The sequence below is a fragment of the Taudactylus pleione genome, unplaced genomic scaffold (assembly GCF_031769625.1).
Source record: "Taudactylus pleione unplaced genomic scaffold, aTauple2 ptg001647l, whole genome shotgun sequence".
Lineage (NCBI taxonomy): Eukaryota > Metazoa > Chordata > Amphibia > Anura > Myobatrachidae > Taudactylus > Taudactylus pleione.
This window is the reverse complement of record NW_028286044.1, coordinates 57,024-201,202: the sequence shown is the minus strand read 5'-3', so window position 1 is coordinate 201,202 and position 144,179 is coordinate 57,024. Positions and strand designations below refer to the sequence as shown.

The 144,179-nt window shown below is 46.7% G+C and overlaps 1 protein-coding gene across 1 annotated transcript; it reads right to left on the bottom strand.

The window, feature by feature from the left end:
- Positions 1–23,704: 23,704 nt before the first annotated feature.
- Positions 23,705–111,124, bottom strand: LOC148442041 (zinc finger CCCH domain-containing protein 3-like). Its single transcript, XM_088464327.1, has 8 exons — positions 110,953–111,124; positions 101,961–102,039; positions 101,543–101,698; positions 100,450–100,519; positions 81,748–81,879; positions 57,556–57,731; positions 55,148–55,308; positions 23,705–24,902 (listed from the first exon to the last, which is right to left on the bottom strand). Exons 1-8 carry the CDS (start codon positions 111,107–111,109, stop codon positions 24,871–24,873), a joined length of 963 nt encoding a protein of 320 aa, XP_088320453.1. The 5' UTR covers positions 111,110–111,124; the 3' UTR covers positions 23,705–24,870.
- Between the last annotated feature and the right edge of the window lie 33,055 nt (positions 111,125–144,179).

The following is a 144,179-nucleotide window of genomic DNA, read 5'->3' as shown; positions in this document are numbered from 1 at the left end:
GGTCACACAGATGGTAGTGGGGTACAGCAGGATAAATATGGTGTCACATAGATGGTAGTGGGGTAAAGCAGGATAAATATGGGGTCACATAGATGGTAGTGGGGTACAGCAGGATAAATATGGGGTCACATAGATGGTAGTGGGGTACAGCAGGATAAATATGGGGTCAAATAGATGGTAGTGGGGTATAGCAGGATAAATATGGGGTCACAGATGGTAGTGGGGTACAGCAGGATAAATATAGGGTCACATAGATGGTAGTGGGGTACAGCAGGATAAATATGGGGTCACATACATGGTAGTGGGGTATAGCAAGCAGAATAAATATGGTGTCACATAGATGGTAGTGGGGTATGGGGTCACATAGATGGTAGTGGGGTACAGCAGGATAAATATGGGGTCACATAGATGTAGTGGGGTACAGCAGGATAAACATAGGGTCACACAGATGCTAGTGGGGTACAGCAGGATAAATATGGTGTCACATAGATGGCAGTGGGGTACAGCAGGATAAATATAGAGTCACATAGATGGTAGTGGGGTACAGCAGGTTAAATATGGAGTCACATAGATGGTAGTGGGGTATAGCAGGATAAATATGGTGTCACATAGATGGTAGTGGGGTACAGCAGGATAAATATGGGGTCACATAGATGGTAGGTACAGCAGGATAAATATGGGGTCACATAGATGGTAGTAGGGTACAGCAGGATAAATATGGGGTCACACAGATGGTAGTGGGGTACAGCAGGATAAATATGGTGTCACATAGATGGTAGTGGGGTAAAGCAGGATAAATATGGGGTCACATAGATGGTAGTGGGGTACAGCAGGATAAATATGGGGTCACATAGATGGGAGTGGGGTTAAGAAAGATAAATATGGGGTCACATAGATGGTAGTGGGGTACAGCAGGATAAATGTGGGGTCACAGATGGTAGTGGGGTACAGCAGGATAAATATAGGGTCACAGATGGTAGTGGGGTACAGCAGGATAAAGATGGTGTTATGTATAGTAGATAGTGTGTGTAACATCCACGATTAAGGGGGACACAGATACAGCGCCTTTTTTCATGTTTTGTTGCCCCACAACTTGGAATCAAAATGAATTGTTTGAAGGTGTGCATAATTTAATTCACAGAACATGCCAACAATTGTGACGTTGTTTTTTTTATATTGTGAATCAAACAACATTTATGATAACATAACAGGAAACTTCAGCGTGCATAACTATTCACGCCCCTAAAGTCAGTACTTTGTTGAGCCACCTTTTGCAGCAATTACAGCTGCAAGTCGCTTTGGATAAGTCTCTATGAGCTTGCCACATCTTGCCCCTGGGATTTTTGCCCATTCCTCAAGGCAAAACTGCTCCAGCTCCTGCATGTTGGATGGTTTCCGCTTGTGAACAGAATCTTCAAGTCTGACCACAGATTCTCAATTGGATTGAGATCTGGGTTTTGACTAGGCCATTCCAACACATTTAAATGTTTCCCCTTAAACCACTCGAGTGTTGCTTTAGCAGTATGCTTCAAGTCATTGTCCTGCTGGAAGGTGAACCTCCGTCCCAGTCTCATATCACAGGCAGACTGAAACAGGTTTTGCTCAAGAATATCCCTGTATTTAGCACCATCCATCTTTCCCTCGACTCGAATCAGTTTCCCAGTCCCTGCTGCTGAAAAACATCCCCAGCATGATGCTGCCACCACCATGTGTCACTGTGGGGATGGTGTTTTTGGGGTGATGTGATGTGTTGGGTTTGCGGCAGATATAACGTTTTCCTTGGTGGCCGAAAAGTTAAATTTTAGTCTCATCTGACCAGAGCACCTTCCTCCATACATTTGGGGAGTCGCCCACATGCCTTTTGGCAAACTCAAATTGTGTCTTCTTATTTTTATCACTAAGTAATGGCTATTTTCTGGCCACTCTTCCATAAAGCCCAGCTCTATGGAGTGTACGGCTTATTGTGGTCATATGCACAGATACACCAGTCTCTGCTGTGGAACTCTGCAGCTCCTTCAGGGTTACCTTTGGTCTCTGTGCTGCCTCTCTGATTAATGCCCTCCTTGCCCAGTCTGGGAGTTTTGGTGGGCAGCCCTCTCTTGGCAGGTTTGTTGTGGTACCATGTTCTTTCCATTTGATGATGATGGATTTGATGGTGCTCCGGGGGATCATCAAAGATTTGGATATTTTTTTTATAACCCAACCCAGAATTGTACTTCAACAACTTTGTCCCTGACTTGTTTGGAGAGCTCCTTGGTCTTCATGGTGTGATGCCTCTTGCTTAGTGGTGTTGCAGCCTCTGGTGCCTTTCAGAAAAGGTGCGTTTATACTGACAGATCATGTGACACTTAGATGTCACACAGGAGGACTTCATTACACTAATTATGTGACTTCTGAAGGTAATTGGTTGCACCAGAACTTTTGAAGGGCTTCATAGCAAAGGGGGCGATTACATATGCACATGCCAATTATCAGAATTTTATTTATAAAGATTCTCTTTTATATATTTTTTTCTCATTTCACTTCACCAAATTAGACTATTTTGGGCAGATCCATTACAGAAAATTCAGATTAAAAAAATAAATAAATTACAGGTTGTAATGTAACAAAAAAAGGTAAAAAGTCAAGGGGGGTGAATATTTTTGCAAGGCACTGTATATGTATATAAGCCATCCTTTATATATGTGCATTGTATCTACATAATTTATAGTATGGAAATAGCTGGTTAAACACGGAATATAACATTAGCGCAGACAATATAGAATACTGGTGGTTACAGGTGATATAAATGGAGCTGTACTGGGACACAGGAGATATATTTCTTGTTTCTGCACAGTGCCTGTAACCGGAGGCAGCGGTTGGGTGTTACATGGATGTTATCCTCAGAGGCTTCTGCAGCACAGACGGGGCCAGTTGTAGAGCTGGTATTTGGGGTCGTTGGCGTCCGGCCAGATATGTAAATGAGAGAAGGGCAAGTGCAGCATCTGTCATGGGCTAAACGGCAAAGCCGCGCTGGTCACCGCCAATAATACGCTGTACCCGTACTAATCTCCACAGTGAAACAAGAGAATGACGCAGGCACAAGGCCTTAGGTATAGAGAGAGGAGAGATTGTAAGGCGCTCTGGGCTTGGGTTTGTATCTGGGCTGAATATAAACGTCACACTGCTGTATGGTGCGATCATCGCTAAATATATCTTTGTTTTATTACTTATATAAATATATGTCACATTTCCGCAAAAGCGGAACACGAGCACACATTTCTGCAGGAGCGACGCGTGCGCATATATTTCTGTAGGAGCGCCGCATGCACATATATTTCTGCAGGAGCGCCTCGTACGCACACATTTCTGTAGGAGCGCCTCGTACGCACACATTTCTGCAGGAGCGACGCGTGCGCATATATTTCTGTAGGAGCGCCGCATGCACACACATTTCTGCAAGAGCGCCTCGTACGCACACATTTCTGTAGGAGCGCCTCGTACGCACACATTTCTGCAAGAGCGCCTCGTACGCACACATTTCTGCAGGAGCGCCTCGTACGCACACATTTCTGCAAGAGCGCCTCGTACACACACATTTCTGCAGGAGCGCCTCGTACGCACACATTTCTGCAAGAGCGCCTCGTACGCACACATTTCTGCAGGAGCGCCTCGTACACAAACATTTCTGCAAGAGCGCCTCGTACGCACACATTTCTGCAGGAGCACCACGCACACATTTCTGCAGGGCCGCCACGTGCGCACACATTTCTGCAGGAGCGCCACGCGCGCACACATTTCTGCAGGAGCGCCGCATGCATATACATTTCTGCAGGAGCGCCTCGTACACACATTTTTGCAGGAGCGCCACGCGCGCACTCATTTCTGCAGAAGCGCCACGTGCGCACACATTTCTGCAGAAGCGCCACGCGCGCACACATTTCTGCAGGAGCACCACGCACACATTTCTGCAGGGCCGCCATGTGCGCACAAATTTCTGCAGGAGCGCCATGCATGCACACATCTGCAGTAGCACCACACACACACACACACACACATTTCTGCAGGAGCGCCTCGTACACACACATTTCTGCGGGAGCGCCTCGTACACACACACACATTTCTGCGGGAGTGCCACACACACATTTCTGCAAGAGCGCCTCGTACGCACACATTTCTGCAGGAGCGACGCGTGTGCACACATTTCTGCGGGAGCGCCTCGTACGCACACATTTCTGCAGGAGCGCCTCGTACGCACACATTTCTGCAGGAGCGCCTCGTACGCACACATTTCTGCAGGAGCGCCTCGTACACACACACATTTCTGCAGGAGCGCCTCGTACGCACACATTTCTGCAGGAGCGCCTCGTACGCACACATTTCTGCAGGAGCGCCTCGTACGCACACATTTCTGCAGGAGCGCCTCGTACGCACACATTTCTGCGGGAGCGCCTCGTACACACACATTTCTGCAGGAGCGCCTCGTACACACAAATTTCTGCAGGAGCGCCGCATGCATATACATTTCTGCAGGAGCGCCTCGTACACACACATTTCTGCAGGAGCGCCACGCGCGCACACATTTCTGCAGGAGCGCCGCATGCATATACATTTCTGCAGGACCGCCTCGTACGCACACATTTCTGCAGGAGCGCCTCGTACGCACACATTTCTGCAGGAGCGCCAGGCGCGCACTCATTTCTGCAGGAGCGCCACGTGCGCTCTCACGCACACACATTTCTGCAGGAGCGCCAAGCGCGCACACATTTCTGCAGAAGCACCATGCGCGCACACATTTCTGCAGGAGCACCACGCACACATTTCTGCAGGGCCGCCACGTGCGCACAAATTTCTGCAGGAGCGCCATGCATGCACACATCTGCAGTAGCACCACACACACACATTTCTGCAGGAGCGCCACGCGCGCACACATTTCTGCAGGAGCGCCACGCGCGCACACATTTCTGCAGGAGCGCCACGCGCGCACACATTTCTGCAGGAGCGCCACGCGCGCGCACACATTTCAGCAGGAGCGCCATGCGCGCGCACATTTCTGCAGGAGCGCCACGCGCGCACACATTTCAGCAGGAGCGCCACGCACAGACAAATTTCTGCAGGAGCAGCACGTGCGCATACATATATGCCAAATGTGATTTTGTGATAAATGTACAAAGTTTTCTAATGAACTTTTTTATACCAAGATTTTTTTATAGATTTTATTGTTAAATTTACCCCCACCGGTGGCAGATTGTTACAATTATATGTTTTTCATTGTTAATAATAATTATTTGATGTCAAAAAAATAGAAGAGAGAACTCTATTTTGTTTGTAAATTTTTCTGTTTGGTTGTGAGTAAAGATTTTTGAGATATTTGAGTCTCTGTATTGTTGTAACAACCTTCCCCTGATTTTCTACCCGGCTATTGAATAGGAAAAGTTGTCTCTATCCTATCCACTTGTGGGCTACAAGTGGATAGGACAGAGATAACTTTTCCTATTCAATAGCCGTGTAGAAAATCAGTTGTGGTAATTTCTATAGGAATTACTGCAGCTACGTTCTCACAGCCCCAGAGCAGGTCTAAAAAAAAACAAAAAACCCAATTTTAAGCTAAAAATGGTGAGGACTCCTTCAGAAAATCTTGGACAACCCCCACCCTAATAACTAATTAGGCAATTGGAAGTTTCTTTTTTAATTTTAGCACCTCAAATTTAATTAAAGCATTTATTTAAAGGAAAAAATAGTTGCTTGATTATCTTTGTTTTATTATTGGCCTAAAATTACCCCCCAAAAATAACCCTTTTCTACTTTTTATTAGCTTTTTTTTTTATTTTACAAACATATAAAACTAAAGATGCAAAAAAAAAAGTAGAAAAAAAAAAGGTGATTTTGGGTTAATTTTAAAGTTAAAAAAAAAAAAAAATGTTGTGGCAAATTGTATATGCCCCATATTGTCTAGCACTACTCGCTTCACTCCGAGTTTTCGCAGCGCAGCCTCACGGTCCAGAGACAAATGGGTGCGGCCTATTGTGAAAGAGGAGTGGTCTCTCCTAAAGTGAGCTTGGCATCGGTGGTTCAGTGTGTGATTTGGGGAGTTCGAAAAGTGACCAAACTTATCCTGATTTCTAACTGGAATTATCTCTAATGTTTATATCATACAATGGGACAAAATCACAAAGGTTGAGTTTAATAATATAAAGGGTATTTGCTACATCTCAAAGCTCTCCAAATGAACAAGAATTTAAGGTTCTATTTCATGACGTCTACGATCAAAGCGTCAAACGTGGTCTTGAAACTGAAAGTGACCAAATTTGCACCATAACTTAACGCTCATATTTGTGAAAACAATTTTAAATGTTGTTAACATGAGAGTTAAAAACAAATGCTTTTTACGTTAAATTGGGAACTAACATAGCACACGCGTCATTTGTAGCTGCTGCAAATCTGCAGGTTAGAAAAGTCACTTTTAAGATATCTAAAGCTATCTACACACTGTACAATTATTGGCCCGCTCAGCTAATAACCGGGCGATCGGCCCCATTTATTGTATAGTGTGTATGAACGATCGTTTTAGTATTTCACTGATAAGACGGCTAGAAAACATCCACAAACGCATTCCTTCCATTAGCCAAACTGTCGGTCAAGACCGAAAATCTCGCTCTCAAACTGCCGCTATTGTGCAGTGCGTGTTCGCGCTCTCTCGATAGCTCATATTTCCTCGCTTTTTCGTGATTACCTCATCATTCTTGTGGGCGGGCATATGCAAACTCACTGTGAAAGTCGCTAGGTATTTCATTAAAATTTTACAGTGTGAAGCACAGATATTGGGACTGTGATTTTGCCGAAAATTCATTCCAATTATTGGTTTGATCAAAAAATGGCACAGAGTGTAGCTAGCCGAACACGGAATCTGTGAATTTGTCTAAATTTTCCTCAAGTCTTATCTACAGCACTGCGAAACGATTACAATATAAACAATTTTTAATGACTGTGAAAAATAAATACAGGTTTATTCCACGTCTATCAATAACACCCATACTGTAAGTGCAAAGTGACACGAATCCTCATTTGATGCCCCCCTGCAGTTCTATACACAAGTAACAGAGGGCCTGATTTAGAGCCGCTGGCTCTGACAGAGCGCTCACTCTGAATCAGGGCCGGGTTTTGTTTTTTTAGAACGGCCTCGTGGCCGCTCGCATAGCTGTGGGTGACCACCCACAGCTATTGCGAGCGGCCATGATGATGGATGCAATGGTCAAGCCCATCGGGCTTGCAACGAGACCCTTGTGGTAGGGTCTCGTGGCCACAAGCCCCAGAGAGATTTCGGCTCTAACAGAGCCGGAATCTCTCCACTGACATCACTTGTGATGTCAGTGGGGCAGTCCCCAGATGGCAGGCGTTCTCATGGGAACGCCTCTGTTTGGGCAGCCACCTCCCCGGCCCGCCCACCAAAGGGGGCGAGCTGTCACTCAACATCGACAGCTCGCCCCCTTTGGTGCGAGACCCGGAGCGACGGATTGCCCGTCGCTAGCCGGGTCTCGCGCATGCGCACGACGGAGCTGGCTCCGTCGTGCACATGCGCTGTGGGCCACCATCGACCCGTTTGCGAGCGCTCAGCGCTTGCGACCGGGTCTGAATCAGGCCTAGAATTCTATACAGAACTAGCATGCAGCCAGAGACAATAAATATTATAATATTGCACTATAGGTAATGTTCTAGATAAGATGTATTCAGGTGCAGATATTGCCGTGTGACGTCATTATTTACACTACATCCCCCTATAGCCCCGTAGAACCTCACTGATTCCCAGGGTAACTTCACCAAACCTGTCACAGGGACCAGGGAGGGTAGAAGGGAAACTCCCCACCTGGATGAACGGGCAGGAAGGGGTTAACTTGTCCTGGCCGGCGGCTGTTTACTGCCTATAGTGGAGCAGGACACCTGTTGCCTTTTGAGGCCTGTCCCCTGTCTACACATAGAGATTCTGACGCAATGTAACGAGATATACACGGTGCACGCTGGTACCGGTTACCAAGTAATGCCTCATAGGGTCCTTCACCCTGCAGGGGGCAACCGTTTATCAAAGCTCACTAAGGACACTACTTCCATATTCCAGCACCTGAGCTAGAGCTCTGAGACGAGAGATGCTTATACTGACAAATGACCTTCATGTAAAGGGCATCGTCAAAGGTGACCTCGTCCTGACGTTGTGAACTCACTTATTTATTAACAGTTATTTAAATAGCGCACAAATATTACGCAGAGCCTTACAGGTAACATTTCAGTCATTCACATCAGTCCCTGCCCCAGCGGAGCTTGCAATCTATATTCCCTATCACATGTATATATTGTACATACACACTATAACTTTGTATACATTTCTATAAAGCCAATTAGCCTACCAGCATGTGTTTGGAGTGTGGGGGAAAAACTAGAGCAATCTGGGGGCACCCAAGGAAACATGGGGATCACATACAAACTCCACACAGATAGTGAACTAGAAACTGAACTCATGACCTCAGGCCTGCGAGTCAGTAATGCTAATCACTACGCCAACCGTACTGCTTCATTGCGGGGATACCAAGGCAAACTACCTTTTCTGTAACTATCGGAGGTGCCGAAATCTTTGACACAACTCAGAAGTAACTTTGACAAAGCTATGCGTGCCCGCTGAGGATTGGTAAAAGCTGCCTAATCAGTCATATAGATGACATTTTATAGCACAACAACCAATCACCATCTATACGCCAGAACCACAAATGTGCAGCTAGTGTTCGCACGGATAACAAGTGTTTCTGTTTCATTTATAGGAGCTTACACAGAGCCAGCTGGGATTTATTTGGGACCATTAGCAGATTTTTGCAGCGGCATTCCATGTGAAAATCGCAGCCGCGATCGCATTAGCGCCCGTCTCTGAACCAGGCCCAGAGAGCACAGACTGCAGAGGTTTTGGTACCATGCAATAATAATCGTTATTTCAGGAGAATGCGGACGCGCTGCCGCAGTTGCGATTTCAGGCACGCACAGGGAGAAGTTTATTGTGTGTGTTCCTGGGAGGTGGCTTAGCGCACACACCGATATGGTCCATCTTTCGGGCGTGTCGCAGGTGTGTCGGTGATAGTGGTTGCATAAACAACGCTTGACCTCTCACACAGGAGCCCATTCTCTGACGGAGAAACTGCACCTGCTATAATGCTGCTGCAGGGTTCCATGGAGCTACTGATAGCTCAGTGGCTGGAGAGGGTATGATGTGACTGGGGAGCGTATGAGGTGAAAATGGTAGTTTTGGTAGGGGGTACTGTAGCGCTTTCCACATGCTAGACAGACCCCCAAGCTACTATGGTCACACAACCTTTGGTATAAAAACTAGGATTCTCCATCAGCAGTTCAGTAATCGATAGATATGGATTCTGGCTACGCATGCACAGATTATGGCAATCATTCAACCTCCGCCACCAATGTACACCATCAGTGGGTCCCCATCGCTGTCAAAACCATCTAACATCACCAACAGACAATCGATGGGGCCGACCATCTCATCTATGGTCAATGGTAAACCTAAGCACAAACTCTAACATAAGTATTTTGGTGGCTGGGAGACCCAAAAAGTTGCTGTAGTGGGATGACGATCCACTTGGCAGCCCTGGTAGTCAAAACCCCATAACAGACCACCCCCCAAAACAGCTGTTTTGAATTTTGGTGTGATTTATTATTGTATGCATTGCTGGGGGGAATAGACCAGATTTGGCTCGCACATGTTAATCGTATGACCCCGAACCATGGCTGGGTGAAATTGTTGTGAATTGTGAATTGAACTTGATACACTGTGGCACAGCTGTGTGATATCCTGCGTTCATAACATGCATTTGTCTCTGCGCCACCTGAAGTACATAATCCGAGAGACTGCTGCAGATGGGGGGGTGACGGGTTATTAGAGTATACATACATACACACGTATCTAATATGTACAATTATACGATAGAGAGAGACAGATCGGGTCATGTGCAGACATTATTCTATGCTTTAGAATTACTGGCATCTGCTATGTCGTTCATGTTGGATTTAAACATTTTAAGACATAATGAAGAGGAAATACGATGTCACCCACGTCATGTCATATCATCTACTTACTTTATTAGTACTATCATATTATCACATTATAGCTATGGGCCTGGCGCGCGGATGCGATTTCTTTCTGCGATAATATGCAAACGCATACAGAGATCTAAACTTACTAAGCTGCACTTTTAAAAGCGTCCGCGTCCTTAGCGTCTTTCCCCCGCTGGATTTGAAAGGGGGCGATACTATCAGATACAAAAACAGACTTGTTTTGTATTTAATATTTTTTTTTTGCAATGTTAAACCCAGCAACAGAGACCACCAATGACGCAGCAGCTCTGTAAAAGCCCAAAAGCCCTGACTGAGTGGGAGAGTTGCCCAAAATCAGGTCTAACCAACCACTGCCTGTGTCTGTGAAAGGGATGGCAACAGTTCAAGAGCCTTTACCGTATCATGGCGGTATGGCGTGCAAACCTCCCTGTAGAAATCCTGCGTTCGCCCTCGCTTCTAAAGTACAGAAACCTTGTGAGGTTTTCCTTTACTTACATAAACCACCTCCCACAATTAGCGGAACAACAAAGGCTCCCCCACCTGAGATGAAGTGAAGCTCACCGGGACAGGGACTGACGTGAATGATTAAGGGGTCTATTCACTAAGCCTTGGAGAGAGATGAAGTGGAGAGTGATAAAGTACCAACCAATCAGCTCCTGTCACTTTACAGGCTGTGTTTGAAAAATGACAGTTAGGAGCCGATTGGTTGGTACTTTATCACTCTCCAAGGCTTACTCTTCCATGGTGAATAGAACCCTTTTGGGATTTATGTACCAAACAGTGAAAAGCGTGGAGAAGTTGCCCATAGCAACCAATCAGCTTTGAAGTAGCTATAGATTGTAAGCTTACGAGCAGGGCCTTCCTACCTATATATCTGTGTTATTACCCAGTTTTGTTCTATTTATGTTTCCAATTGTAAAGCGCAAAGGAATATGCTGCGCTATTTAAGAAACTGTAAATAAATAAATTTATCAAATAGAGTCTATAAAATAATAGGTACAGTAGGAGCTGATTGTTTGATAGGGGCAACGTCCCCCACTGGCCGGCTTGTCCACGGTTTTCACTGCTTGATATCTCTGTAAAGCATTGAGGAACATGTTGGCACTGCATTAGCCATCGATGGTAAGTTGTTGGTTTTTTTTGCATTGTTGATGGGCCACTGTTGCTGTACCATCGATGGCGGCACCCCAATGTTGAAGAACATCGGCGGCGCCGGCATTTCGTCTGAGCAGGCACAGCACTCAGCCATCGATGGCTAAATCATCCATGGTTTTCGCCCAGTGGTTGAAAACCATCTATCATCGATGGCCATCACTAGGCAGAAGGGCCTGGAATTGCAGTATTATGACATTGCATTATTGTTTGTGTGTCTGTGTGGGCTGCAGTATTAAAGGGCTGTGGGATAGTGAGAATCCAGCACGTTCCCCGAAGAGTTAAAACACCACCACCTGGTACTGCGGCCGAGAGGGGAGAGAGCGTAGGAGTTATTTTAGAACCGGGTAGCAAGTGGATCTATATGATTTAATTGAGTGGATTAACACAGAGGTCTGGTATCTGCTTGTATGGTGCCATGACACCCCTTGAAGGACAGTTTGAGGAGTCCCACTCCTCCCCCCTCCTCCCAAATACAGGGCCCTGGGACACAGACCTTGGTGTCAACAGCATTCCCTGACTGTCTCCAGCAGCTGTCCCTGCGGGCATGGAAATGAGACATTAAGGGATTAGGAGGGGACGGCAGCATCCAGTGGTGCTGTGCCGCGCTTCTCCCGAGGCAGGTGGATATATTTGGACCGCATTCTTCAGGTGCCATTCTCCGTGCCTGCTGCACTGAGGCAGGATCTGCTGGAAGCCATCACCGCGGGGAGAGTGACATAACCAGTTGGAGGCTTTGGGTGTCTAACACGAATATCATTCATACAAATATAGATAACATGGGAAGGACAGAGAGGGGGGCGGACAAAGGTTGTACAGCCAAGAACTTGTACATGTGAATCTTGGGCCTGTCTGGTACGGAGGGGGAATTGTTCTGCATCCAGACAGGGTGGGGGGGAGCAGTTATTATATAGAGTAGGATGAAAATGTTCAGAGAACGCCGGAGAGTTATATTTGTAACACATGAAAATAATACAGTTATTAACGTGACAGTGATTTACAGTGGCTTGCTAAAGTATTCAACCCCCCCCCCCCCCCCCCCCAAAAAAAGTCAGCATATTAGTCTGTTTTACAAATGACGCACGGTTTGTGCCTGACGGTATTTTCTATTGCGTGCGAACCAGTAGGATCTTACTTCAAACTTCTATATTATTATTTGTCTGCAGAACTTTTATTTATTTATTTTTTTAAATAAAAACTAAAAAATAAGTATTTAACCCCTGTGCCGTGAAAGCTCTCAGTTTGCGCAGATGAATAATATTGTCCTAACAATTAGCTTTTAATAAGCCCCTACCTGTGAATCACTAAAAAGGTTCAGTATTTATGGATAATTCAAACGTGTTGGGTACGGGATGCCAGTGCTCGGGATCCCGATGGCGGCATCCCGGCAAAGTTATGGATACAGACACCTGTCCCTACCCCTGCCGGCACCCTAAACCTAACCCTCCCCCCTAGTACGTAATTCTAACCCTAACCCCACCGGGATACTGGTGTCAGGATTCCAACTGGTGTTGGGATCCCACACTCTGATATTTCAACTGCATCCCATGCAAACAATATTGGTCATACGGTGAATCTGGAGGAATGCTAGGACAGTGCAGAGAGATGACCAGGGCCTGGGTAATGGAGGGGCATGGCGAAATATGGAAGGCGTAGCCATGCTTCCCCTGGAAAAAAGAAAAAACGAAAAGAAACTATGGGCCTCATTCAGAGGCGGTCGTAGGATGCAAGCGGTCGCTCAGAAACAGGGCGGCCGCTTGCATCCTGAACGGCCGCCTCCATGTCGGTCATTAGGCTGTGGGTTAACACCCACAGCTCTAATGACCGACAAAGGGAGATGGTCGCGATGGTCTAGGGTAGGGTCTCGTCAACCTTAAGCCCCAGGGAGCTTCCTGCTCTGTTTGAGCAGGAAGCTCCCCACTGACATCACTGATGATGTCAGTGGGGACGCCCACAAAATGGCAAGCGTTCCGAAAGGAACGCCTCCGTTTGGCCGGGCACGCCCCCTGCCCGCCCAGCAAACGGAGCGAGCTGTCAATCAACATTGACAGCTCGCTCCGTCTGCTTCGAGCCCGCTAACAAGGGGTGATCCGTCGTTAGCGGGGGCTCGCGCGTGCGCACGAAGGAGCCATCTCCGTCATGCGCATGCCCTGTGGACCAACGTCGAGTCGGTTGCGAGCGCTCAGCGCTCGCGACCGACCCTGAATAATTTCGTATGTGTGGTGCCATGCACTGCAAAGGGAGACATTGAGCCCCTCAGCAGATGACCCAGGAACCCCCCAATAAGTCCAGGCCCTGGTAATCAGTTACCCACCCTTCTCTGTACCCCTGGTGAGCACTATTGATTTGTGAGGAATTGGAAGCTGCATCATACCATCTAGGGACTGCCTGGAGAAGACCTGAAATCTCAGCTTCAGAGCAAGGAGGAGACCTGTGAGGGAGCAACAGAGAAGCCACGACTATCACCGTGCTGGAGCTACAGAGTTCACTGGCTGAGACTGGAGGAAGGTGCACCAGGCAGCCACATCAGGAGCTCTGCATACACCTGGCCTGTATGGGAGGGGGGCTAGAGAGAAGCCCTTTAAGCCACATCAAAACGCATCTGGAGTTTACCTGAAAACATCATTGTGACTCAGCTACAATGTGGGATACGGTTTTGTGGTCAAAGGAGAAATAAAAATTGACTTTTTTTTGTCACAACTCAAACTGAACACTGCCCATAGGTCAGCGAACATCCATTGGTATGTGCAGCAACAGGACCTCACCCCCACCGGGTCATGGAATACCCTCCCCTTTGGGACATAGACCACTCTCTTTCTCGACCTTGGTGGTGAGTCGTGTATATCCTGTGCGCCAGCTTCTGCGCACGCCTACGATACCAACAGGGAAGTCTGGGGGTGGCAGCATCATGTTGTGGGGGTGCTTTTCCTCTGGGGCCTGGGCATCTTGTTAAGACTGAATGATGATGCAAAATACAGGGAGATACTGGAAGACGACCTTGTTCAGTCTCCTAGAAAACTAAAGCTTTGAAGAAAGTATCTCTTTCAGCAGGACAATAATCCCGATCCCAAGCAACACTGGTGGGATTGTACATCAAATAGGTGATTGTTATATAATGGCCAAGTCCAGATCTCCATCCAAGTGAAGATCTGTGACACTAATTTGAAAATTGCAGTCCATTAGCATCAGCCAACCAACCTGAGCAACCCGGTGGCAATGGGATGTAGTAATTATGCCGACGGACGGGATGCCAGCCGTCAATATACTGATGTCGGAATCGCGCCACCCGGCAAAATGTCGATGCCGCTATCCTGAAGGGGATCAGGATCCCGACCGCTGGAATCCCGAACGAAGAATCTGGGGTAAGTATGCCCGGGGAAGGGGGTGTGTGTGTTAGGTTTAGGGACCCCCAGGGGGAAATTAGAGTTAGGGAACCCCCTGGGAGGGTTAGGCTGCGGGGAGGGGGGTTGGGCATCCCCCCTCCGGGAGTTAGCTTTAGGGTGTGAGAAGGGGGGGTTAGCATTAGGCACCACCAGGGGAGGTTAGGCTCCCCCCAGGGAGGTTAGGTTAGGCACCACTAAGGGAGGGTTAGGGGGGATGGGACAGGGAGAGGGTTTGGTTACTTTCTGCCGCTGTCGGGATTCTGCACCTTCGGGATTTCATACCCAGCCCGGTGGCAATATCTTCCCAAAAAGTGTGCAAACATTTTACCTACTTATCGCAGTAGTTTCCAGACTCAGTCCTCAGGAACACACACAGGTCTCATTTCCCAGGTCACCCAGCACAAGCACAGGTGTAGTCATTACTCACTGACACATTTGAAAAGATCAACAGGTGGAGCTAATGATATCACTTGCGATTCTGTGAGGAGACCTGGAAAACATGCACTGTTTGGGGTCTTGAGGACAGAGTTTGAGAACCTGTGAACCCAACAGACAAAGCTGCTATTGTAGCCTAAGGTGGTTCTACTAAGAATTAGTCTGCTGGGGTTGAAAACTTATGCAAGCTGTATTTTTCAGGGTGTTTTTTTTAACAAATGTGAAGACAACTAATGAATTATGAGTCTGAAATTTTACTTAAAGAGACGAATGGTTCACAGTAATAAAACGTCCTGGAACAATCTCCTCTCTCTCCCCCTCTTATACCAGTTATCTGTACTCATCTCCTGATCACTCCCTTCACCCTGTCCCTCTGCTCCCTGCTGTGCCCCTGTCTACCCTACCATGCTCTACCCCTTTATATCTGCCCTTTATAACCTCCATTCTTATACCCGCTCTCTCTAACCCTGTCCGCCCATCTCCTCCAGCATCTACTCATCTCTTACTATTTCACCTACCCCTCTCCTCTCACACTCCTTCCCCTCTGTCCTTCTGTACCCCTTCACTATATATTGTACCACTCCTTCATCTTCTCTACTTCTGCTGCTAGTCCCTCTCCTCTACCCCTTTATCTTCCCCTCCTCTATCTCTCGTCCCGTCTCTATCCCTCAGTTTCTCTCTCCCTTCTCTCATTTCCTCTCCTTCACTTCTCTACCACTCCTCCCTCTCCAGTTCTTCCCCATCTCCTTCTCTGCCCCTCTACTCCACTCTCATGCTATACCTTTCTCTCCCCTCTAATCTCCTTCCACGACTCTCCTCCGCACTCTGCCCCCCCTCTACCTATCTAATTCCACTCTTAGTGGTCTCCACTCTTCCTGCATTCTCTCCCTCTCTCTATTCTCCTTCCCCCTGACTCTATTCCTGTTATCACTCTCCTCCGCACTCTGCCCCCCCTCTACCTATCTAATTCCAACTTATTGGTCTCCATTCTTCCCACTTTCCCTAACCCTCTCTATTCTCCTTCCCCCTGACTCTCCTCCTCACTCTGCCCCCCCTCTACCTATCTAATTCCAACTTATTGGTCTCCATTCTTCCCCCTTTCCCTCACCCTCTCTATTCTCCTTCCCCCTGACTCTCCTCCGCACTCTGCCCCCCCCTTACCTAATTCCAACTTATTGGTCTCCATTCTTCCCCCTTTCTCTCCCCCTCTCGATTGCTGTTTTCACTCTCCTCCGCACTCTGCCCCCCTCTACCTATGTAATTCCACCCTTATTGGTCTCCATTCTAACCCCCTTTCCCTCACCCTCTCTATTCTCCTTCCCCCTGACTCTCCTCCTCACTCTGCCCCCCTTCTACATATCTAATTCCACCCTTAGTGGTCTCATTCTTCCCCCTTTTTCTACCTCTCTTCCTCCTCTACCCCTCACCTTCTCTTTACCCTTCTTACCTCCCCCCCCCCTCTACCACTGTTGGTTAAGCCCCAATTAAACCCATGTAGAATTCTGCTGTGATTTCCATCTGCACTTCTGGCACAACGGAGGACGGCCAGTGGGGAAAGCACAGTACTATGCCAATGGTCTTCTTGGGAGGCAGCTGGTTGGCTGAGTACCCTGATGCCCATAAGTGACAGTAGCTCCGAGTGGGGCATAGAGCACGCACCTGGCAACATGTAAGAACTGTATAACATATAATGTTCAGACGTATATAATATCCTAATCTGTTACTGGTGAGAGGTAATGCCAAGCGGGCGTAACATCTATATTTAACACGACTTTGCACCATGTTCTCACCACAACTTGACTGCATGACACTTACGGAGCTGAATCTCTCACAACGTGGCAAAGCCCTGGCCATGTACCTACTATGTAATGGAACTACAAGGCATTCCACATAATCAAGGTTTACATGTACATTGTTGTTTTTAACGCTGAAGAAACGGGACACCCCTGAAGAGATATAAGGAATTGAATGTTCTATTAACACCTCTGTGCTGGAGTGTACTTTCCGCACTTGTCTTATTCCCAGCATCCCCAGATCATACAGCATTACTCTGAGGGGTGTCCTATTCTCTGTGTGCTAATTATTGGCTGGCAGCAGAGCAGGGAATGACGAGGGGGGGGGGGGGGGTATAGGGTTTCTGTACTAAGCAGTGACATCTTTTCTGTACCCGACACCTGGGGTAAGGGTCACTTCTACAGGTGACCAGAGACTCCTGCAGTTTGAGCAAGTGACAGGAGAGCAACAGGTGGACCGACTGAGCCGAGAGACGGGTCTCTGCAAGTGACTGGAACATACAGACCGCCAAGACCCTCGGCGATCTGGCTGGACCGATATGCAATATGTAGCACTTCTCCTCATGTATCGATGCCTAGTTCACTATAGAGCAGGGGGTCTTCAGCCTCTAAGACAGTGTGGGCCACATTAAAAAAAAATTAAACGAAGCCCGTGGGCCACTAAGCTATACTGCGGTATTTAGACTCTAAAGTTTAGAGGATTCTAAGACCTTTTCCAGACTCATAAGGCCTATATAAAGACTTCAAAAGATAATTTTATTACATTAAAGAACGAAACATGGTCTGTTTACCTTTTCTTTACAATAATATGCTCTTGTCAGTGCGAAGTTTGGCTTTGCTTTTGCTTGGCCAGCTTGTCTATATCGACAGCCTCTGTGCCGGTAGTTAATCCCAGGATTACAGGGGGTGCTGTTCGTAAAGATGGTTCTCCCCGGCCCATGCATCTGGTGGGCTTTCCACTGAATCTCCCTGGAGGGGTCCGGACTGCGATTGGGCTTCTTCCACTCGGCAGGCTGTTGTCCCTGAGTTTGCGGCTTGCAATGGCACTGCACGCTGCTTCCGGGTGATCACGTGACCTGCCGCTGTGTCGGCGGGCCACGGGTTGAAGAGCTTGCACTTGTTATTACCCAGTCTCGTTTAATTACGGTGTTGTTCCAAATTGTAAAGCGGTGGCGCTATTTTACGGAAACAAATGTTCATAAACATAATTTTGAGCAAACTAATCAAATCCAGAAATTTGTGATGCAAAATGATGCAGAGCCCAGCATGGATAGTACCAGCAGGAACTAGGGATAGGTCATTTGGCAAGATCTATATACATTCATTTATGCCTATCAACAGTTTCCGGCTGGATCTTTCGCAGTATACATATAATCATTATCACAGCACAGAGGAGTGGTCTGACCTCAGTACTGTATCTGACTGGTTACTTCTGACGTTTTATAGTAATTCCTGAGAAAAAGGAGGAAATGGATCAAATCAATACAAAATGTGTCAGTAACTTGTTGGAAACACAACCAGGGCCTGATGATTCAGCTGTGGTCACAATGATGATGCTTATACAGTTTGAGCAATTATTGAGCATGCATGTAAGACGCACTGCGCACGTGCAGCCATTGAACTACGATTATGCTCACACAGAGGATTCATTTGCAAAGGGAGCGACAGTTAGTCAGTGTTTGGGAGAGGTAGCGGATGGGGGGGGGGTTAGAGAAACGCAGGCTTGTCAGACTGTCTAAATACTGTTTTCTGGGCGTCCATAAATTAGCCAGTGCGTCCTTGCTGGCAGCTTAGACTCTACTCAGAAGGCAAGAGGAGAGAGAGAGGGGATGAGAGAGAGAGAGAGGGGATGAGAGAGAGAGAGAGGGGATGAGAGGGAGAGGGGATGAGAGAGAGAGAGAGGGGATGAGAGAGAGAGAGAGGATGAGAGAGAGAGAGAGGGGATGAGAGGGAGAGGGGATGAGAGAGAGAGGGGTTGAGAGAGAGGGGGGATGAGAGAGAGAGAGGGGGGGATGAGAGAGAGAGGGGATGAGAGAGAGAGGGGTTGAGAGAGAGGGGGGATGAGAGAGAGAGAGGGGGGGATGAGAGAGAGAGGGGGGGGGGATGAGAGAGAGAGGGGGGGGGATGAGAGAGAGAGGGGGGGGATGAGAGAGAGAGGGGGGGGGATGAGAGAGGGGGGATGAGAGAGAGAGAGGGGGGGTGAGAGAGAGAGAGGGGGGATGAGAGAGAGAGAGGGGGGATGAGAGAGAGAATTAGAGAGAGGGGGGATGACAGAGAGGGGGGATGAGAGAGAGGGGGGGATGAGAGAGAAGGGGGGATGAGAGAGAGAGGGGGGATGAGAGAGAGAGGGGGGATGAGAGAGAGAGGGGGGATGAGAGAGAGAGGGGGGATGAGAGAGAGAGAGGGGGGGAGGACAACAGGTGTCAAAGTTATTGTAATCTCGTGACTGAGGTGATCTTTGCACGACACTTGAATAAACCAATAACCAGGGTTAGGAAGCTCAGGACCTTTGTGCCCCTAAATCCAGATACAACAAAAGATAAACAACAAACTCACAAATCTGTACGTTGTGGGCATGGGAGTGTTATAACTTATGCTGGCAATGATTAGTACGTGGTGGGCATGGGAGTGTTATGCTGGCAATGATTAGTACGTGGTGGGCATGAGAGTGTTATGCTGGCAATGATTAGTACGTGGTGGGCATGGGAGTGTTATGCTGGCAATGATTAGTACGTGGTGAGCATGGGACTGTTATGCTGGCAATGATTAGTACGTGGTGGGCATGGGAGTGTTATAACTTATGCTGGCAATGATTAGTACGTGGTGGGCATGGGAGTGTTATGCTGGCAATGATTAGTACATGGTGGGCATGGGAGTGTTATGTTGGCAATGATTAGTACATGGTGGGCATGGGAGTGTTATGCTGGCAATGATTAGTACGTGGTGGGCATGGGAGCGTTATGCTGGCAATGATTAGTATGTGGTGGGCATGGGAGCGTAATGCTGGCAATGATTAGTACGTGGTAGGCATGGGAGTGTTATGCTGGAAATGATTAGTACGTGGTGGGCATGGGAGTTATAACTTATGCTGGCAATGATTAGAACATGGTGGGCATGGGAGTTATGCTGGCAATGATTAGTACGTGGTGGGCATGGGAGTGTTATGCTGGCAAGGATTAGTACGTGGTGGGCATGGGAGTGTTATGCTGGCAAGGATTAGTACGCAGTGGGCATGGGAGTGTTATGCTGGCAAGGATTAGTACGCGGTGGGCATGGGAGTGTTATGCTGGCAATGAGTAGTACGTGGTGGGCATGGGAGTGTTATGCTGGCAATGATTAGTATGTGGCGGGCATGGGAGTGTTATGCTGGCAATGATTAGTACGTGGTGGGCATGGGAGTGTTATGCTGGCAATGAGTAGTACTTACAGTTATGTCCTGGTCCACAGTTACTAACAAACCTGAAGGACACTATTCTAGAACAAAACTCTGCCTTGTGCTCTTCGGTGTGAGGTAAAATACATATGGTGTAAGTGGAGGCAAAGTGTTGATGTTATTGTAATGACGTCTTGTGTGCGACTATCTAGAGAACCATTGCAGGAAGCTGGCAGACGCCTTGCATTAGCAGGACTCCACGTACTGCTCCTTGGCAGTGGTTGGCAGGCTTGCCAGTACATGGGCTGTTCACACTCATCACTACTCAGGAACATTGGCTCAGACGGAGGCGCCTTCATGCAGATAACGCTGTACCGTGACTACAGAGGAAACGATACTACTATAATTGAATGTTCACATGTATGATGCTGGTTTTGATAATGGGGTTTATTTAATCACACATTGAAAAACTTAAATGGTTTCTGATTGTACTTCATTTTAAAACGACTGTCCCAACTTATGTTTTGTCCATATTTTCCCACATTACGCTGCAGGTATGACAGCAATTCCCGCTCTCTGAAACACACGTATGCGGCACAATTGTGCTACAGCTGTTTAGCAATAATGATTTCGCACACACGTTAAAGTCATGTTAAGCGTCGTCTCACCGTTCACCAATGACGGATGTTCCCAGCAACGCAGCAAATAATGGTGGGCTCTGCAGCACCGCGAGGCGTGATGGGCAAGCACAGCACACAACAAGAAAAGCGCATTACATCCAGATAGATTTGCTAACGGCCAGGGCGATTCATCACGGCGGAGCTCTGGAGCATGTCACAATGAGATGCTGATGCCCGACTCTACAGCATTTACAACTCTTTCAAACAATCAATGATCCATACTCTGTATTGATTTTCCTGGGCTTTTAGTGTGTAAATCTAGCAGCAGATAATAGTTTTCATTAACCCCTGCGCAATGCTGTGTCTTAGATCTGGTAGCAAGGATAGCTCAGGCCACACCTGACCTCAGAGTGTCATCGGATGTGAACATCGCATAACTTGTCCCTAAAAACTTGCAGCTGGTTAAAGATGAGGACACAAGGGCGTCCTATAACAAAACCCTGATCGTACTGTGCTCAGGTGTGCCCTAAAGGGTTGTACAGAGCCACAGAGCAGATGGAGATGGCATAGGCTGGTTTGATGCTTGTTCTACTTATATAAAATATTTTAGCACAGTGTCCTACTGTAGGTGCTCAAGGCTCCTCTAGTCTCATTGACCTCTGCAGCATGAGACACATTGCTCTTGGCAACTGACCTGTTCTTCCTTATGGTCCACCAGGAGATTAAACAGTGGGAGTCAACATTCATCAAACAAATGGCAGATTTTGGTGAGGTCTGCAGATCTAAGGGAACTAACATCTTCCAAAAATCTTGAAGGTACGACCAGTCCAGCAAACTCTGGGTTTTCCATTTTTTTTCACAACCTAAAGTATTTTAGTTCTGGGGTGAGAAATGTTTAAAGGTCCCCAGGTTGGAGGATCTCTCTCATCACCTCCATCGCAGACCAAACTATCCGTAACACTGACCTCTGGACTGTTAACTACCAACTATGCTGCTGAATTAGAATTCTCACTAACACCTCTTATCTCTTGGAAAAGGTGTCATTCTGGACCAATTTTGTATCGACTGCCAAAACCGGTGTAACACAGCAACCGCCATATTTTACTCCATCAATTTTTCCGTATCCCTTTGGTACTGTAGCTCAAGTTGCCAAGACCCCTTTGACACCAAATGTCACAGTCCCTAAGCGGCAGGTAATTGAAGTCCTCCTCTCTCACCTATAGAGATCTCAGAGTCGTGGTGGAGTTGGCCTCTTCTCAGACGTCTCTCATAGTAGAGACTGTGGTCTCCTTCTGAATTGAAAGAAGTTTAGCACAACGTCCTTTGCAGTAATGAAGACAGAGACTAATACTGGAGGATGTGGGCTGGAATAGCACAAAAGCCTCACTAATACCGTAGTCCTTCCTCAATAAACAGACCACAGAGTAGAAAAGGTGACAAAGGGAAAACAATTGTGTTAGAAGAATAGATACCCACAATAAAAGCAAAGCACACCACGGCTAAATGCCAGTAATACTTGGATAAAATGAGTTTTAAATCTAGAATGTAAATTTAAAACTTCCTTGTCAGGATCCAAGACTTTCATGGGGTACTTTTTTTTTTTTCCAACAACCAATGCAGGAATAAGGAAATCCTTAAAACATGGCATGCTAAACATATGCCTCCAGATGGACAGAGCTGTTTTGGAACACATCTACCTGAGACAGATTGAGGACTAAGGCAGATGATGGAGAGAGTTAGGGCTCCTTGCACACCTTTGTGCTGCAAATGAGCTTTAACCCACTAATGCCTGAAAATTGCAATAAAAATACAATTTATGGGCTTGTTCACATAAATATCTGAAGAGATAATGATGAGGCACTATGAAGAAAGGGTGGCTCAGTATTTTGGTAACATGATAAGCAAAAATAATGAGATACATAGGGAAGAAAGTGAGACTGACAGGCTCAGTGATATGGTGACAATGGGCAGGACAGGCAGTAAGGAAATGATAGGAAACATAGGAAAGAGAGTGAGACTGACAGGCTCAGTGATATGGTGACAATGGGCAGGACGGGCAGTAAGGAAATGATAGGAAACATAGGGAAGAGAGTGAGACTGACAGGCTCAGTGATATGGTGACAATGGGCAGGACAGGCAGTAAGGAAATGATAGGAAACATAGGGAAGAGAGTGAGACTGACAGGCTCAGTGATATGGTGACAATGGGCAGGACGGGCAGTAAGGAAATGATAGGAAACATAGGGAAGAGAGTGAGACTGACAGGCTCAGTGATATGGTGACAATGGGCAGGACGGGCAGTAAGGAAATGATCGGAAACATAGGAAAGAGAGTGAGACTGACAGGCTCAGTGATATGGTGACAATGGGCAGGACGGGCAGTAAGGAAATGATCGGAAACATAGGGAAGAGAGTGAGACGGACAGGCTCAGTGATATGGTGACAATGGGCAGGACGGGCAGTAAGGAAATGATCGGAAACATAAGGAAGAGAGTGAGACTGACAGGCTTAGTGATATGGTGACAATGAGCAGGACAGGCAGTAAGGAAATGATCGGAAACATAAGGAAGAGCGTGAGACTGACAGGTGTAGTACTGTTATGACAATGGGCAGGACAGGCAGTAAGGAAATAATAGGAAACAGATTAAAAAGACTGACAGACTCAGTGCCGTGGTAACGAGTGGTTTTGCCATAAAACAAGTCGCCGCTTTAAATTTAGCGGTGTATGTAATAAGTTCCAGGAAAACAGAACTTATTACATATACCCCAGGGTCTATATGGCCTAATCACGTTCCAGCTGAGAAGTAAATTCCTTTATTGTACTGCGGGTCATTACCCAGTATAAGAAAACAAACAATACTCAATGGGAAAAAAAAATTCTGCACTTTATTGTAATGGTAATCACCGCAGAGTTAGTAACCCATAACACTTACAGGCAGAACGTATCTAAATAAAAGCATGTAATATAAAAACAACGGCAGGTCTGGTGGCAGGATCAGAAGTCACTGATAGAGGCGAGTACTTCTTCTAGCTGGTGCCGTCTATCCATGCACTAAGATTAGGCGATCGCTCGCTCTCACAGCTTGGCCACCCTGAAATATGGCAGTGATGGGTGACATGTATCTCTTAGATTTAGCCTTTAGTTAGAGGAATAAATTAAATCCATTTAATTTATTAGGGAAATAACAGGGGTCTGGAAGAAAAATTGTAATGCTGCAAATAAAGAGGGCCGGGGGGGGGGTTGTAAGAAAGCCAAGAACCCCCTCATAATCCAAAACCCCAACAGTTCAGTGAATTACCCCATAAACACACTGGGGAGAAGGGCTGTCATTTCATACATCGCTAATATTAGTGTTTTCTCATTGAGACTGTGGTCATAGCGCTCTATTACTCTAACATGTAATCTAAGGCCTGAGACTTGGAGACACTTTGTAACTAATGAAGCCAATTCCACCACTACTGGTAGCTGGTCATTCCTTCTAATGTGACCCAAGTTTAGCTGACGTATAACTATAACTCCTGGGAGGTAAACCTGTACTGTTAATACTGGACGTCACTGGGACATAGTGAGCCAGACGGGAGCTTAACTAAATCCTGCGCTGTTCACCTGCTAAACTCAAGACCTATAATAACAAATACCCCTAGACAAAGCGGCAGACGCCATTCGACCTGTCAGGGGTTAAAAACATCAGATACAAATTAATATTAAACTCTTTTCTTATGAAATAAAATGATCTGGTTGCATCGCTGCCCAGAAATTAAATATAGATCTGTCGTACTTCAGATGATCACATGTGCTTGTGTTCCGCTGTGTAATCGCTTTACAAAACTGAGGAGCCGGCAGGAGCCAAAAGTGACAAATATATACAGTGCTGGTCAGGGCCACAAATCCCTCCACAAGGGGCCCCTTTCTGAATGCACTCAGCAAGCTCAGATACAATACATACAGTCACGTCCGGATAATTGCTCAGGGAGAGGAAGGCAGGACCTGAGATTACGGAAGAGATGGTCTCACAGACCTGGTGCGTCGTCACAGTCTGGGCTTGATCTGAAGAGGTTTTCCTGCAAGAGAGGAACACGGACCATTAAAGGAGCCGCCGTGCAAAATATCACAGCCTTCTACCAGGGTAACGCCGGACGGTGTTTCATATCAACCGAATTACAAATGGTGGTTGGCAGGAACCACAAAACATAGTAAAAAAAACAAAAACAAATTCTAGCCGAAATTAAAAATGAAACAATTATGGTGCGCCTGTGTAAATGAACCATACCATTCTTCCCCAAACCTGGTTAATATGAGAAATGGAATACAGAGGTAACCTACTGCATTACATACAGAATGTAATAGTGGTACATGTACATCCGGGCTGCATTACATTACGTAGAGAAACATTACGGAGAAAACGACCACAGAAAGTTCTGCTGCTAAATGCAAGGTTTGAGCACAAAATAAACCTTTTCCTATTTTAGCATAGATGACCCAATCTCCTCCGCTTTAAGCACCTAGTTGCGTGGCCAAAGTGCACACCAATCCCATGGCTGGGCACTTGGGAAGAAAAGCCGAGATCTAACTTAAGGGCATTTTTGAAAATGGGTATTTTTGAAATAATCGATGGACAGCACATGAAATTAAAAATGCTGGATTAAGTGTAGTCTACTAAGCTAAAATACAAACTTCACCCCTTCAGGCCTGAACTACCCCAAACCAGCAGCACCCCCTCCCCCCCCCCCCCTCAATTGACAGCAATTGAACAGGGATGTCACTGCTACTGGAACAATGCTGCGGATGACACCACCATTTGCAAGATTGGCAAGCTGTATAATGAGGTTGAGCCCTTGGGGAGACCTGGTGGCTTGGGGTAATGGTGCAGTGTAGGTAAGTAGAACTTTGCATTTCTTTCACCTTGCTGACTCATTGCAGACACAGTCCTTGGTCGCAGTTCAGGGGCCATGAGCTGGTAAAGCTGAATAATGTATCTAGTAAAGACTTGTCCAATGTTTTAATATCCCCTGGGGTTTCTCATCAATAGGTTCACCATAAGAGGAAGGGGACAGAAGAATGGACATTTTTAACCAGCTCCCTACCAAAAACAAACAAAAGTTTGAACCGGCGACTCCGCTGAGCTGTAACCTCACCTGTCGGATGCACACGCAGCCGGTTGCCACTCATCTGTGCCCATCCACTTGGCATCCCAGCACGAGGAGGATACCCAGGGGGGTCCAACGGGATAGGGTTACAATGTTTGTGAACACGCTGGGCATGGGCCTGTTGACAGAGTGTCCGAAGGACACAGAACAGGCCGGTACTGCTGCCGTCACACAGTGGATTGTTGGGTTATATATAGAAGCCTCTTAAATTAACAGCCTTGCTTAGGGCCTCAGAGAGCCAGTATACATACACATGTAAACAAACAGCCAATCACTATCCCAGCTGATTGTTATATCATCACGATGAGCTACACTGACTGGTGTAACAGCCCCAACACAGTGAGCAATATTACTGTACACTAGGGCAGGACGCGGAGGAAGTTCCAGTATTACAGCTTTACAAATGTTAGGACGCCTCTACAAATCCAGATACAGACCCCTGATGAGCTCAGCAAGTGGCTGTGTTGCTGTACCTTTATCATAGTATCCTGTATATATCTGATTATTATCCATTATTTATAAAGATGATGAAATTCAGTCCCTGACAATGTGCACATCAGGTGTCTCATAGTGACCGTCACTCTGGACTTATTCCCTATCCTTAGTTGTTAAAGTTATTCGGATTCCCAATGCCAAGCCCGACCCCCTTACACCAGCTGTGACGATAAACTGGAACAAAACGCATATGAAGCATTTTTATTATAAATGTCATACCGCACCCCCTGACTGTATGCCAAAAGTAACAATTCACTTTAAAAGTGATTAAACCCCCACCCCCCACATTATTAGTCTGTAGACCACAATCTAAAAACATATGGTTCTCACATTTTGTTTAGATAATTTTTTTTATACAATATATAATTTTTATTGAAGAAAAGGTATAAAGTCAGTAAGGAATACATACAGATAGAATATATAAATAGAGAACCATGCAAAGTATTCCAGTAGAAAATAAAACAAACGTATCATAAGAAAAATAGATGGTATTAATTTTGAGCAATAAAATATTACGCTGAAAGCCAAGAAAAACCAGATGTATAATAAATAAGAAAGAGGGAGGGGTCAGGGAAGAGAGAAGGAAAGAGATAAAAGGAGGAGAGAGAGATTTTTTTGGGGGGTAACCCTCATTTATCAGTTTTATTTAATAAAACATGTTACGGTAGTTTAAAAACTCAAAATGCTTAAAATTACCATTTTCATGCGCCCAAGAAGCTTAAAATACTACTATTACACCATTATCAGTGTCGCCCTAATTTCAACTGTAGTCCTGTTTAAAAGGGTATGCAATCGGGAAGCCGACTGCCTAAATACCGGCAGCCGGCTTCCCGACTGTCCTATCCCGGCAAGGGTGAAATGCCGGGCGTCTAGATGTAGATGCCTGGCATTTCCCCGACGCCGGGAGACCGGCATCCCGATCGTAGTGATGCCGGGCGCCGCGAGCGGACAGCCACGGGGGGGGGGTTAGGTTTAGGGCTCCCGGGGGGAACTTAGGGTTAGGCACCCCCCCCGGGAGGCCATGCGGCCGGCGGTATTTCATACCAATTCCGTTTAAAAGTAATGCACCCACCCTCCATTTCTGGAAGCTCCTCCCTCTGTAAGACAGTGTCCTAATATCTAGAAAAAATAGAGATTGCAGACATTTGAGCTGCTGTGACATCACTTTCGGCAGAGCAAGCCTGTGAGACAGTCAGCCTTTGAATATTTAATTAGTGATGGAAGTTCCTAACATGGCAACCTGGTGCAGATCTGTTAAAAAGAGCAATATGCACATATTTAGTAAGCGCTCTAGCTACTAGCCAAAATAATTGAAACACCACGGTAGATACCAGATATATTGAAAGCAAGTGTTTCCACACAGCTCATTCATGAACCATTTTGGTGCTGAGGACAAGTCGCACACGTCCTCAGCACATATAAAAAAATACACTGAGGGCGAGTCCCGCTCACATGATTACCAGGCCACCACCAGTAATTACTCCTGATGGGGAGTAAAGATAAACACTTTACTAATGGATTTCAGGATGCAGTCACCATGTCAACACTGTTGAAATGTGCGCAATGTCGACATGTAAAACAGACATTCGGGTTAGGCTGCGGGGGCGGGATAGGATTAGCGTACCACCGCTGGACCCAGAAGACACTGATGTACCATCGGAGCTGAAAGGAGAAAAGTGACCACAAAACCGCCAGGGCCCACCGTTTTGTTGATATTTTGACTGTGTTGACATTTCAGTAATGTGCTGCTGTCGACATGTGAAATAGGTTGACATGCCTCATGTCGACATTAAGCCAATGACAAAATTCTCACGTCAATACGAATGTCCACAAAATATGCCAAACCAGTGTATTTCCCCCAACTTGGAACCCATAGAATTAAAGCAGATTATTATTGTGCCCAGTCTTACTGCAGAGCTCCCTGCCCACAGTGCCCAGTCTTACTGCAGAGCTCCCTGCCCACAGAGCCCAGTCTTACTGCAGAATGCAGGGCTCCCTGTCCACAGAGCCCAGTCTTACTGCAGAGCTCCCTGCCCACAGTGCCCAGTCTTACTGCAGGGCTCCCTGCACCCAGTGCCCAGTCTTACTGCAGAGTGCAGGGCTCCCTGCCCCCAGTCTTACTGCAGAGTGCAGGGCTCCCCGCCCCCAGTGCCCAGTCTTACTGCAGAGCTCCCTGCCCCCAGTGCGCAGTCTTACTGCAGAGTGCAGGGCTCCCTGCCCCCAGTGCCCAGTCTTACTGCAGAGTGCAGGGCTCCCTGCCCCCAGTGCCCAGTCTTACTGCAGAGTGCAGGACTCCCTGCCCCCAGTGCCCAGTCTTACTGCAGAGCTCCCTGCCCCCAGTGCCCAGTCTTACTGCAGAGTGCAGTGAGGAAATGACAGCTCATTAGTGTAGCGGGCCTAGCATTGCATAATGAATTCTCAGTTAATTTATGTACAATACAAAGGTTTATTTAGCACATCTTCCCTGCCCGTGTAACACTCGTACATCAGACTAACACCCAGTGGTGACTGTTAACCACAATTAGTCACCTGTAATGAGATGCAAGGAAATAGGAGACTGTCCGTTACTATGCGCAGTGCTGAATCTTTCTCCCGTGGACTGGGAGATGCTGTATGATGTGTCAATAACTAGGTCTTCATTTACCCGTACAGTATAATAGGCCTAAATGCTGTCAGGAATCACAGATATTAAACATATAAAAAGGATGCATTACATGTATTCGGTCACAGAATCACATACAGCCAGGGGGATAGTGCAGACAGAACTAGAGGAGAGGTGTAAAATAAAATGACAGAAGCCTCTCAGTGGGTTTCCATGTAACATTAGCAGCCAGTCTATAGCCGGATAGCTGTAACATTATGTCTCAGTAATGCGAACAGATCATCTTGTCATCGTGATCATTTGGCCACCGAGGCAATTTTCTATTGATGTTAATGGATGTTATTTTAACTCCCCTCAGTTGAGCTAGATAGGTGGTCGGGCTGAGCAAGCAGGACTGTCAGCTCTTAATAGCTGGTGTCTAATATTTTGGGGTACCCCACAAGTTTTATTTGCTGCAATCGTAACTTGGTCAGCTGGCTCCTGACTTGTATTAAACTGTTACCCTCCAGCATAGTAAACATTTAGTAGTAGATAAATTTCCCCATACAGGTAACGGATAGCATTAGATTCGGTCTCATGACACAGATAATCCTCTCCCCGCACAGGGCGCACAGAGACATCCTCACCCCGTACAGGGCGCACAGAGACATCCTCACCCCGTACAGGGCGCACAGAGCCATCCCCTCCCCGTACAGGACGCACAGAGCCATCCTCTCCCCATACAGGACGCACAGAGCCATCCTCTCCCCATACAGGACGCACAGAGCCATCCCCTCCCCGTACAGGACGCACAGAGCCATCCTCTCCCCGTACAGGACGCACAGAGCCATCCTCTCCCCATACAGGACGCACAGAGCCATCCTCTCCCCGTACAGGACGCACAGAGCCATCCTCTCCCCGTACAGGACGCACAGAGACATCCTCTCCCCGTACAGGACGCACAGAGACATCCTCTCCCCGTACAGGACGCACAGAGACATCCTCTCCCCGTACAGGACGCACAGAGACATCCTCTCCCCGTACAGGACGCACAGAGCCATCCTCTCCCCGTACAGGACGCACAGAGACATCCTCTCCCCGTACAGGACGCACAGAGCCATCCTCTCCCCGTACAGGACGCACAGAGCCATCCTCTCCCCGTACAGGACGCACAGAGCCATCCTCTCCCCGTACAGGACGCACAGAGCCATCCTCTCCCCGTACAGAGGCACAGAGCCATCCTCTCCCCGTACAGGACGCACAGAGCCATCCTCTCCCCGTACAGGACGCACAGAGACATCCTCTCCCCGTACAGGACGCACAGAGACATCCTCTCCCCGTACAGGACGCACAGAGCCATCCTCTCCCCGTACAGGACGCACAGAGCCATAGTCTCCCCGTACAGGACGCACAGAGCCATCCTCTCCCCGTACAGGATGCACAGAGCCATCCTCTCCCCATACAGGACGCACAGAGCCATCCCCTCCCCGTACAGGACGCACAGAGCCATCCTCTCCTCGTACAGGACGCACAGAGCCATCCTCTCCTCGTACAGGACGCACAGAGCCATCCTCTCCCCGTACAGACGCACAGAGCCATCCTCTCCCCGTACAGGACGCACAGAGCCATCCTCTCCCCGTACAGGTAACGGATAGCATTAGATTCGGTCTCATGACACAGATAATTCTCTACCGGTACAGAACGCACAGAGCCATCCTCTCCCCGTACAGGACGCACAGAGACATCCTCTCCCCGCACAGGGCGCACAGAGACATCCTCACCCCATACAGGATGCACAGAGCCATCCCCTCCCCGTACAGGACGCACAGAGCCATCCTCTCCCCGTACAGGACGCACAGAGCTATCCTCTCCCCGTACAGGACGCACAGAGCCATCCTCTCCCCGTACAGGACGCACAGAGCCATCCTCTCCCCGTACAGGACGCACAGAGACATCCTCTCCCCGTACAGGACGCACAGAGACATCCTCTCCCCGTACAGGACGCACAGAGACATCCTCTCCCCGTACAGGACGCACAGAGACATCCTCTCCCCGTACAGGACGCACAGAGCCATCCTCTCCCCGTACAGGACGCACAGAGCCATCCTCTCCCCGTACAGAGGCACAGAGCCATCCTCTCCCCGTACAGGACGCACAGAGCCATCCTCTCCCCGTACAGGATGCACAGAGCCATCCTCTCCCCGTACAGGATGCACAGAGCCATCCTCTCCCCATACAGGACGCACAGAGACATCCCCTCCCCGTACAGGACGCACAGAGCCATCCTCTCCTCGTACAGGACGCACAGAGCCATCCTCTCCCTGTACAGGACGCACAGAGCCATCCTCTCCCCGTACAGACGCACAGAGCCATCCTCTCCCCGTACAGGACGCACAGAGCCATCTTCTCCCCGTACAGGTAACGGATAGCATTAGATTCGGTCTCATGACACAGATAATTCTCTACCGGTACAGAACGCACAGAGCCATCCTCTCCCCGTACAGGACGCACAGAGACATCCTCTCCCCGCACAGGACGCACAGAGCCATCCCCTCCCCGTACAGGACGCACAGAGCCATCCCCTCCCCGTACAGGACGCACAGAGCCATCCTCTCCCCATACAGGACGCACAGAGCCATCCTCTCCCCGTACAGGACGCACAGAGCCATCCTCTCCCCGTACAGGACGCACAGAGCCATCCTCTCCCCGTACAGGACGCACAGAGCCATCCTCTCCCCGTACAGGACGCACAGAGCCATCCTCTCCCCGTACAGGACGCATAGAGCCATCCTCTCCCCGTACAGAGGCACAGAGCCATCCTCTCCCCGTACAGGACGCACAGAGACATCCTCTCCCCGTACAGGACGCACAGAGACATCCTCTCCCCGTACAGGACGCACAGAGACATCCTCTCCCCGTACAGGACGCACAGAGACATCCTCTCCCCGTACAGGACGCACAGAGACATCCTCTCCCCGTACAGGACGCACAGAGCCATCCTCTCCCCGTACAGGACGCACAGAGCCATCCTCTCCCCGTACAGAGGCACAGAGCCATCCTCTCCCCGTACAGGACGCACAGAGCCATCCTCTCCCCGTACAGGACGCACAGAGCCATAGTCTCCCCGTACAGGACGCACAGAGCCATCCCCTCCCCGTACAGGACGCACAGAGCCATCCTCTCCCCGTACAGGACGCACAGAGCCATCCTCTCCCCGTACAGGACGCACAGAGCCATCCTCTCCCCGTACAGGACGCACAGAGCCATCCTCTCCCCGTACAGGACGCACAGAGCCATCCCCTCCCCGTACAGGACGCACAGAGCCATCCTCTCCCCGTACAGGACGCACAGAGCCATCCTCTCCCCGTACAGGACGCACAGAGCCATCCTCTCCCCGTACAGGACGCACAGAGCCATCTTCTCCCCCGTACAGGTCGCACAGAGCCATCCTCACCCCGTACAGGACGCACAGAGCCATCCTCTCCCCATACAGGACGCACAGAGCCATCCTCTCCCCATACAGGACGCACAGAGCCATCTTCTCCCCGTACAGGTAACGGATAGCATTAGATTCGGTCTCATGACACAGATAATTCTCTACCGGTACAGAACGCACAGAGCCATCCTCTCCCCGTACAGGACGCACAGAGCCATCATCTCCCCATACAGGACGCACAGAGCCATCCTCTCCCCATGCAGGACGCACAGAGCCATCCTCTCCCCATACAGGACGCACAGAGCCATCCTCTCCCCATACAGGACGCACAGAGCCATCCTCTCCCCGTACAGGACGCACAGAGCCATCCTCTCCCCGTACAGGACGCACAGAGCCATCCTCTCCCCGTACAGGACGCACAGAGCCATCCTCTCCCCGTACAGGACGCACAGGGCCATCCCCTCCCCGTACAGGACGCACAGAGCCATCCTCTCCCCGTACAGGACGCACAGGGCCATCCCCTCCCCGTACAGGACGCACAGAGCCATCCCCTCCCCGTACAGGACGCACAGAGCCATCCCCCCCCGTACAGGACGCACAGAGCCATCCTCTCCCCGTACAGACGCACAGAGCCATCCTCTCCCCGTACAGGACGCACAGAGCCATCCTCTCCCCGTACAGGTAACGGATAGCATTAGATTCGGTCTCATGACACAGATAATTCTCTACCGGTACAGAACGCACAGAGCCATCCTCTCCCCGTACAGGACGCACAGAGCCATCATCTCCCCATACAGGACGCACAGAGCCATCCTCTCCCCGTACAGGACGCACAGAGCCATCCTCTCCCCGTACAGGACGCACAGAGCCATCCTCTCCCCGTACAGGACGCACAGAGCCATCCTCTCCCCGTACAGGACGCACAGGGCCATCCCCTCCCCGTACAGGACGCACAGAGCCATCCTCTCCCCGTACAGGACGCACAGGGCCATCCCCTCCCCGTACAGGACGCACAGAGCCATCCCCTCCCCGTACAGGACGCACAGAGCCATCCCCCCCCGTACAGGACGCACAGAGCCATCCTCTCCCCGTACAGACGCACAGAGCCATCCTCTCCCCGTACAGGACGCACAGAGCCATCCTCTCCCCGTACAGGTAACGGATAGCATTAGATTCGGTCTCATGACACAGATAATTCTCTACCGGTACAGAACGCACAGAGCCATCCTCTCCCCGTACAGGACGCACAGAGCCATCATCTCCCCATACAGGACGCACAGAGCCATCCTCTCCCCATACAGGACGCATAGTGCCATCCTCTCCCCATACAGGACGCACAGAGCCATCCTCTCCCCGTACAGGACGCACAGAGCCATCCTCTCCCCGTACAGGACGCACAGAGCCATCCTCTCCCCGTACAGGACGCACAGAGCCATCCCCTCCCCGTACAGGACGCACAGAGCCATCCCCTCCCCGTACAGGACGCACAGAGCCATCTTCTCCCCGTACAGGTAACGGATAGCATTAGATTCGGTCTCATGACACGGATAATTCTCTACCGGTACAGAACGCACAGAGCCATCCTCTCCCCGTACAGGACGCACAGAGCCATCCTCTCCCCGTACAGGACGCACAGAGCCATCCTCTCCCCGTACAGGACGCACAGAGCCATCCTCTCCCCGTACAGGACGCACAGAGCCATCCCCTCCCCGTACAGGACGCACAGAGCCATCCCCTCCCCGTACAGGACGCACAGAGCCATCCCCTCCCCGTACAGGACGCACAGAGCCATCCCCTCCCCATACAGGATGCACAGAGCCATCCTCTCCATGTACAGGATGCACAGAGCCATCCTCTCCATGTACAGGACGCACAGAGCCATCCTCTCCCCATACAGGACGCACAGAGCCATCCTCTCCCCGTACAAGACGCACAGAGCCATCCTCTCCCCCTACGATGCACAGAGACATCCTCTCCCCGTACAGGACGCACAGAGCCATCCTCTCCCCGTACAGGACGCACAGAGCCATCCCCTCCCCGTACAGGACGCACAGAGCCATCCCCTCCCCGTACAGGACGCACAGAGCCATCCCCTCCCCGTACAGGACGCACAGAGCCATCCTCTCCCCATACAGGACGCACAGAGCCATCCTCTCCCCGTACAGGACGCACAGAGCCATCCTCTCCCCGTACAGGACGCACAGAGACATCCTCTCCCCGTACAGGACGCACAGAGACATCCTCTCCCCGTACAGGACGCACAGAGACATCCTCTCCCCGTACAGGACGCACAGAGACATCCTCTCCCCGTACAGGACGCACAGAGCCATCCTCTCCCCGTACAGGACGCACAGAGCCATCCTCTCCCCGTACAGAGGCACAGAGCCATCCTCTCCCCGTACAGGACGCACAGAGCCATCCTCTCCCCGTACAGGACGCACAGAGCCATAGTCTCCCCATACAGGACGCACAGAGCCATCCCCTCCCCGTACAGGACGCACAGAGCCATCCTCTCCCCGTACAGGACGCACAGAGCCATCCTCTCCCCGTACAGGACGCACAGAGCCATCCTCTCCCCGTACAGGACGCACAGAGCCATCCTCTCCCCGTACAGGACGCACAGAGCCATCTTCTCCCCCGTACAGGTCGCACAGAGCCATCCTCACCCCGTACAGGTCGCACAGAGCCATCCTCACCCCGTACAGGACGCACAGAGCCATCCTCTCCCCATACAGGACGCACAGAGCCATCCTCTCCCCATACAGGACGCACAGAGCCATCTTCTCCCCGTACAGGTAACGGATAGCATTAGATTCGGTCTCATGACACAGATAATTCTCTACCGGTACAGAACGCACAGAGCCATCCTCTCCCCGTACAGGACGCACAGAGCCATCATCTCCCCATACAGGACGCACAGAGCCATCCTCTCCCCATACAGGACGCACAGTGCCATCCTCTCCCCATACAGGACGCACAGAGCCATCCTCTCCCCGTACAGGACGCACAGAGCCATCCTCTCCCCGTACAGGACGCACAGAGCCATCCTCTCCCCGTACAGGACGCACAGAGCCATCCTCTCCCCGTACAGGACGCACAGAGCCATCCCCTCCCCGTACAGGACGCACAGAGCCATCCCCTCCCCGTACAGGACGCACAGAGCCATCCCCTCCCCGTACAGGACGCACAGAGCCATCTTCTCCCCGTACAGGTAACGGATAGCATTAGATTCGGTCTCATGACACAGATAATTCTCTACCGGTACAGAACGCACAGAGCCATCCTCTCCCCGTACAGGACGCACAGAGCCATCCTCTCCCCGTACAGGACGCACAGAGCCATCCTCTCCCCGTACAGGACGCACAGAGCCATCCTCTCCCCGTACAGGACGCACAGAGCCATCCTCTCCCCGTACAGGACGCACAGAGCCATCCCCTCCCCGTACAGGACGCACAGAGCCATCCCCTCCCCGTACAGGACGCACAGAGCCATCCCCTCCCCGTACAGGACGCACAGAGCCATCCCCTCCCCGTACAGGACGCACAGAGCCATCCCCTCCCCATACAGGATGCACAGAGCCATCCTCTCCATGTACAGGATGCACAGAGCCATCCTCTCCATGTACAGGACGCACAGAGCCATCCTCTCCCCATACAGGACGCACAGAGCCATCCTCTCCCCGTACAGGACGCACAGAGCCATCCTCTCCCCGTACAGGACGCACAGAGCCATCCTCTCCCCGTACAGGACGCACAGAGCCATCCTATCCCCGTACAGGACGCACAGAGCCATCCCCTCCCCGTACAGGACGCACAGAGAGCCATCCCCTCCCCGTACAGGACGCACAGAGAGCCATCCCCTCCCCGTACAGGACGCACAGAGCCATCCCCTCCCCTTACAGGACACACAGAGCCATCCCCTCCCCTTACAGGACACACAGAGCCATCCTCTCCCCATACAGGACGCACAGAGCCATCCTCTCCCCGTACAGGACGCACAGAGCCATCCTCTCCCCGTACAGGACGCACAGAGCCATCCTCTCCCCGTACAGGACGCACAGAGCCATCTTCTCCCCCGTACAGGACGCACAGAGCCATCCCCTCCCCATACAGGACGCACAGAGCCATCCTCTCCCCGTACAGGACGCACAGAGCCATCCTCTCCCCGTACAGGACGCACAGAGCCATCCCCTCCTCATACAGGACGCACAGAGCCATCCCCTCCCCATACAGGACGCACAGAGCCATCCTCTCCCCGTACAGGAAGCACAGAGCCATCTTCTCCCCGTACAGGACGCAAGATAGCCACTTTTCAGATCTTGTTACAGATGACAGCGAACTGTCACAAGCAAAGGTCTATTCACCAGAAAAACATCATCTCTTTGGCTGCAATCTGATCATGGTGGTCCAACAAACAGTAAAGTCAGTCATGACGCGTTTTTCCGCCTACTGAAAATGGCTGTTTCATCAGAGTCAGCCAACATGACACCAGCAACAGCCCTGCCTACAGCAATCTTATGTCATAAACTTATAGTCACAACCACTGTTAGGCCTTATGGATGCCGATTTTCTATGTTACCGACCCGTGCACTGGGGGGGAACAGTTATACAAGAGCTTCCATATATAACCCATTGGACTACCATGTCTGTAACAAGCAGTCCCTGAAACGCCTCCCCCTCTCACTATCTCAACATTCAGAAGAACATCACAAGAACACAGGAATTCCTGTAGGCTGGAGGCAGACATGGGAACATGCAGTTGGTTGGAGAGTGCAATCTATTTGGGAACCAAAAAGGTTTGGAGTAGGGTGTTTTTATTTAGAGCAGTGTCTGTCCATGTAATGGGCCACAGCAGGAGACAGGGAAAGATCCTCTTCCTCTCGGAGGATGGTAAAACTAGCGCCAGAGGTGCTAACTGCTCTTTGTTTCGTCGGCTTATGACAGATGAACCAGCTCGTTAAATAAATGCATTAAGAAATTCCTTCTTTTCACAGCATCTCATTTTCCATTTCCCATCAATATGCAAATGATGGTACCAGCAGTTCTCCCAACAGAAAACGCATCTGGGATTCTCTGCGGTACCAGGGTGGCAAAATGCCCAATACAGACCAAACCCGTCTGTTAACACTTCAAATTCTCTGTTGTACTCGCCCACGAATGAGGTGCACCAACAGCATCGTATGGGGCTCAGAGCAAGACCAGTATATGTGAGGACCATTATTGGCCCTATAGGACTGGAATCACTTACGGTGCATACACACGGGACAAACGACAACGATCTGGGTGTGCTGGATGTTCGATATCGAACATCCAGCACACCATGTACCAACCAACGATGGCCAACAACCCGCGGGTACCTATAGTAACCTGGTCGATATTCAATCAGGAGTGAAAAGTTCATTGCTGGACTTTTCGCTGTCATCGCCGCTTTTCAGAGTGAAAATGTATCGCACTTGTCCCCGCGTATCCCTGTATTCAATTCCAAATCGGCGAAAACGGGACCAGGCGAAAAGGAAAGCATCTAAAAGTGCTATCGTTTTTGGGGAAATCAGCCTGACACCCCCTAAAAGATGGTCTGACATGTGGTTCACTATGGGTACCACCGAATAGCCCTGCTAAAGGTATTTGGGGAGTTTAAATAGGCTCAATAGCTTTAATTTTACGTCTTTTAAAAAGTGGTGAAGAATAGCATTTAGCAAGTTTTTAAAAATAAATAAATAAATAAATAGTCCCATCAAATTTGAGGTACCTGAAAATGGGTGCAAGCATATTTTTAAGTATCTAAATTAAACTTGTAAAAATCGTGTAAAATCCACCTGCCGCAACCACCCGCAATAAAAAAAACGAAAAAAAAAAAAAAAAACACCTGGGGTATACTTGGGGACCCCTCTGAGTCTAGTTCGCTAGTTTTAAAGTTTGTCCTCCAAATTTTTTATTTTTCGACCCCAAAACGAAAGTACTTTTTTGGGGTGTCCGGAGGTTATTTTTAGAATTTTTTTTTTTTACACAGTTAAACTTTGGGGGACTGTCCAAGGGGTGCTGGGGGGTTCCCGCAACTTTGCACCCCAAAACCCCAAATCTGCACTTTTTGGCATCACCTATTCATAGGCGATACTTTATCGCAGGTTTGGTAGCGTAGACTTTTCGCACAGGATTTTGCAAGAATTGAATACGGGGATAACTTGGAATCGGCAAAATTTACGTCATTGGCGAAAAATTAAGGGCGAAAACAGCTTTTCTCTGCTAATTGAATATGGCCCCAAGTTGGCTGGCAAGCACGGGCGATATCGTTATCGTCCATACGTGCCCGCGCTTCGCAGGTTGTTGGTCACCTAAAAATGCACGATATGAGCGATATAGTTATCGTTCATATTGTCCATTTTAATCGTTCCGTGTGTACGCACCATTAGACCTGTAACCCCCGCTTAGGCTGCTCCAGTACTGAAGACACCAGAGTCCCAAACGCTCTCAAAGTAGCCACACTGATTTCTATCAGAGGACTACAAAGTGCGCACAGCAATCCGATCCCATCCCAGCCACGCGAACTAGCTTGTTTTTCTGATTGATTGATGATCAATGTACTGAGCAAGTTTTGTACAGTGCTGTGTACACCTTATGGTAATAATATTTTAGTCAATTAAATTGGATTGTTTTAACTTGAGATACACATGCAATAAACGGGTGTGGTATGTTAAGTCGACATTTACAGTGCCGACATGGATGTTATGTCGACATAAGACATATCCACATGGTCATAATGTCGACACTGGGCATTATCAACAACATTTTTCTAGAGCCCTAACTTTAACTCTAACCTAAACATGTACCATCGACATTGGGCACAGTAATGTCGACATGTGACTGCTGTGAATGTCGACATCATCACCTAGCGTCACATTGGCTATTGATTAATAGACGGCACCTGCTAAGACAATGCCAGCTGATATACCATTGGTAAGATATGTAAATGCTGGTACTCCCTATGATTCCGCCGGATCACAGCAGCGCTACTGCAGTACTGGCAGCGAGCGATGATTATACAGATGAACAGTCAGTGTCTCAGACAGCAGAGTGCTTGTCACCATCGGGCACTGAGCCAGCGACACCGTTACTGCTCGGTAGGAGCTCTGGCTGAGTTACCGTATTGAGCTGTTCCTGCAGCCCTGAAGTCACAAACAGTGGGGGGCCCCCATCAATGCTTACACGGCGCAGTCGGGGGCCGGCTGTAACTCACTCAGCTAATTGTTAGAACCGATTAAAGGTGCAGTTTCCTCTTACGCTTTGCATTTGGGACGGGATTTCTACATTGTAGTTCATAAAATCACAAATTGGTGTAGATCTGAATGTATAATGCCGTAATTTTATCCAGCGGGGCTATTAAAACTCTAGATTGCAATGTATTTAAATCAGCAGAGAAGAACTGCAGCAGAGAAAGTCACCACAAAATCATGTCTCCACACCTATTAAAAGGTAACTATATCATAAGAGATTATTAACAATATAATGGTCACGATCTTTCACAGTCTTCCAGGCGGCAACGCAGATGCAGGCGAGACGTACCAGCATGCCTTTGCCATCCTCAACCGACAGCGAGCCGCAGGTTGTCCGTGTGCGCCAGGAAGAAGACTGTTTAATAACGGTGACAGTTGTGGAGAACCTGACACTAGAGAATAATACCAAGTAACCTGACAAAGCGCCGATGATACCTCTCATAAACACGTATAAGGTTTATTGTGTCTGAAAATGCATCGATGGGAACGGCCAACTCAGATCGCCGCGTACAAACACACTAAGTTTTATGTTCAAACCTTATTATTTTCTCAGTTATTTTATTTATTAACAGTTATTTACATAGTACCAGCACAATTTTCATTGCGCTTTTCAATTTTTAGGACTAAAAGCAAGCGCTTATAGCCAAAAAGGTCAGCTCTAGGGCTGGATTATTTTTCTTAGACCCTTTTACTCCAAACGTACACCAGGATTGCCCTGGCAATAACCTGGGTTATTTGTTTGGTGGATAAGAGGTATCAGTGACGCAATTCTGCTAAACGTTCTAGTAAGAGAAGTTTCTCCCCAGCTGGTGCTGCACCGGTCCCCCAATAGTGCTGAGAGGACAGGCTATCGCTGAGCTCCCCCGTTTACATGGGGCGAGGACCCTGCTTGCTGATAAAGGCGATTTCTGTTATTATTATTATCCTTTATTTATATGGCGCCACAAAGGTTCCGCAGCGCCTTACACAGTATATAAATGAGCACACAAGAAAAAACAGCTACTAGTAATACAAAACAATGCAGGACAAGGACATGGATTATACACATTGCTGCATAACACAAGCAACAGGGCCTCAGCAACCAGGTGTTAGGTGCCAATTGGGGAGTTAGGAGTACATGATACTATAAGGGAGGAAAAGCATAAGGAATGTGTATAAGTCAAAATGAAGTCCTTCGTTCATCTATCTCTATGACAAAAATAGATTTTATTTATGTGTTATTTCCATGAGAAATGTACAAAATAAAGTAGTTTGCCCTATAATTTTTTATCTGTTACATTTTAGCATCTAAATACATCCAGCTAAAATGTGGCTATTATGGGACTGCCCCGCCATCCTAATAGTGAGTACTATAGTTCCGGCTGCTGGTTGCTAGGCCATGCTCCTGTGAGTGGGTGCTATGCCATGCTCCTGTGAGTGGGTGCTATGCCATGCTCCTGTGAGTGGGTGCTTCTTACATGCTAGGCCCACCCACAGAGAGGTGCAGCCATCCCCAACATGCATGATATCAGAGATAAATAAAAGCTAATATTTGCAATATTAAATGAATCAATTACCATGTGATTTTATAAATGTTCCTCCTTCCTACCCCAAATATCAATATCTCTAACTCAGGACAAATTGAGGCTGCAATTTCACATGGACAAACGAGTCTGCAAAGATACATTGTGTTTCTATCTATCTCTTTGGGACAACGGAATGGGTATGAAATACCGCCGACCGCATGGCCGGCGGTTCGATTCCTGTCAGCAGCGGCCCGACATGAGCAGAGTTCGAAGCAGCGGAAGCCCAACAGCGCTGGAAATCCTGATCGTGGATAGGTGAGTATCTACTAACATAACTCCCCTAACCCTCCTTAGGGGTGCCTAACCCTAACTTCCCCCCCAAGTGCCTAACCCTAATCCCCCCTCTAAGTGCTTTACCCTAACCACCCCTTCCCCGCTGCCTAAACCTAAGTCCCCCGGGGGGGTGCCTAACCCTAACCCTCCCTCCCCCTAGCCTAACCCTAACTCTCCCGGGGGGGTGCCTAACCCTAAGTCCCCCCCGGGAGCCCTAAACCTAACCCGTCCGCTCGCGGCGCCCGGCATCGCTACGATCGGGATGCCGGGGCGCCGGTCTCCCGGTGTCGGGGAAATGCGGGCGTCTACATCTAGACGCCCGGCATTTCACCCTTGCCGGGATATGGCAGTCGGGAAGTCGGCTGCCGGTATTTAGGCAGTCGGCTTCCCGGGACAACACTTGCACAGTGGTCATCACTGCTGTCTCTCAGTCTGTCTGTATGTGACACCTGTATAACTGTGTGCTCCTGAGTCTGTATATAGGAGACTGTACTGAGTAATGTGATATGTGACACCTGTATATCTGTGTGCTCCTGAGTCTGTATATAGGAGACTGTACTGAGTAATGTGATATGTGACACCTGTATAACTGTGTGCTCCTGAGTCTGTATATAGGAGACTGTGCTGAGTAATGTGATATGTGACACCTGTATATCTGTGTGCTCCTGAGTCTGTATATGGGAGAATGCGCTGAGTAATGTTATATGTGACACCTGTATATCTGTGTGCTCCAGAGTCTGTATATAGGAGACTATGCTGAGTAATGTGATATGTGACACTTGTATATCTGTGTGCTTCTGAGTCTGTATATGGGAGACTGCGCTGAGTAATGTGATATGTGACACCTGTATATCTGTGTGCTCCTGAGTCTGTATATGGGAGACTGTGCTGAGTAATGTGATATGTGACATACTGTATATCTGTGTGCTCCTGAGTCTGTATATGGGAGACTGTGCTGAGTAATGTGATATGTGACAACTGTGTATCTGTGTGCTCCTGAGTCTGTATATGGGAGACTGTGCTGAGTAATGTGATATGTGACACTTGTATATCTGTGTGCTCCTGAGTCTGTATATGGGAGACTGTGCTGAGTAATGTGATATGTGACACCTGTATATCTGTGTGCTCCTGAGTCTGTATATGGGAGACTGTGCTGAGTAATGTGATATGTGACACCTGTATATCTGTGTGCTCCTGAGTCTGTATATAGGAGACTGCGCTGAGTAATGTGATATGTGAGACCTGTATATCTGTGTGCTCCTGAGTCTGTATATGGGAGACTGTGCTGAGTAATGTGATATGTGACACCTGTATATCTGTGTGCTCCTGAGTCTGTATATGGTAGACTGCGCTGAGTAATGTGATATGTGATACCTGTATATCTGTGTGCTCCTGAGTCTGTATATGGGAGACTGCGCTGTGTAATGTGATATGTGACACCTGTATATCTGTGTGCTCCTGAGTCTGTATATGGGAGACTGCGCTGTGTAATGTGATATGTGACACCTGTATATCTGTGTGCTCCTGAGTCTGTATATGGGAGACTGCGCTGAGTAATGTTATATGTGACACCTGTATATCTGTGTGCTCCTGAGTCTGTATATGGGAGACTGCGCTGAGTAATGTGATATGTGACACCGGTATATCTGTGTGCTCCTGAGTCTGTATATGGGAGACTGTGCTGAGTAATGTGATATGTGACACCTGTATATCTGTGTGCTCCTGAGTCTGTATATGAAGCACAACGGAATGAACATACTGTAGCACTTCGTATACGGGATCAGAGACTCAGTCGTACTCAGATATACAATTGTAGCACATCACATTAATCAGAGCAGTCTCTTAGCGTGTCCTCGATGCATCGCATTATGACTAAAACGCTCTTTTGGCAAAAATAAAAGATGCCCAGGGCTAACCGTGTCTCACGGGACCTGACGCGCCAAAGGGGTCTTCTTGGCGCCAATGCAGCTAAGATGTGAAAGGACACATCTGGATATTTGTGGAATAAGTCCTCAATAAAGGCGAGAGGATTATTATACCAGGAGGAACTAGATTTTAAAATATACTCATTGGATTTCTTGAAGACCGACACATCATCTGTCACATTTTGGAGCCTAGTGCGTTAGTGAAATGGTCGGGTGCATTCCCACCCCCACAATAGGACTGCCCCCCATTAAGTGTAGATGACACAATCTCATCCCAAACAGAACAACTGATCAATCCTCAGACGGGTGTGGACCATTAGGTCTACATTGTCCAGATAGACAGGCAATAGATAGACAGGGACTGAAGGTCGACAGGGTCTGGAGGTTGACACACTAAAGGTCGACAGGGTCTGGAGGTTGACACACTAAAGGTCGACTGGTGACAAGGTCGACAGGTACTGAAGGTCAACAGGAAATAGGTCGACAGGTACAGAAGGTCGACATGCAATAGGTCAACAGGTACAGAAGGTCGACAGGCAATAGGTCGACTGAATGGCGACAGTGTCAGAAGGTCGACAGGTATGAAGGTTGACAGGCAGTAGGTCGACAGGGACTGAAGGTGGACACACTAAAGGTCGACTGGTAACAAGGTCGACAGGGACTGAAGGTGGACACACTAAAGGTCGACTGGTAACAAGGTCGACAGGTGTGAAGGTCGACAGGGACTGAAGGTTGACTGGTAATGTTGACAGGCAGTAGGTCAACATTTTTTTTTTAGGGTTAGTGTCCGGGTTAGGGACTTACTCCGATGGGTCGACTAGTAACAAGGTCGACAGCTATGAAGGTCGACAGGCAGTAAGTCGACACTCAGTCAAATGGTCGATGCTTTTTTTTTTTAGGGTTAGTGTCAGGGTTAGGCACTTACTCCGACAGGTCGACTAGTAACAATGTCGACAGGTAGGTCAACACTCAGTCAAATGGTCAACACTTTTTTTTTAGGGCAAGTGTCAGGGTTAGGCACTTATTCCGACGGTTAGGGTTAGGCACTTACTCCGATGGGTCGACTAGTAACAAGGTCGACAGGCAGTAGGTCGACACTCAGTCAAATTGTCGACACTTTTTCTTTATGGTTAGGCACTCAGGGTTAGGCACTTACCCCGACTGTTAGGGTTAGGCACTTACCCCGACTGTTAGGGTTAGGCACCAGGAGGGAGGGTTAGGGTAAAGATTAGGGCTAGAAAACAAAACAAACCATGTGTCAACCATTTGCATGTCGACCATATGAGGGTTGATCTAATAACCATGTCGACCTTGTTACCAGACGACCTTTAGCGTGTCGGCCTTCAGTCCCTGTCTATCTATTGCCTGTCTATCTTCCATTGTCTACCCAAACATTGGCTATCTAGACAATGTAGACCTAATGACCGGAAACCCCTCAGCCTGCATTGTGTCTTTGTACAGGTGTCTCTACGTTGCAGAAATACACTTTACTCTCGGATTGATGACGTGGGGTGACGAGGGGCTTCGTTGGGGTTCAGTATCCTGACCGATAACAATCGCTTTCACTTGGTCTTTGAGGTCTGATTCATTGTGACCTAGTTCTATGACAAGCAAGGCACTCTGCACAGCTGGTGCTTTCCCTCTCCGTGCTGAGCTCCCCTCTCTCGGTGTTTGCACCCTGTCGGACGCCCCTCTGACTTTTCACAGCTGTTTCACAGGAGCTGATTCGCCACCACACTCACTGTCTTCTAAGCGCGGCCGCCTCCTTCTCCAGTCCTGAGGACGATGCTCGTTACCCCTATAGGACCTGCTGTCATTCCCGCACAGTAACGCAAGCACACAGAACTTTATTTTCATGACCACGTAGGAATACAAACCCGCAAGCCGCAATGACAGCAGGAAAACTCCCTGATCCCAATATCATAAATATTACATTAAATGAAATATCCAAAATGCCCTTAAGTCGTGTGTCGTATATTTTGTCGACATTTATAATGATAACGTGAGCAGGTCGACATGGATAATTTTGTCGATGTTGACATTGCGAATGTAGGCTTTTTGACTAAATCTCCTTAATTCAATGCATGGTGAAAGCAAGATTGTAACTACAAGGTGCGCAGAATATACGTCCACATTAGGAAATGACAATCTCACCTGTGTCTAGAACAACATGCAGTGAGCAGGAATGAGACTTTCTAGTGTCTGAGCTATAGTCCCCACCTGATGCATGTCCTACATTACACTGGGGTCATATGTACAGCACAAGACACTATACTGACATACACGTAAGGCTCTAATGATGCCGACACTGCTACTGTAACGCAATAGAGGGGGATGTACATGTAAGAGGACCCGACGAGCACGTGAGATCATGCACATGTACCCAGCCTTACGCCTACACCAGTCACACAAAGTAAAATGTAGAATTAGTGTTTGTACTCAGGACATGTATGCGCCTTCCGCTGAGCGCTTTGTACATACCCTGTTATTGGGTGTAACGCATGAATGGGGTGTGCAGTAACTGTACGTTACCTTTTCATGAGCTATTAGGGGGGTGCTGTGAGCTATGTCCAAATAGAGGGCATTGCAGGTTACGCAGCGACCTGTCCGTACAGGTGCCAGCCTTGTCTTAGGCCTAAAGCCAACTAACTAGGTCACCCCAACGTAATGCAAGGAAAGTAACGTCTCTCGCCAACCAGAAGCCCATCGTGTGCATACAGATAAGAGAGTGCGATCAATCCAATCATAGCCGCTTCCATATCCGACAGTAATTTGCAGGTCCAAAATTGCCCCGGACGGGCCACACAGCCCCTGATGACACCTTCATGCTGGTTCCTAAAGGGTTAAACAAGTTATTTTGTGCTCAAAAACAAGATTTGCTGCCCCACCATAGGCGTGATTTCGGCGTGCTCAGTGGAGCTGTTAAAGACGTGTGTTCCATTAACGTTACGGCTGTGAAATATGGCGATAAAATGACGGCCGTATGGTGGCAGATTTGCAGCCTGCCGCGTTGCTAAGGGTTTAATCCTCGCTCCAGCGTGCACAGAGCTGTAAAGTGTTTACTGAGAGGATCGTTTGAGGCCATAAAATCCTCTTCCTTCTCCCAAACAAGGCTGAGCGGAGCCATTTGCAGGGCCCAGAATGCTCATCGGGGGAGATGGGAACAGCTGTTCGCACCAGGAGTCCGAAGCTATCTTCCAGAGCAAATTAACTGAAATGGGTGCTTCCTAATTAAATTAGTACGCAAATGAAATGGTTTGCATTGGTGCGCTTGGTTACGATTACAACAGGAGTGCAGACTATTTAACTGAAAGCTAAAATATGGGGCACAGCATTACCTGGAGCTTGCCTGGGCGAGAATCAGGCATACAACCTGCACTGCCTCTACCAATGAGAGCAAGCACGGCAAGGAAGGGGTTACAGGGAACGGATAACGAGGCCTAGCAGGACTACGTATATAGCACTGACAGCACGAAGTATCTGACACATTCCATGTTAGGTTACAGTAAGAACTCTGTAATTACCTGGTTATAAAACGCCAGCATAGTGAGTAGCGCAGTGCAACAGCAAACACATAGTCACCGCTGATCACACAGACCAGAGCCCTGACATAGTGCCTGGTATTCATGGATAGTGTAGCACAATAGTGACCATGGATACAGCAGTACAGTACAGATCAGGTATAGTATAGTACAGAGGGGACCATGGATACAGCAGTGCAGTACAGATCAGGTATAGTATAGTACGGTGGTGACTATAGCAGTGCAGTACAGATCAGGTATAGTATAGTACAGAGGGGACCATGGATACAGCAGTGCAGTACAGATCAGGTATAGTATAGTGGTGACCATGGATACAGCAGTGCAGTACAGATCAGGTATAGTATAGTACAGTGGTGACCATGGATACAGCAGTGCAGTACAGATCAGGTATAGTATAGTACCGGTGGTGACCATGGATACAGCAGTGCAGTACAGATCAGGTATAGTATAGTACAGTGGTGACCATAGCAGTGGAGTACAGATCAGGTATAGTATAGTACAGTGGTGACCATGGATACAGCAGTGCAGTACAGATCAGGTATAGTATAGTACAGTGGTGACCATAGCAGTGGAGTACAGATCAGGTATAATATAGCACAGTGGTGACCATAGCAGTGCAGTACAGATCAGGTATAGTATAGTACAGTGGTGACCATGGATATAGCAGTGCAGCACAGATCAGGTATAGTATAATACAGCGGTGACCATGGATACAGCAGTGCAGTACAGATCAGGTATAGTATAGTACAGTGGTGACCATGGATACAGCAGTGCAGTACAGATCAGGTATAGTATAGTACAGTGGTGACCATGGATACAGCAGTGCAGTACAGATCAGGTATAGTAAAGTACAGTGGTGACCATGGATACAGCAGTGCAGTACAGATCAGGTATAGTATAGTACAGCGGTGACCATGGATACAGCAGTACAGTACAGATCAGGTATAGTATTATAGTACAGTGGTGACCATGGATACAGCAGTGCAGTACAGATCAGGTATAGTAAAGTACAGTGGTGACTATAGCAGTGCAGTACAGATCAGGTATAGTATAGTACAGCGGTGAGCATGGATACAGCAGTGCAGTACAGATCAGGTATAGTATAGCACAACGGTGACCATGGATACAGCAGTGCAGTACATATCAGGTATAGTATAGTACAGTGGTGACCATGGATACAGCAGTGCAGTACAGATCAGGTATAGTATAGTACAGTGGTGACCATAGCAGTGGAGTACAGATCAGGTATAGTATAGTATAGTATAGTGGTGACCATGGATACAGCAGTGTAGTACAGATCAGGTATAGTATAGTACAGGGGTGACCATGGATACAGCAGTGCAGTACAGATCATGTATAGTATAGTACATTACAGTGGTGACCATGGATACAGCAGTGCAGTACAGATCAGGTATAGTATAGTACAGTGGTGACCATAGCAGTGGAGTACAGATCAGGTATAGTATAGTATAGTGGTGACCATGGATACAGCAGTGTAGTACATATCAGGTATAGTATAGTACAGTGGTGACCATAGCAGTGGAGTACAGATCAGGTATAGTATAGTATAGTATAGTGGTGACCATGGATACAGCAGTGTAGTACAGATCAGGTATAGTATAGTACAGGGGTGACCATGGATACAGCAGTGCAGTACAGATCAGGTATAGTATAGTACAGTGGTGACCATGGATACAGCAGTGCAGTACAGATCAGGTATAGTATAGTACAGTGGTGACCATAGCAGTGGAGTACAGATCAGGTATAGTATAGTATAGTGGTGACCATGGATACAGCAGTGCAGTACAGATCAGGTATAGTATTAGTGGTGACCATGGATACAGCAGTGCAGTACAGATCAGGTATAGTATAGTACCGGTGGTGACCATGGATACAGCAGTGCAGTACAGATCAGGTATAGTATAGTACAGCGGTGACCATGGATACAGCAGTGCAGTACAGATCAGGTATAGTATAGTACAGTGGTGACCATGGATACAGCAGTGCAGTACAGATCAGGTATTTTATAGTACAGCGGTGACCATAGCAGTGCAGTACAGATCAGGTATAATATAGTACAGTGGTGACCATGGATATAGCAGTGCAGTACAGATCAGGTATAGTATAGCACAGTGGTGACCATGGACATTGCAGTGCAGTACAGATCAGGTATAGTATAGCACAGTGGTGACCATAGCAGTGCAGTACAGATCAGGTATAGTATAGCACAGTGGTGACCATAGCAGTGCAGTACAGATCAGGTATAATATAGCACAGGGGTAACCATGGATACAGCAGTGCAGTACAGATCAGGTATAGTATAGTACAGCGGTGACCATGGATATAGCAGTGCAGTACAGATCAGGTATAGTATAGTACAGTGGTGACCATAGCAGTGGAGTACAGATCAGGTATAGTATAGTATAGTGGTGACCATGGATACAGCAGTGCAGTACAGATCAGGTATAGTATAGTACAGTGGTGACCATGGATACAGCAGTGCAGTACAGATCATGTATAGTATAGTACATTACAGTGGTGACCATGGATACAGCAGTGCAGTACAGATCAGGTATAGTATAGCACAGCGGTGACCATGGATACAGCAGTGCAGTACAGATCAGGTATAGTATAGTACAGTGGTGACCATGGATACAGCAGTGCAGTACAGATCAGGTATAGTATTGTACAGTGGTGACCATAGCAGTGCAGTACAGATCAGGTATAGTACAGTACAATGGTGACCATGGATACAGCAGTGCAGTACAGATCAGGTATAGTATAGCACAGTGGTGACCATAGCAGTGCAGTACAGATCAGGTATAGTATAGCACAGCGGTGACCATGGATACAGCAGTGCAGTACAGATCAGGTATAGTATAGTACAGTGGTGACCATGGATACAGCAGTGCAGTACAGATCAGGTATAGTATTGTACAGTGGTGACCATAGCAGTGCAGTACAGATCAGGTATAGTACAGTACAATGGTGACCATGGATACAGCAGTGCAGTACAGATCAGGTATAGTATAGCACAGTGGTGACCATAGCAGTGTAGTACAGATCAGGTATAGTATAGCACAGGGGTGACCATGGATACAGCAGTGCAGTACAGATCAGGTATAGTATAGTACAGCGGTGACCATGGATATAGCAGTGCAGTACAGATCAGGTATAGTATAGTACAGTGGTGACCATAGCAGTGGAGTACAGATCAGGTATAGTATAGTATAGTGGTGACCATGGATACAGCAGTGCAGTACAGATCATGTATAGTATAGTACATTACAGTGGTGACCATGGATACAGCAGTGCAGTACAGATCAGGTATAGTATAGCACAGCGGTGACCATGGATACAGCAGTGCAGTACAGATCAGGTATAGTATTGTACAGTGGTGACCATAGCAGTGCAGGACAGATCAGGTATAGTACAGTACAATGGTGACCATGGATACAGCAGTGCAGTACAGATCAGGTATAGTATAGCACAGTGGTGACCATAGCAGTGTAGTACAGATCAGGTATAGTATAGCACAGGGGTGACCATGGATACAGCAGTGCAGTACAGATCAGGTATAGTATAGTACAGTGGTGACCATGGATATAGCAGTGCAGTACAGATCAGGTATAGTATAGTACAGTGGTGACCATAGCAGTGGAGTACAGATCAGGTATAGTATAGTATAGTGGTGACCATGGATACAGCAGTGCAGTACAGATCATGTATAGTATAGTACATTACAGTGGTGACCATGGATACAGCAGTGCAGTACAGATCAGGTATAGTATAGCACAGCGGTGACCATGGATACAGCAGTGCAGTACAGATCAGGTATAGTATAGTACAGTGGTGACCATGGATACAGCAGTGCAGTACAGATCAGGTATAGTATTGTACAGTGGTGACCATAGCAGTGCAGTACAGATCAGGTATAGTACAGTACAATGGTGACCATGGATACAGCAGTGCAGTACAGATCAGGTATAGTATAGCACAGTGGTGACCATAGCAGTGCAGTACAGATCAGGTATAGTATAGTACAGTGGTGACCATGGATACAGCAGTGCAGTACAGATCAGGTATAGTATAGTACAGTGGTGACCATGGATACAGCAGTGCAGTACAGATCAGGTATAGTATAGTACAGTGGTGACCATGGATACAGCAGTGCAGTACAGATCAGGTATAGTATAGCACAGTGGTGATCATAGCAGTACAGTACAGATCAGGTATAGTATAGCACAGTGGTGACCATAGCAGTGCAGTACAGTACAGATCAGGTATAGTATAGTACAGTGGTGACCATAGCAGTGCAGTACAGATCAGGTATAGTATAGCACAGTGGTGACTATAGCAGTGCAGTACAGATCAGGTATAGTATAGTACAGTGGTGACCATAGGAGTGCAGTACAGATCAGGTATAGTATAGTACAGTGGTGACCATAGCAGTGCAGTACAGATCAGGTATAGTATAGTACAGTGGTGACCATGGATACAGCAGTGCAGTACAGATCAGGTATAGTATAGTACAGTGGTGACCACAGCAGTGCAGTACAGATCAGGTATAGTATAGCACAGTGGTGACTATAGCAGTGCAGTACAGATCAGGTATAGTATAGTACAGTGGTGACCATAGGAGTGCAGTACAGATCAGGTATAGTATAGTACAGTGGTGACCACAGCAGTGCAGTACAGATCAGGTATAGTATAGCACAGTGGTGACTATAGCAGTGCAGTACAGATCAGGCATAGTATAGTACAGTGGTGACCATAGCAGTGCAGTACAGATCAGGTATAGTATAGCACAGTGGTGACTATAGCAGTGCAGTACAGATCAGGCATAGTATAGTACAGTGGTGACCATAGCAGTGCAGTACAGATCAGGTATAGTATAGCACAGTGGTGACTATAGCAGTGCAGTACAGATCAGGTATAGTATAGTACAATGGTGACCATAGCAGTGCAGTACAGTGTAGAACAGATGCCAATGTAAGTAAATGTGTTCAGTGCTCCCAGGGAAATGAGCTGTAGGGGGCGCACTCCATGTCACACAGAGACTACTTTCAAACATTTTAGCAGCAAATGAATTGCATATATCACTGCATTAAACCTCACTCATGTATTTGTACAGCTGCTGACCCCTCACCCCATTAATAGATTCACTCGTATGTGATGCAAATGAAACCCATTAGACAGAACAGAACCACGTCAGGCTCTGGAGCATGAGCTGCATTGAAGAAACACTTACCTGTATTAATATTGGCAATTATACATTAGCGATGCTTGGGAATTACACTGGGCGGTGATATCAATAGGCTGCATATAAATGAGTATTATACAGAAAGATTGATGCGAGTGTATCAGACGGCTGGTGCCAACTGTGTGTGTAAATGTAATATATCCCCGGGTACCTATTTACTGGGAGACTTACACACCTACTGTACATATTAATATAGCACTGTCCATATATACATCACTATCAGCCTATCCATTCACTAGGAGCCTGTGGCATCTCTGAGAATGCAGCCTATCTAGTCACTAGGAACCAGTGACATCACTGAGAATGCAGCCTATCCCTTCACTAGGAGCCAGTCACATCACTGAGAGCGCAGCTTATCCAGTCACTAGGAGCCAGTCACATCAGTGAGAGTGCAGCCTATCCAGTCACTAGGAACCAGTGACATCACTGAGAATGCAGCCTGTCCATTCACTAGGAGCCAGTGACATCACTGAGAGCGCAGCTTATCCAGTCACTAGGAGCCAGTGATATCACTGAGAGTGTAGCCTATATAATTACTAGGAACCAGTCACATCACTGAGCGCAGTGTACCCAGTCACTATGAGAAACTGACATCACTGAAGCACTTTGTGCACCTAGAGAGTGACCTAGAAACAAAACCCTGTTTTCTGATGAATCTCTCCGTGTAGGTCTTGATTTCAGTCTGATACTGTACATAATGATAGGACTCCCGGATCCACCAATTCACCAGGGGATTAATGAAGTGATTCAGGGTGAATAGTGTCACTGGGGCTTCAACCAACAATGCAGCACATCGCACCTCATATTTCCGATCTTTGCGTCAGCCGCCAGGATCTCCCGGATTAAACATTTATAACTTTGACGATTATGTCACGGCCATATCACGTCTCTATCCTTCTCCCCCTTACTGAGGGTTACTTCCAGAACTCTGTTTCTAATAGCCAAATTGTCACCATTCTTGATGCACGGTTTCAGGACATGAGAAACTGAAAGTATACTGGTAACCTACACACAGCTGGACACTGAGCAGACATGTGAACATAGAGCTAAATATATCTCATACTGACAGTTACTTCTGTATCATTCCTGGTATATTCATCTTTCTACATCCCAGCATGAAGCAAACCAGGGTGGGGAGGGTTAGGGTGTCGGGAGGGTTAGGGTGTGGGGTGGGGAGGGTTAGGGTGTGGGGTGAGGAGGGTTAGGGTGGGGAGGGTTGGGGTGGGGAAGGTTAGGGCGTGGGGTGGGGAGGGTTAGGGCGTGGGGTGGGGAGGGTTAGGGCGTGGGGAAGGTTAGGGTGTGGGGTGAGGAGGGTTAGGGTGGGGAAGGTTGGGGTGGGGAAGATTAGGGCGTGGGGTGGGGAGGGTTAGGGCGTGGGGTGGGGAGGGTTAGGGTGGAGAAGGTTAGGGTGTGGTGTGGGGTGGATTAGGGTGTGGAGGGTTAGGGTGTGGTGTGGAGGTTTAGGGTGCGGTGAGGAGGGTTAGGGTGTGGGGTGGGGAGGGTTAGGGTGCGGGGTGGGGAGGGTCAGGGTGCGGGGTGGGGAGGGTCAGGGTGCGGGGTGGGGAGGGTTAGGGTGCGGGGTGGGGAGGGTTAGGGTGCGGGGTGGGGAAGGTTAGGGTGCGGGGTGGGGAAGGTTAGGGTGCGGGGTGGGGAAGGTTAGGGTGCGGGGTGGGGAGAGTTAGAGAGTTAGGGTGTGGGGTGGGGAGGGTTAGGGTGTGGGGTGGGGAGGGTTAGGGTGCGGTGTGGGGAGGGTTAGGGTGCGGTGTGGGGAGGGTTAGGGTGCGGTGTGAAGGGTTAGGGTGCGGTGTGGGGAGGGTTAGGGTGTGGGGTGGGGAGGGTTAGGGTGCGGTGAGGAGGGTTAGGGTGCGGTGTGCGGAACCAAAGTAACATGGGACAATATAACGCACGTCTCCGAGATGAATAAGACAAATATAGCTGCTAGCGATTCAGACACCCCGATATTTCCTATAGTCATTCTCTAAACAGCAGCGGCAGCTCCCAGGGCTGAAGAGGAGACTTGCCGTTACAGCTCCCAGCTACTTTTGTGGCTTGATAAATAAGGCGGCCAAGGCCAGCCATGGGAAATGCACGCGTGGGACCTGCCACAGCTGTCTGTACATAGCAGAGACGTTCAGACATAAAAAGAGGCAGGAAAGGCATGTCCCCTCCGAGAGCTCCGCTTTCCTTCTGCATACGATTTAGGAGTCCCAGCGCGACGCTCTCTGCCAGGTGGATAAGTGGAGCGGAGCTGACCTTCCTCGGAGTCTGGGGGTAACCTGGCTCTTTGCTGGAAAACACGGCGCCGGGTGCTCTCGCCGACTTCCACTGCGGTTCGACGTCAATTATTTATCAGACAGACATATGGCAAACATCAAGCAGGGGAGCCTTCGCTGCTCCGCTTCCATCACGTGAGCGAAGACTCCGCTCTCCAGAGGAGGAAAGTGAGGAGAGAAGTCAAACTTAGAGGTGAACTCCAAAAGAAATCTCAAAGTGTCTCTTATTTCTTATTTATATGTCTACAGAGCGCGGCAGCAGAAGCCTGTGACTGCCTTCCTACAGCACAGGACAAGTTCCATGTCATCTAACGGCGAGAAAACTACTCTATGGCTTTCCCACATGCTCCCTTTTATGTATCCATGAGGGAGGAAATCTCATGCACCAACCAAACATCATGGGGGGTGTAAGGGGTTCTCCGGTAACCGATGACCATTATATAAGTAGTATGGTAAACGTTTTCGGTGAATACGAATGAGAAGCCGCCCAAATCGCACTGATCTTATAGTCACGGGACAGAGAGAGAGCGCGTTACCTGAGTCCTCGGCAGGTTTGGCCTTTTTAGACACCGGCGTTCCTTCGCTAGCGGAGGAGCAATTTAGGGAGATGAAAGAAGGACAGCTCTCCCATCCGCTGCTGCCTGGGGTCCCCTCGTGGCTAGTGGACGGGACATCTCTAGAACGTGCTGCCACTAACCTACGGAAAGGTGTATAGGAAACAGGTCAGCGTCCTTGGTCGTGTTAGGCAGATAAAACAGAGCCTGGAAGGCCAACGTATATGGATGATGGTGAAAGGGAATGACAAAATAATCTGTATTGAAAATTCATACAGATGTGTCCATATACATCTATAATTTGGGCGCTACAAGTCGCGTTACACGCGTAAGAGCCGTGGGACTCGGTAGCACCGTGTCTTTTCATGCAACTTTTTCCCTTCAAACGCGTCTTATTCACACAGTGGTATGAATAGGACACACAAGCAGCTTCTGCTAATTAAAATGATATGCGGCATGCCTATATACTGTGTGTGACTGCGCCGGTATCCGCATGCGAAATGCTACGTTACAGTGTCACAGCCGCTAACACTATCGTAGCATTCTGCATGCAGATACACCCGCAGTCGCACACAGAACATAGGCATGCCGCTTATCATTTTAATCAGCAGAAGCTGCTTGTGCGTCAAATTTGCATCACTGAAGGGAAAAAGTCGCACAAAAAGACACACTGCGCCACAGCATGGCGCAACTAGAAGGGCTGTTTAACGTACAAGGAGGCTAGATGTATGTGGACATATCTGTATTCCCCCAATTGAGATGGCAATTTACTGTTACTCATTTTACTGCTACCTGCTGGTAGGACAATGAATAATGAGGTTTACAAATCGTCATCTTATTATACTTTGGAGGATATGAATTTGAAGGAACATTTTATTGGACTTCTTTAGACATATTTGTCAACTTTATGCAACGGAGAGAAATGCAGGTAGCCAGGATTGGGGTGACGCAAACTGCAACATCGTGGTCCAGCCAACCGCAGTGCAACACCATAAAACGTGGCATCACGCATAGGGGGCGGGGCGCCAATGATGTCGTGTATCAAGTCATCACCACCCATGTCTGTCCATTTTACTAGGAGCATCCAAAAATTTACTTTCTTACCTCTTCACTCAAACCTATAACCCTTACTAACTCTCCATCCTCTGCAGTACCAAACTCTACTCCTCTCCCCCTCTGTGTGTCCACCCATAGGCCATCTATAGTCTAGACTGTAAGCTCTGCAGCCCGTACCTCTTCTCCTAAACCTAGAACCCCTCCAAACACTCCATTATCTGCAGTACCCAACTCTGCTCCTCTCGCCCCGTGTCCCCTCATAGCCCCTCTAGACTGTAAGCTCTGCAGTCCATACCTCTTCTCCTAAACCTAGAACCCCTCCATCTTCTGCACTACCCAACTCTGCTCCTCTCTCCCTCTGTGTCCCCTCATAGCTCCTCTAGAAGCCCTGTAGCCTGTACCTCTTCTCCTAAACCTATAACACTCCTAACTCTCCATCCTCTGCAGACCCAACTCTGCTCCTCTCTCCCTCTGTGTGTACCCTCATAGACTCTCTAGAAGCCCTGTAGCCTGCACCTCTTCTCCTAAACCTATAACCCCTAACTCTCCATCCTCTGCAGACCCAACTCTGCTCCTCTCTCCCTCTATGTGTCCCCTCATAGCCCCACTAGACTGTAAGCTTTAGTGAGCAGGGCCCTCTCTCCTTCTGACGTCTCTACATAATTATGTATGTATGTAGAGTTGTGGAGCTGTCTATAACTGTCCTGTGTGACCGCCCATTTACTATATAATGTTGCTTTAACTTCCTTCTCCTATGTACAGATGTGCCCTCATGCACTATTGCTGCAGTCTAACCAAACAGCCCTTTTCAGTGCGCCTTTCCCGTGCAACTCGTTTCACTCAACGCATCTCAGTCACAAATGGATACAACAAACCACTTCCTGAGACCGCGCTGATTCATTTGATATGTGACACCTGTATATCTGTGTGCGAGTCTGATTCTGCATACAACGTCCTACGGTGCAGCGGTCGTGGCTTTTTTTCCACGCCAAGTTCCGTTGTGCTTCGTATACAGACTCAGACGCACAAATATATACAAGTGCTGTATATCAAATTAATCAGTGCAGTCTCATGAAGAGTTTTGTCACAATGCATTGCGACATATCCAGCCGTGAAAGACGCTTCGTGCAAGCAGTCTGGCGGCTCACTTGCACCAGGTGTCTCGTACCACATGGCGTATTGAGGCTGGGCATATGAGGACACATCTATATAGTGTCACAGAGTCCTTGTAGCGCCGTATAAATGAAAGATATCTGTGGGTCACCTAGCTCAGATTCAAGATCAGCACCTTGACATGGAAACAGACACACACTGACTGTCCTCCCTCCACTTACCCAGAATCCTCTTGTGCTTGCCTCAGTTGTATGGAGCTTGGCCGGGTTTGCTCCGATTGTTTTGTGCTGTCGATCCACCTCTTTCTCTGGCGGTGTTGTAGTTTGCATTTTGAGCCTTGTGGACAGGTGCCATCCCGGGCATAAGCTGGGCACAGTAAGGTGTGCTTCTTCTTACACTATGGAAAAGAGGAAAGTTTCTACTGTGACCAGTGGAAATAGTCTGTACAGGAGGAAATGCAGCTTTTACAAGGCTGGTTAATGAGAAGGTTTAGAGGACATTTCCTGACTGCACACGACTAACTTATGTACCCGCACATGCCATTCTGTAACCTTCACCAACCTCTGCTTTATCCTACAAGCTTCCTTCTTTCTACCAATACCCAGGGCTGATGGCTCTAGTGACACCGTAGACCGAGGGCACCACAGTAAGCAGAGTGTGTGAGAGAGAGAGAAGCAGAGGAAGGGAGACAGAAACTGAGGAAGGGAGAGAGAGAGAGAGAAGCGGAGGAAGGGAGAGAGAGAGAGAGAAGCGGAGGAAGGGAGAGAGAGAGAGAGAAGCGGAGGAAGGGAGAGAGAGAGAGAGAAGCGGAGGAAGGGAGAGAGAGAGAGAGAAGCGGAGGAAGGGAGAGAGAGAGAGAGAAGCGGAGGAAGGGAGAGAGAGAGAGAAGCAGAGGAAGGGAGAGAGAGAGAGAGAAGCGGAGGAAGGGAGAGAGAGAGAGAGAAGCGGAGGAAGGGAGAGAGAGAGAGAGAAGCGGAGGAAGGGAGAGAGAGAGAGAAGCAGAGGAAGGGAGAGAGAGAGAGAAGCAGAGGAAGGGAGAGAGAGAAGCAGAGGAAGGGAGAGAGAAGCGGAGGAAGTGAGAGAGAGAGAGAGAAAGAAAGGGAGTAAGGGAGAGAGAAGCGGAGGAAGTTAGAGAAAGAAGTGGAGTAAGGGAGAGGGAGAGAGAGACACGGAGTAAGGGAGAGAGAGAGAAGCAGAGGGAGGGAGAGAGAGAGAAGCGGAGGAAGTTAGAGAAAGAAGGAGAGAGAGAGAGAGAGAGAGAGAGAGAGAGAAGGAGAGAGAGAGAGAGAAGGAGAGAGAGAGAGAGAAGGAGAGAGAGAGAGAGAAGGAGAGAGAGAGAGAGAAGGAGAGAGAGAGAGAGAAGGAGAGAGAGAGAGAGAGAGAGAGAGAGAGAGAGAGAGAGAGAGAGAGAGAGAGAGAGAGAGAGTGTGTGTGTGTGTGTGTGTGTGTGTGTGTGTGTGTGTGTCAGGAAGGGAGCATCAGCAGCCAGGCTTCATCCTAAAGCTAAAATTAATATTTAACACATTTCAGATAAAAAATATCCAGAGGATTTGATAGCTGCCAGCCCGTTAAACGATTCCTAATTAATATGAATCCAGAAGCATAGCTGGTAGTTTTGTGCATAGAGCTGGCACTCTAATAACATTTCCCTTTGTGAGAATTCATATCCGTTGTCTGTGACGGCAGATACGTACTGATGATCATACCTTGTCCTGTGGTCACCTCACATCCACTCAGACTGACTTTTGGAGTAGTAGTAAATCTTAGGAAGGGGTGTCTGAAACTGCCATTTATAAACACTCTTTATGACCCCCCTCCATGTATGATCGTGCTTTGGCACACGCTAGATTAGGCATGTAATGTAAGAGAAAGCAGCTGGGATTGTCTGAGCCAGTGCACTTGTGTCAGGTTCCTAATGGTTTCCACACCCTGCTTGGGCCAGGCCCCCTGGCTCCATGACATCACCCCCAAAAGGATGCTGGCACTTACTGAAATGAGCAGGCCTTGGTCCAGGACCTCTCCAAGACACATTGGACCTCTCGTCCATATGGGCCACCTCAAGTGTTACCAAATCAAAGTTTAGTTTTGCCGAAACAATTTTGGTCTTCTCCATTCCTAATACAGAACAACATGCGCCCACCCTTGTACACATTACATGCAAGGAATCTTCTACAAACCCGTTTGTTTACATACAGATTAGATCTGGTTGTCATTCAGCCTTGCCCACCTCCGAACAACCCCCATAGGTAAGAACGAGATGATGCTACTTCATTATCATACTCCTGCCTGCCTCTAGCTTTGTCATCATGTTTAACAAAAACTAAGCCAACGTGAAGACGTCATTACGATTCGGGACACTAGGCCCGCCATGGGATTCCATACCAAAAAGTAGGTAATTCAAGGGAAGTGCTGCTACTGTGATCGAGTCCACTTCATAATAATTACTGTACATTACCTCTACATAATAAGCAGGACATTTGGTGGCTCAGTCCGGTGTGTGGTAACACCAGGACATAACTTCAATGATTTCAAGATCCTTTCAAGTTCATCATTCTACAGTGACAGAACTGTGAGGACGGCTCCATCCCAGGAGCGAACGTCCAGGCAAATTCACCCAGAGATCAGAAGGTATGATGCTCCAGGTGTTCCTGAAAGCTACGTCCAAGGGTCAAAGCACTTGTCACCACGGCATTAAGGCCTAGAAGGCTAAAATCAGGAAAATGCTGAACAAGAACGGCTCTCATGGTAGGGCGACCAGAAGAACCCCCCCCAACCAATTCATGTGGGCCAGAACTCTGAAATATTTTACCATATTTGTTGAAACTAAAACAAAAAACCCCAAAACACCACCATAAGACCCACATGCCAACCATCAAGCCCCGTGATAACATGCAATGAGGATTTTGTTTTGCAGCCACAAGACTTGGACACCTCCCATTCTGCTTGTCGCAGTATTTAAGAGACATGGTAACACCACCAGTCTTAGGGAAGCTTTGTCGAAATGTGATTGTGCAACAGAAAAGTCATGCTGACCTCAGCAGCAAATCTGCAAGGGAACGGCCGAAGTAGAGCAGCAAGGGCGGGCAACGGCCCGGCCTGAACCCCGATGTGACGCTGTGGTCGGACACAGATCTGTCCACAATCTAACGCCACCTGACGTGATGCACTGAACCAGTGTTGTAACAAGGAGTGGACGAAGGTTCCCCGAATATGAATACTGATAAACACATCCAGAAAATGAGGACTGAGTTGTTCCTGATAAAAGTGCCTCTACAATCCACTGCATCCTGAGTTGTGCTTACTTCTGTGCGGCTTCTTCAGGTTGGTTTACATTTACGATGAACAAATACTGAGTGAAGAAGTAAAATCCGTCTGGTGTATTTCTCACATGAGAGTTAGCAAATGTTAGGCTTTAGAGAACACTAGACAATTGTAAATGAAGTCCTAATGTGTAAAGACGCAGATTAGAACTTATTCCAAGTTTACTTTTTCTGTCACATGGTTATATAGAAGATTAATGTATGTGCAAGCACTCAGTCCTCCTACAAAATGGCGCTATAGATGTGTCCTCACTCGTCTTTGCTGCAGTCGCACCAAACAGCCGCTCTCCGTGCGCAGGTAGCGCGGGACTCTACTAGAGCCGGGCATCTTTTTTACAGTAAAGATGTCTAAATCGCAATGCAATGCGACTAGGATGCACCAGGAGACTCTGCCGATTAATGCGATATGCGACTCTTGTAAATCTGTGCGCGGCAGAGGCTCTCAATCAGCGTGCGAAGTGCTACCATGCGGCTTTTTTTCCACGCCAAGTTCCGTTTACAGACACAGACAAGTGCGCATATCAAATTAATCAGCACAGTCTGCTGGTGCGCCGTAGTTACATCGCATTGCTACTTCTACGCATTTTTGGGCAAAAAAATTCACTCAACGCCAGCAGAGACGCACGGGCTCACTCACGCCAGGCATATCGCCCTGCATGGGCGTATTGAGGCTAGATGAGCGAGGACACATCTGTCAGTCTACACATCCCAAAGATTCTCTTCAGCCTAGTGTACTATGTGCTTCATAACTGTTCCTACGGAACGCCCTGGTATTGTGCGGAGCTTCAGGACTCCAGCACGCCGCAGCAAAGTCAGAAAGTGTAGAAATTACAGGCGGTCCAATGCCTATAGGAAAATAACACACTTTCCCATTCCTGCCAACCAACATAAAACACCTCTTCCGATAAGCTCCTGTAACCGCCGTACGTGCGCATATTTGTGACCGTACCAGCAGCTCTATAGTGTAGTAAGGACTTGTGTGTTTTATACTTACAGTTTGGTGGTTGTGTGTGGACTTCTGCTACATATAGCATTTTAGAAGACTGTTTGGTCATTATTTTTATGAGTTTGACCAGTGGTCGGGTATTATCTTTAGTAACAATGTAAAAATAAACACAATTTATAAACTCTACATATATTCCCATATCAGTCACATAGTAATATCTCCACTGAACAGGAAAACAATGTATTAATATCAGATAACTGAGTGCTTCAGAAAACTTGGGGCCTCAAACCACACCCCTAGGATTTCCTCAACTGCAAAGAGGCCATAACTATTGCGTGCAAATTGGGGCAAACCGCATGTCCGTTGGACTTAGTCGAAGATTAATAATGTTCCCTTTTGGCTAATGACCACACCGGCAGGTCAATGCGGTCACTGGCTACAAGGATCTTCTAAACAGTTGACATTCCAATCATTCAAGACTGCGGTTTTGGCTCTTATTAATACATCAGTTTTTGCCCAATTTGAGGTCAATGAAATTAGCTAAAATTCTTGCCGCGTTGTGGTTATCTTATTGCTTATTAGTTCACATAAATTTGGCATTTACAATCTCATATATCAGCTGAGCAGGATGTAGCTTATACTCCGGTAGTCGGGATGCCGGTGACGCCAGTCAGAATCCAAGCGCCAGCATGCAGACGGTAAGTATTGAAGTTAGGGGGAGGGGGGGGGGGTTAGGTTTAGGGTTGGGATTCAGGTGTCAGTGTGCTGACCCTGAGCGCCAGCATCCTCTATCCAGCCCAGCTCGGATTGGCACCACTGCTGACCTGTGGCTGGCACGGACAACTTCTAGGGGGGTGCAGATGGGCCTAGCAGAATACTGCCCGGGGAAAGAAGCTAAATGTATGAAACGGTGGCACTCCCATATCTGAGAACACCACTGTATACAAATCCAAAGACACTTCTGTCCTCAACACAGCCAATAACATGAAGTCTAGTGATACGGTAATTAATAACCAGATTTGCCGCTGGAAAGAACCAGGAACCATTACAGTTGATGCTATTACAGGATATTTAGCTATCCCATCTGCAGGTGGAAGGGACAGGGAAATATTCAGCACTATCCCAGCAGCTTAATGCATGTTGAAGCCGTTTCAAATCTGATTGATTACTTTTTAATTATTTAATTAGTGTAAGACATCTATCAGCTTAGTCAGGGGGTGCGCAAGCCAAACATAGAGAACAGATTCCTGGCAGATGTCCTCATTAATAGCGCAGTGCCTCCCCGTGCCCCAGCCAAATACGCTCATGTATACAAATAAGTCTGTTCTAGAGACAATCCCCACACAGCGTATAGAGAGACATGCCAGCAGCCACTCGGGCACTCGCCAGTTATTACTCCGGCTCCTGTGATCGCTAAGGAGTACTGCGGGTGAGTGAGGGGCACACGGATTGTCTGACATGTATTGTGGCAATGAAACTGCATGCACACTGTGTGGCTCCTCATTGTTATTACAGCATGCCATGGGTATCTGGGCACACTGGTTAGCACTGTTGCCTCACAGCGCTAGGGCTACGAGTTCAATTCAGCCCTCATCTGTGTGGGGTTTGTATGTTCTCCTCGTGTTTGTGTGGGTCTCCTCCAGATGCTACTCTGTCCTCCTCCTCTCCAAAGACATCCTGGTAGATTGGCTTCTGACAAAATGAGACGTAGTTTGTATGGTAGGGAATATAGATTGTGAGTGATTAAATATTCTCTGTACGGCACTGCGCAATATTTAGGTGCTGTATAAATAACAGCGCATAAATAAAACACTGGTGCGCAATACGTGGGCCGTCTTTAGCACTAAGTCATTTTTTGCAGCCTGCAGAGAAAATACTGGGGAGACCCAGGATGAAAATACTACTGTAGTATTTCTGTCCTGAAGGCCGATGAGGCCAAATGTGTAACTACAGAGGCAAGGGAGGCCAAATGTATACCTACAGACGCGAGGAAGGCCAAATGTATACGTACAGACGCGAGGTAGACCAAATGAGTATCTACAGAGGTGAGGGAGGCCAAATGTATACCTACAGACGCGAGGGAGGCCAAATGTATACCTACAGACGCGAGGGAGGCCAAATGTGTACGTACACACGCGAGGGAGGCCAAATGTGTACGTACACACGCGAGGTAGACCAAATGAGTATCTACAGAGGTGAGGGAGGCCAAATGTGTACGTACACACGCGAGGTAGACCAAATGTGTAACTACAGACGCGAGATAGACCAAATGTGTATCTACAGAGACGAGGGAGGCCAAATCTGTACCTACAGATGCTAGGGAGACCAAATTGTAACTACGGAGGCCGAATATGTAACTACAGTTACTATGGAGGCCAAAGGCGTAACTGCAGACACAAGGGAAGCCAGATGTGTATCTAAAGAGGCCAAAGTTGTAAATACAGACGCTAGGGAGGCCAAAGGTGTTATTATAGATGTGGGGGAGGCCAAATGTGTTACTACAGATGGAAGAGAGGCCAAATGCATTACTACAAATGCCAGGGAGGCCTACAGAAGCAAAGGAGGCCAAATTTATTACTATCAAAATTAAGGAGGCCATATGTATTATAGAAGGGAAGAAGGTCAAATGTGTTACTGCACAAGTGAGGGAGGCCATATGCATTACTACTGTATTGAGTGAGGCCAATTGCATAACTACAGAAGGGAGGCCAAATATGTTACTAATGAAGTGAGAGGCAAACTGTGTTGCTACAGACTTGAGGAAGGCTAACTACATTATTCCTGAAGATGAGATGGAGGCTAAATGTGTTACTACCAAAATGAAGAAGGTACAAATAACATTACTACAGAAGAGAGGGAGGGCAACATTGTTACTGAAGGTGTGATGGTAGCCAGCTTTGTTACTACTGAATTGAGGACAACTTTGTTACTAAGAAAGTGAGGCAGGCCAAAGTTACTGAGAAAGTGAGGCAGGCCACAGTTACTAAGAAAGTGAGGGAGGCCAAAGTTACTGAGAAAGTGAGGCAGGCCACAGTTACTAAGAGAGTGAGGGAGGCCAAAGTTACTAAGAGAGTGAGGGAAGCCAAAGTTACTAAGAGAGTGAGGGAAGCCAAAGTTACTAAGAACGTGAGGGAAGCCAAAGTTACTAAGAAAGTGAGGGAAGCCAAAGTTACTAAGAAAGTGAGAGAGGCCAAAGTTACACTAAGAAAGTGAGGGAAGCCAAAGTTACACTAAGAAAGTGAGGGAGGCCAAAGTTACACTAAGAAAGTGAGGGAGGCCAAAGTTACACTAAGAAAGTGAGGGAGGCCAAAGTTACTAAGAAAGTGAGGGAGGCCAAAGTTACTAAGAAAGTGAGGGAGGTCAAAGTTACTAAGAAAGTGAGGGAGGCCAAAGTTACTAAGAAAGTGAGGGAGGCCAAAGTTACTAAGAAAGTGAGGGAGGCCAAAGTTACTAAGAAAGTGAGGCAGGCCAAAGTTACTAAGAAAGTGAGGCAGGCCAAAGTTACACTAAGAAAGTGAGGGAGGTCAAAGTTACTAAGAAAGTGAGGGAGGCCAAAGTTACTAAGAGAGTGAGGGAGGCCAAAGTTACTAAGAAAGTGAGGGAAGCCAAAGTTACTAAGAGAGTGAGGGAAGCCAAAGTTACTAAGAAAGTGAGGGAAGCCAAAGTTACTAAGAGAGTGAGAGAGGCCAAAGTTACTAAGAAAGTGAGGGAGGCCAAAGTTGCTACTAACAAAGCGATGGAGGCCATTGTTGTTACTACCAAAGTGGTAGTAAGTACATTTAGCCTGCCTCAAAGAGAGGGAAGGCCAATGATGTTACTACCGAAGTGAGGGAGTCCAACGTTGCTATTAACAAGGTGACGGAGGTCAATCTTGCTACTATCAAAAGAGAATGAGGTTAAATGTATAGCTGCAGAAATAACGGAGGCCAAATGTGCTACTAAAGAAGAAGTGGAGGACAAATGCATTAATAAAGTAGTTAGGGAGGTCAGACATATCTATAACCCCTGTATAACTAACTATCATATTTTCTGCTTTTTATTTGACGTGTTTCTCCAGGAACTCGCGGCCACTAACCCGGCAGATTGTCCTCTGAAGTCTATATAGCTGTGCGGGACAATCTGCGCTGTTGCTGTACCGTAATCTCACATAACCTACAGCTGATCTGCCCCCAAGGGGCACTAATATTAGATTTATTGGGAATTACGTACTCTTTACAAAAGGACTGCGCCGTTTTCACGAATGTATAACACGGACGATAGAACTTATAGAATCTGGGCTCCAGGTGTCTAGAATCTGTGTGTACGGTCTCTAGGGTCCATGGTTTCCTCAGATATAGATAGGATGCACAGATAAGGGGCCGCTGCAAATGTTTCCTGAATTATTTGTTATGGTATCTGGAGAGCATCTTTGTACAGCTCTGCCTGATGATACAAGGACATTTCTTAGGATCACAGAAGGGCACTATAAAGTATCACGTGTAAGAGGACATGTATGTAACAGCCAAGAAATTAAAGTCATCTGACGGTGTAGTTCTGTCATCCCACATAAAACCGAACAAGAATTCTCTCTCATACATTATTAAAAACAGAACTTAGCTCCTCAAAGCTACAATACAAGACCTATCCTTATAATAGAATAGAAAGACTTGACAGTGCATACTGAGACTTGTAGTTCAATTACAGTCACAGATCTACACCCTGCAAATCAGAAAGGGCCTCATACTGTACGACGGAGCAAACTTTTCAGCGCATTGATGCCAGCAGACCGCACTTGCCTAATGTGCAGGACGCTGAAAAGGCATCGTGGTCAGGAGACACTCTGGCCCTCATTCAGAGGCGGTTGCAAGAAGCGATCGCTCTCTCTGAATGAGGGCGGCCGCTTCTTTTTTTAGTGCGGTCTCCTGGTCGCTAGCTAAGCTGTGGGTTAGAATCCACAGCTTAGCGACCAACCAGTGTGATGGTTGCGATGGTCAAGACCATCGCGACCATCGGGGCTTGCGACAAGACCCTAAGGTTGGGTCTGGGCACTCGAAAGCCCCAGGGAGCTTCCTGCTCTGATCGAGCAGGAAACTCCCCACTGACATCACTGCTGATGTCAGTGCGGCCACCCACAAATGGCAAGCGTTCCGTCAGGAACGCCTCTGTTTGTGTAGCCACCCCGCCCACAAAACGGGCCGAGCTGTCGATCATGGATGGATGGGACGGGACAGGTGTTTTGGGGGGCTGTAAGGATGGGACAGGTGTTTTGGGGGGCTGTAAGGATGGGACAGGTGTTTTGGGGGGCTGTAAGGATGGGACAGGTGTTTTGGAAGGCTGTAAGGATGGGACAGGTGTTTTGGGGAGGCTGTATGGATGGGACAGGTGTTTTGGGGAGGCTGTATGGATGGGACAGGTGTTTTGGGGAGGCTGTATGGATGGGACAGGTGTTTTGGGGGCTGTATGGATGGGACAGGTATTTTGGGGGGCTGTATGGATTGGACAGATGTTTTGGGGGAACTGTATGGATGGGACAGGTGTTTTCGGGGGCTGTATGGATGGGACAGGTGTTTTCGGGGTTGTATGGATGGGACAGGTTTTGGGGGCTGTATGGATGGGACAGGTAGTTTGGGGAGGCTGTATGGATGGGACAGGTAGTTTGGGGAGGCTATATGGATGGGACAGGTTTAGGGGGCTCTATGAATGGGACAGGTAGTTTGGGGGGGGCTGTATGAATGGGACAGGTTTTGGGGGCTGTATGGATGGGACAGGTGTTTTGGGGGCTGTATAGATGGGACAGGTGTTTGGGGGGCTGTATGGATGGGACAGGTGTTTGGGGGGCTGTATAGATGGGACAGGTTTTTTGGGGGGCTGTATGGATGGGACAGGTGTTTTTAGGATTGCAGGTGGCTGCAACAGGTGTATTTTTAATTATTTTTAAACTGCGCTTTATAGACACAAACATATACCAGCCCCATTTTAATGTTCCCCCAATTTACCTGCAGCAATGATTTTTTTTCAAAATAAATAGTTTTTTTTATAATTTTTCCACACTAATGCAAATATGTATATAACAGCCATTTGACTCAATTTTAGAACCCACAATATTTGTATTAGGGCTATTAATACACTTCTATATTGATTTCCAGTGTCCGTTAGGCTTTTTATGGGGTACAGACAGATTTCCCAAAAATGTGCTGTACTTTTCGCTAGTTTCGCCATGCGCAATTATCGCACGTGTGTTTTTGTGTGTTTTGTAGTTGGATAGGGCGAAAAGTGGGAGCACGCATTGCGAAAACACGTGAAATGATTGCATCGAAACTGGCGAATGGGGCGAAAACCTCGCCCTGTGAACGCTTTTCACCAAACAAGAATTTTCGCATCTAATCGAATACGGCCCTAAGTTAGAGAAGCGCCGAAAACAACTTCTACAACTGCAGCTTTCTGGGGACCTTTGCTGAAAGGTTCCTGGAGCCTCGGCACCATCCACTGAATAGGAGAAGGTTAATGAGTGCAGCATTGCTTGTATCTGACACAGATGGCTCCAGGGAAGGAAGGGTTAATGAGAGCAGCCCTGCCAGGAAATGTGTTGTTACGGGCACAGCTGGCACCAAGAAGGGCTAAGGGGTTCACTACAGCAACCTGCTCCCTGCTGGCATCCACATGTCACGTAGGGTGAAGGAAGGAGTGGCCCACACTCATTTGTCGGGGGGCGCTGTAAGTGAGCAGGGCATTCCAGAGGGTCACTCGATGCCTCCCACCTGTCGGAGGCAACTAATTATAAACACTGTGGGATCCCAGCCAATCGGCAGGTTGGGCTGAAAAGAGCGGTACAGAATCCTACCTAGAACAGGGAACTATTAACCCATCCATTGCTGATAGAGAGGAGTACACTGGGAATTATTAACCCATCCATTGCTGATAGAGGGACACAAAATTATTAATCCATCCATTGCTGATAGAGTACACTGGGAGCTACTAACCCATCCATTGCTGATAGAGGAGTACACTGGGAGCTACTAACCCATCCACTGCTGATAGAGGAGTACACTGAGAATTATTAACCCATCCATTGCTGATAGAGGAGTACACTGAGAATTATTAACCATCCATTGTTGATAGAGGAGTACACTGAGAATTATTAACCATCCATTGCTGATAGAGGAGTACACTGAATTATTAACCCATCCATTGCTGGTAGAGGAGGACGACACTGGGAGCTATTAACAAATCCATTGCTGGTAGAGGAGGACGACACTGGGAGCTATTAACCCATCCATTGCTGGTAGAGGAGGACGACACTGGGAGCTATTAACCCATCCATTGCTGATAGAGAGGAGTACACTGGGAATTATTAACCCATCCATTGCTGATAGAGGAGTACACTGAGAACTATTAACCCATCCATCGCTGATAGAGGAGTACACTGGGAACTATTAACCCATCCATCGCTGATAGAGGAGTACACTGGGAATAATTAACCCATCCATTGCTGATAGAGAGGAGTACACTGAGAATTATTAACCATCCATTGCTGATAGAGGAGTACACTAAGAATTATTAACCATCCATTGCTGATAGAGGAGTACACTGAGAATTATTAACCATCCATTGCTGATAGAGGAGTACACTGAATTATTAACCCATCCATTGCTGGTAGAGGAGGACGACACTGGGAGCTATTAACAAATCCATTGCTGGCAGAGGAGGACGACACTGGGAGCTATTAACCCATCCATTGCTGGTAGAGGAGGACGACACTGGGAGCTATTAACCCATCCATTGCTGATAGAGAGGAGTACACTGAGAACTATTAACCCATCCATCGCTGATAGAGGAGTACACTGGGAACTATTAACCCATCCATCGCTGATAGAGGAGTACACTGGGAATAATTAACCCATCCATTGCTGATAGAGGAGTACACTGGGAACTATTAACCCATCCATCGCTGATAGAGAGGAGTACACTGGGAATTATTGACCCATCCATTGCTGATAGAGGAGTACACTGAGAATTATTAACCCATCCATTGCTGAGAGAGGAGTAGACTGAGAATTATTAACCCATCCATTGCTGGTAGAGGAGGACGACACTGGGAGCTATTAACCCAACCATTGCTGATAGAGAGGAGTACACTGGGAACTATTAACCCATCCATTGCTGATAGAGAGGAGTACACTGAGAATTATTAACCCATCCATTGCTGATACAGAGGACACATGGAACTATTAACCCATCTAATGCTGAAAGAGAGGAGGACACGGAACCATTAATCAATCTACTGCTGATACAGAGGATGACACAGGGAACCATTAACCCACCCATTGCTAGCAGAGGGTAGGCCATAGGGAACCAGTAACCCATCCAATGCTCAAAAAGGGAAGGACACGGGAAACATTAACCCAGGAGGTTCCCAAACACGGTCCTCAAGGCTCCCCAATAGTTCAGGTTTCAGAGATATCCATGGCTGAGCACAGGTGGTTAAATAAAATTGACTGAGGCACTAATGAAGTCACCTGTGCTCAACCATAGATATCTAAAAAACCTGAACTGTTGGGGAGCCCTGAGGACAGAGTTTGGGAACCTCTACATTAACCCATCCATTGTTGATAGAGAAGGGGACCTAGGGAACCATTATTGCTGATAAAGGGAAGGATACTAGGAACCATTAAACCATCAACTGCTGACGGAGGGGTGAGTACAGGCAACCATTAACCCATCGAAGGCTGACCAAGTGAAGAACACAAAATTAACCCATCAAATACTGATAAAAGGGAGGACATAGAGAAGCTTTAACCTATCAGTGCTTGATACAGGGGTTGAGGCAGTGAACCATGAACACCTTATAGAGGTGGAAACACAGGAAACTATTAACCCCTGATAGAGGGAAGGAGAGAGGAAGTCATTAACCCATCAACTGCAGATAGAACGAAAACTCAGGGAAGCATTAAGCCATCCAAGGCTTAAAGAGCGGAAAGCACATGGAATCATTAACCCATCAATGGCTGATAGAGGGAGAGAAGGACACAGGGAACTAATAACCAATCAACAACTGATACAAGGGTGCAGCTACAGAACCATTAACCCAACAATGACTGATACAGGGATGCAGCTAGAGAACCATTAACCCATCAATGACTGATACCGGGGTGCAGCTAGAGAGCCATTAACTCATCAATGACTGATACAGGGGTGCAGCTAGAGAGCTATTAACTCATCAATGGCTGATAGAGGGAGAGAAGGACACAGGGAACTAATAACCAATCAACAACTGATACAAGGGTGCAGCTAGAGAACCATTAACCCATCAATGACTGATACAGGGATGCAGCTAGAGAACCATTAACCCATCAATGGCTGATACCGGGGTGCAGCTAGAGAGCCATTAACTCATCAATGACTGATACAGGGATGCAGCTAGAGAACCATTAACCCATCAATGACTGATACCGGGGTGCAGCTAGAGAGCCATTAACTCATCAATGACTGATACCGGGGTGCAGCTAGAGAGCCATTAACTCATCAATGGCTGATAGAGGGAGAGAAGGACACAGGGAACTAATAACCAATCAACAACTGATACAAGGGTGCAGCTACAGAACCATTAACCCAACAATGACTGATACAGGGATGCAGCTAGAGAACCATTAACCCATCAATGACTGATACCGGGGTGCAGCTAGAGAGCCATTAACTCATCAATGACTGATACAGGGGTGCAGCTAGAGAGCTATTAACTCATCAATGGCTGATAGAGGGAGAGGAGGACCCAGGAAACTAATAACTCATCAATGGCTGATAGAGGGAGAGGAGAGCCCAGGGAACTATTAATCCACCAACTGGTGATAGAGTGGAGGACACGGGAAACCACTGATCCAACTTCTGATAGGGAAGATAACAGAGCAACCAGTAAACCATAAATGAAAAATACAAGTAATGCTGCTTTCCACCTAATTCCAGGGTCTGACCCAAGATTTCGAACATCATTCTAAAACGGGTCAGACCCTGGACATACCCCTTTTCCAGTATGGCGCAGTTCAAGGTTATTCCCGGATCGGCGCCGTTCACACTGCACATGGGTGCAGCGGAACACTTCTCATGGCGCTTGGAGATGACATCATCGCCAAGCGCTGAGAAACCAGGAAGTCCCCCCATGCTGTAAACGGGACACGCTGTAAGCTGAGAAATGCCCCCAAAATGGGCGCGACATGCCTGCGTTTTTGCCGTCACTCCCTCTATAACCAAACGGACCCCAAATGTCAATCACTTTGCAAAAAATATTTGCTGCAAGCGACATCACTAGGGTATCTTGGCACGCGTGCAGTACAACCGTGGCGAATGTGCAGTCGACCAATAATTGCTCAATTGCATAAATATCGGCATTGCGCCCACATTATACTAGCAACGACTAACTACTGAGTACTACTCACTGGAGCCTGGTGCTAGCACTAAGCACACTCTATACAATTATACCCACAACTAACGCTGTGAGCCTGGTGCTAGCACTAAGCACACTCTATACAGTTATACCCACAACTAACCCTGTGAGCCTGGTGCTAGCACTAAGCACACTCTATACAGTTATACCCACAACTAACCCTGTGAGCCTGGTGCTAGCACTAAGCACACTCTATACAGTTATACCCACAAATAACACTATGAGCCTGGTGCTAGCACTAAGCACACACTATACAGTTATACCCACAACTAAGCCTGGTGCTAGGTACTAAGCACACTCTATACAGTTATACCCACAAATAACGGTGTGAGCCTGGTGCTAGCACTAAGCACACTCTATACAGTTATACCCACAACTAACGCTGTGAGCCTGGTGCTAGCACTAAGCCCACTCTATGCAATTATACCCACAACTAACGCTGTGAGCCTGGTGCTAGCACTAAGCACACTCTATACAGTTATACCCACAACTAACGCTGTGAGCCTGGTGCTAGCACTAAGCACACTCTATACAGTTATACCCACAACTAACGCTGTGAGCCTGGTGCTAGCACTAAGCACACTCTACATGGTTATACCCACAACTAACGCTGTGAGCCTGGTGCTAGCACTAAGCCCACTCTATACAATTATACCCACAACTAACCCTGTGAGCCTGGTGCTAGCACTAAGCACACTCTATACAGTTATACCCACAACTAACGCTGTGAGCCTGGTGCTAGCACTAAGTACACTCTATACAGTTATACCCACAACTAACGCTGTGAGCCTGGTGCTAGCACTAAGCACACTCTATACAGTTATACCCACAACTAACGCTGTGAGCCTGGTGCTAGCACTAAGCACACTCTATACAGTTATACCCACAACTAACGCTGTGAGCCTGGTGCTAGCACTAAGCACACTCTACATGGTTATACCCACAACTAACGCTGTGAGCCTGGTGCTAGCACTAAGCACACTCTATACAGTTATACCCACAACTAACCCTGTGAGCCTGGTGCTAGCACTAAGCACACTCTATACAGTTATACCCACAACTAACGCTGTGAGCCTGGTGCTAGCACTAAGCACACTCTACATGGTTATACCCACAACTAACGCTGTGAGCCTGGTGTTAGCACTAAGCACACTCTACATGGTTATATCCACAAATAACGGCGTGAGCCTGGTGCTAGCACTAAGCACTCTACATGGTTATATGCACAACTAACGCTGTGAGCCTGGTGCTAGCACTAAGCACACTCTACATGGTTATACGCACAACTAACGCTGTGAGCCTGGTGCTAGCACTAAGCACACTCTATACAGTTATACCCACAACTAACCCTGTGAGCCTGGTGCTAGCACTAAGCGCACTCTATACAGTTATACCAACAACTAATGGGGGGCATCCACTAGACGATTTTATCCCTGTCGAACCTCTTAACGATTTTCCCTTGAAGTTTCCCTTGAAATATGATCTTCCACTCTGAACAATGTGCAAAAGATTTGCAAAGGATTTGCAAAAGATCTAACAATAAACTATGTTGTTTTAATCTGTGACTGAGAGCTTTCAGCTATAGTGGGCAGACAGTGGTTCATCGTTTGATCGTTCAGCGTGAACGATGTGTAAACGATTTGTAAGCAATCAAGTGAAATTGACCTGCATGTTCAGTCGATGGAGGAGACGATCAAACGACCTGCGGGAGCGCGCATCGTACATCGTTAGAAACAATTACTGCACGATGTTCAAACGATGTTTGAACGATTATCGAACGATTTTATCATTATCGTTCAACTTTATCGTCTAGTGGAAACCCCCCTTAAGCCTGGTGCTAGCACTAAGCACACTCTATACAGTTATACCCACAAATAACGGTGTGAGCCTGGTGCTAGCACTAAGCACTCTACATGGTTATACGCACAACTAACGCTGTGAGACTGGTGCTAGCACTAAGCACACTCTATACAGTTATACCCACAACTAACGCTGTGAGCCTGGTGCTAGCACTAAGCACACTCTATACAGTTATACCCACAACTAACCCTGTGAGCCTGGTGCTAGCACTAAGCGCACTCTATACAGTTATACCCACAACTAACACTGCGAGCCTGGTGCTAGCACTAAGCACACTCTATACAGTTATACCCACAACTAACCCTGTGAGCCTGGTGCTAGCACTAAGCACACTCTATACAGTTATACCCACAACTAACGCTGTGAGCCTGGTGCTAGCACTAAGCACACTCTACATGGTTATACCCACAACTAACGCTGTGAGCCTGGTGTTAGCACTAAGCCCACTCTACATGGTTATACCCACAACTAACGCTGTGAGCCTGGTGTTAGCACTAAGCACACTCTATACAGTTATACCCACAACTAACCCTGTGAGCCTGGTGCTAGCACTAAGCACACTCTATACAGTTATACCCACAACTAACACTATGAGCCTGGTGCTAGCACTAAGCACACTCTACATGGTTATACCCACAACTAACGCTGTGAGCCTGGTGCTAGCACTAAGCACACTCTATACAGTTATACCCACAACTAACACTATGAGCCTGGTGCTAGCACTAAGCACACTCTACATGGTTATACCCACAACTAACGCTGTGAGCCTGGTGCTAGCACTAAGCCCACTCTTTACAGTTATACCCACAACTAACTCTGTGAGCCTGGTGCACCAAGCCGACTGTTAATGCCCAGGAGAGTCCTTGCAAATATTTAGGGATAAAATAAAAAAAACAGTCCGTTTGCTCTCCAAGAGAAATCTGCAAAGTTGGCGCACTCCTTCTATAATGCCCTAGTCTAACATAACAAATTAGGCCCAACAAATTTGTGCATTTCCCTTGCAAGTGTTTAAGTTGCAGTGTGTAACTAATCAGAAATAAACCTTCTAATAATCACAGGCCAACTGGTTACATGCAAACCTTTTGTTGCAATCATTTCATTTCCTTTTCCTACAATGGTTGTAAATGCATTAGGAGATCATACTGCATAAATAAACGAATGGCAGGCGTGACGTGGGCTTTCCTTCTGCCGCTGCTTACGGCGCATGCACCACAGTATGGCGCGGAGACCGAGCCAGAGAGCGACACGCGGTGGGATTTGTGATGTTAGAAAAAAAATTAAAATAAACTGCAGAAAATCTGTCATTAGAACAAATTCAGTCTCATTTAATGGTCGTTGGTGAACATGTCATTAGTAATTGTGAAAAGAGATGGGAGCAATAGAGAGCGCATAGGGGTAACGCAAGCAGAGCGCCGATTGTGGCGTTCAGCACATGCATCGCAGCGCATGTGCTCGAAGGTCTCACTGCGATCGCAGACACTATGCATTGACAGGAAGTGAGCGTTTGGGGGTGGACGGCGAAACGCAGGCGCGTCACTGCGTTTGCACGCCGTTACAGGGGCGTGCATAAATTAGCCACTGCGATGCCAGATGCAGCTTGAGCTTCCACTGCCTGCAACGAGGTTAGCAATTTCTGAGTAAGGTCTGACCTTGTGCAATTGTGTGTGAGGCTCCGATGGTACCGATGGTTTCGCTGTTTCGCTAAGTATTACGGATGTGAGTAAGGGGATGTGGGCGTCCTTATGCTAGGCTGCAACGTCATTGCGATTGCAGACATTAGCATATCTTCGCACTGGCTCTGCGTGCGTAATCGCAGCTGCGATCCGTAACGAATCAGGCTCTGTATGCTTTGTACATCCAGCTCTGCACACACAATATCCAGCAAGCGGCTGCTTATTACTCATAACTGGCAGTAAAATAGCAATTTCCACTAATTAACCTCCTGTCTGACAGCGGTGAAGATTAAAAGAATAGGAAACTCACGTTCCCGACTTCTGGCGCGCAAAAGGAAAAGTAGTGGCTATTTACTTGTGCGTTTGATTGGAGGCGGAACAGTCACCTTTAGATCTAGCGGAGACACAGTCATTGTCATGCGAAGGAACCGCCAGGAAACTGCTGTCAGCGCACATAGCTCTGCGCTGGAATCCTCCACTGCGAGAGATGCCATCGGCCGCACTGAGGACGCTGCCATCGGCCCCTGAGTACCCAGCTTTCCCAGGACCCTAGCTGACCGCACTAATGAGTGGCACAATGTCTTACAGACAGGACGCATTGCAATACATTGAAGCTGCACAGTATTTGCTTGGGACAGATAGGATGGAACCTGGGAATGACACCTAAAGTCCTCTAACAGCCGCTCTCTGCAGGACACTGGGATGTTATATTAAAACTACACATAATGAACATTACGGAGAGCGGCCAGATATAAAGACTTGCTAAATAATTCACACGGAGAGGGAAGGCTCATTTCTAACAAGCCGATACTTTATGAAGCAAGGTTAACATTTTTACTCGATTCGCTCAGATATTGCCATCTCTCTGGGGCCCATTTCAGGACTGGCGAGGAGATAAAATAAGAAAGAAAAAAAACACACTCACACACAACAAACAAACAAGCGGCGCAAAGTTCCCGACTCAGCGCTTTTCTCTATTATTTGGGAGAATAAGGTTAACCCCTTCCGAGCCTGGCCTTGGGAAGTCTTACTCCTTACAGCAGCATCTGTCCTCGTCAGCAGTCTCATCGCACACAATTACAGGCCGCTATCCATCATCCTGACCACAATGCTTTTCTGACACTCCAAAAAGAGACGCGCTAAGCAGTTTCGCTAATAGAATAAATATTCTAAATATCTCTTTTATATTTTCATTTAAATTGGAATATTTTAAGAGTAATTGCGTGTGTTGTGCTGCTGGGAGGGGACCTGGTCTTCTCTCTCACCCTGCGTACAATGCTGAGCAGTTCCGCCCTGCTCCCCGTCCTGTGGCAGGACTCGCCATAAATCTGCCCAGGCTCCCTATACTCAGCATGGCATGAAAAACGCTCTACCTTCCCCTCCATTGTGCAGAAACTACAAGTGCACATTTTACAAAGCACTGACATTATATCAGGCCCCGTGTCACTATTAAATCACTAGGCCACAGAGCTTACAATCTAGTTTTTTTACTATGAATTTATATATATATATATATATATATATATATATATATATCAGATTAAATGTATGAGTAATGTGAGATAGTTTCAGCTGCACATACTCTGAGCTGATCAGAGTGAGTACTCCCATAGACACAGTGCAGACAGGGTCTTATGAACAACGGGGTGGATGGGACTACAGACCCAGGCCACCACAGGAAAAGAGGCCCATCATCACAGCAGCGTGATGATGGCCAGCCGTCCAGCTGGCTACACTGACTTCCATAAATCATTAGTATTAAAATGGTATTTCTGTTTTCCCCAGTTTCTATACGTTTACAATTTTATGGAGACATTGGGGCTGATGGTGTAAGAATGTGCACGCCCACAGGGCAATGGCCACACCCACATAGCACTGGGCACACCCCCTCTCTGCTTCCAGGCCTTTTCATTTTCATCCCCAGGCCTAGTTGGCCCTTAAAACAACCCTGAGTGTGGGAAACCAATGTCAATAACGCAGCCTACCTTTGTGCCTCATGCCTCAGACATACCAGCAGTTCTCAGTGAATGGAGAGGCTGAATGAATTTTCAGCTCACCAAATATCTGCCTCTACTTTGTGGAGGCAACAAGTGCAGATAACATATTAGAAGCAAGGCTGTAATTATGGGGGGGCGTATTATTGGATGCACATCAGATATCCTGTTAGCAGCCCTTTGAAGGACCCGGTAGGGAACATATTGAAACTTTAAAAGGCAACTGGCTGTCATCACCCCCTCCCAGCAGATTACTGTTGACAGCAGGGGCCACAAAATAAAAGGGTCTCACCACCCCTCAGCCCTGCCAGCTATCGCACTACTGGCTGAGGCATGATTCAGAGACGGGCGCCAATGTCAGCGCTGCTGTGAATTTGTTCGCAGTGAGAAAATATGGAAGTGTCGCAGCTGCCAGGATTTGTATTGAGTGCCGACCTGCGGGCTTTGCAAATCCAAATGACTGGATCAATCGATTATCAGAGTTCTGAGCAACCCTATGGTCACGCAGAATGGCGGTAAGAATTTAGACACTGCAGCCACTTTTACAGAGTAAAGGACCGCAGTCGCAGGCTAACACACCCCAAAACCGGTTGTGACATATCTGCTTTTCAGTCGCCCTCTCGTTGCCGCCCACAAACGGTCTCTGTCAATCACTTTGAAAATAAATTCTCACTGAGAGTGACAAAGATAATGGAACTTGACACATGCGCAGTGCGACTAAGACGCACGCAGATCACCGATAATCGCTCTGCGTAAACATTGCCATTGCGCCCATCTCCGAATCAGACCCCAAATGGTTTTCAGCAGCTCAGCCCCTGGCTGCCAGTCCTTCTATCAGATAGAGGGACAATAATTCATTAGAGGTGGGAGATTGCTAAAGCATTGGTAAAGTTCCCCGTCACCTCCATAGGTCACACGCTACACTTGTCACATGGCACTGTAACGGCGTAAGCGCCTCGTCACCGATGGGATGGGGGCGATCTGTATACAGTTCATGCAATGAATGAGCACATAATATTTGTGCATTATATATACACTCCATATATAACAGCAGCGCAGTAGTTTGCAGAGTGTTACAGAAGTTTCAAACTTTTAATGAAGAGTTAAAAGGAAAAACCTGAGTCTCTCCATGTACTCTTCAATTAAACACCCGGAGTCTTCAGAGGATCGCCGTAAACCAATAAGCGATAAACAGGACAAGGAGAAGTCCAGACACAGTAAAACAACAACTATTTTAATTTACAATCTGCCACCAAAGCAGTTCTGGGAGCAGAAAGTGCACATAATCCCTGCTTTGATTTTTTAAATAAATGTCTCTTAATCCTTATAAACTATTGAACGCTACAGTAAGAGCCTGATTATCCGGCCCAGGGCAGAGCGGGAAAGGGGGTCATTCGCATATATGCGTCTCCCTCACAGAGTATTAGGCGATGGTGTCTGCGCAGGACCACGGAATTCACCTGCGTTTTCCCATAATAAGGCGGCAATAAACCCCGTGAGCTGTAAGAATGGATCTCTGGGTATATAAGTGCTGGGAGCACATCTAATTATCTTGGTTCCTTTTCTGTCACTGACCCTGTGAGCGGTTACGAAACAAAGTGAAAGTATCAGGAACCCACCTCCAAAACGCACCCCTGGTTCGTATTGGTGCCCGACAGACGTTGGTACAAAGGGAAAGGGTTCCTCATTTGTACAGGGTGCACACAACATATCAGCGTAGTGAGGACGGGGCGATATATTGCAGTTTATATGGGGATTATTTACTAACAAACGTCAATGAGCAGTATCCATAGCAACCGATCAGCTTGGCTCGTTAGGAAATGTAAGCAAATGTCTAATTGCTGTATATAGCTGAACAATTCCACTTTCTTAGCAGATAACTCCCATTAATTCGATGTAAAATGCGCATTAAACATGTCCATCTTTTTTTCCAGTCCTAATAAATCTATTGTAATTATCATCGTCCCTCCTCTATATACCTAGGATATATTAAGAATTCCTATCATGTAAGACAGTCACCATTACCAGTGATTACACCAAGGTAAAAGCACTAGTGTAACATCTTTAGCCACATAACCATAGTACATGACTCATTACTTTGTATAATACTCACCCAGAGCTCACTGATTAGTAGGCAGCCAGGCATTAGCCTACGGGCTGCACTGTGAATGTGGGTAACTGTTACTTTGCAGGTTGGTCTGTGACATTATCCATAGCAGAGTCTCAGCAGTGTTCCTGGCTGCTTATATAATATTCCACTAAGCCCCTATTCTGTGGTATGACCATCCCTCCTCAGCAAACTGCATAGCAGAGCTCCACAAAGCCGTTCTAGGAGGACCATAATGATTATGTCTGTATGTATGACAATCTCCTCCTCATTACATTGTGCAGCAGTGCTCCTCACAGTACAGGGAGAAGGAGCTGTGATACTGCTTTCTTTACCTACCATAGCAGGGCTCCTCACAGTACAGGGAGGAGCTGTGATACTGCTTTCTTTACCTACATAGCAGGGCTCCTCACAGTGCAGGGAGAAGGAGCTGTGATACTGCTTTCTTTACCTACCATAGCAGTGCTCCTCACAGTGCAGGGAGAAGGAGCTGTGATACTGCTTTCTTTACCTACCATAGCAGGGCTCCTCACAGTGCAGGGAGAAGGAGCTGTGATACTGCTTTCTTTACCTACCATAGCAGGGCTCCTCACAGTGCAGGGAGAAGGAGCTGTGATACTGCTTTCTTTACCTACATAGCAGTGCTCCTCACAGTGCAGGGAGAAGGAGCTGTGATACTGCTTTCTTTACCTACCATAGCAGTGCTCCTCACAGCACAGGGAGAAGGAGCTGTGATACTGCTTTCTTTACCTACCATAGCAGTGCTCCTCACAGTGCAGGGAGAAGGAGCTGTGATACTGCTTTCTTTACCTACCATAGCAGGGCTCCTCACAGTACAGGGAGAAGGAGCTGTGATACTGCTTTCTTTACCTACATAGCAGTGCTCCTCACAGTACAGGGAGAAGGAGCTGTGATACTGCTTTCTTTACCTACATAGCAGGGCTCCTCACAGTACAGGGAGAAGGAGCTGTGATACTGCTTTCTTTACCTACATAGCAGTGCTCCTCACAGTACAGGGAGAAGGAGCTGTGATACTGCTTTCTTTACCTACATAGCAGGGCTCCTCACAGTACAGGGAGAAGGAGCTGTGATACTGCTTTCTTTACCTACATAGCAGGGCTCCTCACAGTACAGGGAGAAGGAGCTGTGATACTGCTTTCTTTACCTACCATAGCAGGGCTCCTCACAGTGCAGGGAGAAGGAGCTGTGATACTGCTTTCTTTACCTACCATAGCAGTGCTCCTCACAGTGCAGGGAGAAGGAGCTGTGATACTGCTTTCTTTACCTACCATAGCAGTGCTCCTCACAGCACAGGGAGAAGGAGCTGTGATACTGCTTTCTTTACCTACCATAGCAGTGCTCCTCTCAGTGCAGGCAGAAGGAGCTGTGATACTGCTTTCTTTACCTACCATAGCAGGGCCCCTCCCAGTGCAGGGAGAAGGCATACATGCCTACCCTCCCGGTTTTCGCAGGAGGCTCCCGATTTTTCGGGTAACCCCCCGCACCCCCGGAAGGGTAGGCATTTCTCCCGCACTCTGCCCACTTCCTAGTGAAGTGGGCAGAATGAGAATTCTGGCGGCGATCGCGGGTCTCCGTGTAGGGGGCGGGGCTTAAGACGTGATTCTACATGAATCACGTTGTTTGGCCCCGCCCCTATGTAAATTTTAACCAATCACGGCAATTTTACTGCGAGGGGGCGGGGCTTAATGACGCGATTTGACAGGCCCCGCCCCCGTCACCCCCCCCTGCTGCTTCTCTTACCCGGGCTTCTCCCGGGAAGAGCAACTGAAAGGTAGGCAACTATGGGAGAAGGAGCTGTGATACTGCTTTCTTTGTCTACCATAGCAGGGCTCCTCCCAGTGCCTTTTGGAGGACAAGTTCTGTAATCACGTGTGCGTTTATGGCAATCTCTACTGCATTACTTAGTATAGCAGTGCTCCTCACAGTGTCAGACTGCAGCGGTGCTCAGTAATCATGTTTGTGTGTATGACAGTCATAGCACAGAAACAATTACTGACTAGTTTGTCTTTCTGGTACTTACAAGAGATACCATACCTGCACAGACCGGTATATCCCAGGCCAATCACACCACTCACCTTTGCTCCCATGGGGCAATAACCCTTGAGGAAATCCTGACAGACCTCCGCCTTCCTGGAGACGTACACATGGCTGTACGGACAGTTGTTATTGTGGCAGATTCCCTTCAAAAAGTAGGAGCATACTGGCATCTAGGGAGACAGGAGAACCTTCAGTGAGAAACCAGCGACACAGCCCCGGCCCCCAATCATTATCACTGACAAATGGCAGATGGGGTCTGTTCACCAATGTCTGCTTGCAGCTTTATCCCTGCCGTCATTAAGGGGCAAACATACATACAGACTTAATGCAAAGGGAACAAAGCATGTACAACGCCTAACGTGTTTCTCATCCTCCGCCCACATATAAAACGTTAGCAAAATTGGAAACGTTAGGCCAAAATCACAGGAGGAAAGTTTCCGACTACTGACAAAAGAAGAGAAGAGCTTACATGAATTTGGCGATTGCTTCTCGCTATGCCGGACAGGAAACCGCTTTCTTTTCATTGAAAACAATACATGGTCACAGAGAATGGCGGTATAGAACGCCATGAGAGACATTCCGGTACACTAGAACTTTCACAATGAACTGAGAGTTACGATACATGAATTAGACTGGGAGGAAAGTGAAAGAAAATGCCACCAAAAAAATATTTTTGTCCTTTTTCGGTGAACACAAGATGTTACCAATGTAGACATTTTATAAGGTCACAACATGGACTGAACAATAAACCTAAATGATGGCTCTGCAGGGAAATACAGAGCTCTGAAATGGGAATATAGTGTTAGAAAATAATTTTTTGACGGCTAAAAATATTATATATAAAAAGCACTAATCCGCGGCACCCACCATTTCTAGATTTGGGGTGCAACATGGTATGTGACCACATTGTTTAAATAGAAATCACAGGGGCTCTGCACTCACCATAATAACTAACAATAATAATAAACATAATAAACAGTGGGGTTTTAGTTCATGAATTGATCGATGCATTTAAGCTTGCAGCCCATCGTCACGGGACCCCACTTTACTGCAAGTCCCTACTCTACTGCTCAGAATTATAACATGGACATAGCCATCACATTAGTGTTAAACTCGGGGTATGCTATCAAGGTCTAAAGCTCACAGCAACTTTGCTTTTAAACAAACCCCACTGTTTATTATGTTTATTATTATTATTATTGTTAGTTATTATGGTGAGTTTAGAGCCCCTGTGATTTATATATATATATATATATATATATACATATACACACACAATATATGTATACATTACAATAAGTGACTTGCAACAACATGCACAGTATATTTAGTTACAATCAGTGACTCGCAGCATTACCAGGTTGGTTCCAAAATGGCATACCACCAGCCGCATTCTAATCAGCCTCGCTCCATCCACGCAAAAAGCATTGGGTTACCTTTTTATGTGGATGGAGTGATAGGGTAACGGGGAGGCGCCTTCTTTGCAACACAGCAGCAGGGCAAGAACGAGGGAGAGGGAAGGTGGAAGAGGCGTGAGGGACAGACAAGAGGGCAGAGGGAACAGCTGAAATGGACCAAGCCTGTGTTGGAGGACTAGGGCCATACATTCGACACCAGGCACACGTTGCTGCACACATACGACGAGCCAGCATTTTTAATGCGGTTCATTAATAAAGGATCAGTCCCCATACGAGGTGCGTCTCTGTGATCATGTTAGTCCATCTTAAGAGCCTATTCAACAGTAACTTAGCTCCAGAGGTGAATTTCAGACTGGACTATGTTCTAGCCGCACCAAAGTTCGTCATACAATCTCCCTGCCTTACCACCACCCTGTTTCTTTATCAGAATGCATCAAGCTCTTTGAGTCTTACATTATAAGCGGCACAAACGGTTACAGAACCATATGGAGCAGCAACAAAAATACAGACATAATGGACTTTCATTACTGCACTGTTAATACATTTAAACCCATTGAATGTTGCCCATATAACAAGAAAGGAAAGTACAGCTCAACCTCCTAATCAAATTACACGGCTAGTTTCCTAGGTGGCGATATCAATAAGAACGTAAGTTCGTCACTTAGGAGGATTTGCACGATATTAAGGACAAGAAGAAACAAAGATCAGATATAAACATGGACAGGGAAGATACAGCCTGGTCCCAATCGTGCCAGTTCTCTGATTGAGCTTGATTGGCCAATTAGCAATGAGCCAGGACACATCGGGAAGAGCCAAGGTTGTTTATCCCCAATGTTGTGAATGTTAAACATATTAACAAAACCATGGGGACAGAGGATACCCCAAGCCCCTGGCTTCTCTCCTGGATTCCCTCTTTGAGGATCATCAAAGAAAAAAGGCACAGTGTACCTAGTGGCAAGATGTTATTAAAGATCTTATTAATGAAGAATGGGAACAGATGGACAGACGCAAGTTTAATTTTCAGATACTTGACCGTGTGAATTCCTCCGAAGTTAAAGAAGCCTCTAAGTGGTGTCCGGTGCCTAAAACTGATGCAGCTGTAGCCAGTCTGTCTACAAGGACAGCTACTCTGTTGGAAGATGGAGGCGCCTTGGGATCCATGGACAAGAAAGTGTAAAGTTGGTTTGTGTTCCTCCAGGAGGAAGGAATGTGAGCACTGCAAGGTCTCTCTCACTGACCCATCATCCATGGACACCTGCGGATTCTCACCATGCAAGTTCAATGGGTTCTCAACATTATCACCGAAGGGTACAAGATCAAATTCCACACTATACCCAGAAGTAGTATCTTTGTGGGGTCCCCGAGTCATACCTGCTCGCGCGGAACTGGAAGCATTACGGAACAGTTTATAGGCTTTTAGAAGTGATTTCTCCTGTTCCTTAGATGCAGAGACTCATCGGCTTCCAAGTTTTTCCTAGTAGAGAAATCATCGGGGAACTTCAGAACAGTTTTCAGTTCTCACTCACGCAAGGATGCAGGACAGTCTGTTCCCCTTGTGGTCATGTCCTGACCTCAACAGATCTACAAGACGCTAATCCTGACATCCCCATGGAAACTCAATATCATCCGTCTCATCTTTTTCGTGCTTGGCCTCCACTTCCAGTTCATGTGTCTCTCATTCGCCACTTCCCCAGGACCATTCACAAAGGTACAGTACTGGTGGTTCGAAAGGCCAGGGAAACAAGGAACAAGGAAGCATGTAAGGGCCTTACTGGAAGACATTCTTGTAATAGGAACGTTGGAGCAGATCGCCAAGCACAGAACAACCCGGGTGATTAAGTTCCCACAGGAACACAGTTTGCACATCAACACCGCATAGAGCCTTCAGGTAGCTTCTAAATAGTGACGATACTTACAGGTACTGTATAGATAGACCAAGCAAAAGACACAGAAGTGCGGGCGTGGTGCGATTTTGGTAATATAACCTCTATATTTAAAGCACCAATTTGTTTTAAGGCAAAATCTTGGCAAAACTAAGGCATGGAGACTCCGTCTCGGAACCAGTTGGCTGAGTGTAGACTCCAGCTTCCAAGGTTGGCGCTCTCATCTACAAAGTGAAAACCAACTGTATGCCAAGTGAGGGCAGTGTGGCATGTCATTCAACATTTTCTTCGTTTTTTTTCCTTTTAAACTATTTTGTATTGAAGCAAAATACATCAAACAGAGAACATAACATATCGTGTTACACAGACCTTTGCATTTAGTAAATCAGATATTAATTAGAATTGATTTAACAATCAAGTATAGCTATTTTGTCACATTAGATGTTGGAATAACATTATTGATGATCAGAATTGTGTAAATATAAGACATTACTAACAATACAATACAGAAATTCCACTCAATACAGTCATAAAACATAAAAAAAAAATATTTTTCTATAACTGGAATACAGATGGGCCTATGTGAATACAATTTTGGAGAAAAGTTGTATTTTGTAGGTGAGATGATAGTCAAAAGAAGCTTTTCACAGCCTCTTGTAATAATTATCGGGGAGAAAAAGCCCCTATTGTCGTCATTCTGGGGTGAATAAGAGAAAATGAGCCATGTGGGTTCCTACATTCCGCTTCACTTGCAGCCAAAATCTCTGTACCGTAGGAGAAGTAATCAGGAGCCGTAAGTGAATGGAAGGGAAGTTGGGAGTCAAGTAACCTACCAGAATATATTTTTGGAGTGTGGGGGGAAACCGGAGCATCCGGAGAAGACCAACGCAAGCACAGGGAGAATATACACACTCCACACAATTAGGGCCGTAGTGGGAATCTAACCCACGACCTCAGTGCTGTGAGGCAGTAATGCTAACCATTACACCTTCTGTATTGGTCTCTAGAAATTATACGGTAGTGGAAGATGGCGTTTTTAGACATGGCAGTATCCGAAAACGTTCTTACTGTACTTATATAATGCAGTGCCAGAAGAAAGGCTCAAACAGTGTCACATTTCCACCACTGCCTCACAGAATATAAGAGCTATTCCCATTCACCTATTAATAAGCTGATGGAGACCTACACCACCTACTCTCCATAAGGTAAAGGGGTGGGAAGCCATGTCGTCTTAAATCTAAACTTTATAGAACAGATAAATGAATGGACTTGGATTAAGCCCACTCCTATGTCAAAGGTTATGCAACAATTTTCTTGTTGGCCAGAGGTGAGAGCTGTCTCTGAATTCCAAAAGGGGAATGTAAGTTCTCATGCATAAAAAGTCCGCAGGTCGCACTCGGGAAAATCCACGTAAGTAACTTTGGGTTTGGAGTAAGTTTGGTTTACATGTATAGTATATATTAGCCGATAGGCGTCTCCAAGCTGACAATGTGTCACGGGAGCTGAATTACCGCAGAGTACCATATAAATGACAAGGTGATGCTGACTGTATAGTGACAGTTTTGGGCGCATGAAAGGGGCGATATCTGGGCAGTATTGTATTAAATTAGCTCTCGGGGACTATCCACTCCAATGTGCCCATAATGTACCTGCTCATCTGGTCAGAACCAATATTAATCCGGTGACTTTTTCGGGGGGGGGGGGGGGGGGGGGTGGAATCTTCCTCGGTGCAGATCACCTGAAGCAGTGCTGGCCTCATACACAACATCCAGCTAATACTGCAGCTGTAAAGGCTGCTCCTGGATAGGCAGGGATTAATGGGGACACGATTACCTCCCAAAGTGCCTCTTACCGCAGTTACAATGTGATCAGGGATGTCTGGCGATCCCATAAAAAGCAGGTTATAGGGTCTTCAATCAGAGACATTTTTCTCAGAGGCTATAAACCTGACACTACAGTACTGGGACTTTCACCCTATACGGGAGAAACACTCTTGTGCCGAGGTATTCCGTGCCCGACCTATGACATGCGTAGCTGGGTACACACTTGAAAGAGGCGAGCTAGCACCGGTCCAAAACAATACAACTATATACCGAGTCTCCGTCCACGCTACGCCATCTGATGACGATATAAAGTGTTCGGGGAACGTTACCGCACCAATCGGACCTGCAACCCTGTGCGCACGAACTGTGGAACGCATGTGCTGTGCGACATTTTCAAGATTATGACACATGCGCATTCGCAAACGTAACTGCCAATTTGACCACTGGCATGGCATCCAACTCAGAACCAGGCCTATTGTGGGCAAAACCGATGTTTATAACAGTGAGAATTCACTCTGTGCCTCATGGCTCATAACACGTAGTATAGTGTTCAATTTGGGCTGTACTTCCTGGTACTTTGATCTAGCCCATAAAATGGCTGCTTTTGCTGGGTGTATTTTAACAAGTGCAAAAGTCTTCTAGACGTTCATAAACAGGCTGGTACCAAGCGTAATACAGTATTTCTAAACAACAACTGAGCATCTGGAAGCTCACTATCGCTAACAGCGAGTGATTCTCCACCACAGGAAAAGAGCGGGAATTAAAAATGGCTGCCTGCAGGAGCACTGGTAGGAGTCAGCCAGGAGACCACTAAAATGTTCCGGTGCCGGCAAATAAATCAGCTCTTAACATATGGAGTAAAAGAGATACCTACCAATTACATGAGAAGAGGGAGATTGCGCTGAGTTATGTCACACATTACGGAGCTCTGAGAGTACATAGGCTGTGCGGGCGGCCGGCTAATGAACCCGAAAGTCGACGAGTCTTTCCAAATTGCTCACCGCAGACTTCTCTGTTTTGCTTATTTTTATTAGGGAGAAAAAATGCTGAATCGTTAGAAGTCCCTCAAGAGGAAAAGCTGTTGTAACAGCAGCAAGAGAGGTGGAGGCAGCCGAGGGAACGGACTCTCTCTCTAACCTCTGAGAACAGAAGACATTCATACACATTTACAGCGCTCAGTAAATCCCTGTATCCAGCAAGTTCAGCCCGGCCTCAGACACAGCGCTCCCACATTAAAATTAATAGCACCATCTGATGTGAGCTAGTGCACAAATGAGCTTTATCTATTTCACAGCTGTAAGGGATGTCTCCATTATATCAAATTATTCCCTGGTGGGGGGGGGGGGGGGGTTGAGCGCAACCGTACAACAATACTTTATCCCTGTGAGGTGAGAGGAGCGCAAAACACAGACCAGCGACGCAGGCTCAGAGCAATGCACAGGCCCAACGCTAAATACAAACCAGCGACACAGGCCCAGAGCAAAACACAGGCCCTACGATAAACACAGACCAGCGACGCCGGCTCAGAGCAATACACAGGTCCTACGCTAAATACAAACCAGCGACACAGGCCCAGAGCAAAACACAGGCCAACGGCGCAGGCTCAGAGCAATACACAGGCCCTACGCTAAACACAGACCAGCGACGCAGGCTCAGAGCAATACACAGGCCAGACACTAATTACAGACTAGCGACATAGGCCCAGAACAATACACAGGTCCTACGCTACATACAGACCAGTGACATAGGCCCAGAACAATACACAGGTCCTACGCTACATACAGACTAGCGACATAGGCTCAGAGCAATACACAGGCCCAACACTAAATACAGACCAGCGACACAGGCCTAACGCTAAATACAGACCAGTGACATAGGCCCAGAGCAATACACAGGCCCGACGTTCAATACAGACCAGCGATATAGGCTCAGAGCAATACACAGGGCCCAACAGTAAATACAGACCAGCGACACAGGCCCAACGCTAAATACAGACCAGTGACATAGGCCCAGAGCAATGCACAGGCCCAACGCTCAATACAGACCAGCGACATAGGCTCAGAGCAATACACAGGCCCAACGCTAAATACAGACCAGTGACATAGGCCCAGAGCAATACACAGGCTTGACTCTAAATACAAACCAGCAAAGCAGGCCCAGAACACACAGGCCCTTCAACTTCCTGTCTAATAACATAGGCCTCTCACAACTTCCTGTCTAATAACACAGGCCTCTCACAACTTCCTGTCTAATAACATAGGCCTCTCACAACTTCCTGTCTAATAACACAGGTCTCTCACAACTTCCTGTCTAATAACACAGGTCCAGAGCAAACAAACCAACCCCAAAACTGAATACAGATCAGCGATGCAGGCCCAGAGCAAAGCGGTTGTGGATTACAGACAGTAAAAAGGTAGACAATGTATTGATAGACACCAGACGTTAGACAGTCAATAGATCGACTGGGACAAAAGGTCGACAAGTATAAATGGTCGACATGAAAATAGTTGACACATGAATTTTAATTATTTTTTATTTAGCTCTAATCTTCATCCTTACCCTCCCCTTGGTGCCTAACCCTAACCTTCGGGGTAGGTGTCTGACCCTAACCGTCCCTTCTAGTGCCGAACCCTAACCTTCCTTCCTGTTGCCTAACCCTAACCTTCCCTCCTGGTGCCTAACCCTAACCTTCGGTGTAGGTGCCTGACCCGTAACCGTCCCTTCTAGTGCCTAACCCTAACCCTCCGGTGTGTGCCTAACCCTAGCCTTCCTTCCTGGTGCCCAACCCTAACCGTCGGGGTAAGTGCCTGACCCTAACCGTCGGGGTAAGTGCCTGACCCTATCCCTCCGATAAGTACCTAACCCTAAAAAACAAAAAAATAATAATGTGTCAACCATTTTCGTGTTGACATTTTGACCATCAAAATTTTGTCTCAGTCGACCGTCTTACATGTCGACATTAGCATGTCGACATTTTGTCCCAGTCGACCTATTGACTGTCTGATTATTTAAAATCTGGTGTCTATCTAGACATTGGGGCATATTCAATTAGGTGCGAAAAGTCCTGTACTTTTCGCATGCCAGAGTTTCCGCCGCCATTGCTTGTTTTGCATGCGGCAAAGTATCGCGCTCGTCCCCGCTTATCTCCGTATTCAATTCGAAATCAACAAAAACGGGACCTGGTGAATTCAGACTTGGCGAAATCAGCCTGACACCCCTCAAAAGATGCACTGACTTTGGGGATCACTATAGATACCCCCGAATAGGCCTGTTGAAGGTATTTGGGGTACTTAAATGATCTCAATAGTTGCTAATTAGCGTCTTTGCAGAAGGGGTGAAGAATAGCATTTAGCAGTTTTTATTGCAAAAAATAAGTAGTCCCAGCAAATTTGGGGTACATGAAATGGGTGTTAGCAGATTTTAAATTTGCTAAAGTGAAGTCTCAGAAATCTATAAAAATCCACCTGTCGCAAACACCAGCTATCTTTAAAACACCTGGGGCATACTTGGGGACCCCTCTGGTACCCATTTCAATAGTTTTTAAGTTTGTTCCCCAACTTTGTACTTTTTCGTCCCCTTTTTCAAAGGCATTTTGTGGGGGGCTTCTTAAGGTTTCTTTAAATTTTTTTTGACACAGATTACCTTTCGGGGACTGTCCCAAGGGTGCTGGGTGGTTCCCGCAAGTTTGCACCCCAAAACAAATTGTCTACCTTTATACTGTCTATCTATAGTCCGGCACGTGAGCAAAACACAGGCCCCTTACAACTTCCTGTCCAATAACACAAAACCAGAGCAAAACACAGACCCAACACAACATTATACACACTAACACTGGACCGACAGTAAATCCAACCCAATGACACATACACAGAGCAAATAACAGGCCAGACGCAACATTCTATCTAATACACAGGCCCAATGCCAAATGTTGCCGAATAACACAGGCCCAATGCCAAATGTTGCCGAATAACACAGGCCCAATGCCAAATGTAGCCGAATAACACAGGCCCAATGCCAAATGTAGCCGAACACAGGACCAATGCCAAATGTAGCTGAGTAATACAGGCCCAATGCCAAATGTAGCCGAATAACACAGGACCAATGCCAAATGTAGCCGAATAACACAGGACCAATGCCAAATGTAGCTGAGTAATACAGGCCCAATGCCAAATGTAGCCGAGTAACACAGGCCCAATGCCAAATGTAGCCGAATAACACAGGCCCAATGCCAAATGTAGCCGAATAACACAGGCCCAATGCCAAATGTAGCCGAATAACACAGGCCCAATGCCAAATGTAGCCGAATAACACAGGCCCAATGCCAAATGTAGTATGTAGCCGAATAACACAGGCCCAATGCCAAATGTAGCTGAGTAACACAGACCCAATGCCAAATGTAGCCGAATAACACAGGCCCAATGCCAAATGTAGCATGTAGCCGAATAACACAGGCCCAATGCCAAATGTAGCCGAATAACACAGGCCCAATGCCAAATGTAGCATGTAGCCGAATAACACAGGCCCAATGCCAAATGTAGCATGTAGCCGAACACAGGCCCAATGCCAAATGTAGCCGAATAACACAGGTCCAATGCCAAATGTAGCCGAATAACACAGGCCCAATGCCAAATGTAGCCGAATAACACAGGCCCAATGCAAATGTAGCCTAATAACACAGACCCAATGCCAAATGTAGCCGAATAACACAGACCCAATGCCAAATGTAGCCGAATAACACAGGCCCAATGCCAAATGTAGCCGAATAACACAGGCCCAATGCCAAATGTAGCCTAATAACACAGGCCCAATGCCAAATGTAGCTGAATAACACAGGCCCAATGCCAAATGTAGCATGTAGCCGAATAACACAGGCCCAATGCCAAATGTAGCCGAATAACACAGAGCCTTTCCTATTCTACCCAGCACCACAGGCCTGCCAATAAAGCCATCAATAACACAGGTCTTACTCTACATCCAGCTCTCATGAAATCAGAAAACTATCTGCTTTACTGCTGGGAGATTTATTTGAGCAGCCAACATGTTCCTACAAGTGTCTTATGTAACCACTGACAGAGTGAACTCCCTGCCTCCAACATGAGGCTCTATGACCTCTCTGCTATGACCTCCCACCATATATACCCCCTGCACACAGCCCTGACAGGCCCAAGCACATGGTAATGTATGAGGTTGTGCATGTGTGTATAACGCGGGAGGATAATGAGTGAGCTGCTGATCCCACTTGTCTTGTAAATCGTTGTGATAAATGAGTTTGCGATTAGACGTGTAAAGTGAGAGCTGGTGTAGTGTGTCACATCCCTGACTGCCAGGAAACACAGCAGGTAGCCCCCGTCACAGGGCTAGCGCACACCCACATTACACACACACATTACACACTGTGACAGCGGAGGGGCTCGAGGTGCCAGGGGGTTTCTTGGAAAAATAAAAACAGCAGTGACCACATTCCAAGAACTTTGCAAAAAGCAAATCTATGAGCCGACTGTAGCCGAGATGTTATAGAAGCTCTTAATAAAAAGATTTATAGTATTATTATATACAGGGACATAACTAGGATGATGCGACATGTGCCACGGCACAGGGCACAGCAGGGCAGGGGGTGCTGCTCACGCCTGTAAATTTTCTGTATATAATCATGCTCACTTGCAGCTTCCTCTTCTGTTATCTCCAGCATCTCCTGGTCACCTCTATCTCCTCTCTGGCCGACTCCCCTCTGTCCAGCCACCTCCCCAACCACCTTTATTCATATTCTCTTTAATATAACGCACATTTCAAAACACTGTCATACACGGTACTGAAACGTATCACCTCTCACAATTTCTGATAGAAGCCCTGAACACAGCCACCGATTCCCGATCCAGGGGTTACCAGCACACTTCGAGCACCTTTGCTGGTAAGTTAACCAGTCTGCGCAGGGTACATACACGGATCTCCCCGCCCGCTGATATTTGCTGCATATACACTACAAGCAGCGCTCTTTCTATACCGTCTGTCGGTGACCTACGCTGTCGGCTCCAGGCTTGTGCACGGCTGCTCTGATGGACAAATCCTGCTGCATATGCAGCGTCACCAGCGCTCTCCTACATCTAGTGCTGGTGACTTATACTGTATAATTACTGTGTATCATCACTGCAGCGTCACCAGTGCTCTCCTACATCTAGTGCTGGTGACTTATACTGTATAATCATTGTGTATCATCACTGCAGCGTCACCAGCGCTCTCCTACATCTAGTGCTGGTGACTTATACTGTATAATTACTGTGTATCATCACTGCAGCCTCACCAGCGCTCTCCTACATCTAGTGCTGGTGAGTTATACTGTATAATCATTGTTATCATCACTGCAGCGTCACCAGTACTCTCCTACATCTAGTGCTGGTGAGTTATACTGTATAATCATTGTTATCATCACTGCAGCGTCACCAGCGCTCTCCTACACCTAGTGCTGGTGACTTATACTGTATAATTACTGTGTATCATCACTGCAGCCTCACCAGTGCTCTCCTACATCTAGTGCTGGTGACTTATACTGTATAATTATTGTGTATCATCACTGCAGCGTCACCAGCGCTCTCCTGCATCTAGTGCTGGTGACTTATACTGTATAATCATTGTGTATCATCACTGCAGCCTCACCAGTGCTCTCCTACACCTAGTGCTGGTGACTTATACTGTATAATCATTGTGTATCATCACTGCAGCGTCACCAGCGCTCTCCTACATCTAGTGCTGGTGACTTATACTGTATAATTACTGTGTATCATCACTGCAGCCTCACCAGTGCTCTCTTACATCTAGTGCTGGTGACTTATACTGTATAATCATTGTGTATCATCACTGCAGCGTCACCAGCGCTCTCCTACATCTAGTGCTGGTGGTTATACTGTATAATTATAGTGTATCATCACTGCAGCGTCACCAGTGCTCTCCTACACCTAGTGCTGGTGACTTATACTGTATAATTATTGTGTATCATCACTGCAGCCTCACCAGCGCTCTCCTACATCTAGTGCTGGTGACTTATACTGTATAATCATTGTGTATCATCACTGCAGCCTCACCAGTGCTCTCCTACATCTAGTGCTGGTGACTTATACTATATAATCATTGTGTATCATCACTACAGCGTCACCAGCGCTCTCCTACATCTAGTGCTGGTGACTTATACTGTATAATCATTGTTATCATCACTGCAGCGTCACCAGCGCTCTCCTACATCTAGTGCTGGTGAGTTATACTGTATAATCATTGTGTATCATCACTGCAGCGTCACCAGCGCTCTCCTACATCTAGTGCTGGTGACTTATACTGTATAATTACTGTGTATCATCACTGCAGCGTCACCAGCGCTCTCCTACATCTAGTGCTGGTGACTTATACTGTATAATCATTGTGTATCATCACTGCAGCCTCACCAGCGCTCTCCTACATCTAGTGCTGGTGACTTATACTGTATAATCATTGTGTATCATCACTGCAGCCTCACCAGTGCTCTCCTACATCTAGTGCTGGTGACTTATACTGTATAATCATTGTGTATCATCACTGCAGCGTCACCAGTGCTCTCCTACATCTGGTGCTGGTGACTTATACTGTATAATCATAGTGTATCATCACTGCAGCGTCACCAGCGCTCTCCTACATCTAGTGCTGGTGAGTTATACTGTATAATCATTGTGTATCATCACTGCAGCGTCACCAGCGCTCTCCTACATCTAGTGCTGGTGACTTATACTGTATAATCATTGTTATCATCACTGCAGCCTCACCAGCGCTCTCCTACATCTAGTGCTGGTGACTTATACTGTATAATCATTGTGTATCATCACTGCAGCGTCACCAGTGCTCTCCTACATCTAGTGCTGGTGACTTATACTGTATAATCATTGTGTATCATCACTGCAGCGTCACCAGTGCTCTCCTACACCTAGTGCTGGTGACTTATACTGTATAATCATTGTGTATCATCACTGCAGCGTCACCAGTGCTCTCCTACATCTAGTGCTGGTGACTTATACTGTATAATAACTATGTATCATCACTGCAGCGTCACCAGTGCTCTCCTACATCTAGACCTGGTGAGTTATACTGTATAATCATTGTGTATCATCACTGCAGTGTCACCAGTGCTCTCCTATATCTAGTGCTGGTGACTTATACTGTATAATCATTGTGTATCATCACTGCAGCGTCACCAGTGCTCTCCTACATCTAGTGCTGGTGACTTATACTGTATAATAACTATGTATCATCACTGCAGCGTCACCAGTGCTCTCCTACATCTAGACCTGGTGAGTTATACTGTATAATCATTGTGTATCATCACTGCAGCGTCACCAGCGCTCTCCTACATCTAGTGCTGGTGAGTTATACTGTATAATCATTGTGTATCATCACTGCAGCCTCACCAGCGCTCTCCTACACCTAGTGCTGGTGACTTATACTGTATAATTACTGTGTATCATCACTGCAGCATCACCAGTGCTCTCCTACATCTAGTGCTGGTGAGTTATACTGTATAATCATTGTGTATCATCACTGCAGCGTCACCAGCGCTCTCCTACATCTAGTGCTGGTGAGTTATACTGTATAATCATTGTTATCATCACTGCAGCGTCACCAGCGCTCTCCTACACCTAGTGCTGGTGACTTATACTGTATAATTACTGTGTATCATCACTGCAGCCTCACCAGCGCTCTCCTACATCTAGTGCTGGTGACTTATACTGTATAATCATTGTGTATCATCACTGCAGCGTCACCAGCGCTCTCCTACATCTAGTGCTGGTGACTTATACTGTATAATCATTGTGTATCATCACTGCAGCGTCACCAGTGCTCTCCTATATCTAGTGCTGGTGAGTTATACTGTATAATCATTGTGTATCATCACTGCAGCGTCACCAGTGCTCTCCTACATCTAGTGCTGGTGACATACTGTATAATCATTGTGTATCATCACTGCAGCGTCACCAGCGCTCTCCTACATCTAGTGCTGGTGAGTTATACTGTATAATCATTGTGTATCATCACTGCAGCCTCACCAGCGCTCTCCTACACCTAGTGCTGGTGACTTATACTGTATAATTACTGTGTATCATCACTGCAGCATCACCAGTGCTCTCCTACATCTAGTGCTGGTGACTTATACTGTATAATCATTGTTATCATCACTGCAGCCTCACCAGCGCTCTCCTACATCTAGTGCTGGTGAGTTATACTGTATAATCATTGTTATCATCACTGCAGCCTCACCAGCGCTCTCCTACATCTAGTGCTGGTGACTTATACTGTATAATCATTGTTATCATCACTGCAGCCTCACCAGCGCTCTCCTACATCTAGTGCTGGTGACTTATACTGTATAATCATTGTTATCATCACTGCAGCCTCACCAGCGCTCTCCTACATCTAGTGCTGGTGAGTTATACTGTATAATCATTGTGTATCATCACTACAGCGTCACCAGCGCTCTCCTACATCTAGTGCTGGTGACTTATACTGTATAAACATTGTGTATCATCACTGCAGCGTCACCAGCGCTCTCCTACATCTAGTGCTGGTGACTTATACTGTATAATCATTGTGTATCATCACTGCAGCGTCACCAGCGCTCTCCTACATCTAGTGCTGGTGACTTATACTGTATAATCATTGTGTATCATCACTGCAGCGTCACCAGTGCTCTCCTACATCTAGTGCTGGTGACTTATACTGTATACTCATTGTGTATCATCACTGCAGCGTCACCAGCGCTCTCCTACATCTAGTGCTGGTGACTTATACTGTATAATTATAGTGTATCATCACTGCAGCGCTCTCCTACACCTAGTGCTGGTGACTTATACTGTATAATCATTGTGTATCATCATTGCAGCGTCACCAGCGCTCTCCTACACCTAGTGCTGGTGACTTATACTGTATAATCATTGTGTATCATCATTGCAGCGTCACCAGCGCTCTCCTACACCTAGTGCTGGTGACTTATACTGTATAATCATTGTGTATCATCACTGCAGCGTCACCAGCGCTCTCCTACACCTAGTGCTGGTGGTTATACTGTATAATCATTGTGTATCATCACTGCAGCGTCACCATCGCTCTCCTACACCTAGAGCTGGTGACTTATACTGTATAATCATTGTGTATCATCACTGCAGCGTCACCAGCGCTCTCCTACATCTAGTGCTGGTGACTTATACTGTATAATCATTGTGTATCATCACTGCAGCGTCACCAGCGCTCTCCTACATCTAGTGCTGGTGACTTATACTGTATAATCATTGTGTATCATCACTGCAGCGTCACCAGCGCTCTCCTACATCTAGTGCTGGTGACTTATACTGTATAATTACTGTGTATCATCACTGCAGCCTCACCAGCGCTCTCCTACATCTAGTGCTGGTGACTTATACTGTATAATCATTGTGTATCATCACTGCAGCGTCACCAGCGCTCTCCTACATCTAGTGCTGGTGACTTATACTGTATAATCATTGTGTATCATCACTGCAGCGTCACCAGCGCTCTCCTACATCTAGTGCTGGTGACTTATACTGTATAATCATTGTGTATCATCACTGCAGCGTCACCAGCGCTCTCCTACATCTAGTGCTGGTGACTTATACTGTATAATCATTGTGTATCATCACTGCAGCGTCACCAGCGCTCTCCTACATCTAGTGCTGGTGACTTATACTGTATAATCATTGTGTATCATCACTGCAGCGTCACCAGCGCTCTCCTACATCTAGTGCTGGTGACTTATACTGTATAATCATTGTGTATCATCACTGCAGCGTCACCAGCGCTCTCCTACATCTAGTGCTGGTGACTTATACTGTATAATCATTGTGTATCATCACTGCAGCGTCACCAGCGCTCTCCTATATCTAGTGCTGGTGACATATACTGTATAATAAATGTGTATCATCACTGCAGCGTCACCAGCGCTCTCCTACATCTAGTGCTGGTGACTTATACTGTATAATTATAGTGTATCATCACTGCAGCGTCACCAGCGCTCTCCTACATCTAGTGCTGGTGACTTATACTGTATAATCATTGTGTATCATCACTGCAGCGTCACCAGCGCTCTCCTACACCTAGTGCTGGTGACTTATACTGTATAATCATTGTGTATCATCACTGCAGCGTCACCAGCGCTCTCCTACACCTAGTGCTGGTGACTTATACTGTATAATCATTGTGTATCATCACTGCAGCGTCACCAGCGCTCTCCTACACCTAGTGCTGGTGACTTATACTGTATAATCATTGTGTATCATCACTGCAGCCTCACCAGCGCTCTCCTACATCTAGTGCTGGTGACTTATACTGTATAATCATTGTGTATCATCACTGCAGCGTCACCAGCGCTCTCCTATATCTAGTGCTGGTGACATATACTGTATAATAAATGTGTATTATCACTGCAGCGTCACCAGCGCTCTCCTACATCTAGTGCTGGTGACTTATACTGTATAATTATTGTGTATCATCACTGCAGCCATTGTATTCACACTGCAAATCACCACGGAGGCCCATTGCTGATTGACAGGAAATGAATGTTTGGGGGTGTTGGCAGGGGGTGGTTAGCGAAACGCAGGCGTGCCTGACCGTTTGAACGCCGTTACGAGGGCGTGCATAAATTAGCCACTACAATTGCATACGCAGCTCTGCATGGCAGAAGAGCACCCAGGGTAAAATGGCCGCCGATGTACTTCCATAGTACCGATGTTTAACTAGGTATGTGTAGTTGCACGCAGGTGAGAAGGCAGTAGTGGGCGTCTTTATGCTCGGGTGATCTTTGCTAACATTAGCATATTTTAGCAACTGCGCTATGAATGGAAACGCAGTTGCGAACGCATTAACGTACATCTTTGAATCAGGCCCTGTATTTGGCAGTGACACCTGAATAACAGTGTTACGGGATGGGTACCCCTTCATCGTCATACGAGACAAATAAGATTTGTCATGTCCCTTCCCCATGAAGCCACCCCCCCGCTTTTCGGGCACGCATCTTATGTCCCTATTTGAAAAAAAATTAGGTAGGGGGCGTCTAGTTATGGCTCTAATTTCAAAGATTGTGCCCCCAATATTATCGTCACAATACCCACTGGGAGCAGCACCTATATAGCCATAGCCGGAATGACGAGTATACTCTGTATCAGCATAAAGCAGTGATTTTCAACCTTTTTCAACTCCAGGCACACTACGCAAGATTTAAAAATTGTCAAGGCACGCCATCCGGGAATGCGGCGTGCGCGACCTATGCAAAAACATACACATTGGCTCTCACATAAAAAACACACCCTTTGGCCTCCACAGCAATAAAACACATATACAATGGCCCCAAAGAAATAACACACACATAAAAAACATAACATAGGCCCCCACAGAAAAAAACAACAACATAGGTCCCCACAGAAAAAAAAACAACAAAAAAAAACACACACACATTTCTCCCCACAAAATCAAATCATACTGGCTACCACATCAAAGTAAATTTACATTTTTCTAGACTTACCTGTCTGTCATCGGCTGCAGGTTCCCACGGTGCAGAGCTGTCAGCAGTGGCTGGCTGGTCGCGGGCGGCTAGGAGGAAAGGGCTGGCTGGCCACGGGAGTGAGAGATGTACTGGCTGGCCACGGGCGGGTGGGAGAGAAGGGCTGGCAGGGTGGCAAACAGCGGGAGGGCGGGTAGTACTGGTTGAATACAGGCGGGAGGGAGAGAAGGGCTGGATGGCCGCGGGCGGGAGGGTAGTACACACTGGCCGCAGGTGGGAGGGAGAGAAGGGCTGGGTGGGTTGGCTGGCCGCGGGCGGGAGGGTAATATTCACTGGCCGCAGGCAGGAGGGAGAGAAGGGCTGAGTGGCTGGCTGCGGGTGGGAGGGTAGTACTGGCTGGCTGCGAGCGGGAGGTAAGGGCTGGATGAGACTCTGTTGGGGCGGGCAGGCAGGCAACGCGACGTGCGTGACCTGTGATATCACGCCGCCGCGTTTAGGCAGGTCACGGCCCGAGGCATGCCTGAGCCTCCCAGAGGAGCTCAGCGGCAGCACTGACCGGTCCGCAGTTCTTTAGTGTGACCAGCAGCTCTAGCGCTGCGGCACAGCGGTTGAAAACCTCTGGTATAAAGGGAAAAGTTATAATGAAGCAAGCACATATAAAATGAAGCGAGCTCCTATAAATCCTCCATACAGGAATCAGGGATACCGGAATCAGGGATACCGGAGACAACGCTATAAATAAAATCGCTTTACTTCTGGCGTGCTCACAGCATTGATTACACATATGGTAGATTAAACAGCTCTGCGCACAAAGTAAAAGCAACAAGGTATTCTCATTAATAGAGGTGACATACACACCATGATCACCATACAGCCGTTACTTTCACCGCAGAATACACGTGACCGCGGGAAGGAATTGTGCTGCATATTCTAGGACTCCTGGTAGATTCCAGCAGCCACTGACCACTGTGTGTACCGTCCAGACCACGACAAGCAGCGTGTACACAAGCTACCACACATGGGAACGCTGTGACAAACCCCTGCGGCTGTATGTGAGGAGGGACTGACACTGCGGGAAGGGACAGACACTCACCTTGTCTTTTGATACTTTATGTGAGAAGGGGCAGGTGCCGTCTGTCTTCTTACAGGTGCCTCTGAGAAACCTGCACAAAAACAAGTCATTTCCACAGGTCACTGGCCGCGGTGTACCGTAATATTACTGTCAGTTACTGCCACCATTATCGAAAAACAGGAGCATTATAACACGTATTCAATTGCCGGCGAAAAGCCGAGATCAGCGAAAAGTTCTCGCCGGTGATGTCATATCGCCAGGCGAGAACTTTTCCCCATATTCAATTCCACCAGTGCCAAACGTCTGCACCTTGTAAGCAGCAGAAAAGATTCGCCTCTGAAAGGAGGCGGAAAAAAGTGCAGTTTTGGGGGGTTGTGGTGCAAAGTTGCGGGAACACCCCTGCAGCCTTGGGACAGCCACCCAAAGGTAAACTGTGTCAAAACAGTTTAAAAAATACTTTAGATCACCCCAAAAATGCACTTTCGTTTTGGGGGCAAAAAAAAAGTTGGGGAACAAACTTAAAAACTAGCGAAATCGACTCAAGGGGGTCCCTCAAGTATGCCCAAGCTTTTTTTTTATTGCAGGTGCTTGCTGAAGGTGCGTTTTTTAAAAACGCACTTTAGCGATTTTTAACCATGCTTACACCCAATTTTCATGTACCCCAAATTTGCTGGGACTACTTATATTTCTAAAAAAAAAAAAAACCCTGCAAAATGCTATTCATCACCATTTGTGCAAAGACGCTAAATAGCACCAAATGAGAGCATTTAGGCACCCAAAATACCTTCAGCAGGGCTAAATCGGGGGTATCCATAGTGATCCCCCCATGTCAGAGCATCTTTTGGGTGGTGTCAGACTGATTTCCCCAAATCTGACAGTACTTTTCGCCGATTTCAGTTTCGCCGGGACGCGTTCTCGCGTCCTTTGCAAATGAATAGGGCGAATCGTGGTGACGATCGCAATATTTGTCCGGAGGAAAAACTGGCGATGACTGCGAAAAGTCCGGCAAAGTCCGGGACTTTTCGCCGGCAATTGAATACCCCCCAGAGAGTAGAAAGACACTGGAAGCAGACAGTAATACCGCCCCCTGCTGGACACAACACAAACCACCCACCTGGTGCATACAGCCACCTTCTCTGGGTCATGGATGTAAGGACATTTCTGGCCACGGTTGCATTTCCCAAAACGGTTATAGTACATGCAGTACTCCTTCTTCTCCTTTTTGTGCTGGGCCTGGCGGATAATGGCCAGACTGCGCTGCACGGCCCGACTGCGGAGAGGGCGACGGGAGGTGTTATACAAACATTATTCAATATATCCACAATTTATACACAAACCCCCCCTTTCCCAAGTCATTTGCAGAAACTACCCCTGTAAGCGGCAACTAGTACAATGAAGCACCTCAGCTGCTGCAGAACAGCACAGAAAGGAAGTGACAAGACCCATTTTGGTGTTCCTGGGGAGCCTAATGCACACAGCGAGGCATCATCTCTCTCAGTGTAAGATCTGTCTGTGTGGTTGGTAACACAAACCTTGCAATATAGCGGCTTGGGGTGGCTGAACGACTGGGGTACAAGGAGCCAGGACTGCTGCTGCGGACATCCACTTTCCCTGAAATAGAAGGGAGAACACGTTACAGACATGTAACACGAGGCTGACACCTGCATTATTCAGCTAGCGCTTTGCATGACAAAAGGAAGTCAGCACTGCGTCTCCTGCAAGTTCTAAGGAACAATTAGTTCATTAACTACAACAATCAGTCAAAGGATAATACCACAAGCGCCTGAGCCAGGGCGGCTTGTAGAGGACTAGGCTGGTGAGTGACACCTGACCCCCTCATAGGGCCTGACTGTGCCTCACACCTCTCCCAAAACAGCAGAGCACACGCTAATGAATGGCTATCGTCTATTTACATAGCGCTGCCATGTTACACGCAGCAAAAAATCATGTTAAATATTTTGATACAAAGTATCTCATGGAGTAAAATTTCCCTTCCCCTAAAGTGTGCGAGTACTAAAGGTGCATACACACACAACGATTTTTATCACTAACTATCGTTTATCGTTCAATCGTTCTGAGTTAAAACGATGAACGATTATCGTTCATGCGCGTTCACGTTTGTAGTTCATTCAGACTGACCAACTCAACGATTTTCAGTAAGGGAATATGCAAAAATCGTTTGTAGTTAAAAAAAAATCGTTCATTACATTTAGTAAATGAACGATTTTAGTAAACGATTTTCGTTCATTTTTCCCTTGAAAAAATGAACGAAAATCGTTTACTAAAATCGTTCATTTACTAAATCGTTGTGTGTGTGTATGCAGCTTAAGGTCCGGATAGATTTAGACATTGTGTGGTTACGGTAGGCCGATTCGGCTCACACCTCAACAGGCAAAAAGCACCGGCACGGGTGACTTCTGCGGCAAACTGAATCTGGTCCTGTAAGTCACCAATATATTTCTGAGACAATATAAATTTTGAGGACAACAAGTAAAGTGTTGTTAAACAGGATACAGACCTTTACAGGGGAGTGATAATAGCCTTATTTCTTTATAACCTATACAGTATGCAGTATATTACACTTACTGTATACAGCTCCGCCCAGGGTTCAGGCTTAGGGAGATAATCTGGATGTACCCTACAAGTAAAGTGTCTGCACCCCCGATAAAATAGGAACTAGTGCAAACAGAATGAACTTTCTAGGCATGAAATGTTACATGACTGTCCTGTTATTATTGGGAAAGCCCTGTTATAAGATGCCATTTGGTGGGCGATTCTTTCATCTAAAATAAAAATAGTAGGATTGCAAAGAGAAGTCTCAATACGTTATATTGGTTACAATTTTACTACTCCCATAAGGATACCCCATAATTCTCAGCTCTGATGCATACATTGGTAATACGTACAGAGACGCCCACCGGCTGCAGCGCTAATGCGCCACCGTGTGTATTAAATGCACCATTAGTCACAGCATCAGCGAATGCAGCAGCAATATGGAGGCACAGAATGTCTGCCGCTGTCAGTGCATATGCGGCAGAAGATATAATCACTAAGCGCGACACGCCCGCATCTGGCTAAACCCCCCCTCCCCCAAGAAACGCCCGCTGAAATTGCATCCCTGTGTCTAAATTTGTCCTGCGTCTTTTAGCGCTAAACGTCAGGACGTACGCACAGTGCGGCTCGGATCCTGACGCAGTGCGGCTCGGATGCATACGCTGACTGAAAATATCATCTGCTTGCGTGCGGCATCGAAACATCGTGCGCCACTGAGTAAGGCCCAGAGTCACCCCAGAAAAGAGACATCCGTGTTGTATAAATGTTTTGGAATGATTTTAGCCATCTAAAGCCGCAATCTCTTCTTTACAAGCATGATACCTTCCAGTTTATATAAAACACACACATATAAGTGTATATAAATGCCTCTTTAGTGTCACAAAACCAAATTAGAGCGCAAGCTCCTGGTACTGGGTGGTTTATTGTACAGAAAACATCTCGGGATGGAAGAACGGTGAAATCAAGAAGAGTAGAAAAAATCCAGCAAGTGACAGAAATCGGGTAAATCCCTGTAAAGCTGACAAGCGTGCATCGTGCCAGGTGGCGAGAGTGTGTCTCAGTCACTCACCTGCCAGCCTGGTGTCACGCAGAGTGAGTGACTCACATTTGATAGTGTGTCCGAGGCCTCTCCACTCGCTGGAGCTGTCACTTGCCCGGCTGATGCTGACGCCGCCCCATCTGTTGTGGGTTTGAGGAAGTAGATGGCATACGAGGAACACAGGAGCGGGCTTGTCACATAATGTCACCGGCTCCAGGAGAGCAGCCAGCCATGCCAACATCTGTGTACAGACATGCCTGCCAAGGATGGAGGCAACGCTGCCCCCGCAATGATTTACAGGCCGACTTCTCCATGTGACGCAGACACGCAGAGAAGGCGACTCTGGTAGACGACTAGAATGAATTAAAGGGCAGCTGTGCAGCCATGAAATAGGCCCATAACTTTTATTTCTGTAGCTTCTGTATATGCCAGTGTCACAGACTAGTTCTAGCCAGTAGCAGCATTCAGTTTTAGATGCTGGTCTTGAAAATTAATACCCCCCCAATTGACGTACAGACACCGCGCCCTGATTACACACGTTACATGAACCAGTAATAAAGGTGACGACAAAGTCCTTATTTATTTAGTAACATTTACTTATATATAGTGCCATCGTATTCCGTTATGTTTTGTTCCCAATTGTAAAGCACAAGACAAGATTGTGTAATAACAGACAGAGAGGTAAGAGGGCCCTGCTCGCAGGCTCACTATATAGGGAAATCGTCACTGATACACAAGGATAAGTGCTACTTACTGCATATTGGTCCAGCCAGGTTGGACTGTATAGCGGGGATGTAATTGGGTAGGATAGCTTATGGAGGATATGTGTGTGCTGTATAGAGGGGATGTAATTGGGTAGGATAGCTTATGGAGGATATGTGTGTGCTGTATAGTGGGGATGTAATTGGGTAGGATAGCTTATGGAGGATATGTGTGTGCTGTATAGAGGGGATGTAATTGGGTAGGATAGCTTATGGAGGATATGTGTGTGCTGTATACAGGGGCTGTAATTGAGGTAGGATAGCTTATGTAGGATGTGTGTGGGCTGTATAGTGGGGATGTAATTGGGTAGGATAGCTTATGGAGGATATGTGTGTGCTGTATAGAGTGGATGTAATTGGGTAGGATAGCTTATGGAGGTTATGTGTGTGCTGTATAGAGGGGATGTAATTGGGTAGGATAGATTATGGAGGATATGTGTGTGTGCTGTATAGAGGGGATGTAATTGGGTAGGATAGATTATGGAGGATATGTGTGTGTGCTGTATAGTGGGGATGTAATTGGGTAGGATAGCTTATGGAGGATATGTGTGTGCGCTGTATAGAGGGGATGTAATTGGGTAGGATAGCTTATGGAGGATATGTGTGTGTGCTGTATAGAGGGGATGTAATTGGGTAGGATAGATTATGTAGGATATGTGTGTGCTGTATACAGGGGCTGTAATTGGTAGGATAGCTTATGGAGGATGTGTGTGTGTGCTGTATAGAGGGGCTGTAATTGGTAGGATAGCTTATGGAGGATGTGTGTGTGCTGTATAGTGGGGATGTAATTGGGTAGGATAGCTTATGGAGGATGTGTGTGTGCTGTATAGAGGGGATGTAATTGGGTAGGATAGCTTATGGAGGATATGTGTGTGCTGTATACAGGGGCTGTAATTGAGGTAGGATAGCTTATGTAGGATGTGTGTGGGCTGTATAGTGGGGATGTAATTGGGTAGGATAGCTTATGGAGGATATGTGTGTGCTGTATAGTGGGGATGTAATTGGGTAGGATAGCTTATGGAGGTTATGTGTGCGCTGTATAGAGGGGATGTAATTGGGTAGGATAGCTTATGAAGGATATGTGTGTGCTGTATAGAGGGGATGTAATTGGGTAGGATAGCTTATGGAGGATATGTGTGTGCTGTATAGAGGAGATGTAATTGGGTAGGATAGCTTATGGAGGATATGTGTGTGCTGTATAGAGAGGATGTGTTTGGGTAGGATAGCTTATGGAGGATATGTGTGGGCTGTATAGTGGGGATGTAATTGGGTAGGATAGCTTATGGAGGATATGTGTGTGTGCTGTATAGAGGAGATGTAATTGGGTAGGATAGATTATGGAGGATATGTGTGTGCTGTATAGAGGGGATGTAATTGGGTAGGATAGCTTATGGAGGATATGTGTGGGCTGTATAGAGGGGATGTAATTGGGTAGGATAGCTTATGGAGGATGTGTGTGTGCTGTATAGAGGGGATGTAATTGGGTAGGATAGCTTATGGAGGATGTGTGTGTGCTGTATAGTGGGGATGTAATTGGGTAGGGTAGCTTATGGAGGATATGTGTGGGCTGTATAGTGGGGATGTAATTGGGTAGGATAGCTTATGGAGGATATGTGTGGGCTGTATAGAGGGGATGTAATTGGGTAGGATAGCTTATGGAGGATATGTGTGTGCTGTATAGAGGGGATGTAATTGGGTAGGCTAGCTTATGGAGGTTATGGGTTGGCTGTATAGTGGGGATGTAATTGGGTAGGATAGCTTATGGAGGATGTGTGCTGTATAGAGGGGATCTAATTGGGTAGGATACCTTATGGAGGATAAGTGTGTGCTGTATAGTGGGGATGTAATTGGGTAGGATAGCTTATGGAGGATGTGTGTGCTGTATAGAGGTGATGTAATTGGGTAGGATAGCTTATGGAGGATATGTGTGGGTTGTATAGAGGGGATGTAATTGGGTAGGATAGCTTATGGAGGTTATGTGTGTGCTGTATAGTGGGGATGTAATTGGGTAGGATAGCTTATGGAGGATATGTGTGTGCTGTATAGAGGGGATGTAATTGGGTAGGATGGCTTATGGAGGTTGGGTGTGTGCTGTATAGAGGGGATGTAATTGGTAGGATGGCTTATGGAGGTTATGTGTGTGCTGTATAGAGGGGATGTAATTGGGTAGGATGGCTTATGGAGGTTGGGTGTGTGCTGTATAGAGGGGATGTAATTGGTAGGATGGCTTATGGAGGTTATGTGTGTGCTGTATAGAGGTGATGTAATTGGGTAGGATAGCTTATGGAGGTTATGTGTGGGCTGTATAGACGAAATGTAATTGGGTAGAATGGCTTATGGAGGTTGTGTGTGCACTGTACAGAGAAAATGTAATTGGGTAGGATAGCTTATGGATGTTATGTGTGTGCTGTATAGAGGGGATGTAATTGGGTAAGATAGGTTATGAAGGTTATGTGTGTGCTGTATAGAGGGGATGTAATTGGGTAGGATAGCTTATGGAGGTTTTGTGTGTGCTGTATAGAGGGCATGTAGTTGGGTAGGATAGCTTATGGAGGTTATGTGTGTGCTGTATAGAGGGGATGTAATTGGGTAAGATAGGTTATGGATATTATGTGGGTTGTTCTGGGATTTGATAAATTGTCTGAAGAGTAGAGTTTTCATGGAATGCTGGAAGGTTTGGAGACTAGAGGAAAGTGTTATTGTGTGTAGGAGATCATTCCACAGAGTGGGTGCAACTCGAAAAAAGTTCTGTAACACTGAATGGGTATAGGTAATGAGTGTGTATGAGAGACGCAGATCTTGCACAGAGCATAGGGGGCAAGTTGGGTCAAGCTCATGGATCTCTCGGTTTGGCTCATGAAATACACATAGCAAAAGTATGTGGTGAGCAGAGAGCTTCCAGGGTGGTAAGTCAGTAACTACTGATAGATGTCTCTCAGCAGGGACAGTAAAAGACAGAAATGGATATTCGGAATCTTTCATCGCGTGGTTTAGGCGCTAGTCATTAAGTGAGGTCTGATGACAATCTGTCATAGTAACCATGCAATAATATCACAGGGGTAACACCAAGACTGGCATCATATGTCCGCATTACAGCCCTCAGTGCTGTGCGACAGACGGGTGACAGATACAGGAATGGTTTCTGAGTGTACACAGGTCCTGTCCACAAGACTTCAAGCGTGTTACACTGGTCTGGGGAACCCTCACACATAGGCACTGCCCTCCTGCCCCTGTGCCCCAGAGCAGAGTTTTGGGTGCAGGTGTGGCAGTGACATTAATCATACACATCGTATATTAAATAATCCACCTCATTCTGCATATGGTGACACTGTCCTCCAGTATCTGTGACCCCGCACACAGCATGCCTGGGCCATCGCCACCCCGACCCCCCCTGGGCCCCCAGTAATATAAACACTAAACTTTGAACAAGTAAAGTTTCACAGCATAAGGGTTCAGCACCTAGAATCACATTTACCAATTATATTATTGATGGAGATAAAACAAAAACTCTATACGTGTGGCATAATATGCGCCTCACTAAATCCAGCTCTTCGTAAAATATTCTTGCGAACTAATCCCGCAGATATAACATACAGGGGGAGGGGATCAATTATCCCTCCGTTATGTGTCACAGGACATCACCACGAAGACCGTCTGCGCACGCTGCTGCTTATTACAGTACAGAGTATCCGCAAAGGCTCCTCTATGGGGTACAAGGGAGAATGACCAGTATATCACTGACCTACACGACCATCAGCAACGCATTACGGAGCCGGATATATCCCACAGAGGTGTTCACCCTTCAACCAGCAACAGCTGAGTTTGTTGAGGCTTCCCCAAGCCCAGAGCTCTTTAACCTTTTAATGAGCAAGCGCAGAGTTTATTAACCCTTTATCTAGCAGCCAGACAGCTTATTAACCTTTTAATAAGCCTCCCCGAGCAACCAGAGATTATTTACCCTTCAGGACACAATCACAGATGTCAATGTGCCCCTCACTAAATCAACACAGGGGGTATTAACTCTTTAACAAACAATGCAGATTTACCCTTCACTTTGCAGCCCAGTTTAGATCACCTTTTACAACACTTATTAACTCTTCCTTCAAAGACCAACACAGATCTTATTAACCCTTCAATGTCCAAGATAGCAATTGCCTTTCAATAGCCAAACACAAAGCTTATCAAACCTTCAATGACAAACGCATTTCTTATTAACCCTTCAATGACAAACCACAGATCTTAATAGTCCTTTAATGATCAACCACACAGCTTATTAACCTTTCACAATGATCAACCACACAGCTTATTAACCTTTCACAATGACCAACCACAGAGCTTAACCCTTCAATGACAAACCATCAAGCTTATTAACCATTCAATGACCAAACACAGAGTTGGATAACCCCTTCAATGACGGGCCACAGGGCTTACTAACCCTTCAATGACCAACAGATCTTAATAGCCCTTCAATCACTGTTCAAAGTCTATTAACTAATCATACCACAAAGTCATTCAATGAGCTTATTAACTTGTCATAAAGAAACCACATTATAACCCGAACCAAGAACCCAAACATATTTATTAACTCTTCCCTGGGCAACTACAGAGCAAATAAACAATTTAACCAACAGATATTTTATTAACCCTTCAATAAGGACTCATTATACCTTTATTATATATAAGTAAGAGATATTGACCCAATCGTCAAGGAATTCAAGGTTTTATGGGTTGCCAAAAGATAACTACAAATAAAATCTTGTAGACTCCCTCCTGCTGTCCTGCGACTCCCACTCTCCCGTTGTCCTGCCTTTCTGCCACTCTCCCGCTGTCCTGCCACTCTCCCGCTGTCCTGCCTTCTTGCTGCCACTCTCCCGCTGTCGTGCCTTCTTGCTGCCACTCTCCCGCCTTCTTGCTGCCACTCTCCCGCTGTCCTGCCTTCTTGCTGCCACTCTCCCGCTGTCCTGCCTTCTTGCTGCCACTCTCCCGCGGTCCTTCATTTTCTACCATGACTTTGTACACTTGATCCATTACACAAAGTACAATGAGCCAATTCTGAGTCACAAACAATGCCGATATTTGCACAAATGTTCAATGCTTTTCAACGGAGCATGCAGTAGCTAAATAGTCCCACGGTGTGTATGCCCAGAGGCGCAGTAGCCATTGAGAAGCAGAGTCACAGAAATGTATTGGAAATGTGCTGGGCGCTCCTGGGCGGAAATGTGCTCAGGCGCACAGAGAAGGTACTGACGTACAGGGGTGTTAATGGAGTGTCATGCGTATGATGCATAACTGGTTGCGTACTCAGGAGCTCCAAAGATTCTACACCTAGCTCGGGGCAGGTGCATCCGATGGTGACGTCTAACAATGCAAAAAGTGGGCGTCTCAGTCATTGCACATTGAGACGCACACTTGTGCCCCAGGGCTGATACTACACATAACAGACACGACTATGGCAGCTGCGTCTGCCCCCGGTACAGGCTAAAAATGCAAACCTGATGAACGACACGCAGGGAAAATAGATCTAAGCATTATACCGAACCCCCCTAATGACGGTCTCAGCAGGGGTCGCTATGGCATGGTCTCGTCACAGTCTGAGGTTTCCCTAAAACTTCCACTGGCCTAGATGAATTCCTGTGGCAGACCGTTGATTTAAGGGGAAATAAATCACCTGGCTACTCCTAATTACATCCAGAATAACGACAACAAAATGTGGAGAGCAAGTGTCTGCTAGTGTAATGTCGATAGAAATACACTGCATGGAAGGTTTAGGAACACAATGCTGGCCAGCGAGGACCTACATACAGCTCATGGTCTGATCCACAAGCTTTCTACGGTGTCCTACAGTAACGTGTTTTAATACAGGAATCTTCCACACACTCTGTATTACGTCTCATCTACAGCGGACAGGGATAACGTGTCTGGATGGGGAGAGCTCTCAGCGCGCATAAGAAACCAGGCCTGATGGACCCAGAGAGCTGGGAGAGTCACTCTATGTGTGTGACGCAGGATCGTGTGCTGCAGAATGAAGACTGTGTATAAAGAGAGGGGTGCTGAATACAGCAGATAGGTCAATGGAACACACAGGTAAGTATAACTTGCTTCTAGTCGTATAACGTTACTATTATAATATGCAGAGTACTTCAGTATATTGCTTTGAAGAGAGCTACTCACCAATTTTGGGAGTCTGCTTTCCCCCACTGCCAGGGCTCCAGGTTTTGGAAAGTTTATTTGCAGAGACTCTGTACATGACCCCTCCGATAAAGCAGAGGCCCCGGCTCCTCCATCTCTGCTGGCTCTGGAACCTGCCAGTCTGGGACAGGAGGCGCATCCTGTTTAAAATCAGCAGCCTGAAATATAAAAATAAATTTACTGCCCTGGGGAAATGCAAAAACTCAATGCTCTGTACTACGGAAACACAGACTGCCCGCAGTGCCCAGGGGAGAAACACACAGACTGCACGCAGTGCCCAGGGGAGAAACACACAGACTGCACGCAGTGCCCAGGGGAGAAACACACAGACTGCACACAGTGCCCGGGGGAGAAACACACAGACTGTACACAGTGCCCAGGGGAGAAACACACAGACTGTACACAGTGCCCAGGGGAGAAACACACGGACTGCACGCAGTGCCCAGGGGAGAAACACACAGACTGCACACAGTGCCCAGGGGAGAAACACACGGACTGTACACAGTGCCCAGGGGAGAAACACACAGACTGCACACAGTGCCCGGGGGAGAAACACACTGACAGCACACAGTGCCCAGGGGAGAAACACACAGACTGCACACAGTGCCCAGGGGAGAAACACACGGACTGCACGCAGTGCCCAGGGGAGAAACACACAGACTGCACACAGTGCCCAGGGGAGAAACACACGGACTGTACACAGTGCCCAGGGGAGAAACACACAGACTGCACACAGTGCCCGGGGGAGAAACACACTGACAGCACACAGTGCCCAGGGGAGAAACACACTGACAGCACACAGTGCCCAGGGGAGAAACACACAGACTGCACACAGTGCCCAGGGGAGAAACAACAAGAGATATGGTAAGAACTTACCTTTGTTATCTCTGTTTCTACGAAGTCCATAGGGTCCACAGGGTTGACCTTGGGGTATAGGTTGGGAACCAAATCCGGGCACCACGCAGTTAAAGCTTTTAGCTCCCAGGATGCACTGGGTCCACTCTCCCTATAACCCCACCCCCAAGCCAGAGGCACCTCAGTTTGTAAGTAGCCAAAGGCCGGAGGAGGAGAGAAAAAGAGAGAGAAAACTGGAACACTCAATAACCATACTCACCGAAATGGGAGACGGAAAACCGGTGACCAGCCACACAGCCCATATGAAGCCAGGTGCGTCAGGGCGGGCGCCCTGTGGACCCTATGGACTTCGTAGAAACAGAGATAACAAAGGTAAGTTCTTACCATATCTCTTGTTTTCTACTTCAGGGTCCATAGGGGGTCCACAGGGTTGACCTTGGGGATGTCCCAAAGCAGTTCAACCAAGGGTGGGGACGCTCCTGTGCTGAGAGGAGAATCCGTCGCCAAAAAGGAAGCATCCTGAGAGGCAAAGGAAACCAATGCCTAGAACCTTAAAAAGGTGTGGACAGAAGACCACGTGGCCACCTAGTAAGGTAAAACAGCCGAGGCGCCACAGCGAGCCGCACACATGGCCCGAGAAAAAACAAGCATCAACAACAGGAAGGCCTACCCATGGGTAGGCCCCTGAGGAAGACCTACGAGGCCATCCAGCCAACATTTGGTTATAGGCCGGCCATCCTTTCCTGTGAAAACCAGAAATCTCAGACCACCAATAAGGAGTCCGATTTCCGTAAGGAACCTGAACGGATCACAAAAATCCAAAGAGGCCAGACCACAGTCAATGAGGCCACACCAGCCGAGAGGACTGGGGACAGAATGGCCGTACCATAAGTTCCAGAATAATATGGAACCTGAAAACCACTAAGAAGCAACACAGGGCGAGAGCAACTCCCACCCTGACATGATGCCCTCCAGAAGAGGGAGCCACATGAGAACGCTCCCAATTCAGACACTCTCCTGGTTGATATAAACACCCTGAGAGAAAGAGAGAGCCTAAGCAATAGACCATGTAATGGCTATCACAACCAGCGGTTCCATTGACTGTCCCCGGAGGTAACGAAGAACCACTACTTACTCCCCAGGAGTCCCTAGGGAGGACAAATGGAGGCATAATCAAGAAAACACTCCAAAGGATGAACTGGATACCAGAGTGGAGCAATTCCATATCTTAACCATACTGACAGTGTAGAGATCCGCACTGTCAGGAAGACCAGGCCAAGTGTGAAACCCAAGCCAGCCGGAAGGAATGCCAGAATATCTGGAAATCCTGGACACCGGAGGATTGTATCGACAGGTACAATACCATAAGATTTATGGCTGCCACAGTTTGTGGTAGGTCCCAGCAAAAGCTGATCCATGTGCTCTAATCATTCCAACGATGACAAAGCCAGGGAAGCCGTAAGACCACTGTAAGGACACAGTCAAAGACAAACGACCCAGGTCCAAGGCAAAACCAAAGACCCTGAGACAACAGGTCCGGGCAGTGAAGCATCAGGGATGGAGTATCGATGTAGAGACTCCGAAGATCCAAGTACCCCTGACATCTGGGGCAATCAGGAGCCACCAGCAGGAAAGCATCTCCGTCTCGATTGAAAACACTTCCAAAGACCTTGAGGAAGAAGGGAGACCGGAGAACACAGGTACACAAAGTGGAAGGACCACTTCACCGACAAAGAGTCGCTGAAGGTTGCTTCAGAATCCCCAAAGCTGAACTGTAACACCATAGTGTGATAAAGTCAGAAGGCCATGAGGGTCACCTCAGGGGGGCCCCCCCTGCTCACCAGGAGATGAAACCTCTCTTGGGGAAGAGACTAGTCCCCGGGATGCACGTCGTGACGGCTGAGGACTCCCGCTTCCCAATGGAGAGCTCCTGAAATGAACGCTGCCGAGATGGTCGGGAGGAGACCCTCGGACTATGTCCGAATATGTGACATACCTGTCATTGCCACCCAACGAACAGTGTTGCTAAAAAGGAAGCCACTGTCCTGACCCTGTCGGACTGAACCTTTTCAGGTTCACCGGGAAACAAGAGTTATGCCAGAGTAAGTTAATTGACAGGGTGGAATCGACAGACGTCCAACTGCACTGAAAAGGATTCGATCCAGACACTGTCCATAGCAAAGAAAACCCTGGACGAGATGGCCATAGCCACCCGGACAGGGACCGACTTGCCTCCGGAGAGAGCATCATCGTTTGAACAGTTATCCGACAGAAAAAACTCATTCCATCTGGAGATGAGCCAATTATGGAAAGGCCTGGAATGGAACTGAGCCCATTCCACCATGCATCCCAGAGTGTAAAGACATCTGTCGACTGCGCAGACAACCATGTACTCCTAATGGAAGAGAGGAGATTCCGTCTTACGCCAGAAGAATTCTCAGATTCTGAGAATCCAGCAGGGATCCTAGATGAAGAATACCCAGAGAGGGATGCAGGGAGGACTTTTTCCCCGTTGATTAAACGTCTGCACCCTGAAGAAGCCACAGTCATCCTGACCTGGCCGTAAAGTACCCCGGTGATCCCGCTAAGAGCAGGAGGCCGTCCAGGTACAGGAGCATTGGGATATACTGAACAGAAGAACTGTCAGAAAATCCAAAACGCTGGTAAACCCCTGTGGGGCTGAGGACAGTCCCAACAGGCAGAGCCCGAAAAATTGTAAGTGTTGCTGTGATACAGCAAACCTCAGCCCATGCTGAGGAAAGGTCTCTGTAAGTACCCGTAGGCACGCGTCCTGTATATCCAGTGATACCATAAAGTCCCCAGGTTCCAAACATCGTATGATGGAGCATAGGGATTTCCTCCTGAGCCCAGGTAGCTTTAGGAACTGGTTCAGGGAATTGAGACAGAGAATAGGCCAAAGAGGACCATTCAGCCACCGCACCAGAAAGAAAGCAGAACAACCAGTCCCTCACTGAGATAGTGGGGATGGCCTAATTAGCTCCGCTTACCGCAACAACTGCATAGCTTTCTGGATCTGTAAGGCCCTTGTAAAGAGGGCGTACCCTCCTACCCACGTAGCCGCGGCAACTTGACACTAATACCGGGCGAACTGAGAAAATCGGTATCTCCCAGTTGTAGGCCTGTCCCGTCAGGCTGAAGAGATATCCGTAGGTTCAGAAGCAGGATCGGCTGGCAGTCCAGGCCTGCTCGGTACTGGATATGTCGGCCCTTGTAGATGCCGACAGTCTACGAAGAAACAGACCTTTAGGCTGACCCAGAGGACAAAAAAGACTTAACAGACTTAGTCTGAGGCCTTGTAGTGGGCATAGCTGAAAGCGGTAAACTTGTCGTTAGTAATACTGCCAATGTTACTACAATCTTGTCAAGGTCAGGACCAAACAATATCAACCCTAAAGATGGTATCTGCACCTCTGCATTCCCAGAGCGCAGCCATAGGGTATTACGGAGGATACAGTCGCAGCCGGAACTCTGAAAGTTAGGAGACTGGTATCCAATATAGGCATTTCCACCTATGACAACAGCATATATTACGTGAGCGACCAAATACATTTGAACCCCCGACGTGTTGGAGGGGAAAAAACGTTACAAATGCATCAACCCAATATGCAATAGTATTAACCAACCATGCTATAGCCATGGTAGGATGGGTAACAACTCCTGAAAGCAAGTATACTGATTTCAGGCAGAGTTACTACCTACGGATCCGAAGAATCCGACCACGCAGGAATGGGAGGCGTAGTAACGTCTGTAATCAGACGAGTAACACGCCCATCCCCCCCAGGAGGGGCTCGTGATGACCCTCAGGGAATTTGGGACAGGAGGCCAAACACTGTTGTAACACCTCCTATCTGGCAACAGCCAGAGTCCCGCTATGCGATCCACCCGCTAGTCAGCAACAGGGAACCCGAAGGCACGCAATACTGAGGGTGTATGATACAGGTGCAGGTCAACATTCACTCTAACCAGAATGGACCTGCTACCAGCCCTAAAGCAGGGATAATAATACCTGAAATAGGCTTCCCCCCGTGTAAGAGGGAAAGAGCCCCGAACAGTACCCAGTTCACGGCAGAGCCAACTGGGAAGTAACCACAGGGCGTCAACCACGCCAATTAGCGTTTCGTAGAAAACGACATCCACCCAGGGTGGCTGTTGTGGTAATCCCTGCAAGGGGAATGACAGACTATTGTGGCACCAGGGGGAATTCATATACTGCGAAAAACCCCTGCAGGGAGCGGTAGTCTGTGTCACAGGGGAAGAGTGCAAGAAGCTGCGAGATACCCTGAGATGAAAAGGGCAGTATGGTGAAGTAACCCCAAGTGAGGTACAACAATGGGGCCCGCCCGGCGATCCGCAATTGAGAGGATCCCGAGAAAACAAACCGCCCAAGGGGGTCGTGAAAGAGGCCAGCACCAGATGACGCCACATACAGAACCCTTTATGAGTCAAATCCTCCGCACTAACACCTGCAGCACATGACTTGCAGGATAGTAAAAATGGGTGCAGTATAACGCTCTATCTCCTGGTCAGACATATCTGACCAATCTTGGCGGAAATATTAAGCAGCGCTATACTGGTCCTGACTGATGCCAAAAATTAGCTGCAGGGACCCATTTTCAGCGTATGCAACACACAGTTCCATCTAAAATATGGCAACGTGCAGCACGCAACAGTATGTGACAAACCACACAAATATTAACAAGTATATAAATGTGAGGTCTCAGAACCACCCTAAGTACAGCTGTATTAGGGCAGATAAAGAAAAGGGATAGATATACACTGACAGGTGAGAGAATAAAGTACAGTCAGCACTAGCATAAGTCACATACAATGCAGATATATACATATATACATAAACATGTCATATAATATACTGCACTATTACACTGCATTCAACTGCCCAGATTCAGTGTCTGGGAAGGCTACAGCGCTGTGTACACTGACCTGATGGTGAGGTACGCAGGGGGACTGGACTCACTGCCATCCTGAGAGATTTCTGCTGCACCACAGAGATAAAATGGCCGCTGGAGACCTCAGAAGAAGCGTGGCCCGCGGAGGAAGCAGCTCAGCGACGCCAGACTATGGATACTGAAAGGCGCGCTGAGCTGAGGGGAGGAGCCGCTGTAACAGGGAAGGCTGCCTCCCCTGGCCGGCTATTAACCCCCAGGACGCCGGCTCCCTGCACCGATCGTTAAGTCCCTGGTGGTCTAGTGGACACACGGGGTATGGGGGGCCCGCCGCCACTGCCGGCGCCTCCGGTCTGTCCCCTGAGACCGGAGGCACAGGACTGCATTTGAAATGCGCGGATCACCGCAAGCGGTGATCCGCGACCTTACCTGCTCCCCGTGGATCCGGCAGCAGTCCTGGGCGCCCACAGAGTCCGGCTAGTACAGACTCTGGGGTCCCGCTGAGATCCCCAGATCTGTACTGGCGTCTCAGCGCCAGCGGGGTGACGGAGCGGCAGCTTAGACGTCCTATGGACAGTCCGACGCTGCCGCTCTGAAGAGTCCAAAGTCCATGGAAAAAACTTTGTCCCTAAAAAAATAAAATAAGCTTAGGGGCTGCTAATCAGCTCCCCCTGCGCTAACGGTGACCCGACTCCGGCCGGGCACCAACTTAAACTGAGGTGCCTCTGGCTTGGGGGTGGGGTTATAGGGAGAGTGGACCCAGTGCATCCTGGGAGCTAAAAGCTTTAACTGCGTGGTGCCCGGATTTGGTTCCCAACCTATACCCCAAGGTCAACCCTGTGGACCCCCTATGGACCCTGAAGTAGAAACACGGACTGTACACAGTGCCCAGGGGAGAAACACACAGACTGCACACAGTGCCCGGGGGAGAAACACACAGACTGCACACAGTGCCCAGGGGAGAAACACACAGACTGTACGCAGTGCCGGGGGGGGGGGGGAACACACAGACTGCACGCGGTGCCGGGGGGGAAACACACAGACTGTACACAGTGCCCAGGGGAGAAACACACAGACTGCACACAGCGCCCGGGGGGGGGAAACACACAGACTGTACACAGTGCCCAGGGGAGAAACACACTGCACACAGCGCCCGGGGGGGGGGGGGGGGGGAACACACAGACTGCACACAGTGCCCAGGGGAGAAACACACAGACTGCCCGCAGTGCTTGGGAGGGAAACACACAGACTGTACACAGTGCCCAGGGGAGAAACACACTGCACACAGCACCCCGGGGGGGAAACACACAGACTGCACACAGTGCCCAGGGGAGAAACGCACAGACTGTACACAGTGCCCAGGGGAGAAACACACAGACTGCATACAGTGACCGGAGGGGGGGGGGAACACACAGACTGCACACAGTGCCCAGGGGAGAAACACACAGACTGCCCGCAGTGCCCGGGGGGGAAACACACAGACTGCACACAGTACCCGGGGGGGAGAAACACACACACTGTACACAGTGCCCAGGGGGGAAACACACAGACTGCACACAGTGCCCGGGGGGGAGAAACACACAGACTGTAAACAGTGCCCAGGGGAGAAACACACAGACTGTACACAGTGCCCAGGGGAGAAACACACAGACTGTACACAGTGCCCAGGGGAGAAACACACAGACTGTACACAGTGCCCAGGGGAGAAACACACAGTCTGTACACAGTGACCGGGGGGGAAACACACAGACTGTACACAGTGCCCAGGGGAGAAACACACTGCACACAGCGCCCGGGGGGGGGGGGGGGGGGGGTAAACACAGACTGCACACAGTGCCCAGGGGAGAAACACACAGACTGCCCGCAGTGCCCGGGGGGGAAACACACAGACTGCACACAGTACCCGGGGGGGAGAAACACACACACTGTACACAGTGCCCGGGGGGGGGGGAAACACACAGACTGTACACAGTGCCCGGGGGGGGGGAAACACACAGACTGCACACAGTGCCCGGGGGGGAGAAACACACAGACTGCACACAGTGCCCGGGGGGGAGAAACACACAGACTGTAAACAGTGCCCAGGGGAGAAACACGGACTGTACGCAGTGCCCAGGGTAGAAACACACAGACTGTACACAGTGCCCAGGGGAGAAACACACAGACTGTACGCAGTGCCCAGGGTAGAAACACACAGACTGTACACAGTGCCCAGGGGAGAAACACACAGACTGCACACAGTGCCCGGGGGGGAAACACACAGACTGTACACAGTGCCCGGGGGGGAAACACACAGACTGTACACAGTGCCCAGGGGAGAAACACACAGACTACACACAGTGCCCGGGGGAGAAACACACAGACTGCACACAGTGCCCAGGGGAGAAACACACAGACTGCACACAGTGCCCAGGGGAGAAACACACAGACTGCACACAGTGCCCAGGGGAGAAACACACGGACTGTACACAGTGCCCAGGGGAGAAACACACAGACTGCACACAGTGCCCGGGGGAGAAACACACTGACAGCACACAGTGCCCAGGGGAAAAAAACACAGACTGTACACAGTGCCCAGGGGAGAAACACACAGACTGTACACAGTGCCCAGGGGAGAAACACACAGACTGCACACAGTGCCCAGGGGAGAAACACACAGACTGCACACAGTGCCCAGGGGAGAAACACACAGACTGCACACAGTGCCCAGGGGAGAAACACACAGACTGCACACAGTGCCCAGGGGAGAAACACACAGACTGCACACAGTGCCCGGGGGAGAAACACACAGACTGCCCGCAGTGCCTGAGGGAGAAATGCACAGACTGCACACAGTGCCCGGGGGGGAATGCAGGCCGCACGTAGTGCCCAGGAGGGGGGGGGGGGGAACGCACAAACTCTTTTCACTGAATGTTCTAGGGAATCTCAGACTCCATGCAGCACCGCAAAGAAATGCACTCTCCATGCACTGTCCCCAAGAGACGCACAGAATAAAATAACTGCACAAGAGACATGAACATAGACTGCACGGTGGAAACGCACAGACAGAATGCACTGCACTGGGGAAGCGCACACAGACATAATGCACTGCACTGGGGAAGCGCACACAGACAGAATGCACTGCACTGGGGAAGCGCACACAGACAGAATGCACTGCACTGGGGAAGCGCACACAGACAGAATGCACTGCACAGGGGAAGCGCACACAGACAGATGCACTGCACGGGGGAAGCGCACCCAGACATAATGCACTGCACGGGGGAAGCGCACCCAGACAGAATGCACTGAACGGGGGAAGCGCACACAGACAGAATGCACTGAACGGGGGAAGCGCACACAGACAGAATGCACTGAACGGGGGAAGCGCAGCCAGACAGAATGCACTGCACGGGGGAAGCGCACACAGACAGAATGCACTGCACGGGGGAAGCGCACACAGACTGCACTGCATGGGGGAAGCGCACACAGACAGACTGCACTGCACGGGGGAAGCGCACACAGACAGAATGCACTGCACGGGGAAGCGCACACAGACAGAATGTACTGCACTGGTGAAGCGCACAGACAGATGCACTGCACGGGGGAAGCGCACACAGACAGAATGCACTGCACGGGGGAAGCGCACACAGACAGAATGCACTGCACTGGGGAAGCGCACCCAGACAGAAGCACTGCACGGGGGAAGAGCACACAGACAGAATGCACTGCACGGGGGAAGCGCACACAGACAGACTGCACTGCACGGGGGAAGCGCACACAGACAGAATGCAATGCATGGGGGAAGCGCACACAGACAGATGCACTGCACGGGGGAAGCGCACACAGACAGAATGCACTGCACGGGGAAGCGCACACAGACAGAATGCACTGCACGGGGAAGCGCACTGACATGAACTGCATGGGGGAAGCGCACTGACATGAACTGCAAGGGGGCCCCACTACTTTGGTCATGTATGGATAGTTTAGTAAAAGGCGAATGTAGCATATTACACAGCTTATATCATCTCTGTGTGTGTTTATATATTAGTCATGTAAAAACAAAGTATCCCTCTTTCAAATCTTCAGCTTTACATATCAGGAATAAATCACAATTACGCTTTCCCTCACTAAGGGCCTGATTCATTACGGATCACAATTGCAACAGCATACGCAGATCGGCCGATGGTGCGATCACGCACGCAGAAGGAAAGCCAATGTAGAGTGAGTGACGGGACGCCAGCGTTTGGAGTGGTTAGAGAAACACAGGCGTGTCCATTTTAACGCGGTTTCTTAGGCGTGCATAAATTAGCCACTGCAACGGCATTCGCAGCTTGAGTACTCACTGCGTGCGACGAGACTTGCAATATCTGAGACCAGTCAGACCTGCGAGGTCTTCCGGATGTGAGAAAGAGTTAGTGGGCGTCTCTATGGCGGGTGAGCAGTTGCAAACATTTAGCATATTTTCACAACAAAACGCCGTTCGTAATCACAGCTGCGATCGCAATAGCAATCCGTAATGAATCAGGCCCTAAGTTCTAAAAAGTATTACATTCATGAAAAGTCTGAGCCAAATAACCTATTGGGATGATACTGTGTTACTATTTTTTCCAACAACAACAACATACTAAAAATAAGGCAACGTGAAGAAGCGGTGTGTGAATAAGTACACCTGTACAGCTTCCATGCCAACAAAGAGGGGTAATGTGAGCCAAATGCACGTCTACGGTCAGCAGGAAGCGCTGGGACCTCTACGTAACAGCAGCGCGTTCAGTAGCTCAGTCAGAGACCAGACATCTGTAGTGATCTCCAAGAAGCAATAGTGACAGCTCATCCGGCTGTAGAGGGTTATAAGGCCAGTCTCGGGTCATTTAATTTAAAGTCCATTAGTCTATAGTGAGAAAAACAAAAGTACGGTCTCCCTCCTTACCAGTATTGGGCGTCTCGGCCAGTTCACCCAAATATAAGTCCGAATGACATCCAGGGATCTACATATCTATGTCAACGCAGTACATGACAAAGTTTACAGCTCTACCCTCAGGACAACACTGAACGAACATGGCTTCCACACAGAAGGACCGCCAGGCGACAGCGCCACCCTCGCAGCCTCGAACCATACTCAAACCGTCTGGGTTAATTTCCACAGACAAGTCAACAACAAATTGGAGCCTTTTGGTCTTCATAGGAAATGCCATATTTAGCGGAAAGAAAGACACTGAATATCCCACCAGGGAACTCAGATTCATTGTCCTGCACACTGGGGATGTCTTGCAGACCGAGAACCTCCATGGAGTCCACAACAGACTCCTCTTTATAAACAGAGCCTCACCACTGAAACGTGGCTGAAAACAGTGCGAGGGCATAAGGATTATCAGCACACTAATGTACAACAGAATTTCTGAAAAAAGAAAAAAGGATTGAGGATTTGGAATGGCCAAGTCAACGTGGAGATCTCAACCACGTTGAGATTCTGAGGTGGGACCTTGAGAGAGAGGTACATAAACAAAGGCCTGCAAACAGGTCAGGGCTGAAGCCGTGTTTTAAGTGGTTAGTGTGCCAAAATGTCTCCAAAACAGAGGGCACTGATCAACTGAAACCTTCACGTTCTACAAGCTACTGGAAAAATGGGTTATAATGACTTACATTCAGGTTGTCTTTTTTTTGTTTAGGTCAAGTTTTTAATTAAGTTTTATTTGTCATATGAAATTAGACTGAGCCAATTTTCCAGATATGTAAAAACACATTTTTTAGGACAGCGTTCTTTCTTTTACATTTTAAATTCAACCCTTCAGCCAGTCGCGCTGAGGATGTATCGGCCAAGACAAGCCAGACATTAGACGAAACCTGGTTCTTCTGCTCCCCCAGAAATCTAGGACACTGATTGCCACATGCTGCTAAATAACCTGTTGTACTAACCTAAAGGAAAAGGATAAAACCGTCCGACAAATGAGTATAAAAGGTAAAAATTAATGAGCTGACTGCAAGGCCGAGGACCCGGTGAAGGCATCTGCCCTCCACACACTTGTCTTGTAATTTCAGCCTTTGACGCGGTCTCCGTTCTGTATGGCCAGTGTGGTCTGCTCAAGCAGGAGAATGTCATTAACTCCACAAAATAGGAAGGGTATTAAGAGCTGGTAATGATGGTTTCAGGTAGAATAGAGAGTAAAGACCGGCTTCCCCGCGGCCTCCTGTAATAGGAGGCATGAACTATCCTTTCAAACTCATTTCTAATCCATTTGAAATACGGCAGCAAATTATCTATCTCTCAGACCCAAAGCGTCCGACCAATTTACTCTGAGCAGAAGTGACAATGCCGGAATTTATCGCCGTAACCTTGACTTCACAAGAGAGAGAGATCTTCTTTGTATTTCCTCCCAGCGCTGCCCAGAAAGGAGGGATAGTATAATAGGCTCAAAATGACGAGACGGGGACGGGTCTCTTACATGGAGCGGTTGTACTAGGGAATACAGAATTGCAATGAAGTCCTGAATAATGTACGTTTTGAAAGTGTTGTAACGCCTTCATCTGTAGACGCTTACACCAATCTCTCACCCATGGTTTCTCTCTTTACAAATGACTGCATTCATATCCTTCCTGGAGAAATCACAATTTTGAAAATTGTTTAAAATGAGTTAAGATTTAAATTTGAAGCATTGTGAAAATGATGAACATTAGGTACATGGGACTGGGTCCTCTCTCATTGTCCCTACATAAGGAGATCTAAGGTCTCACTTACTGCTGGAAAGGAACACTAAGGGCCGTATTCAATTTGGAGCGAAGTCAGTTTCGGCGATACTTTTTCGCCGATGACATCATTTTCAACGATTTCATTTATCCCCGTATTCAATTGTAGTGTCTTTTCGGCGGCGCGATAACGCAATGCAATGTAATAGGCAAAAAAGTTTCGCCTATGGATACCCAGCGAAAAAAAGTGCAGAATCGAGGTATCGGGGTGCAAAAGTGCATCAAACCCCCTAAACCCTTTTTACACCTTCCCTTGACGCCAATTGCTTCAAAAAACACCCAAAAAAAGCACTTTGAAAAAATTGTCGAAAAAAATCAAAGTGGGGTTACAAAATCAAAAAGTAGCGAAATAGCTTTTGGGGGTGTCTGGAAGTATGGGGGAGGTGTTTTGTGGATTGCAGGTACTTGCTGAAGGTGCGTTTTTGGCGCAATTTAATGCTTTACTTGAGCAACTTGAAAATATGCTTGCACCCATTTTCATGTACCCCAAATTTGATGGGAATACTTATTTTCCCCCAAAAAATTAGAAAAATGTTATTCTTCACCACTTGCTGAAAGACGCTAAATGGCGCCTATTGAGCCCATTTAAAAACCCCAAATACCTTCAACAGGGCTAATCGGGGGTACCCATAGCAGAGCATCTATAGGGGGGTGTCAGGCTGATTTCCCAAAAAACGACATGACTTTTTGCTGATTTCCATTTCGCCGGGTCCCGTTTTCGCACATTTGCAATTGAATACGGGCACGCGCGCGATAGTTTTTCGGAGGCAAAACCTCCGATGATGGCGAAAAGTCCGGACTCAGACTTTTCGCTCCAAATTGAATACGGCCTAAGTATTGATGGGTTTCATGTGGTTTTCCAGAAGTGTCTCTGTCTCCTATCATTCATCCTGTAGTCTGTCTCCACTCCACAATCAGGCCTCCATACACATACCTGACAACAAGGCCTCCATACACACACCCGACAACAAGGCCTCCATACAGACACCCGACAACAAGGCCTCCATACACACACTCCACACCCACGAACAAGGCCACCATACACACCCAACAAGGCCTCCATACAAATACCCTACACCTGACAACAAGGCTTTCATACACACACCCTGCACATAACAATACTATAATAATATACTCCGCAAGGCATCCATACTCACACCCCATACGAAGGCCTTCATACACACACACCCTGCATATGACAAGGCCTCCATACACACACCCTGCACATAACAAGGCCTCCATACACACACCACACCCGACAATAAGACCCCATAATACACACACACCCTGCTCATAACAAGGCCTCCATATACACACCGTCCACCCAATAACAAGGCTTCCATACACACCCCCTACATGTAACAAGGCCTCCATACACACATCCTACATCCGTCAACAAGGTCTCCTTATACACACCCCACAAGGCCTCCGTACACACACACCCCACACCTGACAACAAGGTCACCAAACACACCCCACAACAAGACCTTCATACACACACCCCACACCAAGGCCTCCATACACACACTCGATAAAAAGGCCTCCATACACACACCCCCACCTGACAAGAAGGCCTCCACACACACACTCCGCACCTGACAAAAAGGCCTCCATGCACACCCCACACCCGACAAGGCCTTTGCACACTCCGCACCAAGGCCTCCATACACACACACCAAAGCCTCCAGATACACACACACCACATGCACGACATCCAGGTCTACAAACACACACGCACAGCAACCAGGCCTCCATTCACCCCCTCCTCACAACCACGCCTTCATATACATACAAACCACAACTAGGCCTGCATTCTATATACACATACATGCCCCATTTCACAAGCAGGCCGCCATACAAACACACAACATGCATGACAACAAGGCCCCCATACAACCCCTCCCCACAACTAGGCCTCAATACACCCCCCCTCCCAACAACAAGGCCTCCATTCACCCCCTCCCCACAAACTAGGCCTCCATACAGACACACACACCTGCAATAAATAGATTACCTATATTCTCTGTATCACTAAATGGAAAGGAGAGCATGTAAATGTAACGGCTTCATGTGCAGTAAACACTAAATAAAAGAGGAGCACGGGGCACGGAGCACAAAACCTACACAAGCACATAATCTGTGGTAAATTAAGAATATAAAGTCATCTGTGATAGTGAGAGACTGTGCACATAATGCCGCCATGTAGGTGTCCTTGAAGGGGTGCTGTCACCGCTCACCAAATATAAGGAGAATACAGGTTGTTTTCTCATTTTTATATAATAATGTAGCCTGTGTGTGGGAAGTCAGAAGGTGCGTTTAGATATTTTTAGCAATGGGACATTACTTATGTATTACTGTGCACTGAGATGGGACTAAAATTACATTTTGAGATACATATTTAAACCGTGTATAGTCCATGTATCGTTTTCAAATCAGAGATTAAAAACACAGCACCTCTAACCTCTCTCCCTGCGCTGAATGGGGAAGCATTGCACAGTAATAGACTTTATATGTTTAAGAAATAGGCAGCTGTGTGTAATAGAGAATTAAAGAGGCAGCCATCACCTACGTCCTTGACCCTCCAACCTTACGCAGACCTGCCCTCTGCCCCAAATATAATGCACCCTTCTATAAAGGAGACCACAATTCTAACGTCACAGTAATGTGAAATGACTTTCTCTGTTACACAATAGTAATTTTACTGAGTAATTATATATACTGTGCATCAAAATCTGTCCAGTGGTTCCGAAAAGGCAGACTCCTAAACTGGGGACTTACTATATATATGATATATATACACACATCTATACATACATACACACACAGTGTCTTACAAAATTATTCACCCCCCCTTGGCTTTTTACCATTTTTGTTACATTACAACCTGTGATTTATTATTTTTTTCTATCTGAATTGTATGTGATGGATCTGCACAAAATATTCTAATTTGGTGAAGTGAAATGTGAAAAATATATATAAAAAAGAGAATCTTTATAAAAAAAAAAAAATCTGAAAATTGGCATGTGCATATGTAATCACCCCCTTTGCTATGAAGCCCCTCAAAAGTTCTGGTGCAACCAGTTACCTTCAGAAGTCACATAATTAGTGAAATTAAGTCCACCTGTGTGAAATCTAAAGCTGGGTACACACTGACATATCTATCCAATCTGTCTGGTGGAAAGGAAAATCTGGTCTGTCTTCCAGGGTTTTGGAGCAAATTTCTATTGGTATATTGCTCCCATATATTACCAGATTTTCCTTCCCACCAGGCAGATTGGACAGATATATCTGTCATTGTGTACCCAGCTTTAGATTTCACATGACCTTTCAGTATAAACAACACACCTTTTCTGAAAGGCCCCAGAGGCTGCAACACCACTAAGCAAGAGGCATCACACCATGAAGACCAAGGAGCTCTCCAAACAAGTCAGGGACAAAGTTGTTGAGAAGTACAATTCTGGGTTGGGTTATAAAAAAAATATCCAAATCTTTGATGATCCCCCGAAGCACCATCAAATCCATCATCATCAAATGGAAAGAACATGGTACCACAACAAACCTGCCAAGAGAGGGCTGCCCACCAAAACTCCCAGACCGGGCAAGGAGGGCATTAATCAGAGAGGCAGCACAGAGACCAAAGGTAACCCTGAAGGAGCTGCAGAGTTCCACAGCAGAGACTGGTGTATCTGTGCATGTGACCACAATAAGCCGTACACGCCATAGAGCTGGGCTTTATGGGAGAGTGGCCAGAAAAAAGCCATTACTTAGTGATAAAAATAAGAAGACACGATTTGAGTTTGCATGTGGGCGACTCCCCAAATGTATGGAGGAAAGTGCTCTGGTCAGATGAGACTAAAATTGAACTTTTCGGCCACCAAGGAAAACGCTATGTCTGGAGCAAACCCAACACATCCCATCACCCCAAGAACACCATCCCTACAGTGAAACATGGTGGTGGCAGCATCATGCTGTGGGGATGTTTTCAGCAGCAGGGACTGGGAAACTGATTTGAGTCAAGGGAAAGATGGATGGTGCTAAATACAGGGATATTCTTGAGCAAAACCTGTTTCAGTCTGCCTGTGATATGAGACTGGGACGGAGGTTCACCTTCCAGCAGGACAATGACTTGAAGCATACTGCTAAAGCAACACTCCAGTGGTTTAAGGGGAAACATTTAAATGTGTTGGAATGGCCTAGTCAAAGCCCAGATCTCAATCCAATTGAGAATCTGTGGTCAGACTTGAAGATTCTGTTCACAAGCGGAAACCATCCAACATGAAGGAGCTGGAGCAGTTTTGCCCTGAGGAATGGGCAAAAATCCCAGGGGCAAGATGTGGCAAGCTCATAGAGACTTATCCGAAGCGACTTGCAGCTGTAATTGCCGCAAAAGGTGGCTCAACAGTACTGACTTTAGGGGGGTGAATAGTTATGCACGCTGAAGTTTTCTGTTATCTTGTCCTAAATGTTGTTTGATTCACAATACAAAAGAGAGAGATACACACGTACATACATGTATACAGACACACTGATGTGTCCTTACTCGTCTTTGCTGTTTTCGCTACCCTCTCGGCGCAAAGGGTCACGTGAGACTCTGCCAAAAATGCGTCTAAGGGCGCACCAGGAGACTGTGCTTGTGGATTTGATTTGCAACACTTGTATATCTATGTTCGACTCAGTCTATCAAGCACAATGCGATGTGCTGCGATGCAACGCCCGCAGCTTTTCACCATGTCAAGTTCCGTTCACAGTCTCAGTTGTGCACAGATACAAGTGTTACATATAGATCAGCACAATCTCCTGGTGCATCCTGAAAAAGATGCCTGATGCTAGCAGAGATGCAGGGGACCTGGCTGCTCACTCAGGCCAGCGTCATACTGGGGTCACTGCTAAAACTGTCCAGTATTAAACAAGGAGCCGTCAGACTTCAAAATGTTACGCTTCCCCCTTTAAAATTGGTGTAGTTTAAATTTAGCTGACAGCTCCACCATTCGCTTAGGTACTAACAGGTACCAGCTGGGCACAGCAGAATCTACCCAGATCCCGTGTGCCAACTCTCATCCAATGTCGTGCAGAAATTAATGTATTGTGTCTTCTAGATAGGAAATCCCTGACTGGCACTTACTGTAAAAAAGCAATATGTTCCAGATGCCATTGGGACATCAGAGACACACAGTGACATCCCCTTCAGTTGTAAGCTCTCTCTCAGTCACCACTGTGCCAGCTCCTCGTGAATACAGGTGGCACACAGGCAGTTATAATGTGGGTTTTTTCTGAAATCGGCCGAATGTGCTCGTGTACCGCCCGCACGGTAATAAATGACCGTTTTCACCCAAATGCCGAGATGTACTCATCCTGCCATGCTCCGGCCCTCTACCCGTCTGCTTCATTTGCCATCAGTCACCATTACCATTACAGACTTGCACAAGCTATATACTAGGTGCATATGATACGCCTGGAGACAGGCCTATTTCTGCTTATGATTAGACTGTAAGCTCTCGTGAGCAGGACCTGCTTCCCTCCCTCACTTTTACCATTATTCCCCCCACGCCTGCCCGCTGCGCCCATCAGTTAGGGTACAGGTTTCAGGCAGAATTGAGCTTATTATTGTGACTGTGTATCAGAGGTTCCCAAACTCTGCCATTACTATCCAGGTTTTAAGGATATCCAGGCTTGAACCCAGATGGTTAAATCAAAATGACTGATGCACTAATTAAAGTCACCTGTGTTCAAAGCATGGATAGCCTTAAAACATGTACTGTAATGGCGGAGTTTGGGAACCTCTGCTGTATATGCATATTGTTTATTATCTAGCTTGTCTGTATTGGACAGTTTTGCACTTTATATCCCGTTATTGTAATGTTTTGCACGTTATATCCCGTTATTGTAATGTTTTGCACGTTATATCCCGTTATTGTAATGGCTTGCACTTTATATCCCGTTATTGTAATGGCTTGCACGTTATATCCCGTTATTGTAATGGTTTGCACGTTATATCCCGTTAATGTAATGGCTTGCACTTTATATCCCGTTATTGTAATGTTTTGCACGTTATATCCCGTTATTGTAATGGTTTGCACGTTATATCCCGTTATTGTAATGGTTTGCACGTTATATCCCGTTATTGTAATGGTTTGCACGTTATATCCCGTTATTGTAATGGCTTGCACTTTATATCCCGTTATTGTAATGGCTTGCACGTTATATCCCGTTATTGTAATGGCTTGCACGTTATATCCCGTTATTGTAATGGTTTGCAGCACGTTATATCCCGTTATTGTAATGGTTTGCACGTTATATCCCGTTATTGTAATGGTTTGCACGTTATATCCAGTTATTGTAATGGTTTGCACGTTATATCCCGTTATTGTAATGGTTTGCACGTTATATCCCGTTATTGTAATGGTTTGCACGTTACATCCCGTTATTTTAATGGTTTGCACGTTATATCCCGTTATTGTAATGGTTTGCACGTTACATCCCGTTATTGTAATGGTTTGCACGTTATATCCCGTTATTGTAATGGTTTGCACGTTATATCCCGTTATTGTAATGGTTTGCACGTTATATCCCGTTATTGTAATGGTTTGCACGTTATATCCCGTTATTGTAATGGTTTGCACGTTATATCCCGTTATTGTAATGGTTTGCACGTTATATCCCGTTATCGTAATGGTTTGCAGTTTATATCCCTGTTGTCAGAATTTTTTGCACATAACGGGCTCCATTCTATTCTGCGGGAAGTGAATAGCTCTGGGAATCAACTCCCGGAGCTATTCAATACACCGCGCAGCAAAGCCCGACTAAGGATTTCTTCTCGCACCCCTCTGGGGATGCGAGCAGAAATCCGACAAAAGTCCATGCGTGAGGCTGTTTTCTGCCCTTCGCACCTGGAAAACAGCATCGCGAAGGGAAGTTAGGTTGGGGAATGCCCGTTCTCGCGCCTTAGACAGGGTGTTTAGTCGTGAGAACGGGCATTCTCCGACTAAACACAGCGCAGAGTTGAATAGCTCTGGAAGCTATCTCCCGGCGCTATTTACATCGCGGGCAATTGAATTGAGCCCAATGAGCGCCATTTAACAACAATGCCCAATCCCCTTTAGCACTCGTTACGTCATTCTTTCAGTATTTAACAAACAGCGGCAATCTTAGATTACTGCATCGCTTTCGCCATCATGTGGTCCCTATTTCCAACAATGCAGGCTCGGCAGCTGCGTTACAGTCTTCAGCTAAGCCTTTTTTAGGCGCTGCCGGGTCCGCGCCTGGTGAATGTGCCATGCGCATGACACAGAAGCCCGTTGCTGGCAGCGACACAGCTGAGGAGGCAGAGTATCGCTGAACCTCGCTGGAGGGGGAAGTAACGATGATTACCAGTAGCCTATACGTTGGTAGGGGGGAATATAGCCAATGGAAAGCCGCTGCTGAGACATCGCCGCCATAACTGACACTCACGTGACCGGCGGGACCCAGAAGATGATGCTAGAGTTTCCGCAGCCGCAGGGACAAGGAAAGACACCGCTAGACTACCAAGGATCTATTGTCGACAGGACATCATGTCGACATATCTTCCAGGAAGACTTAATGAAATCTTCCAACATATCTGACTGATCCAATCATTGGTCAGCCACAGGGTAGTGTATGCATTGCTGCACCCAATATTTCCCATTTCGTCACAGGGGAGGAACGGGGAAAAGTTTCTTCCCCGGGGCAGGAACCCAGATATTGTGTGTCCCTACACTGTGACATATCTCACTGCATATAGCCACGATATCTGTCAGTCTGACAGACGTTTTATCGGATAACTAGCTAATGTACCTGGCGTTGTCCGGGTTTACAACTTCAAGATATTACGTTTTATTATGTGATGTCGTCCAAGTCCATCCAGTGGAAGACCCAGAACAGGCTCCCTAGCTCAAGTTCTGCCCGGCGCACACTGTGCCGTGAGGTACGACCGGGAGCCGAACCACTCCATAAGGCACCACAGACCAATTACCACCCCTCTGTAAAGTTTGCATCCAAATCCATACAGTGGAGGGCCCAGAAAAAGGCTCCCCAGGTCACAGTTCTTCCCAGCGTACACCATTCATGTGTTGGATTGCTTCTCAGCCACGGGAGTGGGATCATTCACAATTTTGCCTAAGAACACAGCCATGAATAAAGAATGGTACCAAAATATCCTCCAAAAGCAACTTCTCCCAACCATCCGAGAACAGATTGGTGAGGAACAATGCCTTTTCCAGCATGATAGAGCACCTTCCCATAAGGCAAAAGTGATAACTAAGTGGCTCGGGGAACAATACATCAAAATTTTTGTTCCATGGCCAGGAAACGCCCCAGACCTTAATCCCAATGAGAACTTGTGGTCAATCCTCAGGAGGCGGGTGGACAAACAAAAACCCACAAATTCTGACAAACTCCAAGCATTGATTAGGCAAGAATGGGCGGCCATCAGTCAGTATGTGGCCCAGAAGTGGAGTGACAGCATGCCAGGGTGAATAGCAGAGGTCTTGAAAAATAAGGGTCAACACTGCAAATATTGACTCTTTGCATAAACTTAATGTAATTGTCAATAAAAGCCTTTGACACTTATGAAATGCTTGTAATATTACTTCAGTATACCATAGTAACATCTGACAGTATACCATAGTAACATGTGACAAAAAGGTCAAAAACACTGAAGCAGCAAACTTTGTGAAAACCAATACTTGTGTCATTCTCAAAACTTTTGGCCATGGCTGTATACAGCGTGAACAGTAAGATACTATAGAGAGCTCTATGATGCAGCAGTGTATACAGAGTGATCTTGCATACATGCCTACCCTCCCGGTTTTTGCGGGAGGCTCACGATTTTTCGGGTAACCCCCCGGAAGGGTAGGCATTTCTCCCGCATTCTGCCCACTTCCTAGTGAAGTGGGCAGAATCAGGAGAATACACGCGGCGATCGCGGGTCTCCGTGTAGGGGGCGGGGCTTAAAACGTGATTCTACATGAATCACTGCATTTGGCCCCGCCCACTATGCAAATTCTATCCAATCACGGCAATTTTACCACGATGGGGCGGGCTTAATGACGTGATTCGTCAGGCCCCACCCCCCATTGCCTCCCTCCTGCTTCTCTTACCCGGGTTTCTCCCGGGAAGAGATCTTCAAAGGTAGGCAACTCTGTAGTAAGATACTATAGAGAGCTGTATGATGCTGCAGTGTATACAGAGTGAGAGTAAGATACTATAGAGAGCTGTATGATGGTGCAGTGTATACAGAGTGATAGTAAGATACTATAGAGAGCTGTATGATGCAGCAGTGTATACAGAGTGATAGTAAGATACTATAGAGAGCTGTAGGATGCAGCAGTGTATACAGAGTGATAGTAAGATACTATAGAGAGCTGTAGGATGCAGCAGTGTATACAGAGTGATAGTAAGATACTATAGAGAGCTGTATGATTGTGCAGTGTATACAGAGTGATAGTAAGATACTATAGAGAGCTGTAGGATGCAGCAGTGTATACAGAGTGATAGTAAGATACTATAGAGAGCTGTATGATTGTGCAGTGTACACAGAGTGATAGTAAGATACTATAGAGAGCTGTATGATGCAGCAGTGTATACAGAGTGAATAGTAAGATACTATAGAGAGCTGTATACAGAGTAATAGTAAGATACTATAGAGAGCTGTATGATGGTGCAGTGTATACAGAGTGACAGTAAGATACTATAGAGAGCTGTATGATGCAGCAGTGTATACAGAGTGAATAGTAAGATACTATAGAGAGCTGTATGATGAAGCAGTGTATACAGAGTGATAGTAAGATACTATAGAGAGCTGAATGATGCAGCAATATATACAGAGTGATAGTAAGATACTATAGAGAGCTGTATGATGCAGCAGTGTATACAGAGTGATAGTAAGATACTAAAGAGAGCTGTATGATAGTGCAGTGTATACAGAGTGATGGTAAGATAAAATAGAGAGCTGTAGGATGCAGCAGTGTATACAGAGTGATAGTAAGATACTATAGAGAGCTGTAAGATGGTGCAGTGAATACAGAGTGATAGTAAGATACTATAGAGAGCTGTATGATGGTGCAGTGTATACAGAGTGATAGTAAGATACTAGAGAGAGCTGTAGGATGCAGCAGTGTATACAAAGTGATAGTAAGATACTATAGAGAGCTGTATGATACAGCAGTGTATACAGAGTGATAATAAGATACTATAGAGAGCTGTATGATGCAGCAGTGTATACAGAGTGATAGTAAGATACTATAGAGAGCTGTAGGATGCAGCAGTGTATACAGAGTGATAGTAAGATACTATAGAGAGCTGTATGATGCAGCAGTGTATACAGAGTGATAGTAAGATACTATAGAGAGCTGTATGATGCAGCAGTGTATACAGAGTGATAGTAAGATACTATAGAGAGCTGTATGATGCAGCAGTGTATACAGAGTGATAGTAAGATACTATAGAGAGCTGTAGGATGCAGCAGTGTATACAGAGTGATAGTAAGATACTATAGAGAGCTGTATGATTGTGCAGTGTATACAGAGTGATAGTAAGATACTAGAGAGAGCTGTATGATGCAGCAGTGTATACAGAGTGATAGTAAGATACTATAGAGAGCTGTATGATGCAGCAGTGTATACAGAGTGATAGTAAGATACTATAGAGAGCTGTATGATGCAGCAGTGTATACAGAGTGAATAGTAAGATACTATAGAGAGCTGTATACAGAGTAATAGTAAGATACTATAGAGAGCTGTATGATGGTGCAGTGTATACAGAGTGACAGTAAGATACTATAGAGAGCTGTATGATGGTATAGTGTTTACAGAGTAATAGTAAGATACTATAGAGAGCTGTATGATGCAGCAGTGTATACAGAGTGATAGTAAGATACTATAGAGCTGTATGATACAGCAGTGTATACAGAGTGATAGTAAGATACTATAGAGAGCTGTATGATGCAGCAGTGTACACAGAGTGATAGTAAGATACTATAGAGAGCTGTAAGATGGTGCAGTGAATACAGACTGATAGTAAGATACTATAGAGAGCTGTATGATGGTGCAGTGTATACAGAGTGATAGTAAGATACTAGAGAGAGCTGTAGGATGCAGCAGTGTATACAAAGTGATAGTAAGATACTACAGAGAGCTGTATGATACAGCAGTGTATACAGAGTGATAATAAGATACTATAGAGAGCTGTATGATGCAGAAGTGTATACAGAGTGATAGTAAGATACTATAGAGAGCTGTAGGATGCAGCAGTGTATGCAGTGATAGTAAGATACTATAGAGAGCTGTATGATGCAGCAGTGTATACAGAGTGAATAGTAAGATACTAGAGAGAGCTGTATGATGCAGCAGTGTATACAGAGTGATAGTAAGATACTATAGAGAGCTGTATGATGCAGCAGTGTATACAGAGTGATAGTAAGATACTATAGAGAGCTATATGATGCAGCAGTGTATACAGTGTGATAGTAAGATACTATAGAGAGCTGTAGGATGCAGCAGTGTATAAAGAGTGATAGTAAGATACTATAGAGAGATGTATGATGCAGCAGTGTATACAGAGTGAGAGTAACATACTATAGAGAGCTGTATGATGGTGCAGTGTATACAGAGTGATAGTAAGATACTATAGAGAGCTGTATGATGCAGCAGTGTATACAGAGTGATAGTAAGATACTATAGAGAGCTGTATGATGCAGCAGTATATACAGAGTGATAGTAGGATACTATAGAGAGCTGTAGGATGCAGCAGTGTATACAGAAAGAATACTAAGATACTAGAGAGAGCTGTATGATGGTGCAGTGTATACAGAGTGATAGTAAGATACTATAGAGAGCTGTATGATGCAGTGTATACAGAGTGAAGAGTAAGATACTATAGACAGCTGTAGGATGCAGCAGTGTATACAGAGTGATAGTAAGATACTATAGAGAGCTGTATGATGGTGCAGTGTATACAGAGTGATAGTAACATACTATAGAGAGCTGTAGGATGCAGCAGTGTATACAGAGTGATAGTAAGATACTATAGAGAGCTGTATGATGGTGCAGTGTATACAGAGTGATAGTAAGATACTATAGAGAGCTGTATGATGCAGCAGTGTATACAGAGTGATAGATACTATAGAGAGCTGTATGATGGTGCAGTGTATACAGAGTGATAGTAAGATACTATAGAGAGCTGTATGATGCAGCAGTGTATACAGAGTGATAGTAAGATACTATAGAGAGCTGTATGATGCAGCAGTGTATACAGAGTGATAGTAAGATACTATAGAGAGCTGTATGATGCAGCAGTGTATACAGAGTGATAGTAAGATACTATAGAGAGCTGTATGATGCAGCAGTGTATACAGAGTGATAGTAAGACACTATAGAGAGCTGTAGGATGCAGCAGTGTATACAGAGTGAATAGTAAGATACTATAGAGAGCTGTATGATGCAGCAGTGTATACAGAGTGATAGTAAGATACTATAGAGAGCTGTATGATGGTGCAGTGTATACAGAGTGATAGTAAGATACTATAGAGAGCTGTATGATGCTGCAGTGTATACAGAGTGATAGTAAGATACTATAGAGAGTTGTATGATACAGCAGTGTATACAGTAATAGTAAGATACTATAGAGAGCTGTATGATACAGCAGTGTATACAGAGCGAATAGTAAGATAGTATAGAGAGCTGTAGGATGCAGCAGTGGATACAGAGTGAATAGTAAGATACTATAGAGAGCTGTATGATGCAGCACTGTATACAGAGTGATAGTAAGATACTATAGAGAGCTGAATGATGCAGCAGTGTATACAGAGTGATAGTAAGATACTATAGAGAGCTGTATGATGCAGCAGTGTATAAAGAGTGATAGTAAGATACTATAGAGAGCTGTAGGGAGCAGCAGTGTATACAGAGTGATAGTAAGATACTATAGAGAGCTGTATACAGAGTGATAGTAAAATACTATAGAGAGCTGTATGATGCAGCAGTGTATACAGAGTGATAGTAAGACACTATAGAGAGCTGTATGATGCAGTGTATACAGAGTGAAGAGTAAGATACTATAGAGAGTTCTATGATGCAGCAGTGTATACAGAGTGATATTAAGATACTATAGAGAGCTGTATGATGGTGCAGTGTATACAGAGTGATGGTAAGATACTATAGAGAGCTGTAGGATGCAGCAGTGTATACAGAGTGATAGTAAGACACTATAGAGAGCTGTATGATGGTGCAGTATATACAGAGTGATAGTAAGACACTATAGAGAGCTGTATGATGGTGCAGTGTATACAGAGTGATAGTAAGATACTATAGAGAGCTGTATGATACAGCAGAGTATACAGTGACAGTAAGATATTATAGAGAGCAGTATGATGCAGCAGTGTATACAGAGTGATAGTAAGATACTATAGAGAGCTGTATGATGCAGCAGTGTATACAGAGTGAATAGTAAGATACTATAGAGAGCTGTATGATGCAGCAGTGTATACAGAGTGATAGTAAGATACTATAGAGAGCTGAATGATGCAGCAATATATACAGAGTGATAGTAAGATACTATAGAGAGTTCTATGATGCAGCAGTGTATACAGAGTGATAGTAAGATACTATAGAGAGCTGTATGATGTAGCAGTGTATACAGAGTGATAGTAAGATACTATAGAGAGCTGTAGGATGCAGCAGTGTATACAGAGTGATAATAAGATACTATAGAGAGCTGTATGATACAGCAGTGTATACAGAGTGATAGTAAGTTACTATAGAGAGCTGTAGGATGCAGCAGTGTATACAGAGTGATAGTAGGATACTATAGAGAGGTGCATGATGCAGTAGTGTATACAGAGTGAATAGTAAGATACTATAGAGAGCTGTATGATGCAGCAGTGTATACAGAGTGATAGTAAGATACTATAGAGAGCTGTATGATGCAGCAGTATATACAGAGTGATAGTAAGACAATATAGAGAGGTGTATGATGCAGCAGTGTATACAGAGTGAATAGTAAGATACTATAGAGAGCTGTATGATGCAGCAGTGAATACAGAGTGATAGTAAGATACTATAGAGAGATGTATGATGCTGCAGTGTATACAGAGTGAGAGTAAGATACTATAGAGAGCTGTATGATGGTGCAGTGTATACAGAGTGATAGTAAGATACTATAGAGAGCTGTATGATGCAGCAGTGTATACAGAGTGATAGTAAGATACTATAGAGAGCTGTATGATGCAGCAGTGTATACAGAGTGATAGTAAGATACTATAGAGAGCTGTATGATTGTGCAGTGTATACAGAGTGATAGTAAGATACTATAGAGAGCTGTATGATGCAGCAGTGTATACAGAGTGAATATTAAGATACTATAGAGAGTTCTATGATGCAGCAGTGTATACAGAGTGATAGTAAGATACTATAGAGAGCTGTATGATAGTGCAGTGTATACAGAGTGATGGTAAGATACTATAGAGAGCTGTAGGATGCAGCAGTGTATACAGAGTGATAGTAAGATACTATAGAGAGCTGTATGATTGTGCAGTGTACACAGAGTGATAGTAAGATACTATAGAGAGCTGTATGATGCAGCAGTGTATACAGAGTGAATAGTAAGATACTATAGAGAGCTGTATACAGAGTAATAGTAAGATACTATAGAGAGCTGTATGATGGTGCAGTGTATACAGAGTGACAGTAAGATTCTATAGAGAGCTGTATGATACAGCAGTGTATACAGAGTGAATAGTAAGATACTATAGAGAGCTGTATGATGCAGCAGTGTATACAGAGTGATAGTAAGATACTATAGAGAGCTGAATGATGCAGCAATATATACAGAGTGATAGCAAGATACTATAGAGAGTTCTATGATGCAGCAGTGTATACAGAGTGATAGTAAGATACTAAAGAGAGCTGTATGATAGTGCAGTGTATACAGAGTGATGGTAAGATAAAATAGAGAGCTGTAGGATGCAGCAGTGTATACAGAGTGATAGTAAGATACTATAGAGAGCTGTAGGATGCAGCAGTGTATACAGATTGATAGTAAGATACTATAGAGAGCTGTATGATGCAGCAGTGTATACAGAGTGATAGTAAGATACTATAGAGAGCTGTATGATGCAGCAGTGTATACAGAGTGATAGTAAGATACTATAGAGAGCTGTATGATGCAGCAGTGTATACAGAGTGATAGTAAGATACTATAGAGATCTGTAAGATGGTGCAGTGAATACAGAGTGATAGTAAGATACTATAGAGAGCTGTATGATGGTGCAGTGTATACAGAGTGATAGTAAGATACTAGAGAGAGCTGTAGGATGCAGCAGTGTATACAAAGTGATAGTAAGATACTATAGAGAGCTGTATGATACAGCAGTGTATACAGAGTGATAATAAGATACTATAGAGAGATGTATGATGCAGCAGTGTATACAGAGTGATAGTAAGATACTATAGAGAGCTGTAGGATGCAGCAGTGTATACAGAGTGATAGTAAGATACTATAGAGAGCTGTATGATGCAGCAGTGTATACAGAGTGATAGTAAGATACTATAGAGAGCTGTATGATGCAGCAGTGTATACAGAGTGATAGTAAGATACTATAGAGAGCTGTATGATGCAGCAGTGTATACAGAGTGATAGTAAGATACTATAGAGAGCTGGAGGATGCAGCAGTGTATACAGAGTGATAGTAAGATACTATAGAGAGCTGTATGATTGTGCAGTGTATACAGAGTGATAGTAAGATACTAGAGAGAGCTATATGATGCAGCAGTGTATACAGAGTGATAGTAAGATACTATAGAGAGCAGTATGATGCAGCAGTGTATACAGAGTGAATAGTAAGATACTATAGAGAGCTGTATACAGAGTAATAGTAAGATACTATAGACAGCTGTATGATGGTGCAGTGTATACAGAGTGACAGTAAGATACTATAGAGAGCTGTATGATGGTATAGTGTATACAGAGTAATAGTAAGATACTATAGAGAGCTGTATGATGCAGCAGTGTATACAGAGTGATAGTAAGATACTATAGAGCTGTATGATACAGCAGTGTATACAGAGTGATAGTAAGATACTATAGAGAGCTGTATGATGCAGCAGTGTACACAGAGTGATAGTAAGATACTATAGAGAGCTGTAAGATGCAGCAGTGTACACAGAGTGATAGTAAGATACTATAGAGAGCTGTATGATGGTGCAGTGTATACAGAGTGATAGTAAGATACTAGAGAGAGCTGTAGGATGCAGCAGTGTATACAAAGTGATAGTAAGATACTATAGAGAGCTGTATGATACAGCAGTGTATACAGAGTGATAATAAGATACTATAGAGAGCTGTATGATGCAGCAGTGTATACAGAGTGATAGTAAGATACTATAGAGAGCTGTAGGATGCAGCAGTGTATACAGAGTGATAGTAAGATACTATAGAGAGCTGTAGGATGCAGCAGTGTATACAGAGTGATAGTAAGATACTATAGAGAGCTGTATGATGCAGCAGTGTATACAGAGTGAATAGTAAGATACTAGAGAGAGCTATATGATGCAGCAGTGTATACAGAGTGATAGTAAGATACTATAGAGAGCTGTATGATGCTGCAGTGTATACAGAGTGATAGTAAGATACTATAGAGAGCTGTAGGATGCAGCAGTGTATACAGTGTGTTAGTAAGATACTATAGAGAGCTGTAGGATGCAGCAGTGTATACAGAGTGATAGTAAGATACTATAGAGAGATGTATGATGCAGCAGTGTATACAGAGTGAGAGTAACATACTATAGAGAGCTGTATGATGGTGCAGTGTATACAGAGTGATAGTAAGATACTATAGAGAGCTGTATGATGCAGCAGTGTATACAGAGTGATAGTAAGATACTATAGAGAGCTGTATGATGCAGCAGTGTATACAGAGTGATAGTAAGACACTATAGAGAGCTGTATGATGGTGCAGTGTATACAGAGTGATAGTAAGATACTATAGAGAGCTGTATGATGCAGTGTATACAGAGTGAAGAGTAAGATACTATAGAGAGTTCTATGATGCAGCAGTGTATACAGAGTGATATTAAGATACTATAGAGAGCTGTATGATGGTGCAGTGTATACAGAGTGATGGTAAGATACTATAGAGAGCTGTAGGATGCAGCAGTGTATACAGAGTGATAGTAAGACACTATAGAGAGCTGTATGATGGTGCAGTATATACAGAGTGATAGTAAGACAATCTATAGAGAGCTGTATGATGGTGCAGTGTATACAGAGTGATAGTAAGATACTATCGAGAGCTGTATGATACAGCAGAGTATACAGTGACAGTAAGATATTATAGAGAGCAGTATGATGCAGCAGTGTATACAGAGTGATAGTAAGATACTATAGAGAGCTGTATGATGCAGCAGTGTATACAGAGTGAATAGTAAGATACTATAGAGAGCTGTATGATGCAGCAGTGTATACAGAGTGATAGTAAGATACTATAGAGAGCTGAATGATGCAGCAATATATACAGAGTGATAGTAAGATACTATAGAGAGTTCTAAGATGCAGCAGTGTATACAGAGTGATAGTAAGATACTATAGAGAGCTGTATGATGTAGCAGTGTATACAGAGTGATAGTAAGATACTATAGAGAGCTGTAGGATGCAGCAGTGTATACAGAGTGATAATAAGATACTATAGAGAGCTGTATGATACAGCAGTGTATACAGAGTGATAGTAAGTTACTATAGAGAGCTGTAGGATGCAGCAGTGTATACAGAGTGATAGTAGGATACTATAGAGAGGTGCATGATGCAGTAGTGTATACAGAGTGAATAGTAAGATACTATAGAGAGCTGTATGATGCAGCAGTGTATACAGAGTGATAGTAAGATACTATAGAGAGCTGTATGATGCAGCAGTATATACAGAGTGATAGTAAGACAATATAGAGAGGTGTATGATGCAGCAGTGTATACAGAATGAATACTAAGATACTATAGAGAGCTGTATGATGCAGCAGTGTATACAGAGTGATAGTAAGATACTATAGAGAGATGTATGATGCTGCAGTGTATACAGAGTGAGAGTAAGATACTATAGAGAGCTGTATGATGGTGCAGTGTATACAGAGTGATAGTAAGATACTATAGAGAGCTGTATGATGCAGCAGTGTATACAGAGTGATAGTAAGATACTATAGAGAGCTGTATGATGCAGCAGTGTATACAGAGTGATAGTAAGATACTATAGAGAGCTGTATGATTGTGCAGTGTATACAGAGTGATAGTAAGATACTATAGAGAGCTGTATGATGCAGCAGTGTATACAGAGTGAATATTAAGATACTATAGAGAGTTCTATGATGCAGCAGTGTATACAGAGTGATAGTAAGATACTATAGAGAGCTGTATGATAGTGCAGTGTATACAGAGTGATGGTAAGATACTATAGAGAGCTGTAGGATGCTGCAGTGTATACAGAGTGATAGTAAGATACTATAGAGAGCTGTATGATGCAGCAGTGTATACAGAGTGATAGTAAGATACTATAGAGAGCTGTATGATGCAGCAGTGTATACAGAGAGATAGTAAGATACTATAGAGAGCTGTAGGATGCAGCAGTGTATACAGAGTGATAGTAAGATACTATAGAGAGCTGAAAGATGCAGCAATATATACAGAGTGATAGTAAGATACTATAGAGAGTTCTATGATGCAGCAGTGTATACAGAGTGATAGTAAGATACTAGAGAGCGCTGTATGATGGTGCAGTGTATACACAGTGATGTTAAGATACTATAGAGAGCTGTAGGATGCAGCAGTGTATACAGAGTGATAGTAAGATACTATAGAGAGCTGTATGATGCAGCAGTGTATACAGAGTGATAGTAAGATACTATAGAGAGCTGTATGATGCAGTGTATACAGAGTGAAGAGTAAGATACTATAGAGAGTTCTATGATGCAGCAGTGTATACAGAGTGATAGTAAGATACTATAGAGAGCTGTATGATGCAGTGTATACAGAGTGAAGAGTAAGATACTATAGAGAGTTCTATGATGCAGCAGTGTATACAGAGTGATAGTAAGATACTATAGAGAGCTGTATGATGGTGCAGTGTATACAGAGTGATGGTAAGATACTATAGAGAGCTGTAGGATGCAGCAGTGTATACAGAGTGATAGTAAGATACTATAGAGAGCTGTATGATGGTGCAGTGTATACAGAGTGATAGTAAGATACTATAGAGAGCTGTAGGATGCAGCAGTGTATACAGAGTGATAGTAAGATACTATAGAGAGCTGTATGATGGTGCAGTGTATACAGAGTGATAGTAAGATACTATAGAGAGCTGTATGATGCATCAGTGTATACAGAGTGATAGGAAGATACTATAGAGAGCTGTATGATGCAGCAGTGTATACAGAGTGATAGTTAGATACTATAGAGAGCTGTATGATGGTGCAGTGTATACAGAGTGATAGTAAGATACTATAGAGAGCTGTATGATGCAGCAGTGTATACAGAGTGAGAGTAAGACACTATAGAGAGCAGTATGATGCAGCAGTGTATACAGAGTGATAGTAAGACACTATAGAGAGCAGTATGATGCAGCAGTGTATACAGAGTGATAGTAAGATACTATAGAGAGCTGTATGATGCATCAGTGTATACAGAGTGATAGGAAGATACTATAGAGAGCTGTATGATGCAGCAGTGTATACAGAGTGATAGTTAGATACTATAGAGAGCTGTATGATGGTGCAGTGTATACAGAGTGATAGTAAGATACTATAGAGAGCTGTATGATGGTGCAGTGTATACAGAGTGATAGTAAGATACTATAGAGAGCTGTAGGATGCAGCAGTGTATACAGAGTGATAGTAAGACACTATAGAGAGCAGTATGATGCAGCAGTGTATACAGAGTGAATTGTAAGATACTATAGAGAGCTGTATGATGCAGCAGTGTATACAGAGTGATAGTAAGATACTATAGAGAGCTGTATGATGCAGCAGTGTATACAGAGTGATAGTATGATACTATAGAGAGCTGTATGATGGTGCAGTGTATACAGAGAGATAGTAAGATACTATAGAGAGCTGTATGATGGTGCAGTGTATACAGAGTGATAGTAAGATACTATAGAGAGCTGTAGGATGCAGCAGTGTATACAGAGTGATAATAAGATACTATAGAGAGCTGTATGATGCAGCAGTGTATACAGAGTGATAATAAGATACTATAGAGAGCTGTATGATGCAGCAGTGTATACAGAGTGATAGTAAGATACTATAGACAGCTGTATGATGCAGCAGTATATACAGAGTGATAGTAAGACAATATAGAGAGGTGTATGATGCAGCAGTGTATACAGAGAGATAGTAAGATACTATAGAGAGCTGTATGATGGTGCAGTGTATACAGAGTGATAGTAAGATACTATAGAGAGCTGTAGGATGCAGCAGTGTATACAGAGTGATAGTAAGATACTATAGAGAGCTGTATGATGCAGCAGTGTATACAGAGTGATAGTAAGATACTATAGAGAGCTGTATGATGGTGCAGTGTATACAGAGTGATAGTAAGACACTATAGAGAGCTGTACGATGCAGCAGTGTATACAGAGTGATAGTAAGATACTATAGAGAGCTGTATGATGCAGCAGTGTATACAGAGTGATAATAAGATATTATAGAGAGCTGTAGG

Coding starts and splice junctions, on each gene's coding strand:
- LOC148442041 (XM_088464327.1), bottom strand. CDS start 111,109: ATGCGCCTCCTGTCCCAGACTGGCAGGTTCCAGAGCCAGCAGAGATGG. Junction 100,520..101,542: donor AAGGTGGCTGTATGCACCAG/GTGGGTGGTTTG, acceptor GTTTTTGTGCAG/GTTTCTCAGAGGCACCTGTA. Junction 57,732..81,747: donor ATTGCCCCATGGGAGCAAAG/GTGAGTGGTGTG, acceptor TCTTTTCCATAG/TGTAAGAAGAAGCACACCTT.